This window comes from Saccostrea echinata, unplaced genomic scaffold, assembly GCF_033153115.1.
Source record: "Saccostrea echinata isolate AGI-Se365-2 ecotype Australia unplaced genomic scaffold, CSIRO_AGI_Sech_v1 ptg000039l, whole genome shotgun sequence".
Classification (NCBI taxonomy): domain Eukaryota; kingdom Metazoa; phylum Mollusca; class Bivalvia; order Ostreida; family Ostreidae; genus Saccostrea; species Saccostrea echinata.
In genome coordinates, this window is record NW_026889788.1 from 339,681 (window position 1) to 483,859 (window position 144,179).

A 144,179-nucleotide genomic window follows, 5' to 3' on the forward strand; every position below is an offset into this window, starting at 1 on the left:
ACTATCACCAGCTTAGAAGTTAGATCTATCTATCTATCACACACACAAGCACACAAGTATTCTTATAACAGAAAAGTAAGAACAATAGTTGTGATTAGACTGTGTTGTACTTTGTTAATCAGCTTGTTCATTTTAAGCACTTTTTAAAGAGTTCAAGTTATGAAGAAGAGTATACAATTATACATAGCCTGGTCCCCTGGCTCATCCTTGCCAAGGCAGGAGAGCCAGGTGGATTACAATCTATGCTGTCCCCAATTGGTCAGAACAATTATGCTAAATCATTAGATTTTTGAGCCATTGTCGTTAACCATGGAAATAAATATAAATGTCACAATGATACACTACATCGACTGTGTAGAAAAATACGACATCACAATGAACTTCTACACCAGAAGCGCAGCTAAATACGACGTCACAATGGGCTCAGATTCAGGACAGATTCGCCCTGAATCCATTGTAGTCCACCTGGCCCCAGTGACACGGAGTACACAAAGCAAACAGGGACAGGGAACCAGGCTAAATTATACATAGATGTTCATTCGGCAAACCTCGGCTGATTCCGTCACCTTCGTCATGATGAGGTGCGAATCGGCTGAGGTGTGCTGAGTGATAGATGTTGCCTGTTGTCTATTTTTTTTTTTGTCATTCTGACATGAATAAAATATTGTCTAAGTAAAATAAAGTATGTGGGTTTATAACTTCTTCTGTATTGTAGCATTTACTAATTTTCTTCTATGTTTGGTGCTTATGATGTATTAAATGCTCTTGGAATGACAGATGTATAAAATGCCAGAGATGATCTTCTGTTGGTGTTTTAGGGTTAGACATATATAATGCAGTTAGAAGAAATGTGGTGGTCAAGTGGTAGAGCACCTGTCATCAGAACTGATTATTGTCTGATCTGTTGCATTAATGTTCTCCATTCCTGATACAAGTTGTGTTAAAATCTTAAGACAGGCCATCAACATAATGAGAATAGACCCTAAACAGCCAAATTTTAGCAGATTGAAGCGGATCTGCATCAAAACTCTGGAAGATATGCATGATGCTGCACTAAAAATAAGTGCCAGATTAATCAAAGATAACCTAAAGTTCTGAGTGTACATGAAAGATTCTATTGTTGGGAGAATGTCACTTTATGTGTGTGAAATATGCATGATTTGTTCTTCTGTATCATTCTTAGATTAACAAAAGTTAGATTGTACCTTGTATTTTTATAGGTATAACACATTCTTATGCAATTTACAGAATCTAACACAAGTGAAAAAAAATTATAGTATCTCTGAAACTTTAGGATACCCAGTGTCAGTTGTTGCATGATGAAGAGAAGAATATGTTTACTTCTTAACCCCAAGAAATACATTTACAGTTTAATCACAATAGCTATGTCAAATCAAATCCTTATGTGACTGTCATCATCTTATTCTACATTATCTAGCTTTGTGATGTGTGATCTTGACACATGACCTGAATTGAAAGCATTATGATCATGTTTAGAGTCAGAGGCTATGGGTTTGAATGCACATTGAGTGATAATCATTACAGAAGTGTATTGTAATGTAATTTTTTCTGCTAATAATTTTTTGTGAAAGTTTATTTTATTGATATTGATATACAGTGTATACCGTTCTAAAACTTCCTATATTTCTTTCACAGTCATGGCCAGCAACAAGGATGTACTGTTGTCAGAGCTTGAGCAGGTGAAACAGAAAGCTCCTCATATAGAAGGCGTGACCTTAGAAGCCTGTCTTCCAGAGATAGTCAGAGTTCACATTTAGTAAGTACATGTGTACTGCATAATCAGCTAAAAATAACCAAAGATGCTATCCATATGTTTCCTTGTGGGCAATGGTGCTTTGTGCACTAGTACTATTGGTAAATTTGTCAGTGGTTCCTTACTTAAATCACCAGCTGGCAATAAGATTTCTTTATCTATCATGAGAATACTTTTGACAATGCCAGCATTTCTGGGTTAATGAAAGCACTGTAAATACATGTATTATAAAGTGCAGTAAAATCAGTTTAATAGCACCTTTTATCGTGTATCTAATTTAAAGTAAATTATTTGTGGAAAGAAAAACATCATTGTCAGTAAGTCCAAAAAGGTGTACACTACATTTATATGCAGAACAGTTTGTATTTACAAATTTTTCATGTAGTTGAATTGATAAGAATTCTCTTACATGGTGACATTCAGTGTTTCATTTGCAAAGAATGCTTTTGGTGTGGTTGAATATCATTATGATTGGTTCTAGTGTGGATGATATGAGACAGATGACAGCAGTGATGCAGTTCCTGGAGACTTATCCAACAGAACCTATAGTGGTGGAACTAAAGAGCAAGACTCTGACTGAAAAACTACTGGACGGAGTGGTCAAGATCTGTGATGCCGAGGCACGCAAATATATAGGTCAAAAACAGGTAACAGAGGCTCGCAAATATATAGGTCAAAAACAGGTTAGAGAGGGTTTAATACCTTATTTTTTTCTTCATTGATGCAGTATATTGTTATACATGGTAGGGAGATTACCTAAATTGCTGATTTGCAGTGTTTTCATTTTATTTATTTGAGGAAATTAGAAAATGTAGATGTTTGAATATAAATGGATATTTGGTGAAATGTATGCTAGTACATATAAGATTTTAAAACACTGCTTTGCTTCATATTATTAATGAGCTACAGGTTGTTTTTTGCAAGATAAAGGCTATATTAAGAAAAAAATGGACAACTGATAAATAAGTCCACTAGCCTCTTAAATTACAACATTGCTTTAGTATTACATTATTAGTCAAGTAATGCTGGTAAAACATTCATTGTCAGAATCTATAATTGGGTTTCTAAAAAATTATTAATTTTGTAATTGTTTTTACAGATTATCCTGATGATAAACTTTTTAAAGCAGTTCTTGATAGACAACCCTCTGTGTATTGTTAATGATGAAGTCGGGAAAGTGAAGAAAGAGCTCCTGTCAGACGAAGACAGGTGTAAACTGATGCAGTCTACCTCACAGATAGTGCTAAAGATTAAGGAAGAGGAATACTATATGAGCTTTAAAATCACAGTCCCTCCGGACTATCCAGCCAAGCAAGTCCAGTATGTGGGTTTAGTCCTAAATAGAGTTATTCCCCTTGTCAAAAACCTTCTTAAAATATATTTTTTTCAAAATTTTGATATTTGGAACTATAACTTACATGTTTTGAATGTTTATTAATGCTCTCAATTATTGAGAGGGAAACGCATGATAATGTGATGTACTGTATATTATTTTGCTCATGAATGATCTCATGTACATTCAGAATAGAAATGTCAGAGAACAACTTTCCTGATATACTGAAGACAAACTTTGTTGGTCAGGCAGTAGAAATAGCCAGACAGTGTGTACAACCTCCCCTGAAAAAGAAACCAAAGTAAGAACAGTGTTTGTTACACATCATTAAATTAGCAATCATTTGTAATGAAGGGTCAATATCAATCTATCCTCTTGTATTATAGCAGATCTTCATTCTGTCCAATTGATATAACTGAGAATTTTTCAGGTATTTAGTAAAAGGAATTATGTTAATTTATGCATATTTTGTGAATTTATTTTACCAGTAAATAAGACAATGATCTGACTTAACTTAATTAAGATGCCAATTTTTATGAATATTCTGCATTTTTGTTGCTTGGACTCTGACTCGGGTAGTTGCTTTGTATTTTGAATTTCTTGAATTGTTTTATTTTATTTCTATTAAGAGACCCTCCCTTTGAACCTAAACCCTCACTGTACCCAGTCTGTGAACATCTTGTACAACAGTGTGTCAAAAGATATGCAAAAGAGAACTGTCCCTTGTGTAATGATAGAATTCTGCCTCGAGATCCAGAGGTAAGGACTTTTTAAATTTGAATTTTTTGTTTTTTTGGGTTTTTGGGGGGGGGGGGGTTGTAGTAGTACTAGTGCATCACCTTTGCCTCCCAAATTGTGATTGGTTGTGCTTACTTCTGAGATTGCACCACACCATTTCCATTCAGGAAAAATTAATTTGATCATTTAGTGTTTTAAGTAAAATTGACCCATACTTCAGTGCACAAGTTTAATCGGTTATAAGATTAAAGATTGTTCCTTTCATTCTTTGCCATTTCTTAAATTAAATTTTGGGAGGGAACAATCACATCTGAGAGTATTAGACTTCCTGAACATTTTCTTTAAAAGGAATACTTGAGTAGAAGGAACAATATGTAGTCTATGTGTAAGAGGGAGTTGTCTCCCTTTGATTCAGATTGTTAAAATGTAATTTATATGCTTTGTGTTAAATAGAATTAAATTGTTTTTTTTTCCCCTCTTTCAGGAATTGCAAAGATTAGATAAGAAGAAGAGGATAGAAAGAGTGTATTGTGGACATTTATTTCATTATTTCTGTTTATATAAATTCATGAAGACACCTCCTTTTGCAGGTAGGAGGCTATCAAAGTTTATGGTTATTTAGAACTTCAGTTTCTTTAAGGTTACCTTGAAGGATTTTATCAGGTGGAAAGAATTCTGAATATATCATTAAAGAATTTATGAAACCTAGAACTCTATTAGAATATTTTAAAAAATAAGAATGGAGAGTTAAATTTGGGTGCATACTGTAGAGACCTGATAAGGGAAAACTGAACATTCTTTTTCTTTTTCTCTCTTTTTTCTTATTCTTGTTTTAAACATAAGTTTGTAATGAAATACTTTACTTTCTATTAAGCTGGAAAATTTTGTCCATCCTGTGGCAAACAGATTTTCCATGAGAAGTTCAAAGTTTCAGCAGAATTGGCAGAGGCACGTTGGGCACACAAGCAGGCAAGGCAGCGAGAACTAGCGGAAGTGGTGGACTTCTTAGAATGAAATTTCTAGACCTTAGGCAATATTTTAAGAATTAATTGTGATATTTTTAAATTAGGTAAATGTGTACATTCAAATGGTTTACATGTACTGTGTGCTTGTATTTCAAATACAAGTTTAGTGCATTTTAGATAATGCATTTATAGTTTTGAAAGCAGTGAAAGTTATTATTGAATGGCTGTTTGTTGGGATTCCTATAAAATAGTACTCAGTGCTAGAAAGGACTGAGAAACTTTTGTCTGTTAACATGTAAATGTATCAGGCTTTATAATTCTGGTAATACTTTCTAGTTAATACATGTATATTAAAGTTAATTGAAAGAATTGTTATATGCTTATTTCAGACCAAGGGTTTAGAAGTTATATTCAGTATTCTTTGGGATTTTTTTGCATGAAGCAAATTTATGTATTTATACAGGTATTTTGAGTTACAGACATTTTTTGAATCTTTAAAGGGACAACTTTTTACAAACTTTTTTGTCATATGACCTATACATTCGCAATATTTGCTCAAGATTCTGGTGCGTAACAGATTAAGTTAAGGACCCTTTATACACTAATAACAAAAAATGTGTTTGGACATTGAGGAAATTTTATCATATTAAGTATAAATATTGAGTTTATCTGGAAAGTATATGCAAATAAAATGTTCAATTAATTCATCTAGGCCTAGAGAAATGGCAAAAATTCGTGAATTGATTACCAATTGAGAAATACATTGTAAATTTCTATTTGTTTTATTTTAGATCTAGCAGATCACTCTATTTGCATAAAAAAGTCATGGAACTAGATCTTATTAATGTGCAGTATTTAGAGGGTTCTGAACCAAAATTGAAAAGTAAACTTTGACTGTTTTATACTTACTGGGTAAATTTGTCATATTGTTTTTGTCTTTCTGTCAGTATTGTTTTGTAAGTCAGTGAATGATGCTGTGCTTATAAGCTAATAGCATTACATAAAATATTTGGAATAAAAAATTCAACGTTGAAAACCAAGAGAAAAAATATCTTACTTTGGTACCTTTTCAACATTAAAATTCATGTAAGAAAGCAATGTAAGAAACTGAATCAATGGTTTGGTGATTGATGTTTTGTTATTTCATTAGTATTGTTTTTCTTTTCCTGTAAGGCCTCCTTTGTGATAATGTTAATGTTCATTCCTTTACAAAGAACCACTACCACGGAGAAAGAATGTGATTTTTCACTGTGTCATACAAATATAATGACACAGTCACACAAACACAGTTAAACAGTAAAGATGTACAGTTTAGAAACACATTTGAAAACTTCAGTAATTAGAGGAAAAGAACCATACAAAATCATTATTTGACCAAAAAAAATTATTCTGACATTTAAAATGTACATGTAATTGTGTTTCATCTTTTATAAAAAGTATATATGCATAAGTCTAAGGAACTTGTAAGACTTTCAAAGAGGCTTTTTTAAACCATGAAAATTTTATCTGGATCATCATAAAATGCCCCAAAGATATTTCTAAGAAAACTAAAGAATTGGAAATGAAATGAATAGTACATTTATTTTTAATTGTTGCTGTTTACAATTAACAATTTATTGTCTTTGTTTATGGCTGTTGAGAACAGAATGTCACTTTTTTAATTATAATGTATAGGTGTTCAGAATCTCAGTCTTGGTTAAATAATATACCTGTAGTCTTATTTATAAAGAATGAGTATTTGTACTTAATTATGAGGATTATTTATCAATTGAAATTCAAACAAGAATTCCTATTGTCAATATCCTCAATGTAAAAGACTTTTGAAAAATGCAAGATCACTATTTTCCATTTAAATGAATATGAAATTTAATTTGAATCTCAATCATGTGATCAATAATTGAACTATTAATTGCCATATATGCTCGTCTATAAGTCAGATTTTTGGGAGTTAAGTTTTCATCCAAAACTCTATGTCCAATTTATGAAAGAGTCCTAGAAAGTTATGTATTTTTCAAGAAGAGGAAATATTGTAATTTTGTAACAACTCCAATGATAAAATGATAATCTGACATTTAAAAAGGTCAGAACTTAATCAAGTACAGAAAGGGAAGGTCTAAGATTACCATAGGTATAAAACACTAGAAACTACAGATTTTTATGGTCTTACATTTGTTTCAATTGTTCATAAAAAATCAAATGTCAATGCCATTTTCCAAATCATACTTTGAAGCACAGGGTACTGCAATAGAATATTAATCTGAAATTTTTACAGATTCTTGCCAAAAATCCTACTGACTCACAAGCTGGTTAATAGGTCAATAGAAATAACAAGAGACTTGCATGTATAAGTGAACCGACTTATAGGTGAGCATACACTGTAAATTCATTGAATAAGAATTTTCTGTGTACATCTTGTAATTTCATGAAAGAAATTGTGTAACCAATGTTTTAAGATGAATTGAGATTTATAGTCATGTTTCACATACTTTTAGATTTTAGTGATTTTAGCTCTAAAGAGTAAAAATTGTGTGTTTATATGTGAAGAGAGAGAGAGATTATGTTGAATGGCAAGAGTTCTGTTCATTAATTTAATGTACAAGTGGAATGGAGAAATAATGATTCATAATGTTTTTCTTATGTCATACAGCAAAATGTATTTATGAAATGTGCTCTTATTGAAATGATATCCAATTAAAGATATCAGTTCAATGATATCTCAACTCAGTTACTGTTTTGAACAAGGTCATTATTTGTACTTTTTTAATAGTACGAATACAGCATTATCTACTTTTATTGTTGTTATTATTGAAGTGGACAATTTTACCATCATGATAAATAAGCTATGTTTTACTTTATCTGAATAATTCTAACAGGAAAATAATTTTTTTTTTTTTTTTTTTTTTTTTTTTTTTTTTTTTTATATGCATTCATGTGCTTCTGAGAGCAAAATTTAGTCCTAAGGATATTCAATTCACAGCCAGGAAGGATAACTCTTAAATTTATTATTTTATTTAAAAAGTCTCAAAATGAAACTTGAAATTGATATCTTTTCGTCCAACAATTTTCATTTTATGCATCTCAATATGATTTAAGGTTCTTTGCAGTCTTAGAAACGGTCGTGTAAAAAGATGACATTTGTACCCAATAAAAATAAAATAAATTCATTTTTAGAGAATTTCCTTTGATCTAGCATTAAATACCAGTGCTTTAGCATGATATGAAATTAGACGTGATGTGTGATGTCTAGCAATGATAGCACAGCTTTTTACACTATGTAATACACAACAATTGGAGTAAAGAGAAGAACTAAAATACTGTATCGGACTACCTTAATTGTAAGAGAGTTTGGAAACAGGAATGCCAGTAGCTGTAATTGCAACCCCCCCCCCCCTCCCCCGGAAAAATTGTCTTACTTTTTTATTTGTCTCAAAATCTGCGGGAGGGACGCCTGTAAATGGAAATCCTGGATCCACCCCTGGTTATTTGTTAGTAGGTTTAGTAATTTGAATTTTAACCTCTTCATTGATTGATACCGTAATTTGTATTTAGTTCCTTTCTGAATCAGCTTATTTAAAGCTGTATAAGATCAAATGGAGATGGCCGGAAATGTTAGTGGCGCATCCTGGTTTAAATATATATATATATATATATATATATATATATATATATATATATATATATATATATATATATATATATATATATATATATATATTATCGCCTTTTTATTGTGGCATAAAATACGTATGCGCATGCTATATCCCAAATGTTAAGCGATGATATTCAATATATCATATTAATCTAGATGTGAATTGCAGAACGTGCAATCCTAAGACGTAGCAAAAGGGAAATATTGCGTAAAAAATAATTTAAAAAAAAAATCTGCTCATATTGCAGTAGAGGGCAGCTGTTAATGGCGCCAAATAATTGACAATTTGATCCCGTTCTCCTGGCTATTAATACAGTCTGTTTTATTTCTAGGGTTTACTGCAGGAAACTACACGGAAATTGACAGATATGCTAGAAAGCTCAAAGGAGGGAATATGAGAAGCCATTTGATTGTTGAAATAAAAGTCATAAATCGCGTCCACAAGATTGAATTTCAGTTCCCCCTTTCCCAGAATTAGCTGCAGAAATTGGACTTTAATTTTTCTAATTCACAGGAAATGTCGTTGTCACGTGTTTGGTGAACTGAATATTTTCCCCTTGGAATAAATTTCATTTTAAATGATACCCGACAGAAGTGAAAACTCTATGGAAATTAGACCATATTTACATTTGGTACGCAAGTGCATGGTATTGCATACGAAGCGACCACAAATCTGTGATGGTGGTCAACGATCAAATCATTTTCAGTAATATTTTATGTAACGAACCTTGTATGGACCATTCCCCCCTTTTTTTGTATGTTCATAATCCACTGAAACATGTTTAATTAAATCTAAGAATGATTCAGCCAATAGACACATTTTTCTTCGAATTCGAATTCCCTTTATGCTGTTTGACATTTTAGATCAAAGGATCGCATGTCATCAAGCTCATTACGATGCAGGCACATACTCAACCCAAATCAAGCCAGTATAATAATTTTTGAATTCTTACTCTTCAAACTGCAAAAGAACTTTGGGTAAACGGAAAGAGCATAACGTACTTGCTGATGGATTAAATATTGCAGTATCTATAATTCAAAATGGCACACGTCTATGCTTAAAGATTAAAAGTAAGTTTGGTAGATAAAATTGTTTATAGTTCACTCAATTTATCATGAAACATCAAACTAATTACAACAGAATTTATTTCGTTATAAATTAACACTAGAATGCACAATGTGGTAGAAAATCTAACAAAATCGGATAAGGAGACACCATTACTTTGGGGTACATAAATTTTCTATGAAAATGACTATAGAAAGGGGGCACAACTGTTGTCATTTTAGTAAATTTTGATTAAATTATTGGTGCATTTTTCCGACTTAAAGAAAGAGGAAGTTAATTAAACGGAGTATAATGACATTTATAGATGATGTAGTAAAACTTTCTATGCCCAGCAAACAAAATATTGCCGATGTTTAGGCTCACGTCAGAGTGTATGTTGCATTTCCTTGCCTAATAATAATATTTTCTTGCGAAGTCAAGAGGTTATCAAAACAGGTAAAAGTCTCTATTTTAAATCTTTATTGATATTTTTTTCATTATATTTGGTATTTAAAGTATTTATGTTTAATTTTAGTTTAAGAAGTATTTTATTCATGATATATATTTATTTATGTACTAAATGAAATGATCAATGCATACTTATTGGAAATTCATGCTTTATTAAATTCTTTTCAAAACTCTATATTCACCTTCTTTTTTAAAATGTTGATATTTCCAAATTAACATAGAGTGTGAAACTAAATTCCAAACATCCAATTTTTAAAATTGTATTATCTCCGAAATAATGATCTGTTAAACTGTATCAAAAAATGTTTAAATCAGATTATGCTGTCATGTGTAAATTTGAATTTACCATGTGGCCACTAAATAGAAAACCTACAGCATGAATGTTGTAAATTTTGTATTTACTGCCAATGCAGGCGCGGATCAAGGGGTTTTTTGCCGGGGGGGGGGGGTTCCACCCCAGTCAGATAAAAAACCAACCCAAAAATTTCTTGATCAGCCTAAACCAAATACTTTTATAACTCTGCAAATTCCACGGGGGGGGGGGGGGGGGCGACCCCCTCTAGATCCGCGCATGCAATGTTGTAAATTCTGTATTTACTGACATGACAATGTTGTAAATTTTGTATTTACTGCCACCCGGTAAATTCAAAATTTACAACATGACAATGCTATCATAAAAAAAAGAACTTTTCATTTCTCCAGCAAAACGTTGGATGGATTTACAGAGTTATGCCCCTTTTCTATTGTAATTCCCAGTAATGCTTTCCGCTCATAAGAATTTTCTTAGATTTTTTTCTGCAAATATATGTGTTCTGTACATGTAAGATTTCATTTAGCATAAAATAATTTCTGTTGCAATTAGTTTGACGTTGGACCTATATTTACGCTAAATTGACTGGACTATTACTGGTTGAAATAAAATATGGTAAGTTTATTTAGTACATGGTACAGGACCATATATAGTTGATATGAAGATGATTGTGGCACTTGGCACACGATCTTAAGATGATACACGATCCCTTTGCAAAATACCATATCCCTTAACTTGGTTGAACGATGAAAAAAAAAATGTCAAGGGTAAACCCCCTCAAGAAGTTAAATTTCGAACAAAATTATAAGCGTGTTTGACAGTGTTTGTGTCTGTCTGTGTTTGACAGAAAATCCTTATACATGTACTACCAAAGTTCTACAGAACATCCTTATCATGTTCAATCAAACGTCGACCCAAAGGGACTTACAGTGTATCACACTTTCTGTTTACTTTCTTACATAAAAAACAAACCAAGGGCCTATTAGTTTTATTAATTCAGGACAACGACCACAAAATATGAGGCATTTCCCCTTTCCAGCGAAGGGGAAAGGTTATTTCCTCTGGACAACAAAACCTCCCGACAAGCATACGTAATAGCCTATTTTGAGTAGCTGGACTGTGGTTTATACTGTTAAATGTAAAGGCAGAGAAAATCCCTGTATACCAATATGTAGGAGAGGCCACTCAGAGGAATACAGGGGGGCTAAATTGGACAATTTTTAAATAAGGCCCTGGGTAATTTATTAGTCAGACACACATGAAAAATCACAAATACTTTTTCGTGGAGTAAAATGCCTTATGAGTATTTGAAAAATTATATCATAATGAGAGTTTACCGTATGTGACTTCCCTCAGGAATGGCCCTCCTGCAGACATGGAAAAATTGAGATTGAGTTGGGATCACTCCTTTTTTTGTCGCTATATACTAGTAAGTGTGAACACCCCACCCAACCACGCACCCACAACCCCGTAAAAGATAGTTTTTTGGGTTATTTTGCTTCTAAGGAAATTTTTGAATTCCGTGTTTTGTTTTCAGGAAGAAAATATATTCACAATGTACTTTTTCCACCTCCTTCCCTGTATAAACATTTATAACCTCCCCCCCCCCTCCTCTGTTGTAATAATGTTGGATGCATGCAGCTTTTAATAGTTTATTCAAGCAAGCCTATAATACAGTAAGCAATGTCACCTATTAGCAATGGCAGTGAGCAGTTGGCAGTAAATGGTAGTTGGCTGATGAGGCATCAGCAGTTGGCAGTAAGCAGTTGGTTGTCCTATGGATGGAATTCCATATCGTGTGAAAAAAAGAATCTGCTGGAATTACTGCATGCTGCTCGACAGTAAAGTTCGATTGATAATTGTTTTGATTATATTGATTGGTTATGATGACACATGTTGCTGTGTTTATTTCTTCACCGAACATCGTCCATAAATGAATACTAAAAATTTGCTAATCCCTTAACTTTAACACTATTTTGTTCAACGTTATACATTACTGGCCTGCTGTTACGGAGATAAGAAAAACCATATAGCGTTTTTCCCATCATGTTTACGCGGGAACCGTATCTTTATGTCTCCATTAACTGCGACATATATCCTTAGTTTTTACCCCCGATTATTTAGATTCTTTGTTATTTAATTCCCGAACTGTCATCGTATAGATATAAAGGGGAGATCAAATTTCTGTGAAGAATTTCGCGGGCTTTGAACACTGTTAAACGGGTGTTCGAGTTCTTCATTTAATCGTTGCTAAAATAGAGATCTTATTTCGCTACAAGCAATTCCGGAAATTTCGATAAAAGAAAATTTGACCACATTAGAAGCGGTTCATAATCATCTGTTAAGTATGGTTAAGCATATTTTAATTTTTTTATCTTCTTGAGGAACAGTTTTCAACCTTTAACAAATATTTATGGCGATTGAATATATCATATTCCTGCAAAACTTGTCTAAGACAAAAGAAAGAAAGTAAAAACGAAGAATAAATCTTTTTACTGACGATAAAATTTTGAAAATGATTGCTAATGTTTTTATTTCACCATCTCGGCTAACAGTTAAAGAGATGAAGGAAAAGAATATAATAATTTTGCTATTAAACTTTCAAAAGTTCTTACAAATGTATAATCGATGACCCTTTCTTCAAACAAAATGTGAATATATATATATATATATATATATATATATATATATATATATATATATATATATATATATATATATATATATATATATATATATATATATATATATTCCGTGATTTCGAAAATTCTCATTTTTTGCCGTTCCTCTAATAAATCCTCCCAATTTTTTTAATCACGTATGGCGTTATTTAAGAAATAACTGATGTGGCAAAATCTATTCATTGTACTCACATAAAGACAGACTGCATGCTTATTTATTTTCATCATTTTTAGGGGGGAAAGTCCGTCTGTCAAGAAAGATAACTCTGATTCATCTGTTCATTGCATGCCGGCAGCAGTTGCGCAATCGATATCAAGTGGTCCCGAGTTCGATTCATAACTTGAGCGATAAATTTTAACAAAAAAAGTTATAACTTTAATTTATGTTAATTTTACTCTGTATGATATTTAACTCACTTCTGTTTTTCGTCTGTAAGAAAATTATCAAAGTAACAAGAACATTTCTGCTTACAGTGTAAAGTAAATTTCTCCAAATTGAATTTTTTTTTCAATTCACGGTATTTGTAAGTTTCCTTCAAAATGTAAATTTGCTCAGAGTGGTCATATTTAAAAATGGTTAAATGTAAATACATATATATGTACTTGAAACAAGCCACTTTAGCCAGATGATACACACAAATTTTACCGAGGTCGCAAATTACATATCGATGAACAAAAGTCCTGTAATTCGATCCCGAGGCTTATACACCCAGCACTCATATACAAAGAGAATAATATTTAGAGTTGAGACATCTGTCGGGACATTTAATACTCAGACAACAGGAAATATTCCAATAAAAACAAATGATAAACTACGTGGCTATTTGTTAATTATTGTTCAAAAAATGAAATACACATAAAACGTCGGGATCAAGTTACAAAAACTGGCAGAATTTGGACGACACCCTTGTCAATCAGATAACACTGGGTATTTCAGGCGAAAAAAATTAAAGTGCTTTCAAACGACAAAGAGGGTTTTGTATTGAAAACGAAGAGAAATATAAGGAAGCTGACATCTAATATCTTCAAAAAGAACATTCGTTTGGTGCAGAAGTAACCGGATTCAGAAACCAAAACCAAAAGCAGGGACGACAAAAATAGATATTTTACTGCAAAGAATCCTCTGATTAATTTAAGATTCGTGTTTCATCTAAATTTGGTCTTTTTTTAGAATTGAAAGTTTCCATGTGTTATGTAGCAGGGTTTCTCTTTTTTAAACAAATATACACGAGGAAAATCAATATTATTCGATTTAAATTCAAACATATTGTCAGATGGAATTAAAGTAACAGCACTTTAGGTTCTGTTTTTATGTCGTTTAATTAGAACAGAAGTTTATTTAGTATTTCTGAAACTCTTAATAAACTTAATTTTATTAATTCTTCACAAATGATGACGTTAAGACTAAGCTATTCATTTATTCTTTTAAAAATTGGTACAAGAGGTACTCATTTACACGTTTATGTACAACAAATGTTCGTGACTGGAATGACCCAAGCTAGGGTCGTAGAACACTGTCCCCAATTTAGAAACACACATTCTTTATACAGGATTTATTATATTGATCACTATTCGTTATATCTTCAACTTAATTTTACATATGCGAGAACTTCCATTATTTAGCTGGACACCCATCTATTTATTCTCTGATACCAACCATTTCTCCTTCAGGCAACAGCATCACCCTTCTTGTACAAATACGCTAGGCATTTGTGACGTCACACCGTCATGACTTTTGGTTTATCCAACCAGAAAACTGAAAGTAATCACAGAGTGCAGAAACATATCGTGGCCAGTCTGAGGCATGAAGGCAAAATTGATCTGTTCGATTGGATTAAATTTTATTCACAGGTGAATTGCTTTTTCGACGATGGTCCGTCAAGCGGCACTGTGGAGTTGCAGAAAGCTTTACAGACGTCTGCGTTTGTTGAAGACGATACGTACGATGTTGATGTTATTTTACAGATCTGGTGATTTTGGTATTAATCAATAGCTTTTGAATAGAACTATCCTGATTCCAGAAGATACCATTTAATTATTTATACATTTTATGCAAAATGTAATATTTTACAGCGCAACTTAAAGTCAAAGGATACCCAAAATCTTGTAAAATTACTTTTTGTCATAGCTTTAATATTTTGTTGGTTTTATAGATTCATGGTAAAATTTTAATAAATTAATATATATTTTGGCAAAATTTGTATATTCGTGTTCATTGCATTTCAGTGTAAATATAAAGTAAAGGTTTGGGGAGTGTGAAAAAATAAGGCTGGTTAGATGGGGACATTTTTTGATAATTATGTATTTTAGCATTAATAAAAACGTGTACAATTTTGTTTGAGAATCCCATTTCCTTAAAGATATTTTACGCATGTAACGCGTTACGTTTCTAGGGATCACGCATTTTTCTTGGGCAGAATGTTCAAAACTGATTTACAGTTTTCAATTTTCTCACAAAACAATAGCCGCCATGCCGTTTGTGACATCATTAACGATTTTGCATTCAATAATGGCAACAAAGAAGAAAGAATAATGGCAACAAAGAAGAAAGAATAATGGCAACAAAGAAGAAGGAGGTAGGTTAAACAGAAGGAGAGGAAACTGTAACTCAAATAACTGAAAACCTGCAAATCAGTTACATGTATATCAGATTAATGGGTATTTTCAATAAAGTTGATTTTTTTTCTTTTAGTTTTGATTTGTATAGAATAAATGGAAAGTTCAAAAATGTCCATTTAGTATAAATTGACATGTAAAAGTACCAGTCGTATTCTAGTGGTTAATTGTTCGCAGAGTTTTTGTTGATTGCAAAATTTATTAAATATGCATAATGTTCTAATACAAATGGTCGAAATGAATTTCAGATTAAAAATTTATTATTTTTTCAGCAGTGAAATTCCGTAATTTATTTATTGATTAAAAGTAATATTTTTCACTGTGCGAAAGGATATCAAAATAATATTTTGTCACAGTGTGAAAGAATATCAGATGTGCGGCAAACCTCTCGAATTTTCTTAATTCCAGTTCAAAAGAGTGCCGTAAAAATTCTACCTGGCATGTTTTTAGAAGGAAAGAGTTTAACAGACCATCCTGACAAAGACTAAAAATGCCGAAGTTTCTCCAAATATTCCGTTGAAATATCCATGTTTACAAGATATTTACACTCGCTGTAAGCTATGACGTCTCACCCGCTCAACAATATATGACGTACCAGCCTATGAAACTGTGTTACGAAAAAGACAAGCAAAGGAAAAATCAAAGAAAATGTAAAAAACAGAAAATTTAATGTTTTGTAGTTGAAAATGAAATTGATTTTACTCGTGAGAAGGATTTTTTGATATTTTCACTCGTGCTTCGCACTCTGAAAAACCCTGTCCCATTCGTGAAATAAAATCCATATCCAACTACAAAAAATGAATATCCTCTATTTACTCAATTAATAAATATTTTACACAACAATTAGGAGGTTCAAGAAATTTGTCCAGTCGACTCTCTTTAAGAAATATGACGCATAGGTCGTTAATGCACGAGAATGCGCTTAAGAGTAACCTTGGGTTAAATTAACAAACTTTATCATGTACAAATCGAGTGCACCCTTGTTGACCATTGCTCTAATTAAATTAATCGATGAAATTTTTACGCATATTTGAAAAACAATGATTGAAATGGGCCATTAGTAGCACTATTAGAAGTGTAACGTTAATACCTCCCTATTTAACATGAATGCTATTCAGGAGCATTTAGTTACATGTACTTGTATGTCTTGCGCATCATCCCAAATCGTGGAAACAACTTAACAATGAAATGGTACAATGGAAAAATGTACATTTTTTTCTTGGGGTGGGGTGAGGGGTATTTACATCAATTTGTTTTTATAGCTCACCTTAGCTAAAAAATTAAATAACCTGATTGCTTTAAACATATTTTATATTGAATAAATTAAAAGAATTGGAAAATTGGAATGTTGTATAACACTACGAATTAAAATCAACAGGTTTCATCAATAATTTTTTTTTATTCATCAATAAATTTGTGAACAGCAGCACTGACCTCATTCGTTCAACATCTTGTAACTTTTCACATTCGCGATTCGCGACAACTTCACAACCAACGAATAACTTTAAATCAGCGCAAAGTGTTTCTGAGTGATAGGAAATTGGCCTGAAATATGGTGTTCCGTTGGGACCTCTCGCACCTTCGCACTCTCGCCTTTAGGGCGAAGATGCGATGTAGCGAAGGCGAAGGAGCGAAAGTGCGAAGATGCGACGGCGAGAGTACGAGGGTGCGAAGGCGAAGGAGCGATACTAATATCGCACTTTCGCCTTCGCGGCTTTGCACTTTCGCCTTCGCATTTTACTTCTGTGGAGCTCTTTATCGTTATGAATTAATTCTAGTGGGCTCTTGGATTTATTGGTACGCATGCGCTAGATTAGTGTGACGGCGCCAAAATGGATGGATTCAATTAATTATTAAAAATTCACATATATTTTACAGGGTTATCTGATATATCTTTTAACCTGTTAACCAGTGTACAACTAGGCTTGAACATTATCATGATTATGTAACTCTATTTTAAAACGTAATGCCCACTATATGTGTGTACACTTCAAGACTCCTGTCACTTTTCTTAAATAGCATACCTTAATTCAATACCCTGGTTTAAATACAATAATATTCGAATTTCATTATGCGAAAATCCTTGCTGGAAATATATTCGCAAACAGTCTGAACAGTTCATCTTCTTCTGCAGACGCCATTTTTATAAATAAAGTGATCATCAAACGGTAGAGAACTCCACAAAAAAAAAAGGCGAAGGCGAAGGTGCGAGGGCGAAAATGCGAAGGCGAAGGAGCGATACTACACTGTAGTATCGCTCCTTCGCACCTTCGTACTTTCGCCCTCGTACCTTCACTCTTCGCCGTCGCATCTTCGCTCCTTCGCCTTCGCAACTTCGCACTTTCGTCTTCGCAACTTCGCATCTTCGCCCTGAAGGCGAGAGTGCGAAGGTGCGAGTGACCCCAACGGAACACCATAAATTAGAGTGTCCAGTGATCAATTACACTATTTCTCGTTTCATAAAATATCAAGTGTATATTCATTAGTAAAATCGTCAAGTTGCAAAGGCGAAAGTGCGAGGTTGCGAGGGCGAAAGTGCGATATCAGTATCGCTCCTTCGCCTTCGCACCCTCGCACTCTCGCCTTCGCATCTTCGCTCTTCGCCGTCGCATCTTCGCACTTTCGCTCCTTCGCACTTTCGCCTTCGCAACTTCGCACTCTCGCATCTTCGCCCTCAAGGCGAAGGTGCGAGTGGCCCCAATGGAACACCATACTGAAAGGTAGTATACTAGATAAATAGAAATTATAGCTTTAATGAAGCGGAAACGACACACTCCACTTGTTACACTTGAAAACTTTTTCGTGTCTGGAAGATTTAATTTATTTTTTCAAACCATATCTTCTGTGAGCCGGTATATGGACGTTATATTAGTAAATTTGCAGAATTTGAAAAAAAAAAATTGGATTATTAGCCCATCAGAAATGCAAACAACTTAATCGTAAGAAGTATCCATTCATACATTGTATTTAGACCATTTCCGAGGAAAGAGTGGGTACAAAACACACATCACACGTGGTCAAGTGTTAGAGCATTGCAAGTTCTAATTCCACTGCGGGACCACAGGCACTTGTTTCTGTAATAAATTTTTGACCCATATAGTATAATAATAACACAAGGTATCCAACTCCATATTACACGGAGTACCCCCCTCCCTCAGAATATCGCACTCATTTACGATTTCAGAGGACATGCACTGGCAAACTGTTTATACCTATGTCTTCTACGAGAATTTATCTACACAACCATTTCTAGCATGCGTGTCTTTATTTTCTTTTATCCCCGTAAACAGCGTCAAAACTCTGCTCGCCGAGTGGAAGAGTCGAATTCAACCATGAAATGGTATGTGTTAATCCCGGGCAGAGAGCAAAATTAAAAAATGAGTGAGTTTAAAACTTCAATTCCAGTGTTTAAATATTGCAGTGAATAAATACAATTTGTTAACCTCTCATTTTCCATTAAAGCACTACGATATTTTTCCGATGTAATTTAAAAAAAAAGAAGATTTTTAGCCAATCAAAATCTCTGCCCGGGATTAGCACATACCATTTCATGGTTGAATTCGACTTTTCCACTCGCCGAGCAGAGTTTTGACGTTGTTTACGGAGATAAAAGACAATAATGACAAGCATACCATATATGGTTGTGTAGATAAATTATCGTAGAAGACAAAGGTATAAACAGTTTGCCAGTGTATGTCCTCTGAAATTGTAAATGAGTGCGATTCTGAGGGAGAGGGGTACTCCGTGTAATTCGGAGTTGGATATCTTGTGTTATTATTATACTATGGGTCAAAAAAATTATTACAGAAACAAGTGCCTGTGTGCGGGACGTGGAGACTAGTCCTTCGAATGAGACAGCGTAAGCAATGGTCCCAAGTGTCGAGTACAGGTCTAAATTTATAGCTTTCCACCAGCAGTGGGTGGATGCCAAATACACAAGATTGAAAATTTCTCGAAGGGACGTAAAGCAAACAAACAAAGATCGAAAACAATGTTTAAAAATACATATACATGTATTAGAATATGTTCTAGAAAGAGAGATGAGATCTTGAATCAAAATGCTATATACATTTTAACATTAAAAAAAGGCATCATTGTATAGCAATTCTTGAAGAATGTTTGCCTCAAGCATGTGAAAAAAAATGATTAGTTATTGTTTTTAAAGACAAATAGCGTAACTACAATTTGTTCATACGTCACTGCCTTAATAAAGTGAGATCTCCGAAATGTGAAGCCAACTTTCGTTTTCATCAGAGTTCCATATACCTTATATGTCCCAGTGGTTTGCTGCATATAAAGGATTTTTTTATCATTCTGTTTTTGGTTTTTCTTACCACATTAATTTGTTACAAAGAGCAATATGACTTTGGTGAGCGTTTTGGTCCAATGGATATAGCTGAATACCTATTGATAAATAGGTAATGCTAAAATATTATTTTAAATAATTTTATAATCATTTATAGATTGAGATTCACAATTTTAAAAACAGGCTTTGATGAATAGTTACTGCGGAGAGTTTCAAATGGTCTCCCTTTAAGATATTTTATTTTTTAAACATTTATTTACAAGTATTAATCGTTTATTCATTTTTATTTCAAGTTCTACGTTTTTCTTTTGATTCAAAAGTAGCTTTTTATTTCACTAATATTTTCGTCTAATGGGTAAATCGTATTTCATTGTTTACTAGTTACATGTAAGTTGATAAATGAAACCTTTTTAAAATTTTATAAGTCTGTAAAGTATTTAAATTCGTATAGTGTAAAATAGCGTATTATTTTAATATACATATATATTCATACGCACGCACACATTGGAATTGTACATGTAACCAAATATAAAACCCTGTTTGTGAGAAATGTGATACTCGCTTTAATTTTTAATGGATATTAGCCAAAATTAAATGAATAATTGAAAAAATTCGAATTTGGTTTGATTACGCATATTACTGAAATTAACGCTTTGTGTGGGGGACAATTTGCTTTGGACATTTGATCTTTTTTTCTCTCTAGATAATCGGAGTTCAAACATTGCTAGTAACTAATAAAGTAGAATGAAATAACCATCTGAAATTTTACAAGCACTTGAATAGCATGTGCTGGAATATCAATGATCTTGGGCGCAGCTTGTATGGGATACCTATCTAATTTCATCTCTCACCGTAATGAAATGTAAATATTGAATTCATATGATCTGATGATAATTCAAATGCGCTTCCAATTTTAAACGCTTGAATCGCATTTCTCTTTTGTTTCCACTTGTAACTTGAATACGCGGTAAAAGTTTCACTCTATCAAAAATGAATTTATTGAAATGGGAGCATAGTTTATAGAATTATGAATCTAATTTCTGCTCTCTTGAGATTAAATATGATGACCACGTCTTCTAGTTTTAATGTAATCTAAGTAAGATGCAGCTGAAATTTCCAACCTCCTTTTTACCTGATATTGGATACACTGTATTATATTTTCGAAAACGAACCAGAATTAGGGTATTCAGGATTTGAAATCGATACGTATATGATTAAGATATAGAATTTTGCCAAATCATTATGTTTTATTTGCAGTAAAGGCTCATGTTTCCGTTTCCGGCCTTTCACCCTGTAATCGATACGTGTTGATTTCAAATTTACACGAACGTGTGATTTCGTGTATTAAATCGTCTTTTTTACAAACATTCTTAATCCATTTGTCACTACTCTGTCTGTATCAGACATTTCTTTAAATTCGTTTTCAGTAACATGCCCACTGTTGTTATTGTTGTTGTCGTCATGTGTGTTGTTTGCTATTTTTGTTCTAATGTGCCTCAGTTTATCTGTTGTGTTTGATTGTTGTGCTTTTTGAATTCCTCAGAATTAATGCCCTTGGGGCTTTTTCAGCTGTATTCTGTGGGTTTTTTTTATCTGTCTATTGATAACTGTTGCTCTTTTCAATCACGTTTGGTTTTTATTTTATATCAGTAGGTAGTTTTATATTCAACTATATATATGTGTGTATTACTTTTATAATCGCAATGTTTTGTGCTATGTTTGTTTAACGTGTTGTTGCTCTGAATGCAGTTTGTAAGAAAGTAATGAAGTGGTATCGATACCTCGGGACTTGTGCCAGTCCTATCTCTTATGTAACTCATTGATTTTGTTACTCACCTATTTACTTATGTTGTATTTTAAGTGGTTTTTAAATTGCTTAACTTTAAGATTAATGTAATTTCAAGTTATAGTTTAAACATTTACAAAAATGTCAAATGGTTGTACATGTACATGTATTAGGCCATTCAAAGTTTTTCTTATGCTTAGTCTCCACCGATAAATTCAAAAACCTATATTTCCAGCAGGACGAAAAACAAAGGTCAAATGGAAAAAACACAATAATGAAAAGTTTATTACTATCACTCGAGAATATTCTTTGTATTTTAACAAAACTTTTTAATATTATATATACAAATCCCAATTTTTGACCCAAAGTTTTAAATGACTGTAAAATAAAAAAAAAAAAATGATATGTCGATCCCAATAGATTTAAAAACCAATCGTGGTCCGCGGACGCCAAACATAGGAAAAATTGGATTGGCCTTATCACATAATAGTTGTCTTCAAGACTTGTGCTTGTATCCTCCTGTTTTCTACCCCCATAATTGTGGATAGAGTGCTATCAAACATTTTTCGATTGCTCCATGGAACTTGATTTTTTTTAACCTTATTTTGACCATTGCTATGCGAATCCCAGCGACAGCAAATTTCTTATTATCCAGTTAAGATAGAAATATACTTATGAAATGAAATGCAGGAATCGGGAATGATTGGTCGATTAACGAATGCTGTAGTCTGTCTTTGAAACACAGCAGTGGATTAAAATCGTATGCTTTTATTTTCAAATTAAATAACCAATAGCAACTTTTCGTGCCTTTCCGACAAGCGGAAAAACAACGCTTGCAGGAAAGGTCCGAGAAAATGCGATTGATTTAATCACCTTAAACTTTCACCCATTCAGAAACTCAGGTAGCAGTAACTTGTAGTATATATAACTATTTCTTAAAGTTTTATTTTTAAAATAAAACATTTTTTTCTTGTGATCGGATGCTGGTTATTTGTCAGTGAAAATTCTGATTATTTATTTTATTACTAGTATTATTTTTATGCCACCATTAGAAGAAGGGAGGGCTTATTGCTTTGCTGCTGTCTGTCTGTCGGTCCACCAACAGTTTTCGTTCATTCTCTTCGCAGAGGATGCACATACTGAAATGGAATTTGGTATACAGATTTATCATAAAAATATATATAGGTCAAGTTCGCTTTTGGTAATGATTGAGCAATTTTTGACAAAGTTATGCCCTTCGACTTAGAAAAATTCCAATTATTTGGGGAGGTGGGGGGGGGGGGGGGGGAGGGCATAAGTGTTTCACAAACATCTCTTGTTTTTTTTAATCAGATGCTAAAACATATAAACAAACCTCGTTTATTCATTTATCACAGTCTTCATTACATAGGATATATATAATTAGAGAGAGAGAGAGAGAGAGATCTGGACACGCTTGTGTGCCCATGCAGTCAAATCGTCCGGATTAATGCAGGCACTTAGTTTCGTTTTTGAAGTGTGGGGGGGGGGGGGGGGTTCGATCAGCCAGAGGAAATATTTGCAACTTACCTGAAAAACTTTGACAAGCAAAAAAAAAAGGAGGGGGGTAATATAATTCTCCAAACTCGAAAATCCTATTTCGGGGGAGGAGGGTGGGTGGGTTAGCTTTTCAATTTGCTCCATAACCAAATTTTATTCAGACATTACCACACCTGATAAGACTATAGATATTGGATCAAAAATGGGATGGGGGGTGAGGGCAACAGCCTTTAATGAACATTTTCAACAGTAAAAGGTTATGCCTGTAATGTAACATCAAGCTTGCAGAGGGTGTTCAAATGTAACTTTTATAAATGGTAGACATAAATGTAAACTCCCCCCCCCCCCCAAAAAAAAATGCATGTTACTGTTTTCATTAATATTATTTGTTGTTGTTAATTTATGTAGATTCCTATATTGTTGATTTTTGACGATTCTAATTTATCATTTTCGAGTATACCCTACTTGTACTATAATTGTGTTAATATACCGTATTTTTTATAATTCTATAGTGTATCTTAAAGGGAGAATAGCTTTTCCGAATGAAGCAATAAGTACTGATGAATCTGAAAAAAAAACAGGTTTTGGACAAAGAGGACGGTGTCTCCTAAGAAGCTTCTTGATCATTCTCAGAATATTGCAATCAATTTATATAACCAAGTAATATAATATGTGAACACGTACTTTTCCTACAAAATCCATTCCCAAATGAAATAAAATATTGCCTCGTCTTTATGGAATCAAATATCAAATATGCATTCAAAGAATCCGGGGGAAATTTGAGTGCAATCTTTTAGATTCGATGACAGTTTTTAGCTTGCAATTGTAAACTGGTATAAATCGGCAAGAATCGTGATTTTCAGATTCCTTAATTGCGTCAGGTGAGAAAATATTAACAAACCTCAGATGTAACCCCGTGATATTTATCAGTGTTAGAAGATTTTATATTAAACTCAACTTAAAAGACAAAATTAAAAAAAAAAAGAATATCCAGAGTAAGTTGATGAAGGATATAATATGCCATAATACACCGATTTTCTACATTCAGGCCCGTAGGAAGCAAATTCAGTTTGGGGGGGGGGGGGCACAGCCATACATTTTCAGTTTAGGGGACACTATCCAAAAATTTCCTGACAAGCAAAAAAAAAAAAAAAGTCGTCAGACGTTTTTTTGAGGGGGCACAAGCATAAAGTATCTAAGTTTACTATAGTACTATATATATCGACCCCCCCCCCCCGTGCCCCCAGGTTCCTACGGCATTACATTTTCAGGCCCGTAGCAACGGCTTTAAAAAGTGCGGGGGACAAGCAAAAAAAAAAAAACCTAATTAACTGTCCAAATCCTGAAATTTGACAGAGCAACACAAAGGATGGGGGGCAGCATCTAAAGGAAAATTTACTATAGGAAAATACTATACTCAGAAAAAATTCTACCTTTAAAAAATTGAAGAGAATTGATTCCTCGAAAGAGAACCGTAGAAAGCTATTGAAGGGGGTAGCTGCAGAACTGTAGCGTTATGGTTTTATATTTTAGTCTTTGACAACACGCGAGTTATGGTCAAAGACTAAAATATAAAACCATAACGCTACAGTTCTGAAGCTATTAAAGGGGGAGAAACCCTTTGAACTGCACTCCATCGAAATTGATCAAAATTTACATAGAAACTCGGTGGTATTTTTTTTCAAGAGTATGACCCCCTCTCTTAAAATCGCAGCTGCGGTCCTGTAGTTGATAAGCACTACTTTGGTACCCTGTGATGGTATATGCTTCAGATACGTATAATTCATCGTGACGGTTATTACTATGTTTAAATATAGTAGAATGATTCATGAATTGTTGCTTTAGCTTATTGTCGATAGAGAAAAACACATGGCTTCTTCCCAACAGAGTTGTTAATGAATGAACAAAATATAATAATTTTAATTTCATAAATAGCAAACATCTCATATAATCTTTTTCGGCAGCCCCCCCCCCCCCCCCGTATATGAATGTATGCTGGCTGAATGGTATACAAGAAGTTATACCCACCTCTTTTCTCATAAACGCGAAAAAATACGAGAGCGGATCAAAGATTTTTAAAGGTTGTTTAAATGCAGTATTTGAATTTGTATCGCTGTCATTCGCTGATCCTCACTTTCATCCAGCACCAGGGGGAGAGGACACAAATAAAGTAAAGGATGTGTTTAAAAGGCAAAGAAAATAGGGAAATGTAATTAGCCTGTTCTGAACATTATTTTGAACACATTTTGCCATCAGAAAAAAATTCTATTAATAATGTGGAGATATTTGATCCGCCAAGTGTTTGCCTCAGAAGGCAAAACACTGCTCTTGTAATGTGCGCGTGAAGTAAGTTGTGTGTGCGTTCCGAACGCTAGACTTAGTGTATCAATATGGTGTATCAGGTATCTCTCCTCTCGGCTTACATAGAGTCAATAGCGCCGGCTCGATTTGGTTTAACTACCATCACGTTAAGCAAAGCAAACGGGCGCCATACTGCTACAGGATCAAACTTAATCTGGTCCAATCATGGAAGATTCAAAGGGTGGACGACTTTCTTCAACTGAGGAAACTTCAGATGACAGGGACGATGATGTGTCTACAGCAGACGAACCCAACTCAGAAATGAAGGTAGGATCTTGTCTGTCGTCTGATTATCGATAAATTTGGCGGGAGTTTCATCTGATTGCTCTAGGGTAAAAATTAATTACAAAAGTTTAATGACAGAATTGAAACATTGCTTAGCTATTCTCATTTCGTTGAGAGAGAGTTTCCGACGACCGAGGAAAAAAAAAATACTAGTTTTCAATTTAAAGGTGTAATGTTCAATGGTGCTTGAAGAATTTTGACGAGTTGTGAATGAAAAACGAAATTCTCTTAGAGTCTTTGTAAGATCGTATCTACCCTGATTATCAACGTACGATTTAATCTGTTCAGTTTTTTTCATGTTTAATGAGTTTAAAATGCAACATTTTAACTCTTTAATGCAGTCTACTGCCCATACAACATTAAATAGATTGATAATCAGTTCCTCAAACAATTGCCCATATTGTTCCTTTGCAAGGTGATCCTTATGTAAAATAAATAAGTAAACTTCTTGTATAATGTGCAGAAATTTCAGTGTTCGAAATACATGTAACATGAAATGTGAAAGAATATTGAGCAATTAATGTCAAGAATGGCGGTTTCTATAGTTTTCAGTATGAACACCGAATTGTGATGTTACACTGCTATCGTCAACTGTATCAGTATTTCTTAGAGCCTCTTTCTTCCAGGTCCATTCTTCTTTTTCTCTGAATTGATTATTCATTCTTGGCTTTTTTTCTGCTTCATGAAAATTGATTTTCTCATAAATCAAATGATTCTCTCTTAGCTATATCACGAAAAGGAGATCTTGGTATGATTTTCTTCGTTCATATTTGCCTTTCAAATGTACCGTCCATTTTTATGATCTTTGTTAGATGGATTTTCTAGTTGTAGCTAGACTGCCATTTTCACTAACTTTTCATCAACTTTTCAAACATGCACCTCCTGTGAATTGTCGGTTTCTGCCCTCGAAGATCACATGATGATGTAAAAGAAAGCAGACGATAACGCACACAGAGGCGTTCCATAGATTCTTGTCCATTTTTATAAGAACCCTTGTAACCCAATACCCCCCGTTTCCCGCTTTGTAAAAGATGTAAACAGGAACACGTTTTGTATATTATGCACGTCGATGCGCGTGCCAGAGTGTACTCCAAAGAGAAGCTACCAATTGCAAAAGAGTCGAGCGTCTTCATCTAAAATTAATTTTTACCACTTAAATTCACCTCAATCACCGATCATCTTGACTCCACTAGGAACGTCGGAGCCTTAATAAGACGATTCAATTATTCAAATATTTTATGCAATATGAGGTTCTTCTCGCTAAGTGTTTTCTGTGGTAGGCAAATACAGGGACTCGAGCTTTAAATATTTACAACTTTGATCATTTTGTAGTTTTTAATCTTTAGAACAAATAATTGAGATCTATATTCAACCGTCTGATATACATAATCATACAGAAATCAAAAACATCAGAAAGAATTTTAAATTCTAGCTCTCAACTAAAATTATGAAAAAAGTAATGGCTTTCAATGGTTTGCAATTTTACATTTTCTTTTATTTTACTGTTCTTTTGTTTAAATATTTTTTGTTTGAAACAGGACATTAGTTTTCTTCAGTTCCTTAGCTTGATTATTGAATTCATGTTTTGCTCAGTAAATCTATTGTTTCAAGAAGTATTTGTCACTGATAATTTCCCTCATTATCTGCCCATTAGAGTTTCTGCAGCAAGTCTGGGTAACCACAGGAAGTGCAGACGAACTGTTGGCGGGCACCGGATGCCCCATCAGAAGCAGACGACACGCCATTCAACAATCCAAACGTCTTTATGACAAAGATGCTTCGGATTCCATTAGACCTTCTATCGATTTCCTACAAATCATCTACTTTAAGTCAAGAACCTATATTTACTTTTTGCAATGAAATAGATAAAGTATTGATTATTCTTTGCAGAATTTTAGAGGATTTCTATACATTTATGACACTTTTCCTGGCAATCATGTATCTTGTGTTTGTTTTTTCTTTGGGTCAGGTTCTAATTTGATTTTTTGTCTACTCAGTGCTGCCTAGTTAAGTGGAGGAGAAATGGTCCAACAAATTAGAAAAAAGATACCCATTTTCCCGACAAAAGTAGTTTCAAAAGCATGTTTAAGCAAACAGTGCTTACTTATACATGTATATAATATCAATCTACCTATTTCTCTTTTAATATCTTTTATATTTTGGATTATGTTATTTGTTCTATTCTTTACTGACAAAGGAAAAAAAACCCATATACCTATCTTGTACTTGAAGTCTTAAAAATCAAAGACCCTCTGGCTCTTCTCTACAATTCTCACTGTGTTTTATCTTGTTAACAGTAAAAACATCAGTCAAGATGTCTAATAAATTATCAATAAAACGCAGAAGCTTAACTGGATTTTTTTTTCTACCAGTTATTTATTTATATCCTCCAAAACTTTGAAAATCTTGTGAAATTGGCCTTTCTTTATTTGATTTGTTTAAAGAAATTCTCTCAATAAATCGAAGATGGAGAGCATTTTAGTAATAAATTTAAAATAGTTGATTCTGCCTTTTTCATTGCTTTTCTCTGTCTGAAATAGATAAGCATGTTTTGGGGGTTGTCAAATTGCTTGTTTAATGCGGTGGTGAATGAATGCACAACTCATTTGAATAAAAAGTTAATTAAGATCTTGCCCGTGTCTAATGCAAATTACATGTTACTGTTAATTGTTAATGAGACGGTATGCCGTTTAAAACTTTCACATTTTAAGATTAAGTACCTAGAAATATGTTGCCACACACATTCACAGTCTTCAATCAGTCTTCTTATGTATAAGAAAAAAAAACAAAAGGATTTAGCATTGTCTGATTTTTTTAGGTTCGTAAACAGTTTTGAATTGGATTATTGTTTTTTCGCATTTTCTAAGCAAAGTTTGGGGGTTTTTTAATTCAAGGTTTAGATTTTCTTGCAATATGATAGTTTAACTTTACAGATCTATTTCGTGGTCTTTATGGCTGCAGTGCAAATACTTAAGTAAAAATAAAGCTGTATGATATAAATACATTTTTTTGCCATTACTACCAATTTATTGGTAAGCCTTAGGACCAAGAATTTGGAACCAATTCAGAATGGACAACTATTTCCATATATCTATAGGCATTTTGTACAGGTCTACATTTTTATATCGACTTTACAAAATAAAAAAGAAAGGAACTAGGTCTTCTCATTTTTAATTGATAAATGGCGATGTTGATGTTGCGAACAGGAATGGTTCGTGAGAAAGGGGGTAAATTAAAGAAGTCAACAGGAAAGTATGTAAGAGAAGACATCTTTTGTAAAAAGAAGAAAAAAAACAAACACGGCTATCGGATTGCACATTGTTTTACACGTAAACGACACAAGGTGTCACTAGTGTGTTATCACGACTCGATCAGTAGCACTCTTCAGATTCCGAAGTCTGGGAATTACCGAAACGATAGGGGTGGGAACCAGTCCAATTTTTGCAGTGATAAACCTTAACAGACAATTAAGGTGATACATGACACTTAAACATGTCATAATGTTACACCAGTAACAGTTAGACAAGGGGAAAATGGCGTTGATTTTCGCCTGACAAATTTATCAGATAATTTGCTGTCTATATTTTTCGGTGATATGAGTTTAGTGCAAAATAACATATAGCGGATAGATCAGTTTTCTATATCTTTCCCAAAACAAGGCCGTTGACGTTATGAAACAATTTTTGATAACAATATGACTATGTCTTAGGTTACCTTAATTGTGATGGAAACGACATATGAAGCTCGCATGTGGGTTACGTAAATAGGATTTTAAATTGAAGTGCATCATCTGTATGGTCTTTGCATATTGACACAGATGAACGTTATATGAAAATTGATATGCAACACTTAAATTACCATTGATAGGAATACGTCCAATATATTGATTTAATTTTTATTAAAAGGAAGTTAAAGTCGAGGATTCTTTTTGTATTTATCGTAATTTCATATCTTCCGTCTGCTGCTAGGATGATAATACATGGGTCACATATTTCGTCCATTACATGACATTGCCAAAGATAACCTTTGTTCTTCTTTCATTCAGAATGCATTGCATAACAATCTCGACTGATTCATTTCGCAGATCTTGCATGTATGAATACTCCTGAAAAGGTATCATCTCCAGTTTTTTCCCATTTATGATTGCAAAGATTCAAATTGCAAAAATTAAATTACAGATGCCATATCCAATTTTAATCTTGTCGTGGGAATTTTGAATATAATTCCATGTCGTTTTGATAATCAGGGAAGAATTAGATACGTAATTGATGTTATCATTTTTAACACCGAGCTGGTGTATATGTTTGAGCGAAAAATTAAAATTTCTACTTAAAACAGAGCCAAACATTTAATAAAAAAAATTAAGGAAAGTGGTCTTCTTTCGACACAAAAGTTTTAATTGCATATTCGTACCTAGTTCGAAAAACCAACAATAACGATGATATTAATAACAACAAATAATAATACAGTAAAATACGCTTATATCGAACACGATTATGATGAATTGACGTTTATAGCAAAGTGAATTTCATTTCCATTGTCTTTAAAGTATATTGAATACATAATGGATATAACGAATTACGGTTATAACGAAGCAAAATTGTTTGTCCCTTGTCTGCAATTTTATAAGCGAATGTAGGGCCATCTTAAAAAAAATTGTTTGGTTGCCCTCTCTCGACCGACTGGATAAAATGGCCCAACTCAAAACTTTTTCTTAACCTCCAGGAAGCAATTATTTTTTATGAATTCTGGAAAATAGATTTTGAAAATTCAGCATTAAAATTTTCTGAGAAAAAAAAATTCTCGCATACCTACCGACCCATTTTTTCATCCTGAGTCGGGAGAGGGCAAACAAACATTCTTTTAAAGTTTGTCTAGTATAATAATAATAGTATATATCGTTATATTGCCAAAGCGGCGTTAATAAGATGTTAATTCTGATAATCAGATTAAAAAAAATATTTATGAAATCTTCCAGATATGGTTTTAGTTCAATGTTGCATTCCCGTCTGAAAATACACCCCACCCACCCCACCCCATCCCCTCTTTTCAAGATGAACCTACAGGCTACTATTTAAAATAAGTTGATGGAGAAACTTTGAAAGCAGTTTCGCGCAAAACTAATCATTGACTGTAAACGTATATTGTATATTCGTATAAAATTCGTTTTTAAAGAAAAAAAGGTTGAAATCTTAGTGGCCCTGGGAAAGTGTTAGCTGTGAGTCATGGAAGATACCCACCTACTCAGTTGGAACATGACACGTGCTATTTAGTGAAATTCTAAACCCTAAACAAATGGGGGAATTGAATCCGAGGTGAATTATAGCAACGATTTTACAAAATTGACATTTCTATTGCGTATTAAATGTCCAAGGTTTTTCTCGCCGACAATGATACCGCCTGATGCATATTTATACACGAGGAAAGTTGAGCCGAGCACTTCAGTTTGTTATAATGATCTATCGTGCCATTCCAATCGAAGAAACATTTGCAATTTGAGGGTTCCATGGGTCAAATTACATTTTTAGCCTAATAGCTACCCTCCGCCAAGATTTCGGAAATCAATGGTTTCTGGATGGTATTTCATCCTTCTTGGGTTTTTCTTCGTGTTTTTCTTGAGCTATTTGAAATATGAATCAATAATTATAGACATTGGTCGTATATAGAAACAGGGCTTAACTAGTACGTAATATACATGCAAAGAGGGCATTCATAGTGAAAATACAATTTTTTTTACACCAGTATCATACGGTTTGTCCCTCTAGAAATTTTATCAAAATTGTTCAAACAATAAAGAAATAAATTTATATATATTTATTAAAGTTTCTAGGCTATATAAGAAGAGGTGTTAAAACATCATGAAAACTAGTAAATATAAACCAAGTATACTATATTTTATAGAAAAATGGGGACAAAGGCGTCGATACAAAAAAGTCAATATGGCTTAAAATTACAAATATAATTGACCAAGACAAAAAAAGTAGTTATAAATTTAAAAACCATGAAACATTCCCACTTCGGGTAAATAATAACAATATTCGCAATCACTTCCGGTTTATAAATTGTAAGCGTTTTATCGCCTTCTGCAACGGAAGAGACAGAAAGGCACGTGATCATTTGGCGCCAAATATCCCATCTCCTTGGGAACAAAGAACAAGATTTCACAGGCAAAATTTACGAAAACAAGCATCAAGTCTCGAATTTCAGCAATTTTGACATTACTTGGATGTTGGGTGCAAAGACAAAATGAAAATGATACGGTTGTGTACTTGGTTCCTGGCGAAATATAGGCACGATCTCTTTACTCCTAAATTAAACACAGATGTTTTGAAAACCGTATAAAATTACATACATTGAGAAATACCAAAGTAATGATCGAAGAAAATGCACCAATATGCGTGCATCCCACTGCTTTTAATCCCAATAGTTAAGTACTTCGCTCAATGTTTTAAGATTTTGTTTCAGCGAATTAGAAAATTTCTTGTGATTTCATGGTGTTTGTGTCCAGTGATCGATGGTGATGATCAATCAAGTAATATATTTCATACACATTTTTAAAAGATTATTTGTTTTCCCCATGCTTTAATCTAAAAATCACTGAAAAAAGGTATAGGAAAAGATTCAAGAGTATCATTTTTCTACATTTGTTTATCATTATTAAATTGTCTTCAAGCTGGAAGCGCTAAATGGGTTTTATCAGTCAGTCTGAACGTTTCCTCTTAATTATTGTTAAAAGTTTGATATCATAATTAAAATTTTCACAAAAAGTGTTTAACGAATTTATGGTTTATTTTTCTGGCTTTCCAATGAAGTTATTCAAATTACACCAAAAATACTCCCGAGATTGACATTTGAGGATCGGGTACACCAATTGTGTAGCATATGGGCGAGGCTTCTTTCTTTTTAACATCTGAAAGATTACATGAGATAAATAAACATGCACTGAGGATAGGAAAACAACTCCCATTTGTAACTTCAAATATCAATGTACCATTACAGCGCTGAATTAGAATCAAGCTTGGGTATGTATGTATAATTAATATTTTTTTTTCATAAGTAGGTCAATTTTAATACACTCTGTTTTGTAAATTGAAAAGCTAAGATGACATCGTTAAAATATGATTAACAGATTAGAAATCTTTTGTTTCTTTTCATTCAGATACACCTGAAGTTTATGTGCAAATTATTTTACAGTATATATCGGATGTCAAAATAACGACTTAAATATCGTCATACCTTAAATTTTAAAAAAGTGTCAAATTTGAAAAAATAAAGGCCTATTGATTATGATAATTACTGTAGAATAAGATGACACAATTTACGGTTATTAGTGTGCACTATACCTTATCATGACGGTGTAAAAAAAAAAGTAATGAAAGGCAAAACTTAGAGAAAATAGATTTTCCTGTCTTGAGGTAAGAGAAAGATATGCTTTCAAGAGAGAAAAATTAAAATCTTACAAGGTAAAAGAAAACTTGAGTTAAAATATTTTAATAACTTCCGTAAATTTTATTTATTTATTGTCGAATATTTTTAGCTTTGAATTGTATATCAAATTTACGTTTGTCTGTATTAAACCTTAGTACCAGAAGTAGTGAGTACCGATTTTTGTACATATTTTCGGTAGAAATTAAAAATAAATTTAAATAATCAAAAAATTAAAAAAAAAACAACAACAACACTTTTTTATAGATACTATATTATTTCTTCAAGCAACACTTTATTTTTCGTTCAGTAACACGTATATATAATATATATATCAGCTACATGTTTAACACAAAAACGTAAAACTATCTCAATATGTCCTTGAAAACCAAATCTTTAAAATGGGCCCCTCCTTTTTCAGGCTGTCTAACACCTGTCCTGTTCGTTGACGATTTTGTGAAAGATTTCTTAATCAAATTACCTTCTTGTCACTCGGAAAAGACAGCCCATACGACCACTTGCCGCGTATCATTTCACCAAACTAACTTTTCATAACAAGTAAGGCGAAATGAGTCCTTTGATTCCATGCTATATCACGTTTATGCGACCGAAATATAATCGCCTTAAAAGGCCTTCGGGTGTCCGATTTTGTTTTGTTCTAATGGAGCGATAGGGGTATCGGATTACGAGGTAATTTATTTGATACATCTAATAAGTTACAAAAAATGTCCCCATCTTTTATGAAACTCTGAAGTAATTGGATCCAATGCTACGAAGGGTATATCCACCATGCTTCGTCTTGCACGCTTAGCAAACAAATAACATGTCCGGTGTCTGACAACTTTCTTCATTTGATTGTAGCAAGCACAACTGGTTAAGGGAGGTAGGCTATGTTACGAAAGATAACTTTTAAACATGATAGGTGTAAAGTGAGATTTAGGTAATAATATAGTATTGGAATGCAATATGAGATATTCGATTTAATCCTCCTTTTTCAAAAATGTGTGGAATTGTATGTTTTTGGGTGAGGCGGTAGTTTTGAAGGTGACAGTGTTGTCTCATAACAATACTCGACATGCTATTCTATCTTGACCCCGCATACATTAGGAAACGCTGATTGGAGAATGTCAATTTTTTTTTCTATTGTAGGACTATGCCGAGTCTACTATGAACGAACTTCTGGGTCTTTATGGATTTGAGAAATTCGACAGAACAGAAACAGAACATCTTAACGTAGACAGATTCACCAGTCCTAGAGCAGACGATCGCCTATCGCCGCCAGATGACGCTTCACGTGATGACGTCAGTGTAGACAGTTGCGATAGTTCGTCAGGAAGGAGCGATCTTTCTAAATATAACAGAAGTGAGTACTAAAATATTTCTCTCTTTTTTGCAAGATACGTGGACAGATTTTCATTTCTCTGTTTACTGTCTACCATCAAATGAAATGATTATCTATTTAGAGCAAGGATGAGAGGCCTTAAACACTTATCTCTTGAATCCATAGGTGTATTCATTTCAAACATGTTGTGTATTTATCAATGAAATTCGATGAAATATAATCCCATTTGAAAAGTTGATAGTATCTGATATCAGATAGAGAATGCACTTAATGTGCACAAAACATTTATGTTATCGTATCATATCCTCCAACTGCCGCCATCAAGAATTCTGCCAGCATTCTTATAATGAAACAGATATCGTTTCTCAAACTTGTAGCGGTCTAGAAGGCTTTTGCCTTTTTGTGGTGTTTGATTTCAACCAAATCATATTAGATTCGATGAACGCTATGACCTAGGGCTATCTTTTTATTTTTACACGCGATTTCAACTCCGAACCGTATAATTTTGCCTTATTTGAATCATCTGCCACATCTGAATGTAAACGATACTCCGGGCAAAACCAGGGGTATCTTTTTTCTCTCTTACTTTAAAATCTGGCAAGAAACAGTTGGTTTGTCTGTCAAAATATTATTAGGATGTGGTATCTCCGCCGAAAAATCAATCGTGCCTCGGTGAGTACAAATAATTTAATAAAATATATAGTGCAGACGGTTTGATATCAGTCATCGTCTATGATGTAAGATGTCCGTTTTTCTGGCATTGCTTTAAAGTCAACAGCGAATAATAGTAGCACTTATATGTTTTGTTGTTAGATATTTTAGAGATGCTGACTTCTATTCTTTCTAGACAGAATGCTTTCCGGAGATAAAAAAAATAGTAAGACAATACGGTTCAATCAAATTCGAAGGGTCCTGTTTCTTGTTTGATGCCGAATCGAACGTTTACTTGTCAGAACGTAAGAAACTTGATCGGCGCGATGCGTTTGGTTCCCTGTAAAAAGAAATCGAATGCTGCGCGGTGCGTTTGTTTCCCCTGCAAAAAAAGAAATCGGAGGCTTTAGCTTCTACAAACTGATATAAAACTCCCTCGATTGGGAGACTGATGGAAGTTTCGTTGGAAACCCGACTACCATCTAAATCATCGTTAAAATGGCTGGTGAAACTTGAAACCCCATATTTCCTTTCAGTTCGAAAATTTCCTGTCTTAATTCATATAGATTTGCAAAGATTTGCGTGCTGGTTTTCCTTTGCACGCTAACTTCACTTAGTCTTTCTTTTATTTTTTTTTCTGATTTTCTGCAAGGTATAACTTTCAGTCCGAATATTTCTCTGTTATATTATTGTATACAAACATAAAATGGAAGCATATGCAATCGATAAAAAGCACCTGCTTATTAATGAAGAAATGTTAGTGATATAAATATTTTTTAAGCAATAATAGTTTTATTGTGTTGAAATATAGTTCTTGAAACATAATTTGAACTGTCCATGAACTTGGACCATATAATATTTCAACAACAAAGCGGTATGGTACCTGTTTGTTTTCGGAACCTCAACAATCTTAAGACGGACCACCAATTAAAAAACATTTGTCAAAGAGGTTGGATTATATTACCAATCTAATACCTAAACTAAACATTTTCATCCCATGAAGAATGCTGAATCTAACGAAATGCAGCTTTGAGACGCAAGCGTCGATTTTGTAAAATGACTACAGGCCCGTAGCAATTTAACGGTTTTAAAAGGGAAGAGGGGGCAACCTCCCAAAAAAATATGACAAGAAAAAAAACCCCGTAAAATGTACAAACTCGAAAATCCTATTTTGTGGTGGTGGTGGTGGTGTGTGTGTGTGGGGGGGGGGGGGGAGGGAGGGGTATTGGATCTAAGTCCTTCTCGAACTTTTTGGTATATTTTTTTTTCAAATGCTTGAATTTGCCAGTGCTCGACCTTACAGCAACAAAAAGTAATTGGGGGGGGGGGGGGGGAGCGGCAGTCAACATCTAAATGAAAATTTACATATTGAAACTACAGAAAAAGACTATACTCAGAAAGAGTGCTCCCCCGCGTTCTATATAGCTAGGCATGGAATGGCTTGACTGTTCATGTTCAATACACAATTTAGCTAGCTGCTTATAGTTACAAATTTTTCGACAAACGTACAAGGCACATCTGAGCTGAACACATTTATGTTTATTTCGTAAAAACAATATGACCTGTATAATTGAGAATTTTATTTTGCTGTAAAAATGTATACTTTTATGGCACTTCTGTTTTTAATTTAAATCTATATTGTGGAATGTAGTGCTATAAAAGCAATCAATTTTGCAGGAGTTGTTAAGCCTTCGTATATTCCGTCATTGAAAAAGGAAATTACAATTTTACAACAAAAAATTTCAACAAGAAAATTGCAGCTCACATTGCCTTAAAACCCAACTTTTAAAGTATTATCCCATCAGTTTTCCGGATGTAAGATGGATAAACAGGTTTTGAAAAATGCTAGAAATAAAACGAAAAAAATGCATGCAAGAGAACAGCATTTTAATGAAGTTGGTCAGTAAATGGTTTCGCTTTCGTCTTTAAAGGTAGAAGTAACAGCGAGACCAATCTTGCTGCGCAACACCGCAACCTAGTCACGGCTCTGACCAAGAAACACGGACTAACGGGTATGGTCATTGGTGAACTGCATGGTTCAGTTAATGCACGGAAAATTTCCTCATCCCAATTTTTGCCGTTGTGTTTGTCCTATTTAATTGTTTTGTTGTTGTTTCCCATTTAAAACACACCCTTTCTCATACATTTACAAATAATAATTATTAACGTACATAAACCTTGTGTTCAAACGCTTGGATTTCTTATAGCATCAGTTTATTAATATATTTACAAAGATTGTCTTTAGATACAATATATATGAATTATTCTGATTTCTTTACGACATATCGATAAGAGCTCGATATACATGTATATGACCTCTCGACCTGTAGCATACATTTAATTTTTAACAGAAAACCAAGGTAAGAGTGAGAAACTTAGAAAGAAAACAAGCTCGATAAAGGGGAAACAAGTAAAATTTTATGAGGACAATCGAGTTTCCTTCAGGTATTTGGCATCCAGCGCAAACCACTTTATATGTACAGTACCAGTGATGGCGAGCAGGTGTAGAAGGCTCAGCAATGCTTCCATTCTCCTCCAAAATCTAATTTGCAATTTGATCTTTCTTATGACATAAGTAGAGCACATGCAATATTCCTAAAGATTTGGGGTTCTCTTGAGGGACAATCTATTGAATGTAAATCTATGGTGTTTCTGTGTACTTCTGCAAAATGACAATAAATAACAAAAAATAATAATAATAAATAAATAAATAAATAATACAATTGCTATAATGCAGTATAAAAGTGGACACGAAAACAAACCTCTTTCTTTATGTGCATATTGCAAATGATAACTGAAATCAGTTATGTAAGCGAAATCATAAAATAAGAAACCCATTTCTGAGTAGAGTGCATGTGGAATTTATTATATTTTTAAAGACTTCTGACGATGCATTCTCCAAACAAAACCTTTTAACGAAAACTGAATTGACATTTCTTCCGACGCATATGTATATAAAATACAATCAGAAATGATCCATGTTGTCTTTAAGAAGTTATTAGAAATTCTGTTTTTCTTTCTCTGTCTTTGAGAGTACAATACATTTATAAGACATTGACAGAATTCCATTTTGGTAACATCTTAATAACATGAAAGGTGATCTCTCGTGGGATGCACGGGAAAACCTATCCCTGAATATCGTCCGTCAGCTAAGTCTAGCTTTTTATGCACGAAATTTGAATTTACAATGCGTCTTAATTACACAGCAACATGAAAATTGAGTAAAATGAGACAGCCGTCCATCTTTGGTGGCGTGTGTTTTCTGTAAAGACCTGTTTGTACATAGATATCTAATAACGAAAACTAAAACCCCTTAAGAAGACTTTGGATATTTCCAATCCAAGACTTAGGCAGAAAATCATCTTAGTTAATAATCAATGGATATCTGATTTCGTGACCCGAAGCGGTGAAAAAGTCATGTCTCGTATACAGGCCTTTGATTCAGTAGGGATCAAAATTCCCTATCGTTTGTTAAATGTAATCTAGAACCGCCTGACTTTGAAATTTGAAAGCGCTAGGAAATACATGTCTTTTATCCTGCGTCATCTGTCAATGCTGCTTCTATTTATTCAGTCCTTAGCTAAATATTAGTTAGGTTTCAGAGTCATGTTCCAACCTTCTCACAACTATTCTGTTAAACCCTGAGTAATTTGATAGTAAACTGTTTTTTATGTGCCTTTCTTGTTTTATCTTTGTGCAAGATATAACCCAAGCATAAATGCTTTAATTATAAATCAAACACACTGATATATTTCACGCTGGTTTGAAATTTGATGCTTTGGAAATATATTTTTTGCTTATTAAGACTGAAATTAACCATTGTCTGTGATTTGCAGGTGCCCCCGAAGGAACCATTCCATCTGGCTCCATTGTCTGCGCTTGGTGTCAGAAGCTAGGCGTCAAACTGTTTACTCTGAAAACCAGCACCTCTACTAAGGCTTTCTGTAGTGAGCTCTGCTTTGATCAGTGTCGAAGAGCATCTTTTAAAAAGAACAAAATTTGTGACTGGTGTAAACATGTACGTCATACTGTGAATTACGTAGACTTTCAGGACGGTGAAACGCAGCTACAGTTTTGCAGTTCAAAGTGTCTAAATCAGTACAAAATGAATATATTTTGTAAAGAGACTCAGGAACACTTGCAACAGATTTCTCCAACAGAGGGTAAATCTGATACAGAGTGCATGTCTGATCAGCAGATTCTAATAACCCCTGAACTTTGGCTCAGCAATGCAAAACAAAGCGCCAAAAACAGGCGGAAGGATACGGGAGCAAACAGTGAGGATCCTGAAAAATCGTCCCAACATTTACCTCAGAGACCCGATTCCAAAACTGATCAGAGCAGACGACAGTCTCCCTTGTCTGTGTCCTCAAGCTCTGATAAACTTCCTGTCACAAACAGAAGCATCTTGGAAAGAATGCACAGTCGTGATAAAAGCAAACGTAGTTCACTGAAAGACAGTTACCATGAGCGATCAGTACCAAGATCAAAGTCCCCAGATAGTGTACAGTCTACACAAAGTCTTGGAATGCCCCTCGTTCCTCCACCTATATGGGCCCCAGCTTTTGGTATGGGCATTCCTCCCATGGGTGCTGTTCCACCATGGTTCTACCCAGGATTTATGCCTCCTGGTTTTATGCCTCCTAGTATGCCTATGGATGGGCTAGCAGTGTTGCCTACAAGAACTGCAACACCCACAGCCTCAAACAGCAAACGTTTCTCCGTTTCACCAAATTACGAGAGCGAGTCTTCTAAAACCGCTAACGAGGATCGGAGTAGAGCGTCATCTCGACAGGTAGCGTCAGTCCGAAGTAACACCCCTAGGGCGAGTACTCCACGAAATGCGACATTCTCAACCCCCACTCCACCGAACGCTGCCAGTCTTCCGAACCATGTAGGTATGTATGGCCAAAATGGAATGAATCCTACAGCGTGTGGGAGTATCCCTCCTCTAACTATGATACTTCCGGTTCCGGTACCGTTACCACTGCCGGTCCCTATCCCACTTCCTCTGCCAATCACAATGGAAAAAATAATGGAGGTGTATAACAAAACCAAAGAGGATACGCCTTTGAAAGTGAACATTAAAACGGAACCTGAGTTTGAGACTGAAAGAAAAGACTTTCCTCGATTCAAAGGAGACGTGAACGAAAATGAAACCATTTCAAAAGACATGCTTTCGTGTGCATCTTGTAGTTCTGACAGAAGTGAGAGTGTAAATTCGTGTGTTTCTCCCATGTCTGACGTCAGGTATGCCTCACAGTCGGATCTTCTGAAACGTCCATTTTCTCCAAATATGGAAGGATCATTGGATCTCTCGAAACGAGCGCGTTTAGAGGACTCTTTTTCAGACCAGTCGTGTGATGGTGCAATAGATTTGTCAAACACATCTCAAAACAGGCATAGGCTGTATAAAGGAAAAGAAAATAAAGACAATGTTGAAAGTGAAAATTCATCGGCACAGGGATCAGAATCTAACAATAAAAGTGGAGATTCTGGACTAAAAATACCCAAAATCCACATCATTAGCCCCCGCCATGACCCCCCTCTATCTCAACAATTACCTCTTCCGCCTGTCGACCCAAAGTACGCCAGCAGAAGAGGTTTGATTCTAGATGCTCCTCGAGTTCCTAAAAAACCGAGGAGTCCGTCTCCTGATCGTCGATCTTACGCCCGATCAGTTCCGAAAGACGTAATGGAAGCTGCTCGGAGAAGGTGCATGAGAGCAAGAATAAAGACTAAATGATTGTAATTAACTTGTCTAATTATTATTGAAAGTATATAGGGAAATTAAGATAGTATTAATGGCTTACGTAACATGTGCTTAAATCTCATCCTTATACGTACTCTAAATCTGTAGGGTTTTTTTTTTTGGAGATCGACTCTTTCAAGACAGAAAATTCTTCTCTTTTTTGAGACTAAAGCTTAGGTATTATTTTTTATTAACAAGTGCAATTGTTAGTACTTAAGATTGTGCAATATTGTGTTTGAAACGAATGTCGATTCGTTTAGAGGATCCCTTTTTTGTCATATTTTGTTACGTTGCAACAAAGGATTGTTGATTTCGCTCTTGAAATTTAAGGAAGAAGTAAATGCCATAAATGTGCTGCATTATTTGTTTCTTTCTGTAAAAAGCAATTTTGTAAGTAGTTCATTGTATGTAGTAAGCTTTATCAACATTGATGTTTACGAAAGAAAAAATTGTAATTTTGAAATAAAAAAAAAAATAAAAGAAATTCTCGTCTTTATATAGTGCTACATATATGAATTCCATATTACGAACCTATAATAATTATTTACCAGTAGTTTGAATGGGCGAAGAGAGATAACTGCTGAAAATCCTTTATCGAACTTGGAAAAAGGAGTAGTTTTATACAGTTAGAGTGATCTGCCCTTTAATCTAAATCTACAGTGCATTTCTCAAATAGTAATCAACCTAAGCTTTCTTAACATTTCCTCACTTATTGACCTATATAAAATTGAACACATGCATTTTCCCTATTAAGTAAGTGTGATTTCTGTTTAACAATACTTCCCTATCCTTTTTCAGTCATTCTACAAAAACATGACCAATTAAGAATTTTTTATGTCGCTTGCAAATTTACCGTTGTAATATCTTAATTATAAATTTAAAGGTCGATTTCAGCTCTAAGACTTAAAATACATACATGGTTTTGTAAATATTCACCGATGTATATGCAGTTAAAGTTTTGATATGAACATAATGCAATGTTGAAAATCTTAATGTCGCTTCATTTATATACAAATTTCAAGATGAAATGTTAAGCCGTAAAATCGTTCAGAATAGAGTGCAATGAATGTTAAAAAATGTCTTTTATCCTTTAGAAAAAGAAATCAAACCATTTCTCGCAAAGAAATGCATAGATCTCTTTTCATGCGAATTTATAAGCATGTCGCTTAAAATCGATTAACTTCCGTATAACGATTTTGTTTTAAATTTCACGCATAGAATGCAGATTTCAAAAAGAACTGAAACTTATCTGAAAGTGACCACGGAACCTTATATCATCGATTCTAGTTGCGAGTCAGCTATTTTACACGATTACATTTTCGACATAACAAAATGAATTAGACAAAAACAGTTGTCTCTCTTAAAAATTTAACTTCCGTAACGTAATTTAGGAAAGATTTTGCATTTAAGGTATAAAATTTTTGATTATTTTGGGAGCGAAATGCTTCATACTTTTGTATAATATCCTAAAACAAACTTTGATTTTAACTATTGAAGAGAATTTTAACTTTTATTGTTGGGAATTAACTTCCGTAACGATTAACTTCCGTAACGATATTTTTCCCGAAAATTTAATTTAAATTCGGATTCATGCGAGACTTCAGGAATCATACTTTAGCGTTCTTTACTGAACATCAGAAACGAAAAATTGGTCAAATTCAGCTTTATTTAAAAAATAATAAGGCTTGATCAAGCATTAACTTCCGTAACATTACCTTAAAATCAATGGTATCTTGAAATTGTTGTAAAAAGTTAACGAAACCAGATTTGTGGACAATACTTTGTTTTCAAGTTCACTGATAGGTCCTTTAGAGAATTATGATGTTCATTTTGCTATTTGAAACAATTATTTTTTTCGTGTTTTTTACTCTGAATTGGTCCATTTATCGTAGAATGACTGTTTTACGCTTTCCTCGGTGTTCATTGTTAAAAGTGAAATAGATAAACTCAATACATGTATTTACACCTTATACAATATAATATTTTCAATGTCCAAAAAAAAAAAAAAAAAAAAAAAAATCATTTTTCAGAAGTAAATAGAGGGATCCTAAATCGTGATGAGTCCATGAGTAGACGAGGGCATTTTATGCTGATAAACTGTCATTTAATTCCTTGGTGATTTCGATTTGTTAATGAGTGTAAGTCCATGTCCAACGTATGACAACTTACACATTTAAATAATTGATGGAAACAAAATTATGATGTAGTCAAATAAATTTGCTTACATACTTTACTTTTGATATTATTTAAGGCAAAGCACTGATTAAAAGGGGGGGGGGGGGAGTTGAGAACTTTTTGTGTACTTCTATCCAAGATATTTTGTGTGTGTGTGTTGATTCATTAATATTTTGATCTCAAAATCAATAGGGGTCTTTTAAGGCAATAAAACATTTCACATAAAATTTCATTACAAAAGCTGATTCCAGTGGATTTCCTTATTACCTAGCTGGAAAGTTCTTCAATAATAGCCAAAGCTCTAAGGGCAAAAATAATGGAATCGGGATTTCCTGGCAATATGCACTATACATACCCTGTCCTAATTAAATATCTGCAAAGTTTGACGAAGTTCTGTGCAGAGGTTTAAGAGGAGTTGCGCTGACAAACTGTTCATCTCTATACTCAAGATATGGCTAAAATCTAAGTTGAAAAAGGTTCAAATTCCCAGAAAAATAATGTAATCGGATTTTCCTAACAATATGCACATCTACACACTGTGTCCTAAATATCTGCTAAGTTTGACGAAATTCTGTGCAGCGGTTTAAGAGGAGTTGCGCTGACAAACTATTTATCTCTATATTCTAGATATGGCCAAAAATCTAAGTTGAAAAATGCCCAAATTCCAGAAAAATAATGGAATCTGAATTTCCTGGCAATATGCACATCTACATACTGTGTCTTAAATATCTGCAAAGTTTGACGAAATTCTATACAGCGATTTAAGAGGAGTTGCGCTGACAAACTGTTCATCTCTATATTCAAGACATGGCCAAAAATCGAACTTTAAATGTGCCCAAATTCCCAGAAAAATAATGGAATCAGAATTTCATGGCAATATGCACTTCTACACACTAAATACCTAAATATCTGCAAAGTTTGACGAAATTCTGTTCAGTGATTTAAGAGGAGTTGCGCTGACAAAGAAACAGGACTTACGGACTGGTCAAAAACATTATACCCCACGCAACTTGAGGGGTATAATAAAAAAATAGAATTTCATTCTTCAGGTCATAATATTGTGGATATAACCACAAACGACTGAAAAAGTGAACAATTGTCGGGTTTACCACAGTAAACATCATTAAAATTCCATAATGTTCAATTCTTTGGGACTCCTTCCCTAAAATTAGTTAGATGTACATACACGCGTAGCATTTAAATGTAATTTCTCGTGATTGCGATGAAAGGGAGACTACTACGACACTGGATGTGTACGAGGGTTGATCCAAAAATTCGTGGAATTTCTTAATATTTTATTTATTTATTGGTGGAAGTGATTGAAAATTACAGATGGAGATATAAACACTAGTTGATTTTTTTTTAATAAAAAATATTTCAAATATTCATGATAGTAACACTTTGGCAGTTGCCATAGAAACGGATGTTTGAAAATGCGGGGGAGACATTTATTCGTTCATTATCATTTCAATACTTAATACGCACTTGTGAAGAAAAAAACACGTTAAATAGCACATGAAACGAAAATGTTGTCATTATAACGATTGCTTGACCTCTTATAAACCTTTGTGTGAAAGTTTTATTGATTTTACTGGATATTTAGTTTTTTTATTGATGATTTGTTGTTACATGTAATCATGACATCGTTAGATAACGTCGAAGTAAGGTCAAGTAATAAGTGTTGTGACAAGAGGCCCATGGGCCACATCGCTCACCTGAGCACATTGGCTAGGAAAAAGAACAAATCAGTTCAGTATTGAAAAGTTTAAAGGGGGGGGGGGCGAGGGGAGGGGACTTGAATTTACTACCTGAGGATGCTTCCATATCAATATAATAAATGGCTTTACTGCTCTTGAGCAGAAGATTTTTAAAGATTTTTTTCCTATATATTCCCTTGTTCAAAATTTGATCCCCCATTGTGACCCCACCCTACCCCCGGGGTCATCATTTGAACAAACTTGAATCTACTCTAGGATGCTTCCAATATGACTAAATATGGCTTTTATGTTCTTGAAAAGATTTTTTCCTATATATTCCTATGTAAAACTTTGATCCCCCATTGTGGCCCCACCCTAACCCTGCGGGATCATGATTCGAACAAAGTTGAATCTACACTATCTGAGAATGATTCCATATCAATATGACTTAACAAAGCTTTGCTGTTCTTGAGAAGAAGATTTTTCAATTTTTTTCTCCTATATATTCCTATGTAAAGCTTTGATCCCCCATTGTGACCCCACCCTACCCCCGGGGGTCATCATTTGAATAAACTTGAATCTACACTACCTGAGGATGCTTCCATATCAATATGACCAATAATGGCTTTGCCATTCTTGAGAAGAAGATTTTTAAAGATTTTTCCTATACATTCCTATGTAAAACTTTGATCACCCATTGTGACCCACCCTACCCCCGGGGGTCATCATTTGAACAAACTTGAATCTACACTACGCCTGAGGATGCTTCCATATCAATATGACCAATCATGGCTTTGCTGTTCTTGAGAAGAAGATTTCAAGAGATTTTTTTCCTATATATTCTTATGTAAAACTTGTCTATTGTGGCCCCACCCAACCCCCGGGGGTCATGATTTTAACAAACTTGAATCTACACTACCTGAGGATGATTCAGATGCTATCAATTTTCACTAATTTGTAATTATCTCCCCTTGGAAGATTGCATGGCCCTTCATATGAAAAAATCTGAATCCCCTTCACCCAAGGATACTTTGTGGCAAGTTTGGTTGAAATTGGCCCAGTGGTTCTTGAGAAGAAGTCAAAAATGTGAAAAGTTTTTAGACAGACGGACAGACAGACAGCTAGACAGACGGACGCCGGACAAAATGTAATCAGAAAAGCTCACTTGAGCCTTCGGCTCAGGTGAGCTAAAAATCTCGGGAACACTCCGACTTAAACGCATATATTAGTGATACATGCGGTACAAAAGTGCAGTAAGCTCCAGTGGCCTGAGAAATTTAAAGAAAATAGAACTTCCATGGAGGATGATGAAAGGTGTGGCCACCTATTGGAAGGTCGTTTTTTTCCTCGTAGACAAGTTGAGAGCGTTAATGGACGTGGACCGCCGACGTACTGTGGTTGACATTGCTACTGAAATAGGAACATGAACCATGGAGCGTATTTTGAAAAATGATCGTAATAAAAAGAAAGTGGGTGCGAGATGGGTACCCAGGCTTTTCTCGAGAGCAGAAATGGCGAAAAGAATGCAGTGTTCTGTAGAATTACTTAGTCGATTTGAACATAAGGGTGAAATGCTCCTACAACGTGACGTGACATACCTAATGACGTTACGTCGAAGTCTCCCCCGGATTTTACAACTGTCCATGTTTTAAGAAGGCTCCTGTGACCTTAATGGTAATTGGAACTTAGTGATATTGTTTGCTTTAATCACATCAAGATAAAATTTTAGAAAGAGCTTCCAAGAACTTTTGGATCAACCCTCGTATATTTTTTGTATCCTAAAATCTCTTCATCTAGAGTCATGTCCCTTCAACTTAGGAGTATTTATTGGAGGGAGGAGGGGGGGAGCTTTAGTGATGGTTTGTTAAGAACTTTTAACGGTTTCCTGATTCCCGATGCTATTTCTCAAAGTGCTTTGGATAAACACAGACAAGATGGTGAGTAGATAAACCAACTTTGGAAAGAACTCTAGGCAGGTTTGATCGAAATATATGTTTATCCATGTTTATATGTTTATCCATCAAACAGTTTATCATTGTAAGCAAATTAAAAAGCATTTAATTACAAATCATAATTTCAATATCGCAAATATTCAGTACGTAGTCAACAAATAATCAGCTTAAAAATATTTCTCCTGTTAATAGTTTACCAAAAATAAAATGTACGGGTTTTTTTTTTTACTATTTATTTATTTATTTTATTTTATTTTATTATTTTTTTTGGGGGGGGGGGTATTTTTTTCCTATTATAAGATTGTTTGGTTATAACAAAAATGAAATAATTTCTTGAAGTAAGAGATTAGTTTGGATAATAAATCCCGGACAAATTCTTTTTTTCTTTTTTAAAGATAATAAAGTAGCATTTATATCGAATCTTAAAATATCAGATATACCAGAGAAGAGGATAGGAAAAATCTGAATCTCTCTGTCTAAAGTTTTTTAAGACCTCAGAAAACTATAATAATCTAAGTGCATTAGTTGCTTTTGTTGGAAATATAAATTCCAACTTGAATCTTTCCGATAACTCTAGAAAATTTTCTACGCTATACAACCATTCCTTATGATAAATTTTCTCTTATACGATTGAAAAGGAGTTAGGTTTCTTTGGTAAGGTATTTTGGTACTGTAAAGCCAAGAGTGAGCAGAGTTCAGCCTCAAGTTACATAGTCAAATATATTCTGTCTATTTCAACAGTTCTATAGACATTTGTATTTTAATGCCAAAGTGTCCAGACCTTTGTCAATTGAAGTAGTGGTGTAAATCAAATGTGGATTCTAAAAAAACTCCAAAGAACTTTTGGAAAATTTAAAATTTCAAAACTTTTCAAACATCAATAGCATAAAAATACAATTTTCTACGCTATACAACCATTCCTTATGATAAATTAAAGAGCAGGCTTTTTGAAATCATAGACAACTGCTTTCTCGATAAAAATGGAACTCGTAAATTTTCTTATCTTGTGACTGGTCATATACAAAATGTCTTTGTAAAATTCATTCTGATTCTACTAACAAGTACTCTGACGTTGATGGTCTTCCAACAATCTGTTGGAATTTCGATGGGCACTAATTGTGCTTCTTTAATAGCCGACCTTTATGAAGAAGAATTTATTCAAACACTTCTTCACTGGAAGAGGAAAACTCTTGTTGAAGCCTTCAACTCAACATTTAGATATATCGACGACGTTTTATCAACAAAAAATAATTATTTTCATTCATATGTAGATTAAATATATCCCAGTGAGTTCAAAATAAAAGACTCTACAGAGTCTACCACATCTGTTTCATACTGACTATAAACGGCAGTGGACAACTAAAATCTAATTTTTATGTAGTAGTATTCCAACATTACCTGTTAATGTTGTTTATGTCTCTCAGTTGATTCGATATGCAAGAGCATGCCTGGAATACGATCAATCTTTAAACCGAAGAAAACTACTGACAAATAAGTCGACGTTACAAGGATTTCAACAACCCCGTTTAAAGTCAGGTTTTCACAAATTCTGCGGTCATTATAATGGCCTTGTTTGTAAATACAACCTATCGTTAGGTCGTATTTTGTCTGATATATTTCATACCATTTGTTAGGTCATTGCTTTTATACTAAATTTGACTACGGAGTATACGCCTTCTGTCTGATCAATAATACATAGGTCTCACGGCGGATGTGGCCGGTCGACAGGGGATGCTTACTCCTTCTAGGCACCTGATCCCACCTCTGGTGTTTCCAGGGGTCCGTGGTCCTGCCCTGTTCACAATTCGTTTTAATTACTGGATTTATGATATCAATCACTGTTCGTTATCTTCACCTTTTATACCAATAATTACAATTAATTAACAATTCTATGAAAAGTCTCGGGATAAATTTGTAAAAGTTACTGGCTTCGAATTACTAGTAACCCATTTTCGGCTTGTTCATGCACGGAGCTTCAAAACAATGTTTTCACGCAACAATAGATTTCGAACAGGCATAATTCGGTAAATTCTTTTAAGATAATGCACCAATTTCTTTGAAATCGTCACCTCGAAACATAATTTACTCTCTGTTATTTATTTATTTATTTTTTAGACACTTTAATATCAGGCAATATATCATCAGCAATTTTAATTTCTTAGAACAAGATTTAGCCAAATGCATCCTGTATTTGCATGTGTGATGGGGAAATACTCCAAAATTCACTTGTAAATATCATAAACTTTTAAGACTTAACTCTGGTGGATTCTATGTTCCGTTTTCAACAGCTCATAAATGTATGATCAAAGCTGAACGATATGGAACAATTTGTCACAGGGGTTATCGGTAATACATAAGTCAGTAACCCCAGGTTGTGGTATTTGGAATGTCTTTTAAACTCTGTCTCTGAGTATTTATGGATGCCCCTCTGGTTTGATACTAGGAGGAGTCGAGGGAAATTTCATGCAGATTTAATAGCTGGAACGGATGTGGATGGATATTAACGTCAAATTTTACTGTCTTTTTTCTTGAAAACTGCTCTTGACATCTATAGATAGTTTGTAAGATTTCGGGTTCAGCATTTATTATGAATGAATCTTAAATTATCAGCATTTCTCAACAGTGGCTGCGCTATTTCTTCTATTTTCGTCAGAATCAAACCATAAACTTTTGAGAAAATTTTATTTCGTTTCGAATATTTTCTCTTATTTATGGCAGTTTCCACGACAACTTGGATTAGTAAGTCTTTAGTTTCAATATATAAAATGAAATTTTTTTTGTTTTGTTTTGAATAATTGAGTACTTTAAGATTTCCCCCTGTTGAGAAAATTTAGACTGAATAACATGGAATCTCAAAAACAATTTTAATTTTGATAATGTATAAGGCCATTCAAAGTTTTTTCTCTGCTTAGCGTCCACTCATCTTTCAAAAACCTACCTACCTATATATTCATTAAAAAAAAAAAACACAAGCCAAAAAATTAAAATACAGACTTTATAGTCAGAAAAACGATGTTATTTAAAGGATTTCATTTCATTAATCTCCTTTTCTCATAGAGATCTATTCCTTAGAAAATCAGGAATTAAATGATTAATATCTAATATGACAGATTGTAGAAAAATATAGAAAGAAATGGTCAGAATTGAAGGATTTTGACCAAAAACAAAATAAATAAGTAAATTTCAGAACTCCTAATATTTTTTTCTGATCTTGGGTGTCAAAATCCAAGGCGCACGCGGATGTTAAACATAGAATAAACTTGGAATGTCCTAAACTATATTTCATGAAAAAGCTGAAAATGTATCATTATTCGCATATCAATTAAGGGCTGTAAGATTTTTGCAAGTCAACACGAGGACTGATTTATCATCTGATCCGAGAACTGAGAAAATATCCGTATTCTCCATGGTATATTAAACCATTATTTACATGATTCTATATGAACAACTGCTTTTATAGTTGTTTAGCTTTCTGGAGAATTTCAACGCTCCTAAATACCAGGGGAGAAATTAAACTGAGTGATAATGAATTGTAAAAATCAACAACCATTATCGATCTGTGGAGCCTCTTCTTTCTCACGGGGATTGTTGCAGTGTTTAGGGAAAATAAAAGGCACATAAAAGATAATCTGTCTGCCCAGACCAGACACAAGAAGAAAGTGCTCACCAGTATATTCTGTAAGGTTATCAAAGGTGCGCGGAGTACTTCCAGCATGGACCATCACGCTTCGCCTATGAATGACATGAAATGGTTGACCTTAACATTATTTTAACCAGAAAGCTAGAGTCTGCCTGTTGGTACTTAAGAAAAAAAAGGAATCTGTTCAGCTTTCGCCAAAATAAAACAAAAAACACGGATGTTTCCAAAACTCATGTCAACGTTGACTGATTAATTAATAAACGTATTTATTGAGCGCTTTCCATCTATACAGTGTAGAGCACACTCAATTAAGGATTCTAAGCAATGAATGGTTCTCAAGTGTGTATTATGATTCTTTGTTCTCTGTATCTGTATATGGTTTGCTAACATATAAATACCATGATGGCACTCTGTGTTTTATATAAATTTGAAAATCCCTGCGCACGAGAGACATTTCGTGATCTTCATTTAGTACATATTAATCTATGTGTTCCGTGGATTAAAGACGGTACGGATGTGATTTCATTCAATGCCATTCACTGAAGAACATAAGAGAAATTGAAAAATCGATTTCGCAGCAAAAAAATGGTTAATGCCTTTTTCACTAGGTGGTAGATATACAAAATAAAATATTAAAAAATCACGAAATTTCAGAAATCTGACACACAAATGAACATCTTTTACAAATGTCTAATTTACAGGTCAAGTATCCCGTTGCTCCGAAATCTCGTCCATTAACAATAAAATTTAGCCCGCACTTTGGTTTCCTATCAATGTTGTTAAATGATTCCCAAAATTCCTTTTCCTCTCTTGAACTTCCTTTTCCCACGCTTCAAACCGTTTTATTTTAATGCACAATGGTAAAACAGATATACCGCCCCTGTGGCCAGCACGTGCGTGCGTTTTCCGGTCAGTAAGACGTGTGCCTACTTATTTATTATTTTTCTTGAAATTCTGTTTTAGGTTTCATCAAAACCATTCATGCTTTCACCTTGTAACGGTGTGTGGAATTTTTCTGTAATTAGCGCATCCTCTGTCTTTTACCATTCCTCTCGGTGAATGAACGAAATTGGAGGATTAAACATTTACACCAATTCAAGATGTGCTTGATCGAACATTAACTTCCTTCTCTTAATACACCATTCACTTTTACTTCACTTCAAATTAAGTTCGAATCTGTTTTCAAGGGCTGGGAATAAATAAAATAAAAGGAAAAAAAATATTTTTATTGGAATTTTTGAAGACCTTTACCAAGATTTTCCTGACCTGCTAGATATACATAGAGAGAAAATATGAGCAGGATATTTTTGACATTAATTCATTAAACTAAAGATCGAAGAGCAAGGGCGTATATTCTATGTCTTCCCTTCAAAAAGAGGTTACTGGTTTCCTTTGAATATCAACTGAGTAGTCCTATTTCTGTATTTTTTCCATTTATTATAGGACTTTCATATTTTACATTTTTATTTTAAATTTTTTTTTTTATTTTACATATTTTTATTTCATTTTTCATTATTAGGTTATGTGTCATATAACTTTATGACACACATATACATGTAACTGTAACGTTATGACCAACAGATTACCTTGCCCTTTATAAAAGATTTGATAAATCACCTTGCTTCCGGTGTAATTTTCATATTCAGGAATGAGTTATCTCTAGTTTTACCCCGTACAGTACACTAAAATTTCGATCTTCCGTTAGAAAATTATCATCATCACAAAAATGTTTTATATATTTTAGTTAACAAAATGTTTGTTCCCTTTTAAAAAAAAAAATAGTTTGTGCTAAGCACTGTAAGGATGCTTCTTTATTTTTCAAAGTCTCAAATATTTGGCAAGGAGATGTATCATCAATGAAATGACCTCGACCTTTGACTTTAGATTAAATCATTTATTAATTTTCGGAGGTTCTTTTTTTTATGAATAAGCATGTACAGGCCATAATCATCTTACATGATTTTCCTCATTAATTTGTCATGAAAAACTTATGACAGTGGATTTTGACATTAGGGTCGTATTAGAAGTACATGTATATCATGATCAGAATAGTAAGTATTTCAGTCTCTGGATATTATACATGATATTTGGCAAGCTGATGTCTCATCATCATTATTAAGGTTATTTATGTACGATAATTCATCATGACCTACATAAAACATTGTTCTTGACCTCAAAGCCAATGATATGCTGGGCAAGATTTTTTTCCCGTGAAATGTTTAAACCCATACTAATTGCTTTCAAGGGGAGATAACATCTTTTCTCTGTTCTCCTCCACCAGTGAAAAAGTCACTATAATTGTCTATTTGTCTTTCTGTCACAAAATCGTGGACATCGTAATTCTTGATTGGAACATTCAAATTTTCGGAAAGGTCAGGGCCGCTGCCAGGTGATTATGTACTGCGTATTTAAATTAATTTCCTGTCATGGATATGAATACCTGTATTTAGAGTTTGGTAGAAATTTAAGTTTTTTCTGTACAAAAACCTAAAGATGTATCTAGAATCTAGGTCAAAAGTATTTTAAAGGTCTCATACAATGAAATTTTTTAACTCATGTCCGGGTCATAATTCTGGAATCCGTTGACTGGAATACATTCAAATTTTCGTATGTTATTGATAAAATGGCTTCAATGTATGATTTTTACTCAGTGTCATATCTTAAAGGTCAAGGTCAATGGTAAAAAATACATTGAAATAATGTGCTGTTAAATAAAATCATATACGCGTACTTTTTTCATTAAACACGTTTCAAAAAAGTCTTGTCGGTATTTATATAAAAAAAACATAAGCAAGTAAACAAAACTTACTTTTGTAAATGAGAAATGGTAAATGCTTATATTTGATTGGATATATAAAGGACTGTACATATTTTTTTTCAAGAAATCTTATGCAGAGCATGTAGTTCAGGTATGCACTGAGTTGACCAAGTTTCGTTCACTACACTGAGATATGCGGAGCATATTTTTGTCACATTCCAAATTATTTATTTTCTTGTAGCTTGATTTACATCTTATTCTTGAAATTTTGACACAGTAATACTGATTTTTTAATTAGTTAGATAATCACAGTGTTCCTTGTCCCCGAAACGCCGTTTTCCACAATACATGGCATCTTTAAAATTTGATTTGTTATAAAAATACAATGTATTAATTGATGCCATGAGTGGGGAGTGGTGCAGCCTGCTATCATCGGATCTGGTACAAATTCAGGGGTTTATCGTCGATATTTGACAACTCAAGTAAAAACATGACAGTTAACGCATGGCAATGAGTTTTCATTCATTAACGTGCTTGCTGGAGTAAGTGTTTTAGTGTGAGCATATATTCATTGCAATTTTGGAACCATTTCGTTGTTTAAATGAATCAAGGATGTGAAGTCATCGCAGCCCACGACTCTGTGATCTATTGTCGAATCTCGTGTTCTTTCTTTTAAATTAAAATCGACCAAAAATAGGTCTTACAGCATGTGGTGATGAAAATGCACAAAGAAATTCGATAGCATCCGCAGCATGATTGGGAAACCTTAATATTTATAGACATGACGAAACCATGTGAAACGTATGCTTTAGGAAAAATTGGCAATCATTCGTACTGGGAAAGAGGCAATACTGTAGCAATATTGCTGAAAGAGTGAAAGGTGAGATAGATTTCATTAAATATTTACATATCATTAGGCTATATCCCAAATGGCTTTGTTCCTCGGAGTTCTCGCTAAATAACACTATAAGTTCTTGCTAAGGATAAAAGATTCTTAAGATTGTAATTTTTATTAAGCTGATAATTGCATGATATTTGGAGTTCATTTTTAATACCATCTATAAGTCTTACGAATCAAAATGGTTTTTTTTTTTTGGAATGATGTTTTTAGGCTTTCAAGTATTGAATTTTAATCACTATCGGATCGAGTTCGACTCTTGATTCTCTCTGTTTTGGTTTGCTATAATTCCTGAATAAGAATTGACAATCGACAATATTTTTTTTGTTCGTGTGAGATGCGGTCTTTATGGCTGCAGACGCTTATTAAAGATGTTCCTGTGCCTGTCAAGTATTTAGACGGCGAAATATACAGCGAATGGAGAAGACTCAAAGGAGGGGGTGTCTGTAATCAGCTGATTGCTGTAATGCGCGTGCCTGTCTGTACGTTTGTCTTTTCTCAGCGCCGGCAGTTTGGGACTTACACTTTATTTGATCCTCAATAGTTCATTTTTACATATCTAATGGACCGAGGTGGAGATGCGTTATCACAGAGATAACTAAGTGAGAAAATAAATTTTCCTGGATTTAAAAATAAAATGGTATTACACAGAGGATGATGAATGATTGCACAATATTAGAGTGAGATAAATTTACGTATTATATAATATTTTGGAATATCTCGTTGTTCTGGAACCACTTGTTATCTTGTCCTACCAATACTCTATGCGGTGTATCGGTTCTAAATCAGTGAATGAAAAAAACTCATATGGAATGTAGAGAAAATTAGGATGCGCGGTACGTGAAAGATCAAAGATTTTCAGTTTCATTTTGTTTATGGAAGGAGGCCTCTATGGATTTAATCACATAGTCTATTGCATCACGTTCAAATCAATGTGTTCTCTGAATCATAATGCGGGATTTAACAAAATGTTATCAAAATAGACAAATAGTCTTATCAGTTCAACGTCAACTCGACTTTCAACACAAGATATAAAACTCATCTTCTTTAAATTTTCTCATTAAGGTATTTTACCTACATATTTTACCTGCTAGCTGAGAAGAGGGAAACCGGGTGTCTCTTCATCCGAAAATTAACATCTATAGGAGAACTCAAACAAGAGGGAGTCGAGAACCGAAAGAGAGAGAGACAAGACACGACAATTTTACGGTGTAATGTCCCCCAATACTAGGGGGATAAAAAACAGTTACAGAGGTCTCACATTTGGGATACAGGGATCAGAGACATGTTTTATGTAAAGGAATCCGACCAAATTTTCCAGTTGGAACAGGCATGGGACCATTCGGTTACGGATACTTTATACGAAGACTCATCGCAACTCTAGGCCTACTCCTTATAACATGCGGTAGGTATATCCATATTTAAAATATACTAGGGAATTTAGATAAATTTTTTTTATATATTTGATAGAATTCTTATATTTAAATTTTATGTTTCTTTTAAACTTTACTTTTTAAATACGATATACTGTCATTTCAATCTCCAACAATTTTATTAAATTTTAAATAAATCTATTTTTCTTATTGTTAATTTTTTTTTAAATTTATTTTTCTTAAAACATCGTTTCACATTTATCTAACATAAACGGTTGCTGTCACATCCTAGTTTTACACTGTGTCGCACCGGAAATGACATATGTCACATTGCTTTGCAAAGGAAGTTGATGGTCTTCCTAACTTTTGGTAAATCTAAATGATTAATATATTTCATAATTGAATGTGCATGGTTTCGTGGATTTTTACTTAGGAGTGGATTTCTGAAAATTTGCAGACATATTCTCTCTGCAATGGAAACGAAAATTTAATATAATTTTATGTAATTCAGACCTAGTTGTCGTAAGAGCTTTATCCCTATAATCAGTTATAATCACCTCGATTTTAATTTTATCAGCTCCAATCATATTTTTTATTTTCAACACGACTACGTACATCAGGCTATAGAGAGTGCGTATAAGTCACTTCGATCTTGTTTAATTTTCTTTTAAGTGATGAAAATGGCTTTGGAAGCGTTTCAAGCTACAGACGTATTGAATTTTTTCAAGGGTTGGACCGAAAAGAAAAAAAAATGTGAAAAACAGGGGAGTCTAAATTGAGAAAAGTTGACACCCTGCTAATCCATGCAATTGGCTAATTCCCAACAAGCCGTCTGGGTCACAAAGAATCTTCTTGTGTAATCTTGCCTCAGAATTCTGATTGCCTTGCTTATGTAAATACTGTGTGGTATTCTCACAGCTCAGGTATTTTTTCATCAAATGTTTAAGGAAGTTCAGCACCTATAGGATATCATATAATTATGTGGACCTTATGGTCTGTGCTGTATCACTTAATATTTAGTACTACTCAGGGATGGCAATCCGATAATTTTGTAACTGGTTAATTATAATTTTTTCCAAGTAACCAGTTAACCAAACAGTTAAGTCTTGTTTTTAATTTTGTCATGAATTATTCAAGATATATTTTGATAAATCAGATTGTGAAACAAATACATTCATGGTAACAAGGATAATCAGAATTGATATACTGCAGTATATTCTTTGATCTCAATATTTGTTTTATCTTTTCCCTGATTAAAAATATGTGCAGAAAATTCAAAATTCGTTATGCACAAAAGAACAGTCAAATAATGATTCTCTATTTTTATATATATTTGAAATATACTAGGTATTTTCATTTATTCATGAATTTTGCATTCTATATCTGCCTGAGTGTTTTTAAGGATTTTTGCACGAGTTTTTTTCAAGTTCATAAGTACCGGTAATATAGAAATAAAAAAAGCCACAATAACATACTAATTTGTCATCTCTTTTATTCTTTTATCTTGAGGTATTTCATTATAATATTACAAACATTCCCTAAGTAAACTGATGAAGAATTCATGCGATTTTCATTTTATGACATCTATGTGGGTTAAAGGAATATTCATATCTTAAGTTTGTAGACCTTATCTATAAGAAACATGTATTACACAGAAATGATTTTAGAATTCTTGCCACCCCTTATTAAATAATCAAATCAACCTCGGAAAGCCAATTTAGACAATACTGGAACATGATTCAACTGTGGTCTGTGTGTACCCATGTTAAAGTATCTGGACACATCAAATGCACTCTTCATCACTTCTTATCAGTACTTGTGTGGTAACCCCTGATAAATTGGCCCAGCCTTTGTGTAAGAGTGGGTTAGTGTTTATTGAGTGGCACTAAAAGTGACCAAGTTTATGTTGACCACCCTTTGTTATCTGTTATCTGTGTTTTTATTTGTCATGTTTATGTAATTTTTGTTGACAAGATGAGTGCAAATGGCAATAACCAAAGCATATTGGGGGACAAATTAATTTATCGTTATTAAATTTTTTTTATTTGATGCCTAAGATATCAAAATAAATGCAAGAATTAAGTAAAAGCATCTGATCATAATGTGAATGTATTGTATTTGCATTTGGAGTCTGTTAGATAACCTAAATTAGGATTTCATTCTTCCAGTCTAATTTTCCTGTCTGAGTTTTTCGGTTATCTGGATGGACTTGCCAAGGATGCATGAATGTTTTGTTTTTAATACATATTTTTTGTTGAACTTTTGCTTGGCACTGCATTAAAAAGACATTGAAGAACTAAACCCAGTTTCATACAAATGCTATACATAAACAATTGATATGTAGTTCATGAGGGAAATATTATCTCTCTGATATATTAAACTTGTTTTAAGCCAGATTTTGCAAACAAATAGTTGTAGTTTAGCTTTATCAAATAAATGGATATAATATTGGCAAATGGCAATGGTATAAAATATGAATATTATTCTGAAATACTTTGTTTTAATAGTATATATATATTATGATAAAAGATGAAACATTTTGTGAGTCTGAATCAGATTTCAAGGGAATAAAACAAGGGGAGGTCCTTTAGAAAACTTTATTTTTGTACATTGAAACTTTGATAATTAATTATGTTTCAAGACAGGATATTAATGATTTCTGCATGAAGTACCCAGGTCTTATCTTTGCAATGACTCTTTTTGAAGGTTACCTCTTTGTTAAAATGGCTTCATACATTGCACCTATTTGTTTTCATGTTGGATTAAAAGACAAATGGTCTTAAGCACAGCTATAGAAAAGTTTGCCTGACAAAGACAGATGATCTTAGCTTGCTTAGTTTGTCTTGAAGGTATATTTACTCCAGAATGAGATTAGAAGATATAAACTCATTTGAGATGGGCAGAGAAAAATTATGAAAAGATTACTGAAATTTTATGAAGTAATGTGAGAGAAATTTTGCACCAAATATTGTTACAAAAATATTATTCATGACTTGATAATCATACGCTAGGGGGAATATAGATTGTTGCAAAGTCTTAATGTAAAATTTAATTAAATGAATGTCTAGATGAGGGAAAATACCATGTCTGCAGAAAGAGTGATATTAAAGCTAGGAACTGCTGATTTCACTGCACTTTGTCAGAAGGAAGTGAAATTTATAACAGGTTGTTAGTTATCTGGATCAGTCTGGAAGTTTGCAGGAAGTTAATTTATTGCAATGTGATTCATTAAGAAAATTAACTACAGCAGCCCTCCCCTCTCGCCAAATGCTGACTCAGATTCCAAAACGCAGGTATTTGCTACCGTGTGTATATATAATATGTGTGTAAATGTTTCTTTGGCTCTCAACAACCGACCTCTCACTTCAAAAGAAAATGAGAAGATTCCTGTTTGTTCTGAAGACTTTGGAACATTACATCATACCACAGTGCGCTTCTGTATTTAGCTGATTTAGAGAATTTTTTTTATAACAAAAAGCCATGTATTTAGTCTGAAAGTTCAGCTTTGTTGAGCGAAAGTTAATGCCAGGTTTGTTGGTCTTTAACGGGGTGGTATTTCACATGGCGATTATATCAACTCTTATTGGCAACCTGTTAGTCTGCTATGTGTTTCCTCTTACATCACAGGAAAGATAATGCTCTCTGATTTATTCTTGCACATTTAAACTTCTGAAGCACTTGCTCTACAGTGCATCAACATGATCATTTCGAAATTGCTTCTTTGAGATGTAGGGTAAATTCACAGTCTTTTCCTCTTGTATTAGCTTATTCCTTATAGACAATTGTGAAACATTGAATCATTACTGCCTTCCTGTGCCAAACTTTTTTTAACCAGCTGTGAGTAATTTCCAATTCATTAATTAAGGGGGGTGGAAGAAATTTAGTTTATATGTACACGTAATTACATAAGTTAATTATTTTACAATGAAGGCATGACTAAGGCATGTCTTTTCAGTGATGCAGTACACATTATCCATGATCCAAATCCTGCACATAAATTCATTGACAGACAGTGTCTGACTACAAAATTTTAGGATGTGTATTATTCATTCTTGAAATGTCAAGAATATATTGGGGAGAGAGAATAATGCATGTTGATGCTTGCAGTCTGCATATGCAACTTCCATAAAACTTATTCATGAGGTTGATCAATTCTTACTTACTGAGAATTTGATGCTTCTTATTTCATCTTTAGTGTTTCAGAGAAAGTACAGTGCATATTAATTGATTATTGCTTTGTGCTTAAAAGATATCCTTTTATGGGGCTGTTGATAGAGATGGAAAAAAATTTATACTTTTGTATAAAATGGTTATGAAATTTTCAAAGCAGGAAGAAAGGTTTATTAAGTGTTCCAAATAACTGAATACCATATAGCAGGAATTTTTAGTGGGTTGCTTACTTTGGCTTATTTTAGTAGTTTTTGTAATAGCCTGCTAAAACTTAATTTTATCGTTAAAATTTGCACCCTTGCGTATACATGTAAGCTAGTACTGAACACAAGAAAAATAACTTTGATCAATCTGTTATTAAATGTTATACCTCTTTAATTGGTATTTAAACATGTATCTACATATCTAAGGCACCTGAAGCACTCTTCTGACTTGGAACCCCATGTCCACCAAAATAAGTTGCACCAAAATTATTGGCATACCTCTAAGCAAGCAAAAAGCTGAATTTTACACCCACTAAAGAACCCACTATACGGTGTTAAGAAACTGCATGGATTTTTAATGAAAAAAAAAAAACATGCATGCAAGTCTTCATAAATAAAGACAACCATGGTACATTTTTGTGTACCTGATTAAGATGAGAAGTTTATGATATAAAGTTTGCTTTTCCCCTGTGAAGGTAATTGAGAGAAGAAATTTAGCATAATCTCTCTGATTTTGCCTCCTCTCCCTACCTTAATTAACAAAGTAAGGTCAAGGTGAAAAGGAAATATAATGGATTTGAGTAGTTTACCATTAACATTGTCAAAGTTCATCAATAACTGAAGCATCTTCATTTGCTCCTCATCAACATAGGCTTGGCAATGTTCATTTAATTTTCACTAATTAAGGTCATGATCCTTATTTTCCTCAGATAAATGAAACCTAGCGTAAATCTAATATGCCTGTGGGAGGCAACAGAGAAACAGTTATTGTCTGGACTTGAAGTTTTGAGAAATTAGATTATGTTGAACAAGGTGTAAGTGATTAACATATAAATTGATTCATCATTTGAAATAGAGTTTGCTCTTGATATAGATCTATAAGCTAAATATTCAGATCCTTGAAATTGAATTTAATTTTAGCATAACTGAGTTTAAATCTTTCTGCCATTGTCCATTTGTCTGTAATCTTTTGTGTGTAAACTTTTATCATCTTCTTAGTCTTGAATCAGAGGTCTAATCAAACTTGCCTTGAAAGCTTTCTTGGGTAATAAAGATTCAAACTTGTTTTAAATGAAGGGTTGATTTAAGAAAAGTTAAAATGGATTAATAGGGTTATTCAAAAAACTTCCTCTCAAGAACCATAGGGCAAGAAAAGACTAATCTTGTGTTAACTTGCAAGGACCCCCATGTTATTAAGATTGGGATTACAGGTAGTTCAAATTATGTGCCTTATTTTTTTCCAGTTAATATTTAATTAGTTTACAATAGAGTCATATGCTATAATGTTATACATAATGAATTTAAAGTGCAAGCTGCTATTATTTAAGTTACATTTCATTAGTCTAGAAATTAACTAACTGTCAACTGATGCATTAACTGGTCACAGTAGCCCATGGTAGGGTGTTCGCTTCATGATCGTGAAACTTGGGCTCGACAGCATCCACCTGGCACTAGAAGTGAAGGTTATGGGTCTATTGAATGAGGCCTTAAAAAACAGAGGTCCCATGTCAAGATATGCATTGGCATAATAAATGCTGAACTACCTTTTTTTATAATTTGAACTGTATTTAGTTCTGCTTAACCTTCATAATTATTAACTGCTAATGCTGCAAATTTCCTGGTAAGGTCAAGGTTAATCCATTCTATACTTTACAGGTAAGGACACAACATGAAACCTGTCTCTACATTAAATAATGCTCACATTTATTTCAGGAAAATGACATTTCTATTAAGGTACATATGCACTTAGGTTAATACTGTTTGTTAGATTCTGTATCTGTCACTATGATGCAATATGTATTTTTGGTATATGAGTACCAACAGTATTGTCTGTTATGCAGTAACATGTTTCATAGAAAGAATATTTCCTTGAATCATGAGTGTGTGTTATATATCTAATTGCTTAAACAACAAGGATCTGAAAACATGCTTGTAATGATGATTCTCATCCAATCTCAAAACTGTAGCTTGAATTTACTTTTATTTTGTATTATGAAATGGCTTCTATTTATTGTTATCTCTTTATTGTTTCTTGTCAATCCTGTATTATAATACAACGTATATCCCAGTTTGTATGCACTGGCTTGAAAGTTAAAGAAAAGAGATTCTGCATAGCTGTCTCCCAAATTCTACCATGCAAGGTCTTTGATGTAGCTTTTTTTAGGTTAACAAGTAAATTGGGATACCAAAGCAGTTTTTTAAGTGTAATGAGTACTTCCTATCCTTATAACAATGACAAACACTAATGCTAGGATTTTTTTTTTTAATCTGCTTATGATTCTGTCTTGGAATGTGCTGTTTGCAGAACATTTTCATCAGCAGATGAATAGCATGTATCCACTGCTAATCCCTCATTCCAAGATAACAAATAATCTTCATGTAAAGCTTGGCTTTCTGCCGTTTCTTAAATAATAATTTAACACTTCCACTGGTATCAAGACAGACTTTTTATTAAGGTAGATATCAGTGTATTTGGTAATTGAGAAGAAAGAAATTGTGAAATGATCCAGAGTGATTATTCAAGATGTATCACTATTTCAGATAGGTGTAACTGATATAGAAACATTCAAATCCTGTGAAGTTATGATTTTCATTTCTGCTTATCTTCATATTTATTTTTATATCTAGACAAGTCTAAGTTCTTAACATTTTTATAAGAAATCAGACAGTACTGAAAAGTAAAGTATTGCGTTTTTTTTTTTTTTTCAATGAAGCAGAAATAAATTAAAGCTAGCAAATGATTTCTGTGTTGTGAAATATATTGATATATGATAATCTATCCAATTGATGTTTCTTTTCTTGGTAATGCTTTTTTGTGATGTTGTAATTGTTTTTTCCCAAGTGTTTCCGTTAAAGTAACAAGGTTTTTGTTAGAGTTGGTTTCTTGAAGCATGAAACTACAGCCGATATGTTGATAGGTCATCATAGTTAAGTGGTCTGATTTCTTGTCAAAATGGTGCCAAGCATAGAGATCTAATGGCCTTCCCTTCTTTCAGTATCCTCACCAACAAGCCAAAAAAAAAAAAAAAAAAAACTTGAGAAAAGGAGTAATTATTTTCTCTGTTCCAATGCCTATACTCCCTAACAGTTTTGTTCATTAATTGAAAATTGGTGCCTGGGAATGCCCTTTAGATTTAAAGAGGGAAATATTATCCTAGGGGAAAAAATCATTAACAATGAAGAAAAGGGATAAGAAAACTGATGTTCTGTTTTTATCATATTCCCCATCTTAACAGTGTATAAATAAATTGAATCTTTCCTTAAGGTAAACAGACCTAGAATATTATTTGTTTTGACATCTCAGAGCATGTTAAACCAGGGTTTTGTATATGTGAAAATGTGATCAAATATGATATACATTCATACAATGTTGTATTTTGCCAATATTTCATTTGATTATTTATATACAAGAGGAAATCCTTGCTCTTTCTGATCTTTGAACACTAACAGTTTGCTGTCTTGGGTAGTATTGTGTACATTTGCAGTTTTTGGAGTATTGTGCATCTGAGATAGAATCGGGGAAAAAGAAACATTAATTAAGCGATTAATTGTTCAAGTTTGGGAAATACATATGTGTGTAATTTGTCATTACATGTAGTTGTTGTTTCAAAACATTTCTTACTCCAAAGTTTTATTTTTTCTTAAAAACTGATTTTAATAGGTCTGTGGCATTTGCTATAATGAGAATATGCAATTTGTAGATCTTTGTTCTAAATTGCTGTGTTGTGCTCACTCAAAAATGAGTGAGTAGGAGGTCCCTGCTTGGGAATTTGATCTTTAAAACGTAATCAAACTACTGTCTTTTTCACTTGGATTATTTCAAAAGTTTTTTTCCTGCATTCTGGACATCATAAAACCATCCTCAAAATTTGAGAAAATTTATGTATCCATAAAAAATGGTATTTTGCAAATGTGAAAACTTTATTGCTCTCAAGTGTTTGTCATTAAAAGAAATGCAAAATACCTACCAACATCATCTTCCCTTTCCTTCTCTATTCAAGTGGCTATATACAAGAAGTAAGTTCCTCTAGTAGTTGTGAATGAGCTAGCTTATGTGTCAATAAGGTCAAGGAATGAAGACCTCATAAGTTGAATGGATGAAACACTCACCTTAGAGAAAGCCAAACTGATTACTCTGTGTCTGAAGCAGATTAACATGCTTAAGGTAGATTAACATGCCTACAGCATGTGTTTTCCTGCAACAGAAGAGCTATTCATTTCCCAAACAATTACTTTAATCACAGTTTAATGAGCCCTAATGTGTCTGGGAATCTCACTATGGGAAAGATGCTTTCATCAGAAACATGGCAAGGATTACTGGCAAGGATTAGCAGTGATTAACAGACTGTGGATTATCTGTTGATGTATGCTGGGGTAAATTGGCTGCATTGTTTATTGTCATTGCTTTGTGATATGTGAGTTACCCTGCCCAACATTGCACACTAAGGTCACATCCAGATGATGATATAATAGGCCAAAAGTTCATTGACTCTAAAATTTGTATCCAGCTTTTGGGTCAGCATTTGTGAACATGTTTCATTGAAAAAAAAAGATTTGTGGGTAATGCAATAAAATATAAACAACACATGTATCCCAATGCAACTTTTGAGATTTTATTTGCTACTTGGTAATTGGCCTCTTGACTGATTTTGCTTTAAATTTGGATCCTTCTTAAGTTTATTATTTTGATATCTTGCTTAAGTGGAAGATATAAAGGAAGATCTCTTTTTAAGAGGTTTATTTTGCATCCAGCTACTATTTTACATCAGGTCAATTAACTAATAATTTACTTGGTACAATATTATTTGATAAGAAAATGACCTTTGGAAATCTAGACAACACTTCTCTGTATAGGGTGCCAATTAAGCGGGTGAGAAATTCTGAAAGAATAAACACCTCTTGGAAATCAAGCATTAATAAATAATGTGGGAAGCATTTTGTAGCAATTGGGCATTGCATGAGAAAATAAAGAAGTTCAACCACTGCTCTTGAATTAGGAGATGATATCTTGAAATAATTACATTTGTGTGTTTCAGCAAGTGACCTTGAATAATTGCAAGATCAAACCCAGACTGATACAGTAGAATCTGGTTTTATTATTGAAAGAAGTTTCATTTTGCCATATGGCAGGATTTTCTTTAATTGTGAACTGTTCCAAGGTTTTTGTGACATTAAAAGTTTCTAAATAAAAACCATTGATAAATCAAATACCTTGATGACATTTAAAATGTTAAGCATTTTGCCTAATTGCTTATTTCTGCAATAAAAGACTAAATAAACAAGACTCAAAATCAGGCTTTCTGATTATGTAACTCCCAGATCTTGGTTGATAATGGAAAAGATACTGCAGAAGTTGTCTGTCTAGACTGTAAAATATGCCTGGGATGCCCTGCAGAGAATGTGAAGACCACAAAAATGTTGACAAGTAAAGGGAGTTTGAAAAATTCAACTATCAAGGTGGGCTAACAGGTGGTTCAGTTGATTTTGCAGTATAGCATGGCCTTAATGTTATGGTTATAAAGCCTTTTTTTTTTAAATTAATTTATTGTTCTTCAATATGTGGATACAGAGGTTAAACAAATTTTATATTTTAACCCCCCAAAATACAAGATAACTTGTTGATTGGCCATCCATATGCTAACAATAGCAAGTTTTTTTCACATAATTAACTATATTTTAGTCTGACTTTGCCAGGCATGCATGGTTGTAACTGAAAGAAATGGTAAATTGCAATTTTATGTAGACTTTATACCTCTGATCAGCTATGAAAAAGACTGCATTGTTCTACATATTTTTTTTTCCTTCTATTCAAAAAAATGTGTGGAATTATGAGAAATTGCACATTAAGCATAATTTTTGAGAAACCTGACAAAAAGCATGATCCAACATGTTGCTCCATGCCATCCCAGACCATTTATCATAGAAGGAAAGCAAATGAAATATCCCATCAATAATATCTTTGCACTTGATCACTGGGCTTTAATCATACATACAGGGATTCTTTGTATGAGTATCTATATACTGACACAGGAGGATGATTCACTGGGAGGGAAGGTATCGGGGTTTGGACCGAAACATAAGAATTCTTATATGTACATGTTTAGTGGTAGAGTGAAAGGTAATAAAGGTTGAAGTGTGTTATGTTACCCCATCGTCTTCAGTGTAACTTAGTCCTTATAGGATTAGAACGGTTTTGCATTACATGAATTATGTTGCTTTCTATGATTCATATTCTTCAAAATTGAATCATTGAAATGACAGAAGATCAATTTGGGTAAAATGAGTACTCTCTAGATGTCCTTGATATGTTAAAGTGAACTTACTCACATTGGTATACATTTGTTTGCATGATTCATATTCTTAAAAACAATCAATAAGAATCTAGCTAACAGGTTTGGCATCTGCTGCTGCAAGTATAGAAGAAACACCAGTGGTCATTATGGCCAGAATGCTTTGATGTTTGAAAAGAAGACAGCTTTTGTCACTAGACTTCCCATCAAAGCTGATATTCTGTTCAATTTCTGCTAAAAATCCCCCATCAAGTAAATTAATGCAGTCAAACTGGTCAGCTTTAGTTTAAAATCATATCCTGGCCTCTTCACCTGACCTAGTTTTCCTTGCTTTAAATGCATATTCCACATCTATTCTGACTGTCTGAACACTTTGCTTTACCATTTTCTGAAGTTTCCATTTCAAAAGTACTGGATTGGTAGAGATATAATAGAGACCAATAAAAAAATTAAAAGCCTTAGATTCAAAGAATCAGTTAGACAGAATTTTATTGCAAACATGTATAAATTTGCAAGCCAAAAGATCTAAAACAGATGAAATTGATGTAAAATCACATTGTTTCATTAGTTAAAACATTTGATCAATCTTGACTTGACTCTAAGTGATCTTTAGTGATCATCTTACCCTGTTCAATTTAAGTTATTTGTAATCTGGAAAATACAAAATCATATTATCAGGTACTTTATCTAGGGCTGCAGCATTACAGTCTGAAATGTGAAGATAACGAATACTAGTAGTGATCATTCTCAAAAGTCCTTTTAAACAATACAAATTATGGAGCAGAGCCAACAGAGGTTGGATCAGATGGCATGGAGGAGTAAGCAATCCCTGTCAACTGATCACACCTGCCGCATGCTCCTTGGGAAAATGGAAAAAATCTGTAGACAATTGAGTGTGAAAATAATGACCTAACAACTTATATGAAAAACAATAATCAACTTAGACAGATTGTATTTGCAAAGAAAGTCTTTGTAATAACCATAGAATTTCCGAAATGTTGAATTTAATGAGATTGTTGATATCCCTGTATCATCAACTTATTTGTCAATAGCCTGTCTCCATTTTAGAAATTGTTCGTACATAAAACATGCTTTTGTTTCGAGGACCATCCTCAGTGTTTTACATAGCCATTAGGCTATTGAAGTTATACATTTGAGGAATATTGAAAACTATAGCATAGTTTTAATGTAATTCATCTACCTTTCAGGCTTAACACAAATATTTAGAAAGATATTGTCACATTATAATATAAACAATACATGTAATAGAATGGTGTCTGTGTATTTTTCAGATTGTGTGGATTCCACTAGAGATGTTCTGGACCTTATTTCGAACCTTCAGAGTCGCACTGGATTTACAAACATCACGGGGCAAAATAATCTCACATCAGCCATTTATTTGCAAGGTAAGGTTAAAAAAATCATGGGACATACAATATATAGGTAGATGTTGAGCAATGAATCTGCATGGAGTGGAAAGCAAAGCATCAATCTTTGAAAGTGTTTGAAGATCGGTAGGGTAGAGGTTTAAGAAACAAATGGCTTGAATGGGGGTTATAAACACATTCTTTGTTGTTTAACTTCACTTCAAGGGATATCTTTTTCATTTTCTCCATTAGGATTCAGTTTAATTGTTTGACATTACCCACAATACAGTGGAATTATAATATTGTTGAATTCTTAAGATTTTGTATTAAGCACAGGAGATGCAATTTCAGAAACCTAATTGTTAATTATACATAAAGGTGATTATGAAAATGCTGAGCAGAGGTAGTATTAGAGAATCTATATGAAGAAAAGATGAAATTTTGTGCCTTGGTCAGGCACCAGAATGCACATAAATACTCATTTTGTAATGTTTGTTTAAAAGTGGAGTTTGGAGTTTATTTTAAACTTGTAGAATAAACTAAAATAACTTGATATATCTCACATTTTTTGAAATTCATTCTATTTTGAACACAATTTTTCAGTCACTCAAAAGTCTTGATTACATGAATTCTTGAGTACAGATTTTTGCAGATATCTCTAAAGATAGTCATCAAATCATATATTTTTTAGGGTTAAAAGATTTTATATACAATTAAAGAACTACTGAACAATCTCAGCCATCTTGAAAAATTAATGCCTATTTATGTGTATTGCTTTAAACCTATTACAAAACTTGTAGGTTGATTTTGTGAACAACATGAACTACCAATTTTATTCCAATATTTTTAAGTAATATGCAGTGTTAAAGTCAGTTGCCCTGTCAACTTCAGTTAAAATTTGCTTGTGAAAGGGTAAAGAATGATTTAAAAACATAATATGATGAGTATTTCACTCTGAAGTGTTATGCTAGGGAATAAGCACATTTCTGACTCTTGCCTCACATCTGTATTTTCACTGGAATGTTCTTGAATGCATGGAGTAAGTTTTTCACCCACACTCCTCTGTTACATGTAGAATTGGACAAATTTAAAAAAAAAAAGATCAGCTATTTGCTCAATTTTAAGTGCTTCATCTAATTTCAGCAATTTTTTATTTTTATTTATTTATTTATTTATTTATTTTGGCACAATCAAATACTGACATGTTTTACAAGCATCTGTAAGACTGAATGAATCATAGAATTTGAAATAAAAAAAGTTGTGCTTTAAATTGACATTGAAATTTGTTTCCCATACATTATACAAACTGTGTCTTTAAACTCTTTTGATCAAGATATACAAAACTGAAGGACAGTGATTTAGACCTAATGAGTTGAGAGTGATGAAGACTTCCTTGCCTTGAATATTCTATAATTTCTGCTTCATTAGATGGGGTCAGTTTTAGGTGCAGTACTGGGACCCACTTCCTGCAAGTTCATGTGAGTTCACCACAGCTTGTCTGGTATTGCTTTACATGCTCAGCTCAGCAGGAAGCTTCCCTTAGAGTGTGTCCCTAAGGAGCGAGGTATTTAACAAGGATCTATGATATCTGCAAACAGCTGAAAATATGCTCATAGCAGCTGAAAGACTTTTTTGTTCAGGGGAGTTATGAATGAAGAAAATACTTTGCCTCAATTTTCTCCATCCACAATTTATCCTAAATCTGTTGACACAAATAGAAAGAACCTGATGTCTTGCCTGCTGCCATAGTAATGTAAAAGTGTGCAGATATACACATGTAGCTTTGGGATATGCTATCTTAGAAAACAATAGATTGGGAACTTGACTTCACTTGTAGTCTTACCCTAACACCCTTTTTCTTCTGAAGGCATCATTGGATTAATAGATTTGGATTAAATGAGAATTTACCAAATCTTAAAAAACTTATTTATGATAAATGATTATAAATATGAAAATAATATTTTTATTTTGTCTGAATTTAATTGAGAGGATGAATTAATTTGATTTTCGGAGTGAAGGTAAATGATAATATCTAAATTGATCCGAAAAGATGATATTAATATATTCAGTTACCTATGTTTCTGAACTCAAAATTGCATATGCTAAAGCATCTCAGGAAAGGAATCATGGAAGCAGATATTTTCAATTGAAGTCATTATCTAGTTTATGAATGAATGTCCAAGGCAATTAAACTCTGCGCCTGCCTCTGAGCAGGTCCCGCTGTTAGCTTATTATCAGCTTGTATCCCATTTCTTTCATTCATTCATACTTTAAAGATTAGCAGAGAATTTTTAACCCAGAACTTTTTTGTGTGTGCTGAGGCTAGAATTTCAGGCAGTACGAGCAACTTGCTGATTATGCAGATGGCAAGAAATTCATTCATAAATTGAGAACACACTCAGCCTTTTTCAGTTACCATTAGTTTGCATGTTTTGCCAATGTTTTTCTTCAATTAGACAACATGGTGATTATTGTTGCAACATTGATGATTCTGGCAAAGCTATTGTTTGATCCTTCATTAACATGGAGGAGGGATGACCTGAACCCTCAAAGCAGACAAGTTGTTATATTAAAGAAAGCCAAATGCATGAACAGATTTTATAAGGATGTTGAAACAAGTTTTGTGAAACATGTACTATGTAAGTTTAAATTTATCATGGGTCCAAAGTATTCTCTCTAGAGAAGTGGACAGGCTTTTGCCTGTCCACTTCTCTAAAGTAGGCGAAAGCCTGTCCACTTCTCTAAAGAGAATAGGGTCCAAAAAGGGAACACAAAAATGGAAGAGTGGGCAGCATTGAGTTAATGTGACTTGAAATTAATTATGACTGAAGTCTCAAATGACAATTGAAGTAATCCAGAGAAACTGTCATACCAAATAAATTTGGCTGTGAAAACGCTCCCTCCAAGAGAATTGAGGCAAATTTGAGGAGCATATAGGAAAATTGTAAACAGAATACCTTGCAATTATCACCCATAATCTACAATTTCTAAACATCTTTCATTGCGTGGACACAGTGTCGTCAGATAGGTTATTTCTTGTACTTGAGTTGATAAGATCTTAATGATGATAATTGCTGGTAACATATTGTTGTCTGGGATGGTTCCCTTTGGGATTGGTCGGACAGGGTTATGTATGCCAGACACTACATTTCACCTCCTACTGGTGACTGATACGTGTCCATTCAATAATAAAACAAGCAACATGCTTCCAACATGCATTTTCTGATAGTGCCATGAAAAACAATCCCGGACGAGACAGATTTTTGCTATGTCTCAAGGACATAGCAAGCATTGTTGGAGAAAGTCCCCAATTGTAGAGGAATGCACCTCACACATGCAGCTTCTTTGCTGATACCTTTAACTGTGATGCTGTCTGACAGATGCTCTGATAGAACATTGATGTAGGTGGCAATTCTGCACCTGCACACAACAACATGCTGTATAGATGTCCAGATATTGCTCCCAGAAATATCCCTAGATCTGCAAAAAGTGATATGACCTGCTCACTAACTGGGTTAGGAAAAATTGCTACAGTGACTTGTCTTCTGTCGATGACATGAGCTATGGCGAAATGCTTGAATGTTTTATCTGAGGAAATACATCATTGAAATTACACAATATGTAAACATTGTTCTATCTTCATGTTGATTGAAAGAAAAAAATGTCAGAAATCAGCAAAATGTCTATGTAATTCTTGTGGTATGTGTGTACCAGTGAGAGTTGTAAGTTAACAAAAAGACAAAATTAAAATCAGCAAATATCCTGTTGATTTTCTTATTGATTGGGTTTAAAGCAGACATTTTGAAAGGGCAAAATGACATCAAAAAATTACATATATCGAAATTTAAAACCAAAATAAAAAAAAAAAAATAATTTAATGAACAAATCTTATTCATATTCTTTAACTTTTAAATATAAGTAAAAATTAATGAGATTTACTATTTTGTGTATAATGTTAACATTTTTATTTTCCAAAAATAATTTTACACCTTTTGTATTGTTGTTCCATACTTATAGTGTTTACATATAAAGTGTTTTACATTTATAATTAAATCTCTATCTCATGATAAACTTTCATGAATGGCTTTATTGATGTTCATAATAACAAGATGTGAGAATTCTCCTCTAAGTAAACTTGTTCTAAAGATGTACATTGGATTCCAGAACTCTCTAGGAAGGGCTAGTTTCCTTGGTTATGCATTTTTGTGGTTTTTGCCTTAATTAGAGCATTTGGTTGATGCCCAAAAGGTATTGCCAGCAGAAAAGAAAGAACTGCAGTATTAAACACCCTGCAGGTGTCTATAACTGCAGAGGTATAGAAAGAGGCCTTGTTGTTTCCTAATATTCATAAATTATCTGCTCATTATCTTCAGTGATTCTGACATTACCTTTGATATTTCTGTCCAGGTCTACTTGTATCAAATTTGTTTTTGCAACCTTGAGTTCTTGTCTCTGTACTGTTGTAGGTGGTTTCAGTCAGGTTAGTTGTACTTAGTGTCCAAAGCAGTCTTCAGATAATCTGATAATTGAGAGAAAGTATTGGAGAGATTTTAAAGAGAGAGTGAGATAAAGAAAAAATGAAAGAGAGTTCAACAGATGGAAGACAGAGAGGTTAAAATAATCATTCATGTTTCATATATATCTTTCATAGGTGTACTTTCTATATGGAGGAAGACAATTTAATTTTGACACAAAAAAAAAAATTATGCACTACAGCAAACTTCTGAAGTGGAACAAATAAAAAAAAAAATTATATTTAGAAAAGGGTATAGGGTTAGTTGAATTGGTAGACGAGTTCTTTTGCCATGGCTCTGTGATTTTTGCCCCATTGACGTAACATTTGATAACACGTACTCTTTATTTTTTCGGCATTTATCATAGGGACCTCCGCAGGTTAAGCAGTTCCATCTCTGTTTCTTGTCAGATCAAAGCCAGAATGAACCATCAACCCTACCATAACCTTTGTTCCTGGTATTCTGTTATGTCCCATCATATATATCACTTGGAAGGTCTCTCAGCTGCAAGACGAAATAAGAAGTATTGTAGCAAACACAGTTTATATTATAGCTGGCTCTTAATTGTCAAAATGGTGTCCTACTTGATGGACCACTAGTGTAGGAGGTTTATCAGAAAATATTTACGTATTTTGCGTACATATATGATTTTCCATGATAAAGTTATTTCCCCTGAACTGAAGCAGTTTGTTCTTTTTTATATAAATTTAATATTTTTTAATTTAAATTTAAATGACAGTTCAAATATAAATGTTATCCTGAATGTTAAAGTTCTGGTAATGAACTTTAAGCTTTATCAAAGTCATGTGAACTTTAATATACAAGTAGGCACCAAATTTTCATTCAAATCCAATGAATCCAAGATATTTTTTCTTTGATAATCAAATTTCCTTGAGAGATATTCTATTATTTTTGTCTTATCACAATTGATATCAAATTTTATTTTGTGTAAAATTAATGTTGGGGCATGATGAAGTATGTGGAGAAGAGATAAGATGTTCAAGGAGCAGATCCCCCATTCCCTGCTCCTGTGAGCAGTCAGTGTTGTATTGAAAAGGGGCCAAGAATAGTGCTCAAGATAACAGCCCATTATTATCTACATATTGGCTGATTAAGCAAGTTTAGAGGGAAGAGGGTGCAGGAAACTGTAAGAATGATTCTCCTACCTACACTGCATAAAATATGAGAAAAGGGAGGGCAGGGGGATTAAATTTTAGTATAAGTCAGTATGAGGTTTTAAAAATTACAGGAGCAACTTTTTAAAAAGAACTGATTTTGTAAGGAAGAATGTGCATGATTTTCAGTGGTTTGGCAATTGATGATTTAGCAATAAGGAAAAAGAAAAAAAAACAATTATTACAGATTCATTTACATTGGAAATGGAGCAGAAATAAGCCCATGAGTTCAGGAAAACTAGTAGTCCAGTATTTGAAGGTGACACATGTACATTAGTAAACTGCACACTGTAGAAGGATGCAGTCTCTAGGACAAAGGGGCTAAATCAAAAAGAATGCATTTTAAATGAAAGCTAAAATGCAAATAGACATTTAAATAGTTGAAGCAGAAGCAGTGATATGACTTGTAGAATTCTAGATATATGCTAGTATATAAATACTGCATGTAGTTGAGTGTAACATTGAAAATTTTCACCCCAAGAAAACCATTGTCAACCGAGGTGCAGCCGAGGTTGACAATGGTTTTCGAGGGGTGAAAATTTTCAATGTTACACTCAACTACATGCAGTATTTATTATATTATACTGAATGTTTTATACAAATACATATTACAGTGAACCTTGCGCGCATGAATTCTGCGCAGTCAATATTTTTTGGAATAACACCCGTCGTCAAGCAATGTTAACTGTTGCTACGCTGGTGGGCGTGGCTTCATTATTCAGCGGGTACATGTGTAATAGTGTTTTTTAACAAATGTTTCTCGACAAATCAGATTCAACTAATTTACATGAAAGTATAATATTGTTGAATGCATGTACTGGTTATGAAATTAATGTACTGGTTATGAAATTAATTGCTACAACATTAGTTATACTCAGAGTGTTCACCTGATAAAATAAATATTATATCATTTTAATGCATAATTCTTCTCTATTTTCAGATTCCAGTAGGAATGTAGCAGTTTCAGATAACTTGTTGAGGAAAGCTTTAAGGATTTTTAAAGACAATAGTGAATTAACTTTTTTAGCAACCATGAAGCAGGAAATAGGAAACTCTGGTAGCATTTTAGCTTTTTCTTCAGATATTTACAGGTATGTGTAAATTCAAACTTGTAAGTCCAAAAAAATTTTAAATGTAAAAAAATATTATTGTGGGGAAAAATTCATACAGTCAAACCTCTTATCTTGAACTTGATCAGGCCAAGGAAAAAACATTGAGATATATCCAGGGATTAAGGATATTGAGATTAAAACAAAAAGAAAAAGGGTTGGGACTTCCAATTCACCTCGACATATCCATGGTGGTTGAGATATTGATGTTCAAGATACCAAAGTTCAACTGTATGCTGTTTGCTTTGAAATACTTTTTAAAGTCGCCCAAGATGTACAGAGTCAAAAATGGATTATACATGTATTAGAGATAATTATTAATTAAATCATTTATTGTTATCATTGATTTGACTGTAAAGTTAAACATGCACTTCATTAACATAATTTTTTTTTTAAAAAAAGCAATTAACAGATTTTTTTTCTTCAAAATTTGTTCAGGCATTGCCCCATAGCAGTTCAATCTCCTTCAAGTTGGTCTTTTAATTATAATCTTTCTAATATTACTTTGAAGGAGTTGAATACAACTATCTTTTTTTCTGATCAACATTGAAGCTGAGCTACCCTCTCCTTGATATTAGAGATGTATATTCCCACTCTGGTAGATCGAGTCCCTAATTGAGAGTTGGGGGTTTCTTGTATAGGAGGTTAATTTATGTCAGACAGCTTGGTAGGAGATCTACTGTATCCGTGGCTTTTGTGTGATAGATTCGATGATAGGTTTTTGTCTTCTAATAGTCTTGGATTCGTGATATTGATATAAATCAGAGATTATGTGACGTTGAGATTTTATTGCTCATCTCAATTTTTTTTTTTTTCAAATTCAGAGGCTCTTCTTGAAATGTTAGCTTAGAACTGAAGTATAGACTTCTATTGAAATAGGCAATTGCTACATACTGTAATTTGCCCAAGATTTCATTTGTTGCAGTAAAATTGCTTCAATAAATTTCAAATTTAAAACAGAGATGTAATTGGAATAGTTTTGTCTTTGTGTGTTCCAGTTTAAGGAATGCACAGCACTTCCGGCCTCCAAACACATGACTGGATTATCGACCTTCAAGGTCAACTGTGTTAATTTCCATTGCCCCAAAAATGTGGCTCAAGCATAAAAATAGGCTTGCCTTTCGCTTTTTCTCGACACCAAAATAAACATTTAATCACTGGACAAATCTATGTGGGTGTGCTTCTAAGATAAAACTTGTGGATTTTTTTTTCTTTCTATTCCTCATTCTTATTTTAGGTTGTTTTAACTCTAATGACTGCAGTATTTTAAAAAGACCAAGAGCTTGATCTTTTTTTTAAGAACTCCGAAGATTATTGTCTGTGTTTTTTATAAATAAAAAGATAGGGAACAGGTCATATCTCTTTGTCTGCTATAACTTTCAGGTCAGGTAAAGGTGTGCCTCTTGCTTGATAGGAAGCCAGACTTGTAAAGCATTTTTTCCATCTTATATGTTTTCTAATTGCTAATCTTGTATAACGATAAGAACTCCTATATATATATACCTTTTGGAACGGAACTGTGCCGACACTGTGATCAACCTACGGTCAGATTGTTCTGAGGCGCGATTTTATCTGACTTGATTGTTTTTTCTGGCAATTGATACTTTTCCTAGCCAAACTGAATATCGGTGATTGTTAAAGCAGACTGGAGGTGCAGGATATTCAATGAGATTTGTGTCTCTGCCAAGTCAACTTAATCACTCTAATCAAATAAACAGGAATACAGCCAAAGAAACAAATTTGTACCTTTGATAAAGCATTTAAACAAGCAAATTCCTACATATCTGCAACATCAGCTGCTAAGTTATTCCCATTTGCTTCTTTGACATTAAATAATGGAAGGATGGTTCAAGAAAATAATTTTTCTTTCCAAGCTATGGGTCTTGTCATTTTTTAGTTAAAAATCTTTAATCTAGACTACTATGAGATCAAAATGAAGGAAGGCATTTTCATGTTCAGTCACAGGATTTGCTTCTAAATGAATGACATATAAGCCACCCCCCCCCCCCAAAAAAAAATTGTCTATGAAAATTCACATTCTATTTATGCATTTGTTGCTACTCGAAAGAAGAACTGAGGTCATTTACCAAAATTTTAATTGGGCTGTGTTAATGTTTTAACTTTGCAGCCACCAAAGTGCTTCCGGAGTTGTAGACATATTCTACTCTGTATCAAATTATAAAAGCTAGGCTTCACTGCCTTTTGAATTATCTTCATTCAGAAAACATGTAAGCTAGTTTCACGGTGCAATTTTGATTGGTGGTGTGGCTTTCAAGACTGGCTTTCTGGTTGGTCCATTGCTTTTTTTCAGATGATGATAGTGAATGGGATGAAATTTGACAAGGGGTTGCCTGCTGTTTAGTGTACCATAATTACTGGCACACGACAGGCTCTTCAAGTGCAAAAAAATGTACAACAGTAAAAAACCACAGCTGTCGCATCGCAGTGTTACAGTGCAATAAATTCCACAAGTCAGCAAAAAATGGTTTTGTGGTCTACCAAACCCTTATGTTTAGATTTAATATTTGGGGAAAAATAAATAAAACATAATAAAAAGATATACCTTGATATATAAGTGTCTGATAAGAGGCCTTTATCTAACTTCAAGCTACCTGAATTGAATGCATTTAAATTAATTTTAATTCTAAAATTTACAAATACCACCTTTCATTGTACAAGGTTATTGCTCGAGCTTGCATTTTTCAAAGTGAGGGACTTCAGATAGAAAGTTTGCAATTTTTTCATAGGCTGAATATTAACCACTCTTTTTGAGTACTGTATACAGGAAAATTTTTGCCTGTTTTATTTTTGCCCCTTTCGCCCTACTCACAGGTGGTTGAATTTTAAACGGGACGAATTCAAGGAGCACAGTATAATTTCTTAAACAGAACTGTTACTGGGCGAATTTAAAATGGGGCAAAATTGTTTGCAAGTGTGAAAGGGCAAAAATAACACAGGATGAAAATAACCCTGTATATGGTACCGGTCTTTGAAATAATTTTATGTGATTATTTTAAGTTTTTTGTATAAATGAGATTTAATTTTTGCAGGTTTTTTGAGATTGAAAGTAGTGGCCAACAAGATGAAATTCGTGTGCACTACAGACATGACCAACACCATTATGTTTTAACATTCCCATACAGACTAGCTGACAATAGGTGGCACAAACTGGCTGTGACCTTGACAGCCAATCATGTGACCATATTTGTGGACTGTTTGAAAATTTACGAACATGACATTCAAATCGTGGATCGTGTTCCACCATCGTCAAATATTCAGTTATTTGTGGGTCAGCGAAACAGGCAACATGCATTATTTAGGGTAAGTATATATTAAATATATAACCTTATAAAGAAAACATTGCTAAGATAATTATTATAAACACATTAAACATCAATTTTTTTAAATAAAGTATTTCATTTAAGTGACACAATAGGTTTAAATTAATATGATGAGAACTGCAATAAAAAATAAATGTAGCTGTCCTAATAAGGTCACCAAAACAAACAAACAAACTGTTAATGTTTTTATCAAAGCACATAGAGAATATAGAGGGAAGGGCAATAGGAAACATATGTGTAGTTGGTCAATGGTTTATGCTTTCATATTGCTGTATCTAATAATGCAATTAACTCATAAGTTATAGATATTGTTGAGCATCAGTGCAGTACTAGGAAAAGGTAGGCCTTGGAAAAAGGTCATGGAAGGGTATCCCAAATAATCTTTATTTATCTCTTGTTAAAGCTGGCTTAGAACTACAGAGAGTTACAATCGCTGGAAACAGGTTTGCTAACTATGAATGATGGTTTGAATTTTACCTCATGAGCAATTTTTTGTGGGCTTTTTTTTTTTTCAAAAAAAGAAAGATCACACCATCTTCAAATTCACATTGGTGAAAAAATGCTAGGTTTTAGATTAATTTAAAGAGAATATGGTACCTCATGACTCTTGGAATTCTTGACTGCTAAGTGTTCAAGGTTAGTGAAGTGTGAACGAAGAATGTCGGGATCACCTTAAAACGTGATGCAAATATCTGTCTGGAAAAAAAGACATAAACTTAGAAAACGCTCTCCCTCTTCATTCAGAATCGCATTTATTTGCCAAGCAGTGGCAATATTTCAAATTGTCTTTGACATAAAACAATCTATTTTTTAACCGGCATGGGTGATGCATCTTAAGACAAGCAAGATATGCAAGAGATCTTTTAAATATGTTGTTTACAGCCTTTAGTTTAAGGTTGTACCAAGAGCAGACATTGCAATTTCTAGAACCCATTAACAATTGATGGAATTAGGGAAAAAAATCTTGCTAGAGTGTTTTGTTCATAATTATTGTTTGTGAAAACTGTTTTTTCCTCTCATTTTTATATCTCATTGAAGAGAACTGTAATTTTTTTTCTATGTTCAAGAAGGATTATGAGCAAGTGTTGCATCCAAATCAAAAACATATCTGTAATCGTTAAAAAGCCCTTGCTTATTCTCAAGATAGTGATGACTTGTCAATGTACATCACATTTTTTGTTATAACAAAACTATTATAAAGTATATATTTTGTAACAGTTTCTAAGGTTGTTCTAATTATTGTGTCATTTATGATACATGTATATACAAATACTTGTATCAAAAGACCTTAGCTCTCCCACTTACCATATACTAATAATCCCTACGGCTTATATTCTAATGGGCTACTATTTATTTAACAGCAAAATCTTATTAAATCAATGATATATATTTCGAAATAAAAAAAAAGATTTCGCATGATATGCAAAAGTAATTTTTATTTTAAAAATTTAAAAGTAATTTTAGTTAAGTGCAGTAGTGCAATGGAATTTACATCGTTGACAGATTTTATAATGTCTTAAACGATGTAATTGAACTTCGGTATCCTGAGCAACAAATGTCTCAAATACCGTGGATATGTTACAGTCATTAAGAAGTTCTAACCCCCTTTCCTCTATGTATTTAATCCTCAATATCTCAAACTGTTGGACATCTTGAGGTTTTCCCTTTGTCCCATCAAGTTTGAAATAACAAGGTTTAACTGTAATATGTTATAGATTTTCTTCTGTTTTTGCAGGGGGGATTACAAGATGTACAAATAGTCACACAAGCTCATGGATATGTTTTACAATGTCCAAATCAAGAAACAGGTTTGTAAATAAAAAGTTAAAGCCTTGCCTAATTTATACTTAAAGCATTTTTATCTTAGATACAGTTGAACTACAGTATTTCGAACACTGATATCTCAAATACCATGGATATGTCAAAGTGATTTGGAAGTCCCAACCATGTATTCTTTTAAGTATTTTACCCTTGATATCTCGAATCCTCAGATATCTCAAAGTTTTTTCTTGATCCCATGGAGTTCGAGATAATGAGATTTGACTGTATTTTATTGGGATGTTTGTAAATCACCCATTGTAACAACCAAGAACTTCTTATTGGGTAATTCTTAAAAAAAAAAAAAAGTTGTGTACAATTTTAATATTTCATTTTAGATGATTAATCCATTTTATTTTATTTTTCAGATTGCCCAACATGTTCACAGTATCAAGCATTAGAAGAACAGGTTAAATTAATGTATTCCTTAAACCAAAATCTTTTATTAAAGGTAGGGTTGAGGTGAACAAATCCCCTTGCTTGCATGTCGCTGTTGTTTATTTTGACATTCATCAATGGGTTTTGTTCTGTTTTGAACCATGATGACCTCACTAGTTTTGAAGGAGAATATTACCTCCATCTTCAAAAGAGCTCAGGTCATTATAGGTCTTCTTAATACTTAATTGATCATTTGGTTTCTTATTTATTTATAGATGTGATTTCTTGCATTATGTCATATATACATTTTCACATATGATTTTATCATACTGTAAATGTATGTATTAAATTTTCATAGTACATGAAAGGTCTCTAATTCACATCAGTATGGTTTGCTGTATAAAGTAAAAAGGAAAATTGACATTTGTAACATGAAAAATCTATCTTATGTTAAAAAATACTAGTTTAAAAAAAAAAATGAAAGAAAAATCATTTACAGTGCTATTTAACAAAAAATGTATTAATTTAATGAGTTGCTTTGCTTATGGAAAGTGGTCATTTTAATGCATCTGTATATTTATGTTGCAGATTGTAGTTGCCACTGTATGGCAGGTTTTTAGTTTTTGTCTTGTGTTGTTGTCTAGTACTGGCAACTTCTTTATAATCTCATAAAGAACATTTTTTATGTCACTTCCTGACAAAGTTGTCTTGATTTTTTAGCTCCAGAGAGCAGAGAAGAGGATCAAAGAACTAGAGCAGTGTGAATGTCATAAAGGTTGTCGCTACAATGGGACGTCCAAAAAGGAGGGGGAGGTTTGGCACCCTGACCAGTGCACGCTCTGTGACTGTAAGGTAAGCTCAATGAAGGTTGTGGAAAAAAGGTGGGAGGGAACAATTTTTGTACTGTATTAAAATGTTTAAAAAAAATTCTTAGGGGCATTATTCATAGATTTTGCTCATTCACTGCACATATTAGATGCTTCATGTAGTTGCTGATAGTTTTAGTTTAAAGATCCCATTCATACGCCTCATTCCTCTCCTTTCAAACATGAACATGCCCTCTTTTCTCTTTCTACAATGGCTTATGGGTTCAAGGATGGGAATAAAGCTATTGATTTACTTTGATCTGAAAAAGTTGGGAAACGATTTCTGTATTGGACAGAGCTTGGGTTCACTGACCGATAAAAGCAATATAAACAAATGATGTTTTGGCAAATTCTGTGTGTTTAGAGATATTATGTATTTTGTTCAAAAATCACTTGTTTGACATATGTTGAATTGGGGCCAGAAAATAAAAGTGCTAGATTTTTTGCCTGCTTAGTGTAAATATTGAAAAATTTTGTTTAACATCTGGAAATAAAAAAATTGTTTGTAGTAATTTTGTGAGTATATTTAAATTCCAGGATGCATCAAGAAATAGATTTGCACCATATTACATCAGGAAAAATTGAGTCAATAAGCTTCATTTAGATTCTTCAGACAGTTCCTCTGCGTAGACTTTATTTTTACCTTTCATTGGCACCTCATCTTAATAAAAAATTACAATTTTGTTTTCGAGTCATAGTTCTTTTTAGACTTTATGAAAACTTTTGAGCCATAAATGATTATAAAATTTTTATATATAGAGAGAGGGTTGATTAGTTCTCTAAGTTTTTGCTTTCCATAGAATGTACATTATGGAGAGGGCTCATATAGGCAAAGCCTGCTACCCAATCTACTTGTGTTTTTTTTTTTACATAATGAAATACCGTATAACGGGTATTTTCTGCGGTTGTCCAATTTTTGCGGAATTTTGCGGATAGGACAAATCCGCAAAAATTACAATCGCAAAATATTTTTCAATATTTCTTCAGATATATATTTTATACACGCAATTATAATAAGTTGTGCGTATGTCACAGGATTCTCATAAACGCAAGAAGCTGCGTACTGGATGCAGCAAAATTATTTGGGATGCAAGGTTCTTAAAAACGATGCGTCCGCAGACTCATGAGTGGACACGTCCTCGTTAGCGAGAATATTCGGGTGTCATCGAAAGTCGAAGATTTTAGATGTCACTCAGGATTTGTCCAAAACATATTGAATCAAAACGGTCCTGTAAATGATATCAATTTCATAATTTTATACAAAAGATCTTTTCTTGTACCTATTTCTTTATTTTATACGGATATGCATGTAGGCCTACATGTAAATGACTAAAAGAGATTTCGCAATTATTCGCCCAAACTCCGATAGCTGCAAACAACACATATTAGCTTTTCTTTCTTTCTTTAACACTTTTTTTCAATCTTGTGTTTTATCTTGAGACCATAATTACTGCTTGTATACACAATGTGGCTTGATTGTCTCGTGAATTTCACTCAATGCAGACGACTGACAGGATTAGTTACGCCTCATTGCACATGGCACCTGTGATTGTATACGGTCAACTTTAGGTTACCTGATTATGCAACTGTTTGTTTGAGCTTAAAATATAAACACCAGGTTAATTTTGATGGCAATTAACTATAAGTGTATTTTTAGAATATGGCTTGGATGCATTAATTATCTATATATTTAAATATTTTAATAGATTGCATAAAACGTTTGTTACAATGTAGAATAAAGATTTTTATTGTTGTTTGGGTGGACTGATACTGTAATAATTCATTTCAATTGGGACTCGACATAATTGTACAAAGACTAACTAAAAGATAGTAGTTTAATTAAGTGAAATAGCTTAATACCAGTTCTCATGCACCTTTGATCAATATGCCTCAATGAATTTATAAAACGTAAACATGGCAGCTATCTGATAATTCTTAGAATTTGGTGATCATACCCAGTATATATTTTTTTGCGGTATAATGCAACCGCAGAAATTGAAAACGCAGAAATTAATTTGCTATCATTTAGGGGTTAAATCGCAAAAATTTCCAACCGCAGAAAATACCCGTTATACGGTATGTTCAAATCAAATTGCTTTCCATAGAATGCACATCACAACAATGAAGCATTATTTTGTATGCTTCTTTTGGCATTTGTATCTCGTATGTTTCTAATATGTAGATAAGTAAAGTCTTACTGTATGTTTCAGAATGGGACTGTACAGTGTAGGAAGACTGACTGCCTCCCTGCCCCCTGTGATCACCCTGTATACATAGAAGGAAAGTGCTGCCCTCTATGTATGAGTAAGTACAGGTGTCCTCAGAGTTGTCACAGCTTCACTGCCATGTTTACAGGGAGAAGTAGAGGTCACACGAGTTCATATAAAATTATATATTTCACATGATTTTGAACACTGTGCATAGGAAAAGACAGTATATGAAGAACAGGTGCTGTATGAGTTGATAGAGGTTCACATGAGTGTTATCATATGAACACAATGATGAGCTCATTCTGAGTAGGTAGAGGTGTTACTTGATTTCACATTATGTAAAGGAAGGAAGTTGCTGCCCTATCTATTTGAGTAAGTACATGTCTCGATCTGTATTAATAAGTTGAGTTGTCATCAAGTTCACTTGAGTTTGACTGTGAATACTGAATGCAAGGGGGGACATTTTTGTCATTTCAGAGTAAGAAAGTGCAAAACATACACAAACTTTGCACATTGTGAGATATTTTAATTGAATGCATTCATAATTATTGCAGCCCGGAGGACCGGGCTGCTCTATACATATAAGTTTAAGTGTTAGTATATGGGGATTGAGGTGGGAGAAGTTATTCAGAATTATCCTCCGGGCTGCTCTATACATATAAGTTTAAGTGTTAGTATATGGGGATTGAGGTGGGAGAAGTTATTCAGAATTAAAGGTTTTCTAAACATTAAAAAGATTGTTAATCAGAATGTTCTTTCCCTTTATAAATTACGAGATACACAATATATTTACTTCCATAAAGTGAATCTGTAAAAATATATATGTTTTTCATATTTAATATATAAAGTTGCTTATCATTTACTATCGAAAAAACGACAGGTCCCTTTTTTTAGAACATCGAATTTTACTTATCGCATATAAACGTAAAAACGTACTTTACACAGTTCGTGTTTTATATTCTTAAAGTGTATCGTTTTTGTTCGATTTTCATCCGACTATAAGTTTTTAAAATATTCTCGACTATCGTCTCCATCATTTAGACGCATGCCTTTTTCACACATATCGAAGCAGTTTGATGATCAAGACTCATTTCCATTGTTTACTTTATTTATTTCCCGGGCGACAATTGATGGTTACATCAATGTTTTCTTGTTTCAATTGATATGATTTATGTTCACATGAGCATATATATGACAGAGGTTCATATGAAAGCAGATAAGCATCATATTCTAATAGATGTACATTTGATATTAAGTGTACTTCATGAGCATTGTTACAATAATAATTCCATTTCAGATTAATTTTAGCCTACATTTACATGACTTTTTTTCATGTTACACTTATTTACAGAATTTTTACTTTTTTCTTTACTGTTGATAAATTCTGTTTTGATTAGCTGGGTGTACAAAGAGAACATATATACATCATAAATTGAGTGAAAAATGACAAATGAAAATTCCAAAGCTTTGATTTTTATAAGAGTAAGGATTTTATGACTATGCTGGAACTACAGAAGATTAAAAATCTTTGTTCCCTAATTTTGATGAGCAGTTTTTCAAAGACTTCTTCAAACAGAACATGTTGAAAGAATTAAGGAAAAATTAAATAAAGGAAGGCAGTTTTAGTCTCTAGGATATGAAGTGTGTCAAAATAAATTACTCTGAAGTTTCATTTTGTTATCTCCAGAATATAAACACCATTTTATTATTGTTTCTTCTTCAGTGAAGAGTGACAATTTCTGGCAGAATTTTATTCAAAGAATGAGGAAAATACTGATAAAAATAAGGAATTTATATAAAGGCTGTGGAAAAATATTTTAATGCAGTGCTCATGCACAGTTCCCTATGATATAAGTGTAATTAATGAAAGAATATGAGCAGTAAGCACGCTTCAAATTTAGGATGATTTTGCAATGAATGCATGGCTGTACAGCAAAATATTTTTCCCCAGTCAGATTATTACATAATGTTACAAACTTTTGAGAAAAAAATAATATAATTTATCATAAATATATTTTATGCCACTCGTAAAGTTTACGACTTTTCTTGCACATCCTTATCGAGTTTTTGACATCTGCTTGTGGAACCGCCACACTAAAATTTGAGTGTTTTCACATAGATTTTAACCCTCACAATAGGTATTCATCATTATTTCCCCCTGTTACCACCCACAGTTGTGTAATATATAAGAAAATGATGGGCATTCGGAGGAATCATATATTTTCAGTTTACAACAGTTTTAGCTGTCAGTAAAATTACATTTTATGTCGATGTTATGTAGGAAAGGTCGTAATGTATAATTCCAGTATCTTTTGTTCTTTCTGGGGAGCACTTGTAAAAAACGTAGTAAAATGAGTGAAAAGGCAGGAAATGATGTTGAATTGTTGGTGAAGAGTAATGGAGATTGTACAGTAGTGATGGCCATAAAGTCATGTTTTTTTTATGAATAATTTATTTTTTGAGAGAATAGCTGTTATTTTCTGTCAGAGATTAAGATATATAGCTGAGAAGAATAAAATATCATCAAGTAAGATATTTCCAAGTTATTGGTTTGGTGCTTTGCTCAGCAATTGATTTTATATGAATAATTGATTTTATACTTAAAAAATACAAAAACACACACATAGACATAAAAGAGAATTGGGAATACAAAGAATTTTTCTTATTTTTTTAAATTTTGATTATTTCTTGTTTTTCTGCTGTCTGACAGAATATTATGCATTCATACAATCAAATTATTGTGAACTACCTGATCTGAAAACAACTATTATTTCTATAGATCTTAAAATAATTAAGATTAGTACATACGTACTTAAATTGTAGGCAGACAAACAAATGGACAAAATACGGTAGTGCTAGTACAAAAAAGCCTTGAATATTCTTTGCAAACTTTAATTGTCTCAGTTTAAATGTTATATACTTAGACCAACCAACCCTCCCTACACATAAAATCCTTTTACCACAATTTTTTCTATTGCCAAATCTTTTATTAAAAAAATTCCTTCATCAGATCTAACTCTACAAGGTGGTACATATAATAGTAAAGTGTATAATCAAGACTAGCAGTAAGGTATTGCTACACTGTGTTGGTTTAGAAGGCGGGAGAGCTGCAGCTGTGATTGGGCTGACGTCACTAGACTGTTATCTATTGTGTTCCATTCATAGCCCTACACGAGGCACCTGTACAGACGCATCGCGCTGCCAAGTCTGTCAATGTGCAACAAATATAACATCACATTTAGCAGTACATTTGCAGAAAATACAGAAAATTCGAAATATTAATAAAAGGTTTCAAATAGGTCAATAAAGAGTCTAGACACATTAGCCTTGTTTCTTCATACATTTAGCTCTTTTAAGACTTGATTATGGTTATTGGTCGAAAGTGAAGCAAATTACAGACTGATATATATCACTACTTTTTGTCAGAAATGAATGTAATTGGTACAATTTGAATTGATGTATTTTCTTTTTTACAGCCAACTGTTACTTCGATGGAAAGTATTACCATCATGGAGAGAGTGTCAGTCCAAAATTGTGTGTCACCTGCACATGTAATGTAAGTCTATGTCACTTGTACATGTAAGTCTGTGTCACTCATACATGTAATGTAAGTCTGTGTCACCCGTACATGTAATGTAGGTATATGTCATCTGCACATGTAATTTAAGCCTGTGTCACTTGTACATGTATTGTAAGTCTGTGTCACTTGTAATGAAAATATGTGTCAACTGTACATGTAATAAAAGTGTGTGTCACCTGCACATGTAATGTATGTCTGTGTCACCTGTAAATGTATTGTAATTCTGTGTCACCTTTACATGTAATGTAAGTCTGTGTCACTTGTACATGTAATGCAAGTCTGTCTTACTTGTACATGTAATGCAAGTCTGTGTCACTTGTACATGTAAACCTATCACCATTGCATGTAAGTCTGCCTCACTTTTACATGAAATGTAAATCAATGTCACTTGTACATGTAATGCAAGTCTGCATCACCTGTACATGTAACTGCATCACCTATACATGTTTTGTAAGTCTGTGTCACCTATGAACATTTAACTATGTGTCACCTATACATGTACTGTAAGTCTGTGTCACCTATACTTGTACTGTAAGTCTGTGTCACCTATACATGTACTGTAAGTCTGTGTCACCTATACTTGTACTGTAAGTCTGTGTCACTTATACATGTACTGTAAGTCTGTGTCACCTTTACTTGTACTGTAAGTCTGTGTCACCTTTACTTGTACTGTAAGTCTGTGTCACCTTTACATGTACTGTAAGTCTGTGTCACTTATACTTGTACTGTAAGTCTGTGTCACCTTTACTTGTACTGTAAGTCTGTGTCACTTATACTTGTACTGTAAGTCTGTGTCACCTTTACTTGTACTGTAAGTCTTGTCACCTATACATGTACTGTAAGTCTGTGTCACCTATACTTGTACTGTAAGTCTGTGTCACTTATACTTGTACTGTAAGTCTGTGTCACCTTTACTTGTACTGTAAGTCTTGTCACCTATACATGTACTGTAAGTCTGTGTCCCCTATACTTGTACTGTATGTCTGTGTCACTTATACTTGTACTGTAAGTCTGTGTCACCTTTACTTGTACTGTAAGTCTTGTCACCTATACATGTACTGTAAGTCTGTGTCACCTATACTTGTACTGTAAGTCTGTGTCACTTATACTTGTACTGTAAGTCTGTGTCACCTATACATGTACTGTAAGTCTGTGTCACCTTTACTTGTACTGTAAGTCTGTGTCACCTATACATGTACTATAAGTCTGTGTCACCTACACATGTACTGTAAGTCTGTGCCACCTATACAAGTACTTGAAGTCTTTGTCACCAATACATTACTGTAAGTCTGTGTCAACTATACATGTACACCTATACATGTACTGTAAGTCTGTGTCACCTATACATGTACTGTAAGTCTGTGTCACCTTTACTTGTACTGTAAGTCTTGTCACCTATACATGTACTGTAAGTCTGTGTCACCTTTACTTGTACTGTAAGTCTTGTCACCTATACATGTACTGTAAGTCTGTGTCACCTATACATGTACTGTAAGTCTGTGTCACCTTTACTTGTACTGTAAGTCTGTGTCACCTTTACTTGTACTGTAAGTCTGTGTCACCTTTACTTGTACTGTAAGTCTGTGTCACCTATACATGTACTATAAGTCTGTGTCACCTACACATGTACTGTAAGTCTGTGTCACCTACACATGTACTGTAAGTCTGTGTCACCTTTACTTGTACTGTAAGTCTGTGTCACCTATGTACATGTAACTATGTGTCACTTATACTTGTACTGTAAGTCTGTGTCACCTTTACATGTACTGTAAGTCTGCAATTGCAACACTTATCCATCACCTATCCATGTAATGTAACTCTGTGTCACTTGTACTTGTTATGTAAGTCTGTATCACCTTTGCATACACCATAAGTTTGTGTCACTTGTACATGTATTGCAATTCTGTCTCACTTGTACATGTAAATTTTGTTACTTGTACATGTGATATAAGTTTTTGTTACCTCTACATGTTAGTTTTTGTAACATATACACTTAATGTAAGTTTTTGTTCTATATATATCTAGTGGATATATATGTCACTATTCATGTAATGCAAGTTTTTTCCACCTTTACATATACAGTGTAATGTAAAATTATCCCAACTGACCAAAAACAGGTTAGATCCTATGTCTTAGTAAACTTTCAATAAAAAAAAATATTTGGGCACTCTCAGGATTATGAATTAAGGGGCAAGACTTTGTTGTATATTACTAAATGGTAACTATCCAGATATTCTGTTATTACAGTATTTGAGATATGTTTGATTGTATTTACGTAAATACTGTAATAAAAATAAAAATTCAAAGGAAACAATCTAATCAGAATACATTTCCTGTGCTTTCTGATATTTTTTTTATGTGATTTTGAAGATTTGAAAAATTAATTCTCATCTTTTGATCTCCAGTTCCATTATGACGTAATTATTAATTAAGAAAATTTTGAAATATAAGAAGAAACGTGGAAATATTTTATCCAGAAAAAGGAAACCTGTTTCCTGCAAACAAACAGCTGTTCTGGACACCTTTTGTGAAAGATGTTGAAGTTGTTTGATAATTTTCATCTCTAGTATATCTACTTTTCTAATTAGAAAATGGTCTGTGAAGTGATATTAAAAGGGGGAATTACTTTTTACATATACTTAAGTGATAATACAGAGGCCAGGTGTTGCGTATGAAAATAAACACATCTTTGCTTTTCACTCTTATGTAAGTAAAAAGAATATGAAAGTGAAGTTAGCTTTGTGTGGTGAAAACAACAAGTTAAAACATAAATTATGATATTTAAGGAATTTTCTTCCTGTATCTTCAAACCTAAATCATTGATATTGTAAGAGTGCCTTGTATCTCAATGTATATAGATATACAGATTACAGCTCTTCAATCAAAGTTGGATTTCCTCTTTTCCAAAGTGAAATAAAAAGAAATTCCTCGATTCTAAATTTTCTAACAATGAGAAGAACCTAGTGATATGTGCTTTGTTCATACAAAGAGCTACTTTTGGATTCAAAAGACCATGTGCCACAGTGACATACACATTTGTGGAAGGAATGCTTTTATATGTGTACTTTGAGTGAAGAATTATGTAATACAAGTCAAAACCTCCTTAAAGAGGGTTAAGTGCTTGTTATTTTGGTCTTTGTTTTGTCTTTTAGATGTCTATTTTTTAAAAAATTTTGAATTATGATAACTGGTTTCAATCAACATATATCTTATAAAAATCACAATCAGAAAAATTTTGGTCTATATTAATTAATCCATGATGAACCTTCATGCATTATCAGATCAGTACGCCCTTTACTCTTCATTGTAATATCAGAGAGGCAAAACAAGCCAGCTATTTTACCCAATATATTACATATTTTGCAAACTTTAATTTTCTGTCCACAAGGTGTACATTAATTTGTGTACATTTTAATCATTTTTTTTTATTCATATGAGTCCTTTACTTTCCTTTATAGCTGCTTCCTTGACTCTTGTGTGTGTGGAGATAATAAAGACATATGTAAGCTTTAATGTATTATTTTTTTTTTCCTGGTACTTTAGGATGGCAATATGGAGTGCGAGAAGATGGACCTAGAGGTTAGCTGTCCCAATCTGAATTGTCCTGAAGAGAAAAGACTGCACATCGAGGGGGAGTGCTGCCCAGTTTGTAAGGGTAAGTCCAAGTGGTGGGGATATAAATAATCATTCAGAGGCTGCAAGGCTGGATAGGGAAAAGGAAGTCTTTTTCTCTCCAAACTATAAAAAAGTTTTTGGGGGAATCTGTTGCTAAGATATGCCTTGACAGTTTTGAAGAACATAATGACATTTTCAGATGCTGAGTCTTTGCTATGATATCATCAAGTCCTTTATTGGAAGACTATGAAGACTATAAATATAATCTTGGGATTTCTCAGGCAGTCATTTACTGGAAATTCACAATTTTGGCATTAGTCACAACTGTTATTTATTCATTTTCTCTTGCAAAATTTGCAATCTCTGACAGATTTAATAAACATAGACCATTCTTTGACATAGTCATTTTACCAAAAAATCTACCCTTCTTTCTTCAGAAGCTCATAGCTTTTTATAGTTAGTCATCAAATTTTGATTCAATTTTCTCACTATTATGCATGCAGAGTGGCTGCATCTGCAGTTCTTGTTCAGGTTTTGAGACATTTGGTTATGTCATAGTCTAGACTATCAGTCTCTTTTGGAATCCCCATTATTCTATTCAGTCCCTTATGCTGAAAATGACTCACTGTACGAATTGCAGGAATTTGATTTGACACTTTGCAGGGCAATATTGCCACATTTAATAGATCCTTTGGTGGTTTGCTTGAGTTTATTATTGTCCATCAGAATTTAGACAAACTTGCTTTGCAAAAGAGATTTATTGACACGGAGAAGATCCGAGCTGTCTAAAAGGTTGGGAGATTATCAGATAGTTGGGGTGTTAATGCATTTCCTTTGAAGATTTTTCTCAGGAGCATGTGAACTTTTTTGCTCCATGGATGAAAAAGTCAGTCAGAGTTCATCAAATTCTAATAACTATTGGAGATGGGTAATCTGTATTAGATTTACAGCTTTTCAGTCAATTGAATTTGTTGGTGATAAATTCTGACATTGAATGAAAACCAAGAATGATCTTCAGAGAGCCTTGGGTTTGTTAGTATTAGTGTAGCATATAGTTCACACAGAATGATCCAGCACCTTGATATGAAGTTTTTAGTAATAAAGTTACAGCAAAATTTAAACCACATAGCCATATTATTATTATTATTTGTTAATTAATTAATTTCATTTAGAAATGAGCATAAAAAAGGTTCAGTTTTAATCAAAACAAATGTAAATTAATCATCAGTGTTGCCCTTTGTAAATTTACTTCTGGTAGCAATCTATAATTATTACTGCAATTTAAATTTAGGGATTAACATCTTTCTCACAATATTAAGACTATAAAAAAGCTTTATTCTCAAAAGTTATTCCTATTTTGTGCTTTCTCTGATCTTCCCCCAAGTGAACATTTTACATGATTATATGATGGAATCTCCATCTGCTAGCATCACTTAACAGCTCAGTTCCTCATGGGACTAATAAACTGATGTAAGACTGTCTGTCCAAACCAAAAGGAAGAGAAATGTGTCATGTTGCCCAGGCTTTTAAGTGAAGGCAGACAATGTCAAGGAAACATGACTCATATCTGGTTATAAGAAGTCTGTATAAATGGGGATCAATACTTTTGGGGAATATTAGGGGGTCGTTAGGTATATAATTTATTGGGAGACCAATTGACCATTATATAGTAGCTAGAACATGCATTTTACAAACAAAACAAATCATTTTTCAATATTTTTCTTTGAAAGTACATTTAGACTTCAAAGAAAGGTTTTTAAGATGGTTTGCACTAGATTACTTGCAGAGAAATCAAATTATGCTCACCAGTGCACTGATAATATGTGTAATCTCGAGCAAGAGAAACATTTTCTATACATTTGTAGTGCAAATTATTTGTGTATCCATTAGTACATTGTTGGTAAATCATATTTATATGCAGATAATAAACATTTTTACATGAATTAATGTGTGTATTATATTTGATTTGTGTTTGGTTCTATTCCAATAGGTACAGATTTCTGTGGCCTTGGCAACAATTGCCACTCAAATGCATCCTGCATTAACTTGTCAACCAGGTTTGCCTGTCAGTGTTTACCGGGATACCGTGGTGATGGTGTCCATTGTGAAGGTAAATTATTCAAAACCCAACATCTTTAGCAATTTTATTGAAATTATTTTTAAGACAAGTGTTCCGTTTACAAATAGTGTAACCTGAAAATATGCATTTTAACAATTACTTTATAAAAAATACTTAGGAATTGGTGAAAATATAATACAGTGAAAACTTTTTAATCCAACATCTGTGCAATCCGTTTTACTGTGAATTCTGACCTATATTGTCATTCCAATTTTTCTATTTTCTGTATTCTTTACACTGTGTAATCCAACAGCCTATTTATTCCGACACAAAATTTGTCTCCCAGTGCATGTCAGATTAGACAGGGTTCAATGTACATGTATGATAAAGGTAAAAGAAACAAGAGGTATTGCAGTCTCTACATAAACCCTTATTATTATGATCAAATTCTGAACTTTGTTTTAAGGTTCAGAAACTTTTAACGTGAATCCGACTCGAGATCATAATTAAGAAATTGAAAGCTGTAACTTTTTATGATGTATATGCACTCTACCATGTAAAATATGTTACACACCACTTCATATCAATCAGAGCCTGAACTTTCACTGTGTATGATATTAAATAACAATATTCGGTGCAGACAGCCAGTAGGAAATTTAGACTGTCTGCCAGTAAGATATTGGGTTTTTATTAAATTACAACAATAAATTTCCTTCACTAAGTTTTTCACACTTTTGTAGCAGTCTCACCTCCCATAATGCATGCCAAATGGTTAAAATGTAGGTCAGTATGATTCTAAGAATATTGAAGATTGCCAAAATTACTGGATTTCCTCTGTCTTTGATATATATCCAAGATGTAGGATTTTAAGATTGGTTTTTAACCACACTGAGTATAACCTTGTTAAAAAAAATAAAGATATATCTAGAATCAAAATTGTTGATGAAATGTTCTGATTGACTTCCAATTCCCCCTTTTTGTTGCTATCCCAAGACCTTTTAATATAACGATAGGAGCTGATATATTTATATGGCCAGTGCAACTCTTCTGTTTGAAGGTCACATGTAGAAAAAGGGATGAACTGATTGAGGATGGGTGTACAACAAAGAAATAAAGAATTAATAACTGTGTGATCAAGTTTTGCAATTTTTTTTTTCGACTGAATGTCTACTGAATGGGCATTGAAGTTTCTGAAGGCAGTGGTTCCCACTGCAAACCATTCACCTCTGGTTGGATAAGCAATCAAATTTATTACATTACCACAGATAACTATCTGTTTCTCACCATGGTTTTACTGTCAATGAGAATATTCCCAAACCACAAGAAGAATGAGACTAGCCCCATTGAGTTTTAATAGGGAAATTATCGCTACTAATTTCAGTCCCACTGGTAGCAGTTATTTCAAGGAGAAAAGGATATAGGAGTATCACCAGTCTGAATGGTGGCTTAAAAGATAAACTGATTTAATACAGTTTTGAGATGAAAGTGGTTCATATATTATCCGAGCAAAAAAATGATGTGTAGAGTTATAATTCCAAAGGTTTTAGATAAAAATGTGCTAATGCTCATTCTTTTTGTGTATTAACGCAGGTACAGTGCTGAGTTTTTGGGAATATTAAGATAATATTTGAAATTGTACATGTGCTAGCTGAGACATTTTAATTTAAGCCAGTTACTTTCTGGGTGACCTTGTGAAACAACCTTCAAAAAAAGTAATTTATTGCAGATGTATGGGAATTAAGTAAATAAAGATATTTTGAAAAGAATTAAGAAATATTTCCAAAGGTTTTAATAAAATTTCTAATAATATGCATGTTTAAATATTGAACCCCCCTTTTTTCTAAAAAAAAAAAAAAAAAAGAAATACGAGTTGAGAGAGTGACATAATCTGATTTAAAACTAACATCGCCAAGTTACACAATATTTCAGGTTCACTTGCCTATTAAATTTGGTTGCAATTGACTCAAACATTCACCAAAGGTATTTTCGCATTTCAGATGTTGATGAATGCCTAACAAAAGGAGGAAAATATGGTCACCATTGTAATGGTCAAACCATTTGTGAAAACACAGTGGGGTCATACTTATGCAAGTGTCCCTCTGGTCATATTCCAGAGGATCCTTATAACTGTACAAGTTCAGGCTACGATTTTTCTAATTCAGCCCCAGGAAGGGAAAGTGATGGAACTTTGCTAATGACATTCTGTTCCCTAATCCTGGTGATTTTGTGGGTTTCTGGTGTCAGATAATGGTGCAATCTGCCATTAGATTAAAACGTTGTTATGACCATGATTCTGAGTATGAGCAGCCATCTTTCTTGGTTGGTTGCGCAGAGTGTTCATGTGAATACGAAATGTTCCATCAAGAAAAATTCCATTTTTTAAGCCTATAAAACAGTTGATTTTGATTTAATTAAATGCAGAAGTGAAAGCCTTTTGTTACTTTGTGATTTTTCTTGCTTGATAGCTAGAAAATGTGGCTGATAAAGCATCAATGTATTTTGTAATATTCAATCATAATTTTACCGATAAAAATGAGTAGAAATTAACATAATTATATATTCAGAAACATGTAGATATAAAATTATGTAAAAACTTCATGCATATTCCATAATCAAGAAATAAATATTGTGACTGTTACTTGCACTGTTGTTTATTAAGAATTAATTTGTCACTGATGATTAATTGATACATTACGTATTATTATGTATAATATGGTATGGCTGTATGATGTTCATAGTTCATTTGTTGGAGAAATGGAATTATTTTTTATTACTACATTTGTGATATAAATGTTTGAATGTTATGAGGTTAGATTGATTGGCATTCTTATTAATTGTTGTGATTTGTTAATTATTGTAAGATCTATTTTCATTAAGATGAAATGAGTGATGCAGAAGCATTAATTTTTCTGCTGCTGTAAAACTGCTGAAAATTGTCAGAGTCTGGTAACATATTGCAATATGCATATACACAAAAAAAGTAAGAGACTCTTTGTCTGTCTCAAGATAAAGCTACAGTCAAATAAGGAAATAGCTTTACATCTCCATAAAGCTATTTGTTCATCATGTGACATGACAGCTAGAACAGCCTCCTTGCTGTATGTGGCCTAGTAATACACTGGGTGTGGCTTGCAGACTTGAATTTCTAATTATATTGAGAAAAATAATGTAAATATCTCCTTTTTTTATTGAGCAAAAAATGTAAATTTAGGGAGTGATGATAAAACAGTTTAGTGCTCATGTAATAATTTTATGCATAAACACCTACAGTGTTTATGCAAATTATCACATGTGCAAACTGTTTGATCACATCATAAAACCAAAAAACTAGATGGTCAACCAGAAACACCTTGCCCTATCCTAATTACAGTTGAATGTCAGTATATCGAACATTAGTTGAAAACTCAAATACCATGGATATGTCGAAGTGAGATGGAAGTCTCAATTATTTTTTCTCGGAGTATTTTAACCGATGTATCTGGAATCCTTGGATATGTCCTCTTTTTTTATTCCATTAAGTTCAAGATAATGAGGATTGATTGTACTTACATCCAATTGATATGTTGATATATAGTATCTCTTGCTGACAAAATCTGGATTTTTTTTTATAATTAGTCATGTTCCAATTTAAATTTGTTTCCAAAAAAGGTAAATTGAACTGTATTTTAGAAAGATGTCTTTTTACCATTACCAATTGTAATCTTCATATACTTGTTTTCAGACAAGGGTATTTTTAATGCATTTGCATAGTAATGTATGATTTTTTACCCTTTCTCATCCAAACATTGACTTGCATCATTAATTCTTAATTAAAATTATGACAGTTAAAATTTTATAAACGAGAGAGACATCCCAAATACTCTAGGCTTCCATACATGCATGTGTTACCAGACTCTGCTGTTTTAATTAAACTATATCATATATAGTATTTGCAGACAGGTGTATCTTGTAAAGATGTGTGAGAGAAAGTTTCCTGAATTTTTATTAAGATATTAAATTTGTTGTTAAATTGCCTTGTTAAAAATGCTTTGTATATGAAAATGTGATATTTGTATTAGCAATCTAGATGTACATGTGTGAGTTCAAATGCTTGATTAGACACAACAAATGAAGAAAATTGCCATACATATTACAGTTATAAAACTGAGAAGTAAAATGGCCATGTTTAAGGTTATTTTCATTTTTTGTAGAAACAAATGGTCAAAAATGATAATAAAATACTGTTTCAGCACTTTTCATAATCATTGACAGAAATTGGTCCCTAAGATATTTAATATTTGTTGTGTCTGAGATTAATTTAATTAAGCAACATTGTTTGATCAAGTTTTTGAACTTGAGGGAAAAAGTTGTATATATTTTATCCATTGAGTAAATGATTTATTAGATCAATTTTTCTACCTCTGAAATTATCTGTAGGATTTATTTCAAATTTATTAAATTCCCATTTCCTACAATTCCTATTTTTGTTTTCTTTTTGGGAGTGGTGTCTTCTATTTTAGGAAGACTTGCATAATAAAGGGTAATGATGCCAGCCTACAGCAATATTAATTATATCATTTATTTATTTATTTTTTAAATAGATGTCCAATATTTGTGCCATTACACTTGAAAACAATCAGAATCTTCAGAATTTCACTTGAACAAACATTATTGTTAAGTCTTTTTTATGAAATTTAGGTGAGACCTTGAAAAATGTTCTAGGCTGACATTTGAAAGTCATGTTTTAGAAGTTAAGAGCCATCAGAAATCGCAAAGAGTTCCAAAACCCCAGAAATGGGTAAAATCATACAGAAAAGATGGATGAAAGTTTGCACACAAGTAAAGCTAATTGACACCATTTATTTGAATATTGCAAAAAAGTTTGTGTAAGCAGGATTATCAATGTGGTTTGGCATTCTCTGCAAGGAGAATGTGAAGTTATTGGTGAAGTTTAAGGGCTGAAACAGGTGCTAATCATTCTAACAAGTGGGGGACCCAAGTTATTGCAAGTGGAGCTTTTAACTTGATTTTTCATAGACATTTTGTGGTTGAAAGAAAAATGTTGGGAAGAGGGGTACCGTGAATAAAGAAATTCTAATGGAGAAAGAGAAAAAAAAGTGTTGAATTGAACTTTCAATGGGTAGATTTTAGGAAAGCATTACATTTAATTTTTTTAAACAGTCGATAATTTAAAAATGAAAACTATAATATCAATTACTTTCTCTCAATGTATCATTGTTCCGATTTTCTCTTTCAATTTGAAAATTAAAATGTAAAATGAAATTGAGCTTCATACAGAGAAATTACTTGGATCATTGTTTTCTTCCAATATTTAGGGGGATTCCTAACTTTGGGGAACAAAGCTTTAAGAAAAGATTCATATTTTTCAGATAAAGTTTCCATGCTGAAACTTGACTTGCCTCTGAGGTTCTTTTCTTTATTTCTCATTATTTTGTGTGTGAGAGTGTGTAAGAAATGCCAAGAAAAGACTAAAAAAATTATTCAGTTCTGGAGTGCATAAAAATTGATTAAAAAACATGAATTGATAAATTGTATTTGAAAACTAACATCAGTAAACTCAAGTTAACAAAATGCCACTGTATGCTATGAATCTTGAAAAGTTCCTGCATTTGTTTTTGTGCAGTTTTTTAAGTGTTTGCATATTTCTCTGCAACTTCTATTGTGAACAAGTACGTAAGAACTTGATTTTATGTACACAACAAAAGCTGCTCAAAGTGTGTAAACATTCATCGCTTTCACAGAATAGTTGTTTCTTATAATCTTCTGTAATGTTTCATCAGAATCCAATTTCCATGTGTCCTTAAATGGTGTCTATAATTGTCAGTATGTCAGAATCTCTTGACTCGGCCTGTAATTAATTGTATGGTAAATATATATGGAACACAGGGTATTGTATAATATAAACATTTATCTTCTCTCACAAAAAAGAAACCTAGACTCATAAAACATGAAATCAATGTCTGATTAGCGTACATCTTTTAAATGTTTTACGTCAGGGGGTGTGTCGGATCGTTTAGTTGGAGGAAATCGAGTAATATGCTGGTGCTTTTCTTTCATTGATGAGATTTTGCAATTATTTGCTAATGCACTCTGCAAGTGAATGAGATCTTGATTTGTGCATGTTTGATTCCATTGAGAAGTGGTTGCATTCTTATCCTGTTGCACATACTATAGATAATTGGAAACTTCTTTCATTAAATGCATAAAATTAAGTGAATGATTTTTCAAAGGAATGTTTATAAGATCCGGTCTTTCCCCTGACTTCTTGTAATAATCTAAAATTGTTCAAATGTATCAAGTATTGGCTTAGGAATATTAGAGTTACGCTGCAATTTAAGATTTGTTGGTTTTTATATAAATATTTGTAGAAAGTAAAAAAAAGTTGATTTTTTGAAGAAAAACAAAAAGAAAAGAAATGTATATTTGAATTTCAAAAAATGTTTCAACAGCCAACAATGTTGAACCCTACCACCACCATTTTGTATATGTCTGTTGTCTACAGTGACATAAGCGGATTTCCTTTCTGCCAAGATCTCCCAAGTTGCAATAGAGGGGATTTTGCCGAGTGCCACAGTGACAACACTAATTGATGTTCACTGTATTCCCTTCTTTAATGCCTAGCTCTCAATATCAGAGTTAAAGTGAACATCCTCAAAGATTGATTGCTTTTTGGAAAGATAATTGTAGTGTTTGTAGTTTCCATCATGCAGAATAGTGATGGAGTTCTTCCATTGGATCCTTGAAATTGGATATAGGAGGTCAACTAGTGCACTGTATTGACCAACACAAAGTACATTGATATTGTATTATTTGAAAATGATGCAGATCTTGTAAGCAGGTAGCTCTTGTAACTTAGATCATAAGGACTTTGCTGGAAATCAATACAGATAATAAATTGGCTAGATATCTCTTAAAATTCAGCTAATTGCAGGGATTATTTAAGCATAAACCTTGCAGTTAACAGGGGCAGTCATCTAGGATTTGAATATAGAGGGGGCACCAACTGATTAGAAAGGGAGTTAGGGGCTGCCTTGAGGCCCCCAGTTGGCCCAGGGCTAAGCTGTAGTTGGGACCCATGGGGCAAAGCTCCTGGATTCTAGAGATTTTGTAGTGAAAAATTGTTGTTTTCTAAGTGGACAGTTTTACTATTTATCATCATTTTTACTGATGAGAATAAAACTTAAAATATTTTAAGGTCTGTGGAATCAAAGCAATTAGTAGTCAAGCCCTGAGATGTTCCTGTTGTGCAAGAATGTAGAAATAGAACCCTTTGTATAATGAATCATTTCTGTTCAAAGAAGAAACTATGTTTTAGCTTGATTTCAGCAATTTTAGGGGGCACATGACGGGTGTGCCCATCATGCACCCCCTAAAATTGGTCCACCACTGGTAAAAAGGATAGACCACTAGCAGTTAAAGAAGTGACAGTCCTCTAGCATGTAGACTAGGGATCAATCCTTAGCAGTTAGCATAGGGACCGATCTCTAGCATTTAAAATAAGAAACTGACCTCTAGCAGTGAGAGTAGGGAGAGACCTCTAGCAGCTAGAGTAGGGACTGATCTTTAGCAGTAAGAGAAAGGAAATGACCTCTAGCAGTTAGAGTAAGGAACTGACCTCTAGCAGGTAGAGTATAGACTGACCTCAAGCAGTGAGAGTAGAGACTGGCTTCTAGCATTTAGAGTAGGAACTGACCTCTATAATTTTGAATAGGGAATGACATTTTGCAGTACGTATTAGGGACTGATCTCTATGAGGTAGATTAGGGGCTGATCTTTAGCAGATAGAGTATTTGAGTGACCTCTGGCAGTTGGAGTAGGGACTGATCTCTAGCAGTTAGAGTATGGACAGACCTCTAGCAATTAGAGAATGGACAAATCTTTAGCAGTTAGAGTAAAGGACTGACCTCTAGCAGTGAGAGTAGAGACTGACCTCAAGCAGTTAGTGTAAGGAACTGATCTCTAGCAATTAAAGGAAGGGATGGATCTCTGGCAGTTAAAATAAGGGATGATCTGTAGGCATCAGAGTAGGGACTGATCTCTTGCAGTTAGAGTGAGGGCTGACCCCTAGTTGTTAGAGTAGAGAATAAGTTTTAGCAGTTAGATAGAGACTGAAATCTAGCAGTCAGAATAGGGAGTGATCTCTAGCAAATAGAGTATGGATTGACCTCTAGCAGTTAGAGTAAGGTCTGATCTCTATAGTAAATTATGGGACTGACCTCTAGCATTTAGAGAAAGGGACTGACCTCTTGCAGTTACAGTACGGGACTGACCTCTACCAATTAGAGTAAGGGACTGACCTCTCACATTTAGAGTAAGAGCTGATCTCTAGCAATTAGAGTAGGGACTGACCTGTAGCAGTTAGAGTAGGGACATATCTTTAGCAGTTGGAGAAAGGGACTGACCTCTAGCAGCTTGAGTAGGGATTGATCTCTAGCAGTAAGAGTAAGGGGCTAACATCTAGCAGGTAGAATAGGGACTCACCTCTAGCAGAAAAAGTAGGGACTCACCTCTAGCAGATAAAGTAGGGACAGTCCTCTAGCATTTAGACCGGGTACCTGAATCTCTAGCAGTAAGTGTAGGAACTGATCTCTTGCAATTATAATAAGGAACTGACCTATAGCATTTAGAGTGGGTACTGATCTCGAGCAGTTACAGTAAAGACTGACCTCTAGCAGTTAGAGTAGAGACCGACCTCTAGCAGTTAGATTAGAGACTGACCTCTGGAAGTTAGAGTAAGGGACTGACCTCTATAAGTTTGAATAGGAAATGACATCTTGCAGTTAGTTATAGGAACTGACCTCTAGCAGTTAGAGTACGGGACTGGCCTCTAGCAAATAGAGTAAGGGACTGACCTCTATAAGTTTAAATAGGGAATGATACAACTTATTTAATATCATGGACTGACCTCTAGAGTGAGTGCTGACCTCTAGCAGTTAGAATATGGACTGCCATCTAGCAGTTTGATTAAGGACTGATTTCTGGCAGTCATAGTAGGGAATTATCTTTAACAGTTAGAGTGGGACTGAAATCTAGCAGTTAAAGTGGAGCCTGATCTCTAGCAGTTAGAGAAAGGGACTAATCTCTAGTAGTTAGAGTAGAGACTGACCTCTAGCAGTTAGTATTATAGGCTGACCTCTAGCAATTAGAGTATGGACAGATCTCTAGCAGTTTGAGTATGGGACTGACCTGTAGCAATTAGAGTAAGGAACTGATTTCAATAAGTTTGAATAGGGAATGATATCATGCATTTAGTATTAGGGACTGACCTCTAGCAGGTAGAGTAGGAGACTGATCTCTACCAGTTAGAGTCAGGACTGATCTCTAGCAGTTAGAGTGAGTGCTGACCATTAGCAGTTTAGCAGTTAGAGTAGGAACTGTGCTCTAGCAGTTTGATTAAGGACTGGCCTCTGGCCAGTAGCAAATGATCTCTAGTAGTTAGAGTTTGACTGACATCTAGCAGTTAGAGTGGGGCCTGATGTCTAGCTGTTAGAGAGAAAAAGGGACTGATCTCTAGCAGTTAGATTAGGGACTTCCCTCTAGCAGTTTGATTAAGGACTGACCTCTTAGCAGTAAGAGTAGGGAATGATCTCTAGTATTTAGACTGAGGGACCGACCTCTTGCATTTAGAGTAAGGGACTGACCTGTTGCTATTAAAGTAGAGACTGACCTCTAACAGTTAGAGTAAGAGCTGATATCTAGCAGTTAGAGAAGAGACTAATCTCTAGCAGATAGTGTTGGACTGACCTCTAGTGGATAGATTAGGGACTGACCTCTAGCAGTTAGAGTAGGGACTGACCTTTTGCAGTAGAGTAGGGATTGACTTCTAGCAGTTAGAGTAGGGGCTCACCTATAGTTGTTTGAGTAGGGACTCACCTCTAGCAGGTAGAATAGGGACTTATCTTAGCAGTTAGAGTAGGGACTGACCTTTTAGCATTTTGAGTAGGGATTCACCTCTAGCAGTTAAGAGTAAGGGACTGTCTACCTCTAGCAGTTTGAATAGGGACTGACCTCTAGCAGTTAGAGTAGGGACTGATTTCTAGCATATAGAATAAGGAATTTTCTCTAGCAGATATACCTGTGTAGGAGGGACTGATCTCTGTAGTTAGAATAGTGACTGATCTCTAGCAGTTTGGTTATTCACTGTGATCTTTGAATGAAATACTGCAGGGAATACTCCCAAGAAGGGAAAGAGAAACAAGAGATATCATACTAAGTAAGCAAAGTAGGTAGGTTATCATAGATTCAACAGACAGACATTCAATAGCATTAACTTATGAATAAATATTTGCCCTGCATTTTGCTCAGGAACATGTACAAGTACATTATATGTTCTAGACACATTGACCACTTTTTTCCTGACAAGAGGGTCTGTTGGTACTTCATCATCTCAAATTTGATTCTGTATGTCAGGTTACTGCTCAAACTAGTAATATCCATGTTAATCTTCAAACTAAACAACATATTTTCAATGTTCCATGAAATGAAAACAGAAATGGTCAGTAAATTCTCATTTCAATTGTTGAAAAATGACCATTTTGGTCTGTGAAATGAATCATGGTTTCTCTAAGAAAGCCAAGGTCCTGGAGACCTCACAATTCAAATGAATTAGTGTGGGGCATGTTGGAATATTGCTTCTAATGACAGATATGGGTGTAGAAGTGTATGATCGTTAGGCCAGATGGCTCACCACAGAGTGTGCTGGAGCTTAAAACCTGAAATATAACACTCTTTGATCTTATTTTGGTGTTGGCTCTTAAAAATATAAACAAATAGTTAAACCCACTGTTTAATTCCTTGCTATCCCACCTCCAGTCAAGCTTTGCTTAGATAATGCAAGGTGGTTTATTCACCAGATTAAATCTAGCAATTTTCTGCATGATTTTTTGGCATTTAGGGGCTTCTTTTTTAGAATGTAAAATATATAAACGTGAGGATTATTCATTCAAAAGATATTTGCATTAATTTTTCAAAAATGCTATTTTCATAACTTTATCAGTTGAAGTTTTGGTGTCCTTTTCTCATGCTAACCTGTATAGATAAGTTGTGCACAGAAGTCAGCGGGATTTTCTGCAAGAATTGTTGCCTTTATTGCCCGAATTAAAAGTGATTTTTGTAGAACTAGGAAGCATGTAACATAAGAATAAGTAATAGAGTGCAATATTCAAAAAAGTTTGAGAACTGGAAGTTCAATGCAACATTTTTCTGTCCTTTTTATAATTATATTATAACAAGGTTTTGCCAAAATACTTTTTTTTGACATAGACATGCTCATGGAGAAACCTATTGTTGTTTTTTAATACAGTAAAACTGGGTTATTAAGAACTTGTTTATAAGGAAATTATAACATTTATGAGGAAATTTTTATTTTTCTGATAGCATCCTTAAGTAGTTCAGATTCTAGTTTGTTCAAAACCTGGACCACCTTTTACGTAAGAACTTATATGACTAACATCAAAATGTTGTTATGCAAATAACTTTCATTTTTGCATTACTTTGAAAATGGTTTTAATCTTTTTGAAAAGAATTTAGAAAGAATTTTTTTTATACAAACAATTTTTAACAGAAACATAAGTTTTACAATCAACTAAACTTTTGGTCTTAGTCATATTATTTACATGTAGTTCTTTTGTAAAACGCGCCCATCAGGCCTCCAAGGATAGGGCCAGGCCACAGTGGGGTATCAAAATTTAACAATGAAATATATGTTACGTAGGAAAAAAATCTTTAAATTCCTTCTTGTTATGAACAGCAGGGTCTTGATTAGTCATATTACTATACAAGCACTCTCAAGTTGTGTAGATATATAAGTTTGTTCAAATCATGGCCCCCAGGGGTAGGGTGGCACCATCATAAGGGTCAAAGTTTAACACATAGGGAATATATAGGGAATAATCTTGCAACATATTCCTCTCCTGAACAGTAGAACCATGATTAATGTTAAAATATGCAAACATCATCAGGTCAACGTAAAAAATGTAAATTAACATTTTTGGCCCTGGGGTGGGGCCACAATAGAGAATCAAAGAAAAATCTTTTAATGAATATGTTCCTAGAAAGCATGGTCATGATTATTCATCTTGAATCAGGTAGTTAAAATTCAGTTTGTTCAAATCATGGCCTCCAGGAGTAGGGTTGTCCCAATGTTCTGATTAGAACAGCTGGCCAAGGTGACTCAGATGAGCACTGTGGCCCATGGGCCTCTTTTTTTAGTGTTCTTATGTACTAGACATATATGCAAAGGTTTGAAAAATTATCCAGTTTTCAAGTATTTTAACTCCAGAAAGTAACATGCATCACCCATCTCCAAGAATTATTAACGTTTTGATGCATTATATAAAAAAATCCTTTTAGAGCCAAATGAGTATGCAAAAATATCATAACTACTCCTCTTTTTTATAAAAAAAAAAACTTTGAACAAAACAACTGAAAGCTAATTTAGGTCAATTCTGGTTGAAAAAGTCATGGGTTCAATGACTGAAAAAGATACCTAAAAGTAAAACTACAGGAAACAAAAGAAGATTTCAAAACAGGCCTCATGACACCATAACACTACAGTTTAAAAATATGCAGATTGTAGATCAAAACGAAAACAGTTTTGAAGAAAGTAATCCCCTCGTAATTCTGATATAAACCCCTCTAAGTCCTTTGTCAAACATGCCGCCAATCAGCAAAGACCCCCTTTTTTCCAGGTTGAAGTGTGTTGAGTGCACTTTACTCCCTATTGAAGTTCACAACATTGTTAACCTCTCCTTGTGAATTTGGACAGGTAAAAACAATCTGTTTCCTTTATTATTGGGAGTTTTATTTTTCTTTGCCACTGCTTTGTGCCATCTGTAAATGATGAAGAATTAATCATGCTCATGGAGATGTAGGGGGGTTTGGTGCTTTGATCTCAGGGTTCTGGTTCTTCCTGGTTCCTGTGCGGTTCTCTGGGTCATTAACTTGGTTTTTAAGTAGAGACTGACAAGCTATCAATGAACCGGTCTAGTTTTTTCACCACTGTGTTGTGAAATATTGTAATGTGTGAGACATTCTAACTTGCAGGAGAGTCTGCAATCATTGTAGCAGCATGTATTAAAGGAAAGAAATTAATAATCAAATTTATTAAACTGAACAAATTGTTTGCTTTTTGGGCTATAACTCTTGTACCCTTGACTGAAATATTTTCAAACTTGAGTAAATTATGTTGTTGCTGATGACCCATGGGTCCAGGGTCTTTGTTTTAGCTCAGGGTCATATCTTACAGGTTAAGGTCAAATGTAAGAAGTGAGATAGTATACTTTGGAATACTTGGTTGGAATAAATTGGAGCTTGGGTAGGAATTTTGTTGCTGATGGACCAAAAAGATGTGTCCTTACATCATTATTTCAAAGGAAAAGATCAATTAATTGTCATCTAAGTGACATATTGTCACGGTGATGACTGGAGGTCTAAATGTACTTGCATGGGAAATAAAGGGGACAAAAATATATCATTTTTATCAAAAAATGGAAAAAATTTAGTTAACCGGGTTTTACTGAACAAAATTTACTTTTTGTAATTTATCCTGTTTTAAAAAGTTATGGCCTTTTAATTTATGAGGAATTACATTTGAAATTTCATTGATGATTTTTATTATGGTAGGCATCCAATTGCTAAGCATTCATTACTTTGATATTTTATATGTTAGTTCTATATGATATTATAAAATAATTACTGTAATTATTGATGTTTTACCATTGAAATGAGTAATATGGTTAACAAGGATGTGCAGTCTCAACCTAAATATGGTTTTTATCCCCACTCCACATGTACATGCGCAAATGGCTGATTCGGGTGATAAATCTGTCGGTTTCATTGATGGTTTCCACCATCGGTGAGGTGGTAGATCTGTGAACAGGTATTTCCTACAATTGTTTTCCCGTTCTGATTTCCAACAGATCACATATGTTACAATTACCTTACATAACAGACCGACCGGCAGCGCGAGGAATGCAATCAAATGCAAAAGGTTTCTCTCTGCTGCTTATTCTTTTTTTTTCTGAACCGGATGGCATAAATCACCAAGCTCTAACAAGTGTTTAGTGTTGGAGAAGGAAAAAAAGTTGTCGACCATTTTTCTTGAAGATCCAACACTTTTGTTTCTTTTGACATGAATTTTAAGGGTTTTTTTTTTTTGTTTTTGTTGTTTTGTATGAGAGGTTAACCATCAAATTCAGTGGGTATAATGGGTGATTCAAGAAGCAAGCTTCATTTCATTTTTTAGAAAATGTCATAAAATCAGGCATTTAGTTTTTTTTCTGAATATTTGATTTTTTTTTTCCAGAGCTATATTAAATTTTTAATAATTGGATATTGCTTTACAAATGTGAACAAATGTCATTGAGACATTTGGCCCACTAAAAAAAAATGGAAATTTGAACACTTTGAGAATTTGTAATTTGTTATATAATACAAACAATTTTATATCACTTAAAAACATTTCATCCTTTCAATATATGATACAGATCTGTGAATATGGTGTATTATTTTTCATTCCAAAAATATTGATAAAAATGTATTGAAAAAAATATCGACTCATATGTCAGAGAAAATAGGAAACTCTATAGATTATTAATTGATTCAATTTGAATTTGATTTTTTTTTTCTCTGAATGTTTATAATATAAAAATATTTGCCTCTAAATTGTCAGCATGTCCACAATAAACTTTAAACAACATGCAAAAATTGAACAAGTGTAAACCCAGATGTCTGGGGGGCAGGGGTACATGACATGTACCTCCCTGTTTTTATGCACGATCAGGATAAAAATAAAAATCGCATGGTGATTTTTTTTTTTTCTGTGAATGATGGTTCTGGATAAGAGATTGTCAGAAATATGTTCATTTGATATGCAAAGTTTATCAGTTCTTTTTGAAGTTGGTTGATATATATGCTAGAAGAGCTTAAAAGTTTTATTAATTTCCTATATATGGGTCAAATCCAGGTTATCATTCATTCCGTGAATTTGAAACAGATACATGTACGTATATTAAATTTATGTAATTTAAAAAAATGTGTTTTATTATTCTGAATCACTTAAATATTTCATATTCCTTAAAAAAAATTATGGAAAGAATTTTGATATATTAAGGAATGCAACAAAAAGTAATGAATTAATTTTTAAATTAATGATCAAGATGGACTTTGTGTTTGCTTGAACTTATTCTAAATAGTAGATCCTTAGATAATGAAAACCATAATTTCAAGAAACACAGTTACACAAGAGAAAAAAAATCTTCACTTTTTTTTTGTTTAACTTTTCCCCCATTGAAACAGATAAAATGAATGGATTTCCCTACTTCCTTTTCATGTTTAAAGTTTCATCTTTAAAAAAGCTTAAAGCTCATTAAGTATAGGGAGGGGCCGTTTAAAATCTTTCATTGTCTCGAATCCTAATTACTAAAGTGCAAAATGGCAATATGGATTCAATATCTACTGGGTTAAAAAAAAATATCAAGAAATGGAAAAAAAATCTGTGCTTAAAGTTCTTCTGATAGAAGTAGTCAGTCTGGTAGATACATTGATCATGCAGGGATAATGAATCTTGGACATTTTCTTTATTAAAGATTAAAAATCATTTTAAATCTTTTAACATTTTTTTATGGTATGTCAGCATATCAGGGTATGTCACATGACTGTATCTTTATACCATGTACAGTGTATAATGAGATTTTTTTCTGTCTGCAAAGAAACGAAGGTTCAGTTTTAAAAAAAAAAAGACTATCATTAATTTTTTCTAAGAAATTTGTGTTTGGAGAATTTTCCCTATTTTGGCAAGCAATATTTTACATTTCCTTTCAAAAATATATATTAAAATAAACAGTTTACCATTTTTGGTTAAAGAGCTGTGTCAAAATATCCTTATTCAACTGATTTATCATTTGTGAATAAATCTGACAACAATTATAAAAAATTCAGTCATGTGATGCATATGCTCAGACAGATCCCCACCATTGCAAATTTAGGTTTGACATACTAGACAGTCACCGGGGGCTATTGTATTTAGTTTTTGACAAATGCTGACCGATTTCAGTATTCTTGTCAAAACCAGATCCTGTCACTTTTAAAGGTTACTGTGACTTGTACATATGAATCAATTTTAGTCCAAATGAATAAAGAAACTATTTGTCAAATTATGTATGCATGTTTGCATGGTATAAAAGATGGAACTTAATTCTCACTAAAATAGAATTTTAGGACAATGTCTTTCACAAAAAATGTAGAAAGAAATTCAAGCAAATTTAGAGTATCATACAATGCAAAATTCAAGATAAATTGTTATGACCGATAAAGTTGAAAATGTAATTATAATGTAAACATAGTGAATTTTCATTGTTATAGTTATCTCTCTTTTCATTATAAACATATTAAGAGTTATCTCTCTTTGCATTATAAAACAATGTAGAGTTATCTCTCTTTACATTATAAAACAGTACATGTATAAGATTTATCTCTCTTTGTATTATAGAATTCTATTGGTAGGGTTACCTCTCTTTGCATTATAAAACAATACATGTTATGATTCATCTCTCTTTGCTTTATAAAATATTGTTAGTGTTATCTCTCTTTGCATTATGAAACAAGATGTGATGCCCCTGTATGACAGCTAATTGCCAAGGTTAAAGATTCTCAAATGCAATTCAAACTCCAAAGTCAGGGGCAAGAGTTAAAAAAATGTTAAAAATGTTTGTATCCAAAGAAAGGTATTGTCACAAGTAATACATATGTAAAAATATGATAGTGCTAGCACAGCTGTTCAAAAGTTATGGCCAAGGTTAACATTTTCAAAAGAAGGTTAAACTCCTAGGTCAATGTCAAAGGGTCAAAGTTGTTAAAATCCCAAGGAAGGTCTTGTCACAAGGATTACACATATGGAGTATGAAAGCCCTAGCCCATTTGTTCAAAAGCTATGGCCAAGGTTAAAATTGGGTAAAATTGTGCAAAACTGGGTCAAACTCCAAGGTCAAAGGGTCAAATATGATGGTATCCAAAGAAAGGTCTTGTCACAAGAAATACACATGTGAAATATGAAAGCCATAGCTCCAACCAATCAAAAGTTATGAGCAATGTTAAAGTTTTTGCAGGCAAACAGACAGCTAGACAGACGGACGGACAGTGCAAAAATTATATACGCCCGAATCTTCGATACGGGGCATAAAAATGTTGGTACCCATGGGAAGTCTTATTACAAGGAATAAACACATGAGATATAAAAGCCCTTATATTCAGGTCATCCATTTTGGGCTTTTTAAGACCCTGTGCCATAAAAATAATTGTTTTGGAAAGAAGGGTGCCATAAATCCATGCCCTGCCAAAAGAGACAAATCACCTTAAAGAAAATTTCAAAATATTCAAAAAAAATATGTGGAAGCATAGACATGAACAACAGATTAAAATATAAAATGTACCCCCAGCTCTAAATAAGGAAAATGCTGAGCTGGCTGAATTCATGGAACAACTCATACTTGACCTATATACACCATGACATCACAATCTTCACTTCTAAGGCATTTATTATGTTGTTGTGAAAAATTAGCTTCATTAGCTTTAGGGATAAAAAAGAAACTCTTTTGATGGAAGTCAGAGGCACACACTATCCAAACTTTTAATCTTGCAGAGTGACTAATAGATAATCTCCATGTCGGTCAGTCTTTGTTAATTATTTCCGCAATCTTCTTCTGAGCTGACTTTTCATTAAAGGAGTTTTATATAACTGGGTCACCCCCTTTCATTAAAATTGTTATCCTTTTAACTAAATTAAATGGCTTAATTAAAGGCGTGAGTATACTGAATAAGGAGAGAGAACCCAATGGATTTGCTTGATTAGCAGTACTAACCTAATTTTTTTTTTTATGATGCAGAAGAAAAAAGCACAGAATAGTTGCTAGATAAATCATCAAGTCAACATTTCTTGTTGAACAAGCCTCAATATATTACGTTTGGTTAAACTAAGCACTAGGTACTTAAATTAATAATCTCTCTAAAATACTAGCACAATTTATGTAAGAAACAAACTCTGATGCTCTCTCTCTCTCTCTCTCATTTTCTGTTAAAAAAAAGATTAAATAAATAGAACCATACCCCCCCAAAAAACTTTGCCATTGTCACCGAAAAATTACAGCCTATTTTAAATAAGTAAATTAAGTGTATGTGGATTTTTGTCTAACAAATATTAAGAGTTATTTCCCTTCGCCCAGCAGTTTCGGGCACAGAAATCCATGTTTTACTTATTTTGAATTTAATTCTAGTTTAATTAGTTAAATTTATCATTTTTAGGATGTATTGAAAGGAGGGTTTTACACTCACTGTAATAGATCCCCTTTTGTTTTTCTACTAGATGTTCAAATACCACTATAGTCATGCAAAGGTATATAAGAATGAATCATTTGATAAAGAAATATGAAATCTTCATCATTTTTACATATACTAGTAATGTGAATAAATACAAGTTATATGGACTATATTACATTATTGTCAACTCGCGTCTGTTTCAAATTAATCTAGTATAGATAAAGTATTATTTATAACAACAAATGAGTTATTGGAAATCGTAAATGTGACAGATAGACCAGGATTTAAAACCTGCAGTCCTTTATCATTTGACTGTCTCATTCCTTACATCCTCAATGTCTTTGGACATAAGATTACACCATTCTAGGCTCATCCCTGCTAGGTTTTTTTTCACTTGTTGCTTGAACTGTGGCATATTATCTAAGCAAAGTGACAATTTGTCAAAATACCAAATGGAACATTAATTTTAAGAGAAAACCCAAAAAGGTAGAAATTGTGACACACCATGCAGACAACATGGGTTTCTGTAATCTAGACATGTAACCTACCAAAAATGGACTATATCTGTCCTCTAGCAAAATATATTCCATCCTCCTTTGTTATTTTCATGATTATAAAATACAAAATTCATCGGGACTTTAGAATTTTGAAAGGACCGTTCAGAAAATGTAGAAATCTATAAATACAGGCAACAATTTCACTAACTATTCATATGATGGAGACATTTAATTACACATAAAATTTCTATGAGTGAACTTGCAGTAAATGAGCCTTTCATTAAACCTATCATAAATACAGCACTAATTGATAATCAACTCTTTGGAAAGTTCTTCTGGCTCACAGAGGTTTATTCCATTCATGGCCTAGCTAGCTTAGCATTCATCCAACATTCAAGTTACTTCATGCTTATATGTTTTGCATATTTTAAAGGAGACTTATGATTTCTCTGAAATTGATGTATTTTTTATTCTTTTATAGGGTGCACATTGATATGTTAACTTTTCAAAAGACTTGTTTCAAAGACTTCAAAGAACCCTTGGTAATACATGTACCAATATTAAAAAGTATGAAATGAAAACTATTGCAGGAAAAGATTTCAATTTCAAGCTTCATTTTGAGACTTATTAAAATTAATGATAATTTATAGAGTAAATATTGTTCCTGGCTGATCATCATTAATTTGTAATCATTCTGTATTAGATTTGATTGCTGGGGGAGGGGGGGGGGGCTTTTAAGCAATAATTCATTAATATAAATACCAGATATTCGCTTTTCCTTTTTTACTGAACTTAGTCGCGGCAGTAATTACACAATTCTTGAAATCAAAATGGAGTATTTCATAAATAATAGAAAGATTGTGATGGATCTTGCTAACATCAGCGTTGAATCTCATTGTGGTGCCATGAAGGTCAATGTCAATTAACATCAGGAGGTTGCCATGGAGATAATTAAAGGTCAATGCTGAGGGTCCTTATATGAAGAGAAAGGACTTCAGCTATAGGTAAAACAGTTTACCAGTAGACACTCATAAAGAATAAAAGCAATTATGACTTTCACTTCAACATTGGCGGAGTTGAACCTCTTCTTGTTTCTCATGTGTCAAGGAAGATAACTCTTATCTGTGTCTATGAATTTTTCACAAACAATTTACAAAATTGATCTAAATGTCCCAGGATTTCTTATACAATCTGCATGAGTCTGTAGGAGCTTAAGCTGGGAGACCACAATAATCTACAAAAATATGCATAATTGTTTTAAAATTGTACACCTTTGCATGCATAGCCAAAAAGGTAATTATAATACTTTAAGCTCCCTGAAAGATTGGAAAATCAAGGATGTTAAATCAATAACTTTCTGTTTAAAAAAAATCAAGACTTCATAAAATTGTAAAATCTCTAAAATACATTACCATTACCAAAATTTATAAGTCATTCTATTAATTTAAATTCAGACACAAAGAGAGAAAAATGGATGTTTTAATTAGGAATGATATAAATGGATTTTTGGAGAAAAAAAAGCTTCATCATGAACATCATCAGGTTATGGATATTGAAATTAAATGATGCTGTCTAATGCCTTTACTTCACATTACATTCTCCTATATTATCATTAATAGTGGAAATCAAAGGCTCATGAAAAATAGGTGATATGGAAAAATAAAGATTCAAAACTAATCCTTATTGTTTAGAAACTGAGTTCATACATTATAGGAATCAATTATTAATGAGTCTGAAATGATATCTATAGTTTATTATTGCACAAAGTCAGGTTTTTGTATCAATTATTCATTTTGTCAAAGTCATTGACAAAATCAATCGGTAAATACATTGAATTTGAAACATTACCTCTTTTGGTGATTTATGAGTATGGGGAGGAGAATTGATCGTTTTGGTTGTAATTAACTACCTTTGTGAGAGATTGAACCAAAGAATAGAATTAAATATTTATAATTAATATAGATGTTCACATTGGATTTTATGCTCTTTAGCCTTGTAAGTGCAGGTGCTCTGTGAACTCTGAACATTGTGTGATTCAAGACTTCATAAATAAAATAAAATTTTACTCTAGCTATCACAGATTTCAAAAAAAAAATTAACTCCATGCAGTCTTTTATACCTTAACTAACATTTCACCTCTGTATAAAATCAATAAAGTTTTTAAATGGAATTTTATTATTCCAATAAACATTATTAAATTGGGCACCTTATGTTACCCTTTCTGATGATCATCTTGAACCAATACAAGTTTTTCTGAAACCTGTATATTAATTGGTACAGTAGTACTTGGATATAAGGAAGTCAGTGAAACTTCAAATTTGACCTTTATATATTAATACTGAGGCTTTTTATATTTGTATCAGGAATACAGAGCAAAGTCTCTTTTAGGATTCATAAAAAATCCCTAATAATCGAGATTTCCTTAAATTAAGTGAGTTCTTTATAACCAATTTTACCATACATATTAGACCAATAAATCTCAGACAAACTTGGAGGTCATGACCCTCAGTAAATTACTGATCTGAACAATGAACAGTAATATGCACAAAGGAAGCTAATAGAGAGAAGATACTGAGTAATTAACTGTGTGACACTTAGTTACAATCAATAATATAGAAGGAAAATGGATGTTACACAACCATTCTTTTCAGATAAGAAAATATTAATTATCAGCATTTAACAAATTGCCATTGGTTCAAGATCAATGATGAATTTCTTTTCTTGTGGTTTGGGCCATGGATATCAGCCTGGATAGCTCGGTTGATGGAGTGCCTGACTGGTGATGCGGGGGTTCCGGGTTCAATTCCCTGTCCAGCCATAAATTGTCTTCTTTCTTGTTACATCGGTTCAGTTCACCACCACTGGAATTGCAGGTGAGGCTCCTAGTGGGGGCAAAAAGAGCTTGGGTTGTGTCTTTGAGGGCAAAGACAATTTAAGGAGGGAGGAATTTAATGGTTTGGTCCATTGATATCGGCCTGGATGACTCAGTTGGTGGAGTGCCTGGCTGGTGATGCGAGGGCCCTGGGTTCAATTCCCAGTCCAGCCATATATTAATTTTTCTTCTTTCCTGTTACAATTGAAATTTTATATTTGCCATCTGATGGCCATATACAAGAGGTACAAGGTGAATAGGCATTTGTTTGGGGAGGGGTAAAGAGGCTGGGGAGGGGATGATTTTGTTTTGCATATATGCAGGTCTCTTTTTTAAGTTGCTTTAGATTGATGTAAAAAAAAATGAGATGTGAAGTCGTAGCTCTAAGCAGTATGTGATTGGGTACTTAGCAGCATCAAATACATGTAGTTTCCCTGTGTAGTGGCTGTCTTAGCATAACATTCAAAATCCTCAACTCTATATTGTAGATCTACAAAACCACTATAATCCATTTGTTAACCACCCATGATCTAGTCAATCGCAATTTCTCCCTCCATGTTACTACAAGCATTTTATAACATTTAAAGCTTCTTACATAATACTGTATAAGGGAATTTTTAGCGACATGGAAATTAATCAATTTGTCCCAAAGAACCAGTTTTTAATTTTAGTGTGAAGTATTATTTTAGTGATTTCATGATGCCTAGAAAAATAATGGTAATGCAGAATGAATTGTTAGAGGTCCTTAATTTTTTGGATTTTTTACACTCTCAGTAAAAAGACAAAAATTGAATCCCAGCTAAAATTTCTGCTTAATGTGTAATGTGTGATAGCTATAGAGTAATTTTTATTGACCTCATACAAACACACTCTGTCAGACTTATTGATTCTATGCAAGTTTGTTAAACTTTTTAAATGTCTGTTTTTGTTCAAGAATTTAAGTTTTGAATAAATCTTGTTGACAGAGTGAAAATGAAATTTGTCTATTTAATCTTTGATTTATATTGAAGTCTGGCAAAACATATGTTGAAGATATTCAAATGACAGTCTTAGAAAACAATATTCAATTCCTTTTTTTATCCCAATGTACAGGCATATCTGGAATGGTGTACTCATAATGTACACTCAATACTTCAACAGACGTCATAAAAAGAATTCCTGATCTACATAGAAAGATTTTAGAAGACATAAATATCAAGACAGAGAATAAATTCCTTTTAACATCACACATATGTATAATGTATCCAGAGGAATATTTAAAGATCAAAAGTGAAATAAAAGAGAAATACTTAAGGTACAGGGTTTTAAACTCGGATAAGTTTTTCACCAGGTGAAATTTAAATCCTATTTGTTATGGCTACCCAATGAATCCCCTCTCATTGCTAGGAATACACACAATCACTGAAAAACCTAAACTAGGGCACCAGAGTTTAATATACCTTCACAATTTTGATTTACCCGTTAATCCATTTCTCGAAAAATTGTTTGAACTTGGATCAGTAATGGGGAAGGTATACATGTAACTGAAATTTTAATGGCCGTGATCTTTACTTTTCAGTGTATCTTATTGGAGTTGCAATTGTGTGTTGTTTATTGGTCCATTGCCAAATATAATGCATTTAAGTGCATACTTCAATATCATAAATCTCGACTGGAGTGTATTTTTACACTCTATTACTCCGAATGATGACAGAATTTTTTACGCATTACATAAGCATGTTCAATGCATGCATGCATGCAGCATAAAGAAAATTAAAAGCTTTTTAAATATAATTATAGTTTCCATTTTAACTTCTTTTGCTTTTAAGGCTAATAATGTGACATATATATATGTTGATTTGATGACAAGGGATCGAAGTACCTATATTGATTTTGTTGCTTTTTTTCTATCAAACTATGTGAGTTTTTAAATGGTGATAAACAGGCTTCAACTAGCACTTAAGTGCAGACATGGTACATGTATTTAATAACCAGAAATGTCAAACTGCATTGTGCTAAACGCCAGAGGCATTTTTTTCCATCTTCATAAAGGAACTAATTTCTCTCGTTGCTAATTACTTTGACTCCCCGATGCAAAATCAAATATTCATGAAAAACCGAGCAGATGAATCTGCATGGTTGATGAATGATCTTATGATACTGTTAACTGTTGTAAGCAATCGAGAGTAAATCATGCTGAAAAAAATTAGGTTTTCACATGCATTCAAAGTTTCTAACTAGTTAGATATTAACATGCATCAAGTAGGCTTTGAGATCCTCCTATACATAGAGAAATGCTGCATAATTTAGTAGGCAATAATAATTTCAGCTGCAAGTTTTGCCAGAAAACATGTTATGTTTGTTCATGGGATCAACCCGAGGGGATACATTCATTCAGTATGCACATAATGCGAAAAGATTTGAACATCCAAGTATTCTTGGTTACATTTTTCCCTTTTTGATCACATATATATGTACTATGATTTGTGATAAATTTTCTATATGGTCATGCACAATCATTCCTAGAAGGCAATAAATGAAACTTGGAGAAAAATTCAGTGCAAGTCCTCAAATTTTCACCAAAAAATTCTGAACATTTTGATACTCTTTCAGAATTTTTATGATAATTTTCAACATTTGATCTCTCCTGTCTTCACCATGCAAAAATATTACACAATATTCTAATCTCACTCACTTTGATATTTATTGATTCAGGGGAAAAAGAAAACACAAGCCAGACATCGTGTTTCAACAATGCATATTTTATTCCGTTAGTTGTTGTTACAGAAACTGTGGAACCAATCACTGACATTATGCTGCTGTGTCATGTACAGGGGCAGATAACTCTCTAGGTATCATTCTGACTCTAATATTAACAGAAAGACGGAACATTGAGCAAAATACACAACAATCAAGAATTGTCAAGTTCTTTTTATAGCAGCAATTTTACTGGACAATATTAGCACACAGTTAGAGTCTATGCTGGGGGAATTTTAAAAATTCCTTGAAAAAAGTCTGTATTCGAAAAAAAGTTTGACAATTCTCTTACTGTTTAATAGGAAGAAAATATAATAATGAATGTTCATTTATCTATTAATAAATACTTAAGTTTTGGCAAACAGAATTTGTAAGCTGGTGATTTTGTTTAAAATAATTTCAATTAACACAACCATTAATGATACAGTGCAGACATGATCACAAAGAGAGAAATATAGAAGAAATTCAGAAAAAAGTAGGGGAGATAATTCACTGTTTTTGTCAACACAAAACTCAAACAAGTGACTTTGTATATAGATATAGAAAAATATAAAACAAAGTTTTTAAAAATGACAATAATACTATATCACATAGAAATCTTTGTACAATGAAAAATATTACATACAAATAATATTTATAATACAACTGACATATATTAAGTCACAATCATACGATGATATAATGCAGATATGGCTTAAGTTAAACACAATTCACTCCTGAGGCTTTTCAGTCTGTGTTCTTTTACACTACTTCAGGCTAATCTAAACAGCATAATACTTCAATGTAATTAATTCCCTGTTTGCATCCTAATACTGTTTTTATAATTACCAACCTAAGTTCAATTTTTTAAAAATAATTATTCATATTTGAAACTTAAAACAAAATGCTGGTAATATTTCAAAAAAAAAAATTGTTCAACAAAATTTATCACAGCCTTTGAAGATACAAACATACAAAACACAATTCATTTCTAGATGAAGAATATGGATGGGAAAAAAATCACATTTTTATCTTGTAAAACTGTGCTAAGATAAAGTAAATAAAATTGTTAAGTATTTTTGATTGGGAAACGTGTTCCAATTCATAAGACTCGGTATATCTTTCAAAATAATCCATAAAAATGATCCTAGAGAAAATGAAATAAGGAATAAATGTCTGTAATCTTTAATCGGCCTGATCAACAATAAGAGGAGCTAAGTATTGACTGTGACGAATTCCGAAGGAGAATTCGGGCATCTTCTTTTTGTGTGTCCAGACCTGTTGAACGAAAAAATTGAAATTAGTTTTTTTCAAAATATTTCCACAATGCATTGTATTTTTAGACCTTTGTTTTAGATTGTCCAAGATAAATTAACTTTCCAGCACAAATTCTTCGCAACCATCTACCAAATTTATTTAAAAATTCCATTTTTTCGTTTTTGTTACTTTACTCTCTGTTCTATCAATTCTATCTTTTTTAATAAATCTTATGTTACAGAGGTGGATCTTACATTTTGTGGGGAGTGAGCACCGGGTCCTGGTTTGCGAGTGGTGTCTCCAGGCATGACATTTCGGCTGGTCATACTGTATAGTGGAGCCTTATCCTTGTAAATGCTGGGATCAGCAGTGTCATAAGTTCCTGGTCCAGGTGTCTGTAAAAATTAAAACAGATAAAGTAATATCATAATTTCTTTTAGATGCTTGGAAGAAATGTGAAATGTTACTACTCAGGAGTTTTTTTTTTTGTTTTTGTGGTTCCATTAGTGACAGACATTATAAAATCTATATTTTGTTTGCTGTAAAGATGAGTGATTTTATATTCGCTCAGGGGGTTTCTAAAGAAAATATCAATACGGAAAACAAACTCTTTATTTTATAAATGGAAGTTTATTATTAGATTTCTTCAAGATTGGAGGGAAGACTAGACACTGTTTATTGAAGCAGCAAGAGTGGAACTTCAGACTGTTTATTGACCACTTCTCATGATTTACTTCTATCAAGTAGTCAACAACATTTTGTTTACTAAATATGTAGAAAGTAAACAAACTCTCATTTAGACACATTAGTACTTTAAATATATTCAAACATAGACTTTTAAGAATATAAGTAAATTTAATTTCTGAAGAGTCTGCTTATCAGTGACCACAAGGGTGATACATTAGGTAAAACAGACCATGCAAAATTTTTCTCCCTCTAGTCCTAAAAATACTTTGATATTGAAAAGGAGATGCTTTCATCTAGGAGCAAAGGGGACAATATTGAGAAGGGGATATAACTCTGAAAAGGTCTGTATTAAATTAAAAGGGGTAAGGACCCTTACCTTGGCGAGATCCTCGTGGAATCCTCCCTGCTTTTGCCTGCCAGACATGGAGAAGATGGGGGCCTGAGGTTTACCGCTCTCCTTGGTAGTACCCAACATCGGAGTCAGTGTGTAGTTGTTGGGAGCTATAATTAGACATTATACAACTTAGAATTTCAAAGAATTTTCAAAGATTCTTTTAATTTCTACATGACTGGTATATTATAGATCAAAACTACATCTTTCATGTTGGCTATATAGAAGATTAGTGTATTGATTTGAATTCAAATCAGATTACCAAATAAACCAAACAAACTTTTTTTGCCTTTATTTGATATGGTTAATGGCAACAAAGCTATGATAAATAGGCATCTTATGATCTCAGTGGAAGTCCTTTCCAATAGAGACAAATTACTTTTATTGACATTCAAGTCAACAGAGCCAATAATAGAATACAACCTGGAGTGTCGATCCACAAAATCAATGACTAAAACCAAATCAAGAATCTATCATGCCATATTACCTGGCGTTAATGCGTTCAATTTTTCTATAGGTACAAATACCCCCCAAACCATTACGAACACAATCAAAAATGATAACGGTTTTGTGTGTATCAACAGTATTTGAGATAAATTCTCTTTCATTATGAGTATTTTTTTTCCATTGTGACTGCTAATACATATTTGCAAGATTATTTGAAAGACCTCCCCCCCCCCCCCCAATGATAATATAAAATAAGAATCTGAAAAGGAAGCCTACCCTTATTATATCCAATTCCCAAACAGATTTTTTATGTACTAACATCTAATTAATACTTTTCTCCCTGATAACTGTTGACTGTAAATTTTAATTTCTCTATAAGTAAATTACATGAAAGTGCTAGTTTTCATTATAAACACCTGTATATTCTTACCAGGTGTGTTATCTGTTCTCCTGTTTCTGTGGCGAGTTCCGAAGCTGTAGGCAGGGTGGCGGAAGTGAGAGGTAGGTCCTGAGCCCTCAGGGCTGTAGGCACCAGGGCCAGGCACTTTAAACATGGTTCCATCCTTTTGTCGGCTGTAGAGAGAGTAATGTGGAGTTCCATCATTTCCGTCCCTGTAGACTTTGGGGTTGGGGTAATAGCAGGGACCTGGACTGCAGTCGTCCCTGAATTTTCCATGGCGAACACCGAAGGGGTAAGAAGCAGCTTTGTAGTGAACACTACGGGGGTCGTGGGATTTTTGTCCGACTAGGCCTGGAAGTCCGTAACAGGGGCCAGGGCTGCTGTACATAGCAGCAATGGGGCCACGGGGTTTTGTATAATTGTAAACCATGGTTACTAAATTCAAAATCTACACTGACTCACTGAAACCTATAATGAAAAACAAAATTGAAAATTAGTTTAACACGTCCATGCTTTTTTAATGTATATATTTTCCACAAACTCATGCATGGTCTTGAATAAATAAATCAAAACCTTCAAGTTGATAATTTAAACCCAATTGCTCTAAGTATCTTTCTTATCAAAATGACAATCTTGGTATTTAAGATGTCAAATTACATTAGACATAAAAAAATCTCCCATGTTTATGTAAATTGAATTGATCCATTCAACTCAGAATCCAATGCAGGTAATTTTATGGGGTAAAAAATGTTCCAAGGTAGAGAAAAGAACAGTTTCTATGATTAATCAATATTCACACCTGAAGACTTCAAGTAAGAGAAATAAAAATGCATACCTTAACCAAAAAGGAGCAGTTTCCAATATGGTTAATTAAAATCCCCAAAACTTAAGTTTCACAAAGAAAAAAAAGTCCTAGGGAAATATATCTTATTTCCTCAATCCTCACAGCCAGAAATATATTTAACTGTTTTGTGTTGGTTATATTGTTTGCACCTATGGCTCCCCAGCAACCAATGGCTAGGCCAATGCAAGTAACGGCTTTGGGTTTAAATGGACGGTATTCAAGAAAGAACCTGCACGTCACAGACTTTAAAAACTTAATCAATAGCTGATTAAAGCTCTCAGCAAAAAATACAATACAATTTAATATTGATTATCAAGTAAAAATCTTCATAACAATGGCATTTAACAACCAGTATGTATATATGATGCAAAGTAAATCTGTTGGAATTAATTTTGATATTTATGCATGTGCCATAAGTTTAAATTGTCAAATTGTTTTAGGCACTGTCAATTTTTAAAGAAATTATTTACTATTTTCATTTAATTTTTTTTTTTTTACTAGATTGGTGAAATTTAAAATTCTGATCAATTACAATAATAAACATTGTCAGTGTTTGTTTGAATAAAATCTTGTCTGTAATGTGGTTATTATCTTTTCACATATGGTACAATATTGAATTCATATTTGCTTTAACTTAGTGATCTGCAGACATTATTTGAATATATGGAACTTTTGTTTGCTTATCTTTTTCATGAATAATTTGATGGAACATAAAAATAAATACAATTGAAAAACAAATTGAAAGCCAAATAAAAAAATAAAATGAAAAAGAGAGAGAGTTCTCAAGAATGGATAAATTTCATCTTTAGTCCATGTGTTTTTTTTTAAGTAGACAGATCTATCAATCAATTGATAAAAATAAACTTTGAAAACTGTGAAGAGAGGTCAAAATACTCTCAAAATTTAATGCCAGTGATATGAAAAAAAAATTCCGGTTACATGTGTTTCATGTAACCAGACATTTTTTTTCAGATAAAAGATAACATGGTGACATTTTCTATTGAAAAAGACCTTAACATTTAAGAAAGCCAAATACCTATGTCCTGATCTGTTTCTTAGCAAAACTGGGTTACCAGTTCAATTTGTTCATGTTAGGATCTCATTGAAAAGAATCAGTTTATCAAATATTCAAGTATTTGGTTGTTGCAGTATTGCAGGTTCCTTGTAGGTTTACAGTTGAAATGATTTAACAGTGTGTGCTTGTGCATGAGACCAATACGAATTTTTCAATTATTATGTAAGTTTATCACATATCTTTTGGTTAGACTACATAGAATGTAAATTTTGGTTTCATGTCTATTTAACTGAAGATGTTTAACAAAATTTCACATATCCTGTCATTGGGGGGGGGGATGATTTGGCATTAAAAAGAATGTTGGAGGGGGTAGAAAGGAAGAGGGAGAAGGAGGAAGAGGAATTAAGGGAAGAATGGGAGAGAAGAAAGAGAGAAAGGAAAAAAATGGGAGATAAGGGAAATGGTAAGGGTAATGTAACCATTATATCATTTTCCTTTTTTTAAAATCACTCTTAAGTTTGAACTTAAAGAACATTCGCAATATATTCTCCTCTGTTTTCTTGTGATTAAACAACTTATAGTGAGTGCCCTCACCAATACAAAACACCCCTCCCCTCTTATTCTGTAGAAATCCATTATCATTTGGATTAATTAAGACATCTGCATATGCTGTGATTGAGACATTAGTTATGTGAAAAACAATGATATTGCTACCCTTGCCCCTTATATTTACCAACTTTCCTTAAATCTCTCTTTAACAATAACCTAATTATAACTAAAAAAGTTTCATTGATCATCACACCTTAATTTGTAACTTGTGTTGAAAATTGTACAATAAAAAAAAGTTAATTTGCGTATTTAATTAACACAGCATTCTGTCATATCATATTCTATTCTTATGAGTGAAAGGATGTGGACATTTTTGTCATACTGATAGGCAACAAATAATACAGATCTATATTCAAAACCTTCATCAAATATTTCATTCAACAGATCTCTCGCAATCTTTTACCAAGTCCATTGCTTGGTTTAAAAAGTATACCTATTTCGAATCCCTACTTTTTAGACATTGTGGTAATTAAACCCACCTTTTACTCCTGACATCAAGTAACCAAAATAAGACTTATATATGTATCATCAAAAAAGACTCTTGGCTGTTCAACTTATTTTTAGAATGAATAAATAGCTGCTATGAAGCTGACATGACTTTGAGAATCAGATGCAAAGACATAGTACATGTAGCATATTAACACGAAAACACTGACATCTGAATATGTCAAAAGAATACTGCTAATTAATATTCTTTTCAAATAGAAAGTTTTGCTTTGGCAGTACCTGGACAACTATTTAGCATTATATAATACAATCCTCCCCATATTATGGAAATAGTGTGTGTCTACATTTTAAAACACAAATTACAATTCAATATGCTTGACTACATTAAAACTTCAGGTAATAAACATTATGATACATGTTGAATGAGATCAATAAGTCTAACAACTGAAGCTAACATTGACATTTTCTTGTATATTATATACCAGTATTCTAAAACTAGGCAAGCATGTATATTAAAACTTTGCATTAATGATTTTCTTCTGATGTACAGTGATTTTTTTTTAAACCCATGAGGACATACAATTGCCATGCATGACTTAAAATGGGTTAAAAAATGGAGTGAGAAGAAATTTAGAAAACATGCATGAGACACAGGAAACATACTTCAATCTGGCTAGAAAGCTGGTCAGCATAACACATCAAGTTAATTTAGCATGTTCATTGTGTGGTCTATGGAAGATTTTTAGAATAACAGTAACATACACGTTTTCTCTGAGTATACTATTAATTTTTTTTCAACGATGTTTCATCCATAATCCATACCTTCCATAATCAAAGATTCTACATTCGAATTGATTCTTGCACTAGGCCTATAGATATAACGTGTCTTAAAACGCGGAAACATATATATATCCTACTTTACTTTTGATATATGGAACACAACGTAATAAAATATGCCATTTGTATGACAGTGCAAAACAAACTTCTCGAAAAATCTCCACAAGATTTTTCGATAGCAGATTCTAAATCAAACAGTTAAACGGTCTATGAACAGTGACTGCATGAGCAATGCACCTCGGTTGTAATAAATTCTGAATTTGTGACCTGGTGACAAACTCACCTCTTGATGGCGGCTGAGTGAGATCCTAAATAAAACAACCCACCTGTCTTATCTTCTTTTTTCGCAAAAGGTTGTCAGACAAACAGACCAACGTCACGGCAGAAGGCACGTGTTGTGTATCGCAAAAAATGATTGGTAGACAGCTAAGCAACGCTTCCCTAGCGACCTGAAAGACAAGGGACGTAACTCAAATGCCGATATCGATTTTAGAGTTACCTGTCCCTTAATCATTAGTACATTTGCACGTCATGTCGAAGAATCATTGACTATAATATTTTTGAATACACAATCAACAGAATTGCAATATGCCAGTTCTCTTTACTGACGGACCAGATTATGAATAGAACGCAGTTAAAACAGAAATTGTTTCTTTCTTCTTTTTTTTTTTTATTAATATTGTAGAGGACTCTCCCTTGTGCCTACATGTACGTCCTTTTAAAACGAACCAGTGCGATGATGCTTGCAAGACTTGTTGAAGACCCAGCACTAGAAATACCCTTTAATATGTTTAATGTGAATAAAATAAATATTAGTCTCATTTAGTTAAACACTATCATTCGACCTTTAAATAAAGGTACAGTACAAAGTAGTACAAGAGGTATCTGAGCGGAAAAGACTACCCCCTCCCTTTTTCCAATAATAAATTTAATATTAATCTAGAAATGGTCTTAATAAGGTATATATTTTCTTTCTTCTTAGAAATGATGAATGATAATTCATTTATTAGCTTGTAATCTTAAATATGTTAAATTGACACATATATATAATTTTTAATAAATTCTTGTCCAATGAAATTTTCTTCTTTCAATTATTATTGAAATTCAGTTCATAGGGTGAAAAAATAAAACAAAATCAAATTCAAATTTGTTGGTATGTTTACTCTTTAAAATGTAGAAATTTATGTACATAGAAAGTGACCATTAGTGTTAAATCTAAACAAAGTCTGACATCTGGCAAGTAGTTCACAATACATAATTAATTACAAATTGACACATGTCCATAATCTTTTTATCGTCATTTTGGCACTATTGTTCGATAAATATCATGCATAATATACAAAGAAAAATAGACATCAGAGTGCAAAAAATTGTAAATGGGAGATCAAGCATTAAGTGAGACAAACAGAAAGAAAAATCATAAATGTTCTAAAGAAAGAAATTAATATGGGGGATAGTGAGAATAAAAATCATCTACATTCTAAACAATGTGATAGAGACAAAATACTTGAGATCAAAAAGAGAAGTAAAGTTAACAAGAATTGGTGTAATTTTTTTTAGACATTATAATGTTTGGGGCTAAATATAAATACTGCTTGCTTTATACAAATATATATACAATATCACATGTAATAAATAAATTGCACTAGAGACAATGAACCCTGCATTGTGGAAGCATTCGTTGTGATAAAGATTTATATAGCACCATTCTTTAACCGATTTACAACATTCCAATGAAATGTTTGGCATACAGCTCGGGATGACATTTCTGGAACTGTCGCAAGCGCTGTTTCTTTTCTTTGAGGGTAAAATTCGTGTTGTCAAGGATTCCATTCATCATGGAGACCAGAGCTGTGTTTGTACACTCAGTGGCCTGTTTTTGATATTCATCTGTTGTGACTTGGCTGCAGTAGGCATTATCTGAAATGATTCAAAACATTATGTTTAATTCTATCATTCAAACTACTTCTGTATGAGATCCAGATTATAGAAAAAATTAAAACCTAAAAAAAAAAATATTTGTTCAATGCTTCAGATCAATTTGCTATATTTCTTAAATATACCAGTACACTGGATTGCTCGATATGGATTCTCAAGTCAACTTCATGAATTTTAAAAATATCAATTTTTAGAACATTTCAGTTTCCTAGAAATTTCATCGTTAAGTATGTGAAAGCAAAAATATTTTTTATGGATTGAGTGTTATACAAAACAACACATCTAAATAATTACTGCAAGAGAAGAATATAAAACCAACCTCTAACAGGGGACACTTCTCCTGTCTTCAGATCATTCATACGAGTGACAACTCGATCCTTAATCTCCTTGGGAACAGTAAAGATCCTTTTGAGATTCTTCATCAGGAAGAGGACCAGAACTCTGGCAAGTTTGTGAGCCAGCACTTTGTGTTGAATGATGCAGTCTGTGAAAGTGTCTAATGCCAGTGTCTCATTGTTCACCTACAAGAAAAGGACAGAACATTAAAACTCACATATCTTAAGTTAGGTTTACATAAAGGAATATCACTATACTAGAAATATACACTTCAGTTATTTGTAACATATTTCAAATCTCAAAGAGGAATAGCAGAAACATATGTTTTAATAAAAGAAAAAAATTAGAAAATGTTTTCATTAAATAAGGGTTTACCTTAGAATCAACAGAGAAATCTGTCATCTCAGCACACGCTGTCATAAACTTGAGCAGACGTCGCAGTTCCTCTCTAATATGCCACGGTAGAATGATCAGATCTAACTGAAGAGCTTCTATAGCCATCTCATGCTTCTGTTGGATGATGAAATTCAAAATGGCCAGGTGAACTTCAATAAAATTTTCTGGCATCAGAGAATTTGCCTGAGATTTGTAGTGTCCGCTGAGGACATGGAATGCTTGGATCTTGGCTGCAGGGTTCTGTCCCCTGACAAAGTCTTTTTCTAGCACTAGTAAACCTTTGGGAAGACACTCGATGCAGTTGAGGGCTGTTCGCATGAAGGGGTCTGTAATGTTGTTGATGCCCACACTGTTGTAATGTTTGGAGACAGAGTTGGTGATCATGTTCTGTTTGACCATCTTCTTACTGGATTTCTGGTCTGATAACAAACCCTCCAGAAAGGGGATCTCTACAATGGTTAGAAGCTGACACAGGGCAACCTCTCTCCAAAGAGACTCCATTACTAAAATTAAGAAAAGGAAAAAAATATGAAGTAAAAACCTTTACATTCATTACTTTAATCTAAAAATATATTTCATTTTTTTTTGCATTTTACTGGGTTTCATTGTGTCTGATAATTACGGTAAATTGTTGATTTTACTTTGTTTGTTGTACCTATTGAAATATCAAGACTGAATTTTAATTTCTAAACTTGACTCTTGAAAAGGAAAGTCTAACCTATACTTTTTTTGTAAGTGCAAAAAAAACCCTTCATGTCAAACTTGAAAAATTTAGTTACCTTCTGGAGTAAGCGTTGAGTCCCTGCAGCTATTTCTAGACATGATGGAGGTGTCTGACTTGAGTGAGCTGCGGCTTCTGCGGCGGGTAAAGGACTGATGAAGGGAGATAATCTCCTGTAGCACTTGTCCTTTCTTGTTTACAGCAATAGGGTTACAGATGACGCTGTCATCCAAATTCCCTTCCTGGTCCACTTCTGGATTCAGTCTAAAAATACATTGAAAGTTTAATGATTAAAAACACTTATAAGACTGCTTTATTCAAAATTCTTCAGTCTATGCCAGAAAAAATATGAGTTAAAATTATTTTCATATTATGTTATTTTTTTCTGTCTTTTTAAAACTGTATCAAAATTTAAACTTCCAAGCCTAATATATTTTTTAGATGTTATTCTGAATTCAAAGTTATTATTTATCACAATATGATAAAACATATTAAATTTAGAAATGAATCTGTTCCACAAGAACTTCAAGCCCCCCTCCTCCCTTCCAATGTGTGTCCCCTTATTCCTTACCTAATGGACTGGTTGCCACGGCAATCCTCCATGATAGAATAATCATGTTCTTCATCTGATGAGCTGGTCTCTATGATGGTTGAGTTTGAGTTTTCATGGTTCTCTGGAAGATCCATGCCTACAAATCTGTACAGCTTGTTGTGGCTATCATCAAACGTTTTCTTGATCTCACTTGTACGGTTACTGATTGAGCAGAAAACCTGTCGGTCCATCAAAGACTGGCAGAGCTGTTAAAAATATATAGAGATGAAATTTATACAGAAATATTTTCATCAAAAAGCTCTAGATTATAGTAACAGCAAAAGGGGAATAACTCAATTTCAGTCACCATCATGAAAATTGAACTGTAGTATATTTATCCATCTATGATAATTATATATATAGTTTTCAAGCTTTAAGACTTTCATTCAATATATATTTTTTTCAAAATGATAAATTGACTAAGAAATAGTGTATGGTACATATTTACAGAAATAAGATCCCCCTCCCATATATTTTTTAAGGAATGATCACAGGCAATATATACCTTGACAGCTTTGTCTCTGGACAAGTCTGTACTAAATGTGTTTTTCTCGCTGAGGAGGTAAGTCATGACGACATCTACAGCGTGAGCCCCTGAGAAGGTGTTGTCATACGTCTTCATTTTGTAGCGACGTCGCTTAACCTCAACATGAATCTTTAAGTGGTCGATAATTTCATTCCATATCTGAGTAGCCCTAAATGGCCCTGAAAATAAAAAGAGAATTTTTGTTTTAAAATTTCACACAATTTTTTTTTATATATATCAAGAACTTATGAATTTTTTCCATATCAACTGAATGAAACATATGTTAAACCCCAAGTAAATTTACACAGATAGTTAAAATTAAGTAACTAATAATTACCAATATCAAATCATGTTTTAAATTAGAATTTTTTTCATTATAATCATTTTTCTCCAAGATCAACAATGAAAAAAAATCTATATAAATAATCTAAAAAAAATATCCCTTTAAAAATATAATAATTAGCTATTTTCTTAGTTTCTTTACCTCTGCAAGTTTTGAATATTTCCCCAGTCACATTGAGGCTAACATCCCCAATAGTTCTCGTCATGATTGCAGTTTTCAAGTAAATGTTTCAAATGACTCAAAAAAAGCAAATATATATATTTCAGAAATCAGATTCTGTCAGTCCAGTTTTCCCACACCCATTATATACCCCCCTCCTGTGTGTTTACTTAGAGTCAGTAGCACTGCTAGTAATGAAATACTCCCCTCTCATTGTGACACCCTAATTACTATAAAAACAATACCAACTGTCCATGGGATTTTTTTTCTTTTGAGTTGTGTTTGTTTAGCACCCTTGTTTATTTAGCAGATCTGGTTAATTTGGGCATATTAAAGTCTTTATCAGATTCTTAACTGAGAGTATTTGTAGAACTTATGAACTTTGAGATAGATAATCTTGTAAATTAGGAGACATACTTCTCATACTTTAGAGATTAAAAATCTAATGTTTAACTTTTTGTTGGTTGAAAAATAACATTCCTAGGAAATAAGCTTTGTTATTGCCAGACTTTAACAAAACAAAACATAACTTTTTACAATATTTCTTTTAAAAATTAATAGGGCTGGGACGATATATCGAGATATCGATAATATCGATTCAATGTGAGGATGATACGCATATCGATACGTATGAAGAAATATCGACATATCGCCCAAAAAATTCTGACTTGTGTTTTTCTTTGTTTACTTAACATTTTGGGTTTAATATATAAAATAAATATGCTTAATATAAATATAAATATGAAATACATAATAATTAAGACCACTTGTGCAAAATAATTAAGTTTTACAACAGATATGCAACTTCTTTGAATAAATTATTCTTATTTGTGAAGAAATGTTTTGTTCATTTCAATATAAAAAAAGAATTTATAACCAATTAAACATATCGTGATACATATCGTATCGTGGCTCAAATATCGGGATACGTATCGATATAGAAAAAGTTGTATCGTCCCAGCCCTAAAAATTAATTTCTATTTCCCAAAACAGGTTTTGTAGCATAGAAATATATTTTCTCCAAAAGTGTCAAATATTGTACTTATCTTAAATATACTTACTTATGGGAGTAGCTGCTTGAACCATATTTTTAAACTTCTAAAGATATAACTTCTCATTCATTAATGTTACTTGTATAGCTTAGCTTCAATTTCTAATACTCAACAAAATACTTTTTACTGATATATAAACATTTTGTTTTCCATTTCATTTGATTTTAACACATTAAAACCACTTCCCTCTTTTCCACTTGCTAATTAAAACTAGGAAGACATGTGACATGTGCCCTAACACCTGATTTCACACCTGTGCATACCTTTTACACCTTTGCATATTTATTTCTCAGGGACTCAAATAACAAGTGGAACCACTATTCAACAGATTGTCTTGTAACTTTCAAAGAGTGTAAAATCAGGTGATATATACCTGCAGGGAAAATTCTGACATGCCCAAGACAAAGTTCTGGAAATAATTGACCATTAAAGTATTCTTTCAAGTTAGTCTAAATCAATAATGAATCCATCAAACAAATCAAAGTTTCCTTTGAAGGTTGGATATTTGATTAATGTATTTTTTAAAAAAATTTTATTAAAAAAGATATATCTAAATCAATAAATCATTCTTTTGCCTCATTTGATTTTTTTTTGTTTTGTTTTTTGTTGTTGTTGTTTTTTTTTTTTGTTGCTTAAAGAATTGTGGTCAATGTGGAGGTCACAGCTTAAAAAGTTTTAAGTAAATTACTATGGAAATGCCCCCCCCCCTCCTTTGAATGCAATATTAAAGTAAGTTGTAAAATTTCAAATTAGGTATATCCAATATGTTGAATTTTAATGTATCTACATTTGCATTAGGCAAGAGTAACTTTTACAAATGTTAATAATTATGTGCATGTCCTCTCCCTCTTTTTTGTGTCACTTAGTCTAATTCCTTTCTTGTAACATTCAAGTTCTATGAATTATATTGCATGATATATTGTTATATTTAGGGGAGAAACCAGCTGTAAGAACTTGTTTCCAATCCTTTTGATTTACTGTGGAATCATTTTAATTTGTGGGGGTCAATGTTAGTGGGCAAGCAAAATTTTACTTGTTCGTAAGAACACAATTTTGTGGATTTCTTATTTATATGCTAAATTCAATGAATTACATGTAATAGGTTAACAAAATAAATGTTCGTGGGGATGTATATAATTCAGGGGTAAGGGTGACCCACAAAATCCATGAACACTTGTCCCCCACAGTATTCAATAAAATATCTTCTATAAACAAAACCAATTCCTAAGCCTACAAAACAACATGTAAAATATATATTTTTACCAGACTTATGTCCTGTAAAATTTTTTAGACTTTTGTGTAGACTGTAACAACTGAAAATATATCTTACTCAAGGACTTGTTCTGGTCCTAGAGTACACCATTTTAAAGTACAAAAGTTACCGAACTTACCGTATGAAGTAAAACATCTATAGCCCTATGTTGTCTATTGGGAAATCTAGATAATTTATTTTTGAGTGAGATCCTACAGACAAAAGGTAGGGTGAAAATATTTGAGTGACAATATCAGAAACTTCATTTTACACAGAAATTTACATATCGTGTCCTGGATCCCCCCCTTTCCCAGCCATATTCCTACATATTTCTGAGATCAGAGTAAAACATTTTAAACTGGATTCCCAATTAATGCCCCAAACAATTAAATGCATACAGGGCTTAATTGACCCTTTCAATTAAGAATTTTTAATCAGAATAAGTGGCAAAATCTGGAAATACTAACTGATGTCTTTTCAAGATTTACTGTTGTTTATTCCCTATTCACATCTTTCTGAGTAATTAAAAACTCAGAATTCAAGTTTTTGAAATAAAAAGCACTGAAAATTCAATCTGCATGTCATTTGGGAATTTTTACCTTAATTTTGGGGAAAAAAGAGTAACTTTCAAATTGGACAGGGTCCTTTTACAGGACCTGGATGCAAGGGTTATAAGACCTGACATAGATGATCTCTAAACAGAATAATTTTCATTTTCAGAAAGGCCTCATCAGCAGACCTCTAGGACAATAATATTCCATGGATAGAAAATATGTTTTATTTTGGGTGGGTGGTAGTTGTGTGTGTGTGTGTGGGGGGGGGGGGGGGGGGTGTATCCATTTCAGTAAGATGAAAATGTTTGTAATTGCTAAGATATGAATTTGCACAGATTTTCTTATATTGCCTCTCAACTTGTTCCAGGGAAGGACATAAATATTTAGTAACTGATAATTAATTTGGGAAATAAATATTCTGTCCTGCAAGACCAATCCCCCAAATGGAATATGTAACATACTGTTTGGGTTATATTATCCTAACTGGGAAATAAATTTTACATGGAAAAAAAAATCCATACAAAAGTACATGAAGAGCAAATACCTTTTCAATCCATAATGTTTCTGACATTGATTCCAACATGACCAAAGTAGATAAAAAAAAATCTTGGGGATCAATCTCACAAACTTTAAGGTGTTAGAAAGCTTGCTTGCCAAAAATTGTTGCATACAATATATATTTATGTGGATTTAAGATATTTTTCGTAAAATCTATATCCCACCTGGGATATTATGACACAGGCACTTGTTTCATACAATACGATAGTTTTCTTCTATACAATTACACGTGTTAATGTATAGAAGAAAACTTGCTTAATGTATGAAACAAGGGTCTGTGTATTATGACCCAACCCTATCAGCCGAGTGGTAACCTGTTGATTAAATGTTGTTGACCCCCTCCCCCCCCCCCCTTCCACCAAAATTCTTATAAAATTAATGTATTTTGCTATTGATAAATCTTTTCTGTAAAAAATTTCCACAGTCTTATTTCTCTTACATCTATATCTTTTAAAATTCACGCTCAATATGCCACGCAATGACGAACCGTGACCATCGAACAGGTGCCCGTTTGTTTACATTATAAATCAAGCGTTACCGAATTTCATACTCCAAATCAAATGGATAGTGCAAGGTGTGAAGGATTTACCTATGTTAATTTTAGATGCCCTGAGAGGAATTGATCGTTGGAAACTGTTATAAGATACCGGACTATCCAGCAGGCTATCCTCTCGCATCGCCATGTTTTTTGTTTTCGAATTTCGAGCCTCTGGCAATCCCATAATGCACCACTGCTTCCGTAAACAATGTGCACGTGTTACATGCGACATTCAGAAACGGTATGCACATTTTTTTTAAACTGACTGCGTATGAGAGCTCAGTATTTTGTATTCTGTGTGCTTTCTATGTCTGTTTTGAATACAATGACAAAAACAACAAAACGCCAAAATTTCATTGCGTTGTATTAAAAAACACATTTCACCATCCTGAAATCATGAGAATTTTTTTACACGTTAGGCCTATTTAAAAAAAAGGTATGCATGCTAAAATATCAACAATTTTCCATTTTTAAGTTCATGATTGAATTGAGACAGACATAGAAAAATACACCATGACCATCCAGAAACCAACATCTATGTGAATTTAATCTGATTTATTTAATTTGTTGCAAATCCATTCAATTTTAAGGCTATGTACATGCAGTAGTTTTTAGAATGTGCATGGCCGTAGGAACCGGGGGGTGGGGGTGGGGGGGGGGCGTGCCCTCCCAATAATTTTGCCGATATATAGATTACTATAGAAAACATAGGTACCATATGCTTGTGCCCTATCAATAAAAAACGTCTGATGACTTTTTAGCTCACCTGAGCCGAAGGCTCAAGTGAGCTTTACTGATCACATTTTGTCCGTCGTCCGTCTGTCCGTCCGTCCGTCCGTCTGTCTGTCTGTCTGTCCGTCTGTCCGTCTGTAAACTTTTCACATTTTCGACTTTTTCTCAAGAACCACTGGACCAAATTCAACCAAACTTGCCACAAAGTATCCATGGGTAAAGGGGATTCAAGTTTATTCAAATGAAGGGCCACACCCTCTTGCAAGGGGAGATAATTAGGAATTAGTGAAAAAATAATGGCATCATTTAAAAATCTTCTTCTCAAGAACCACTGGGCCAGGAAAGATGAAACTTATGTGGAAACATCCTCAGGTAGTGTAGATTCAAGTTTGTTCAAATCATGACCCCCGGGGGTAGGGTGGGGCCACAATGGGGGATCAAAGTTTTACATAGAAATATATAGGAAAATGTCTTTAAAAATCTTCTTCTCAAGAACAGCAAAGCCATGATTGGTCATATTTATATGAAAGCATCCTCAGGTAGTGTAGATTCAAGTTTGTTCAAATCATGACCCCAGGGGGTAGGGTGGGGCCATAATGGGGGATCAAAGTTTTACATAGAAATATATAGGAAAATGTCTTAAAAAATCTTCTTCTCAAGAACAGCAAAGCCATGATTAGTCATATTTATATGGAAGCATCCTTAGGTAGTGTAGATTCAGATTTGTTCAAATCATGACCCCCGGGGGTAGGGTGGGGCAACAATGGGGGATCAAAGTTTTACATAGAAATATATAGGAAAATGTCTTTAAAAATCTTCTTCTCAAGAACAGCAAAGTCATGATTGGTCATATTTATATGGAAACATCCTCAGATAGTGTAAATTCAAGTTTGTTCAAATCATGACCCCTGGGTATAGGGTGGGGCCACAATGGGGGATCAAAGTTTTACATAGAAATACATAGGAAAATATCTTAAAAAATATTCTTCTCAAGAACAGCAAAGCCATGATTGGTCATATTTATATGGAAGTATCTTCTGGTATTGTAGATTCAAGTTTGTTCAGATCATGACCCCCGGGGGTAGGATGGGGCCACAATGGGGGATCAAAGTTTTACATAGAAATATATAGGAAAAATCTTTAAAAATCTTCTCAAGAACAGCAAAGCCATGATGAGTCATATTTATATGGAAGCATCCTCAGGTAGTGTAGATTCAATTTTGTTCAAACCATGACCCCCGGGGGTAGGGCGGGGCCACAATGGAGGATCAAAGTTTTACATAGAAATATATAGGAAAAATCTTTAAAAATCTTCTTCTCAAGAACAGCAAAGTCATGATGAGTCATGTTTATATGGGAGCATCTTCAGGTATTGCAGATTCAAGTTTGTTAAAATCATGACCCCCGGGGGGTAGGGTGGGGCCACAATGGAGGATCAAAGTTTTACATAGAAATATATAGGAAAAATCTTTAAAAATCTTCTTCTGAAGAACAGCAAAGCCATGATGAGTCATATTTATATGGAAGCATCTTCAGGTAGTGTAGATTCAATTTTGTTCAAACCATGACCCCCGGGTGTAGGGCAGGGCCACAATGGAGGATCAAAGTTTTACATAGAAATATATAGGAAAAATCTTTAAAAATCTTCTTCTCAAGAACAGCAAAGCCCTGATGAGTCATATTTATATGGAAGCATCCTCAGGTAGTGTAGATTCAAGTTCGTTCAAATCATGACCCCTGGGGGTAGGGCGGGACTGCAATGTACTATCAAAGTTGTACATAGAAATATATAGGAAAAATCTTTTTCTCAGGAACAGCAAAGCCCAGATTGTTCATATTTATATGGGAAAATTTCTTCTTCTGAAGAACTGCAAACCATGATTAGTCATTTTGATATGGAAGCATCCTCAGGTAGTGTAAATTCAATTTTCTTCAAATGATGACCCCCAGGGGTTGGGTGGGGCCCATTGGGGGATCGAAAGTTTTACATAAAAACATATAGAAAAAATATGTCTTCTCAAGAACAGGAAAGCTATGTTTAGTCATATTGATATGGAAGCATCCTCAGGTAGTGTAGATTTAAGTTCAAATGATGACCCCTGGGATAGGAAGGAGCCACAATGGGGGATCAAATTTTTACAAAGAAATATATGGGAATTTTTTTTAAAAATCTTCTCAAGTACAACAAAGCCATTTGTTATATTGACATGGAAGCATCATCAGGTAGTTTAAAATTCAAGCCCCCCCCCCTTCCAACCCCCCCCAACCCCAACCCCCCCCCCCCCGGTAATCTTTTCAATACTGAACTGATTTGTGCTTTTGCCTAGCCAATGTGCTCAGGTGAGCGATGTGGCCCATGGGCCTCTTGTTTTGTTTTTTTTTTGCTTGTCAAGAATTTTTGGTAGTTGATAGTGCCCCTCCAACTGAAAATGTATGGCTGTGCCCCCCAAACTGAAATTGCTTCCTATGGGCCTGATGTGTTTGATTTTTCATTCGAACTGGAAGGTAACTTTTCAAAGAATTAAGGGGTGCAAAACAAAGATATTATTTACCACGACCTAAATATGATGAGTTTTCTCTCCTTGTGTGTGTGTGTGAATCTAAGGGTGAGTTTGTGTGTGTGTTTGTGTGTGGGTGGGTGGGTGGATGGGTGAAGGCCGGGCATCACCCGGGAACCCCTCTTTCAAAAATCGCCGGATCCGCCCCTAGATTTGGCAAGTTTAGTAGATCTACGTACATGTATCAGAGACGTATGTCCCTGCATGTATGTATATCCTAAAGAAAAAAATAATTTATTAATCGTTTACTGGATTCGAACAACTCGAATTACTTAGTGATACGTCAATTTAAGTATGAATATTGTGTTAGACAGTCATTGTAATATAATTTACATAATTCATTTTACAGGAAATAAAAGAAGCTTCTCACTAAAAAGGCCTTTTTTTACAGGCACTTTTTTCGTATACGGGGCACCCCTACTTATTTTTACCACAAGTCAATTTCAGGCACCCCCGCTTCAAGCTCGTATTTTGTTTATAGATCAATCATTAACGTACTTTAAAACAACATCGTTCGCTTCGAAAGACTTTTTTCTAGTCAAATTAATTGTTTCGGACGTCTCTGGTCGATCCTCTTTATTGTAAACCGCTCATTTCTTCCTTGAAAATTATCTCGATACAAAATAAGACTACGAATGCGATACATTGACTTCCGGTTGGGTTATAAATGTAGGATAAGTCCAGAGACTTACGAGTATTCCTTTCCGAGGTCTCTGGTTTTATCCTTCATTTATAACCCAACCGGAAGTCTATGTATCGCATTCGTAGTCTTATTTTGTATCGAGATAATTTTCAAGGAAGAAATGAGCGGTTTACAATAAAGAGGATCAACCAGTGATGTCCGAAACAATTAATTTGACAAGAAAAAAGTCTTTCGAAGCGAACGATTTCATTATAAAGTAGGTTAATGATTGATATATAAAAAAAAATACGAGCTTTAAGCGGGGGTACCTGAAATTGAGTTAGGTACCTTGTGGTAAAAATAAGTAGGGGTGCCCCCTATACGAAACAAGTGCCTCTTTTTTTCCCCCTTTTTTAATTTTATACGTCCCTGTAGTGCAGAATTTTTTTTCTATGATTTAAAGCGATGCAAAAGTTTAAATACATTTTTTATGACTGAGGACGGTTTCAATCGTCAGAATTCCGAAGTTTTCGGGAGGGTGGGGGATTTCTAGATAACTTTGAAAACTGGCGCCAAATACAAGTAATGTTCGGATGTTCTCGGTTCTTTACGGAATTATTTCGTCACTTCCGTAAACATTGCAAGTATTGAGTCAGAGACATAATCATGGCGAATGTCAGACACCTCGGCCCAACGACACCTCGGCCCATTGACATCTCGGCCCAATGACACCTCGGCCTAGACTGGTCGGCCCACAATTTAAGACACCTCGGCCCATACATAAGACACCTCGGCCCAAGCAAACTTTCATTTATAGAAAGTATATTATATATTTCCAAACTGCGATGTCAATAAAATTTTGACCGGAAAAAAGTAAACAATCAAGATTATTTTTAATACTAAAAAGACCTTCCACGAGCTACATGATTGACGATCATCAAGGAATGAAAAGACAATTATAATTTTAAAAGTGCTAACAGATAAACAAACATGATGCCGCGGCGCATCCTTTGGGAGTCTCCAGTGCGTGTCATATTGGTGTCATTAAGGGAATAATTACGAGCAGGCTTAATCTGTTAATTGTGAGACAGTCATTCAGAACATTTACATCCATTTATTTCTTAAGAATTTCACTTACATTAAAAACTAGTTTGAGCACTGATTTTTTTTTTAAATTTATTTTAAGCTATCTGTATCAAACTATGATTTTCAATCAATGAACATGATGAAACATACGATGAAGTTCAGATCAATAATGCAATTATTTTACTACTTAAACTATTATTTTATACGATTATTTATACTGACATAAGTATAAACAATAAAATGTCCTTCCTTTTTTTTGTTTATGCAAGATTAACGACCGCAACCATATAGCAGAAATTCTCGCATTTACAAAAAAGTTACGGTTTAAATGAAGTCCATATATATCTTTTCACGAATTATCAACCCATCTAAGATGTTTCAGATCGTCAGAGAAGTAATGCAAAATGAAACGATAAAATTCCGGCAATTCTTATAGAAAGTCAAGATCATAAGAATGTTGATATATATCATAGTTTCACTTAAGTGTATATATTGGGGATTTTCCAGAAGAGATAGATCTATGTTAGTTAACGTGCTGATCTGATTAGCTTAGGGAAGTGAACCAATTTTCTATTATAGACCCCCCCCCCCCCCTTGACTTTTATTTTAAAAAATCATTTAACCGTCAAAAAGAATAATTACATCGATAATAAGAACAATTCAGACAATGGACAAATTTTTTCCATCATAAAATTTCGCTTGGGCCGAGGTGTCTTTTATATGGGCCGACGTGTCAATAATCTTGGGCCGACCTGTCAGGGCCGAGGTGTCAGACGTCACGGGCCGAGGTGTCATTGGGCCGAGATGTCTGTCTACCATCATGGCTTAGCGTCACCCTATATCGAGGATTCTAGAAAAGTATTTTGGCAAACAGACACCATTAAGATAGTAAGAAAGTAGTCAGAATAACAGCTATAAACAAACTGGTTGATTTTGACCGATTTTACGCTCAATATTCATATCACTGGATTGAAATTGAAGACTGAGAGCCATGTAAGTTGCTTTGTTTACGTTTGTCAGCTGTTTATCATTATTTGACGTATATAACCAAATATAGCTTTTGACCAGAAGGTTGTGGATACATTGTTTAAACTGTATTTTTTCCAAATTTCTGTAACCTTATAGATTTATGTTATGACATTGCAAAATATGGCAATGTTGAGTATGGTTGATTGGCAGAGTTTATAAATATGGCTTATCGAAGGTATTGATCATGTTGATATCAATTTCATTAAAAAAAAAATTACAAAGATTAGAAAATTTATTCAACTATCCATATTTCTTTATTATCGGCAACAGCTGAACAATATTTCTGGTTTGGAATTGCTTTTGAACATATAGATCTATATACATGTAATTATTACACCAAAGGTAAAAATAAATATTTAAAAAAATCATTGAAATATTGCCAAAATCAAGGATGTATCCTGTAACAGATCAATATTTTTTTAAGGATGTAATAAAGCACTCATTATTTTGAGAAATTTACCTGTTTTATCCTCAGATGTAAACAATTGCTCATTGAATTTGATATATTAATATAGTATTTAAATGCTCGACCAAGAAACCATTGGATTCATTTTACTCAGCAGTGTAAAAATTCTCCTATACATGAATAAACACATCTGTGAGGAAATATTTAATTTTAACAAATATCTACCAGATAGAATTAGGAATAATAAATTTTTATTTACAGAAGGATTAACAAGTCCTAGATTTCACCAACATGGCAGACAAGGAAACCCCTGACAGTTTGAATAACTCCCTGGATGGGGAATTTCCTCTCCAGGACCAGGACGATGGGGAACTTAATTTGTCAACAGGGAGTTCCATCAGTGATACAGAAACAGAGAAGAAGAAACTTAGGACAGAGTCCCCAAGTTCTCCTAGAATCCCTCCTGCATTTATGGTTGCAGGTAATTTGTATACCTGATAAGCTTAATTTAAATGAATATCTTTTTAATGACTTATGAAAACAATAAAACATTCTATTTATTGGAGGGGGGGAGGTTAGAAAAAGAGAACACTTTTTCTTTTCAGTTAATCTCAATTATAATAGTGAAAATTCTACAGTTAGTTTATTTTTTGGGGGTGGGGGGTATAATAATACTGTATCTCCACTGATAAAGAATTGAATTAATTTAAAGTTTGTTGATTAATATTTATTTAAATTGCAGCATCCCCTCCAAAGTTTCTAAGCTTTGAGCAGTTGATGGAGGCAACTAATGGAGTTAAAAACATGGCACTGGCCCATGAAATCGCTGTCAACAATGAATTCAAGTTGGAAAAGTTCCAAGCACCTGAAGACAGGTAAAAATATTTTATTTTTTTTTTAGTATAGACTTTTTTTCTCTTTAAAAAAGTAGTAACAGAGTTGATCAATTTAGTGGGAATATTGTCACATTGTATGTTTGTAATCTAATAAAACAGAAAATGAAAAGAATTCAACATGTAACAACTGATATATATATTTTTTCTCTCATAATAACAAAAAGTTGTCACATTTGTATATAAGCATTACATAAATCCATTGTTAATTTATTATACAGAGGTATAAGTACAGAAAGTCAATGTTCACAAACTGACTTATTTAATATTAAAGGCTACAGCAAATATATTTTTCTTTGATTGACCAAAGACAATCATGACAATTTTTGTATTTCATGGTGTGCCCAAAAAGTAATTTTTTTTTAAAAATAAAAAATTTTACTTAAATAAATTTATCTCTTTCATTTTTGACAAAGTTTCACATGACATAAGATTGATTTTTGTCCAATTACAGCATAGAAAAAAAAGTCAAGGACACAGTCAGGAGAGCATTCTGGGATGCTTTCCAGGAGAAATTGAATGAGGATCCACCTGACTTTTCTCATGCCCTAGTTCTGATAGAGGAGATCAAAGAGGTACATACACACACCATAAATAACTACAAAACAAAGTCTGTTGATTTATCAACTACTAATCTAACCAAAGATAAAATCATTACTAGAGGGATAATCCCTGCTTTCCAGATAAATATAACAAAGTGGGCAGGTTAAGTAGTCACCTAAATGTTCATTAAAGAATATTTACATTTGCTGTGTATTTCTACTAAGCCAACTGTGAAATTGATTTGAATGCCATTTTTGTGTATACTCACGTAGAAATATGCACGGAGAAACTCGCGCTAAAGTGACATCACAATAAGCTACAGAGACGTTAATAAAAATGTAACGATATAGGACAGCAAATAATTCAAAGATTGAGTATATTTTTGGTGCTTTTGAACATGTAAAATGTAAATATAAGGAATGTTTTTAAGTTTAGTGGGAATTATTGGTGTGTAAATCACACAGACAAGCATGTAGGCATATTTTTCATGAAGCGTGCTAACCTACGTGACAAGTCTGTGTGATTTACCTACCAATAACTCACACAAAACTTAAAAACTTTCCTTAATTAAACTTTATTCACTGATGAACACTTTACTTTTCATGATTTAAGTTCATTCATAATTTGTGCCCCGAAAGGCCAGATCTAATTGATTTTTAAGCAATGAAGATTTTGTTTATTAAAAAAAGAAAAAAAAAAGGCCATTGAGTTATAAACCCTTCCACTTTTTCAGAACATCATGATGCTTCTGTTGCCGCAGCATGTGAGATTCCGGGCCCAGATCAATGAGGTGCTTGACATTGACTTGATCAGACAGAAGCTTGAAAATGATGCCTTTGATATTTACTACTATTCTAATTATATTATTGGGGTAATGGAGAAACTGTGTGCACCTGTCCGGGATGAACAAGTGGCAAAACTGAAAACAGTCAAAGAGGTTGTTCCACTTTTCCAGTAAGTGTCTTTGTTTATCCTCTCTTTTTTATACTCTCGCAACAAAGTTGGAGGGGATATTGTTTGTGATTGTGTGTGTGTGTTTCTACATAACGGAAGTAATGATTCAAATTGGTATTGATTTGCTCTTTTGTAAGGGAATGCTGCTCTTTATGCTGCTCTTGTTATTTGTTAGCAAATATAAAATTTTTCTGAAGTGATATTGTAAGGAGTGTATTTTTATTAAAAAAAAAATTGCATGAATGAAAATTGTTTCAGTTTTAAATGTTATAATTACATTTAAGAGAAGATTTTTTTTTCCCTGAAAACTGAGTACATGTAACATATATTTTGATCACACACTAGTTCAAATAAACAACATAATGGAATCCTCTTTCTATGTTACAGGGAAATTTTTGCTGTTTTGGATTTGATGAAGATGGACATGGCTAATTTCACCATTCAACAGATCAGACCGTACTGCCAGCAGCAATCTGTCGAGTACGAACGGAAAAAATTCCAAGATTTCCTCAAGTCACAACAAGGTAAGCGAAGCTTTGTTTAAATCTTGTGTCATCTACCACAACATATTTGAAAGTATTTTCAACAAAACTGTGACAGTTTCTGAAAGAAGTTGAAGTCTTGTACGTTTTGAGTATTATTGTCAAAGATGTACAACATATAATACATGTAATATGTGATATCTTGTTCAAAGTAAAGCACGTCAAGACATAAATGATTCCATAAGTTTAATATTTGTATACTTTACACCTAGTCATGAAATTAATAATTGTGTCTTCGAGCAAAAACCATGCTGGAGGTATGTAATATTTACTGTTTATTTTCAGAGGCAGGAATTGATGGACTGGAGTTCACAAAAGCCTGGCTGAAGAGAAGTCATGATAAAATTACAGATGTGGATGCAGTAGAGGAAGCCATGGCTTTGCCCTTAGCAACCCCTGCAGCCATAATGAATGAGGCATACATTGAATTACTGGACTGGGATGAAAAGAACATCATTCCTGAGGTATTGTAACACATTTAAATACTAGTATACCAATTCATATCAAATCCCACCATTTCACCTTTTGTTTTCATACGATTAATACTGTCAAACCTTGTTATCTTGAACTTGATGGGACCAAGAAAAAACCTTAAGATATCCAAGAATTTGAGATATTGAGGGTACAATACTTAAAGAATAAGTGGTTGGGAGTTCCAGATTACTTTGACATAACCATGGTATTTGAGATATTGATTATTGAGATACTGCAGTCCTACTGTATCTAGTACCGGTATATTCAATAATAAATAATGTCTCTAGTTAAATTACTTGATAAACACTTCTTTCTTTACAGACTTTAGTAATGGACCATGCTAGAATTGCAACACATTAAAATACCAATTCATGTAAAATCACACATTTTTACCTTTTGTTTTCATTTGCCAAATAATCTGGATCTAAAATTTTCAATAATACTGCCTTTCGTTTTATTACTTTAAAAACACTTCTTTCATTACAGACTTTAGTAATGGACCATGCTAGAATCGCAGAACAGAGGGACAATGCTCACAGACTAGCCCTAATTTCCTCTGTCCTTATGGTTACATATAGTACAGTGGGAGCGTCCATCTCAGGCGTCCAAGTCCTGAAAGAAAAGTTAAAGTCCGAGATTTGTACCCTACTGGAAGGAGTTTTAGAGAGGTTAGGGAATATTTTTTTATCATTAGATTGTTTAACACCATTCTTTGCTGTGTTCAAGTTATTGTTTGATAATTTTAGAAATTAGGAATTGTATAAAGCAAAAAAAAAGAAGATTTATTTAAAAGAGATTATATTCATCATTAAGGATACACACACAAAAATAGCAATAAGACCAATAGATTTATGTTCATATAAATAACTTGAATAATGTTATCCAGAGGAAATATAAAAAGTTTGTAAGATTTTATAAAAATGTCATAAAATATGTGCAAAAATTTGTATACAATTTTACAGAAATCAGCACAAAGTTGCAAATTTGAACACCAAAAAATACTTAATATGATTTCTATATATTCTAGGAATTTTTTTATTTATGTCATTTCTATTCAGAATTTTTTTTGTGTGTGTTATTCATCTTTAAGATTTTGGGAAGTGACATGTAGATGTGTAGTGAAAATGAAAGTTCTGAAAAGTGGGTTTCCTCCCTTAGACCAATAAAATTCTGCCTCCTTATGTATTTTCATATTTTAATTCTTTTTTAAGTGACCTCCCTAAGGTGATGAGTAATGTTGGAGAGCAGGTCAATAAGTCAGTGAACGAGTTTCTATCATCTCACGGGTTCCAGACTCGAGACGAGGCCCAACAGAAGTTACTGGTTGGTCAGATTACAGAAATATCCAGCAAGGACAATAAAGTCTACAAGCTCCTATGTAAGTTTTTATTTTGTATCAAGAGTCAGATATATTTCAGAAGTGAGAATTCATTTTGAAATCAAATTAATCATAAATGAAAATAAATAAAAGTCAAAGCATAAAATGTTTGATGGAAACAATGTGTTAATGAAAAAAAGAATTATTTGTTCTTTAAACCTCAACAATCTGTGGTTGAAGATAACTTGAAAAGTTTACCTGTTCAATTGAGAAGTTTGAAAGAATTTTAACATTATTTAGTTGTTGTATTACCATTAATTAAATGAATGGGTGAATAAAAATGTCCTCCTGGACCATTATATGGACTTTTATGCATTTGATTTTATGGAAAATTATTCAGATTACAGACAATTCACTTTCTCTATCTTAAAAAAAAATATGTTTACTTAATTTTAGTTAAAAGGCTGTTGGACTTCATAAGACAAATCATTTCATCACAACACAAAGAACCATTAAAAGTTCCTCCCGGATTCT

General features: G+C 33.3%; 6 protein-coding genes across 9 annotated transcripts in view; 4 read left to right on the forward strand and 2 right to left on the reverse strand.

The window, feature by feature from the left end:
• The first annotated feature begins 1,651 nt into the window (after positions 1 to 1,651).
• LOC133200411 (uncharacterized) lies at positions 1,652 to 5,254 on the forward strand. Its single transcript, XM_061336215.1, has 7 exons — positions 1,652 to 1,777; positions 2,256 to 2,421; positions 2,874 to 3,094; positions 3,298 to 3,408; positions 3,737 to 3,866; positions 4,330 to 4,435; positions 4,720 to 5,254. Exons 1-7 carry the CDS (start codon positions 1,659 to 1,661, stop codon positions 4,857 to 4,859), a joined length of 993 nt encoding a protein of 330 aa, XP_061192199.1. The 5' UTR covers positions 1,652 to 1,658; the 3' UTR covers positions 4,860 to 5,254.
• A 20,251-nt stretch (positions 5,255 to 25,505) lies between these two features.
• On the forward strand, positions 25,506 to 41,489 carry LOC133200373 (sine oculis-binding protein homolog B-like). 2 transcript variants are annotated; one of them, XM_061336185.1, is made up of 4 exons: positions 25,506 to 25,817; positions 34,410 to 34,623; positions 37,185 to 37,265; positions 39,090 to 41,489. In XM_061336185.1, the coding sequence occupies exons 1-4, from the start codon at positions 25,716 to 25,718 to the stop codon at positions 40,997 to 40,999; spliced, it is 2,307 nt and encodes a 768-aa protein (XP_061192169.1). In that variant the 5' UTR covers positions 25,506 to 25,715; the 3' UTR covers positions 41,000 to 41,489. The 2 variants fall into 2 exon arrangements, with proteins under 2 accessions (XP_061192169.1, XP_061192170.1); XM_061336186.1 differs by lacking the exon at positions 37,185 to 37,265.
• Positions 41,490 to 54,459: 12,970 nt separating this feature from the next.
• On the forward strand, positions 54,460 to 94,673 carry LOC133200374 (protein kinase C-binding protein NELL1-like). The gene is made up of 13 exons (XM_061336187.1): positions 54,460 to 54,961; positions 55,191 to 55,530; positions 67,454 to 67,567; positions 74,158 to 74,308; positions 77,377 to 77,647; positions 79,403 to 79,475; positions 79,854 to 79,894; positions 80,584 to 80,715; positions 82,940 to 83,033; positions 86,416 to 86,495; positions 90,063 to 90,174; positions 92,125 to 92,244; positions 94,191 to 94,673. Exons 2-13 carry the CDS (start codon positions 55,458 to 55,460, stop codon positions 94,439 to 94,441), a joined length of 1,512 nt encoding a protein of 503 aa, XP_061192171.1. The 5' UTR covers positions 54,460 to 54,961; positions 55,191 to 55,457; the 3' UTR covers positions 94,442 to 94,673.
• Positions 94,674 to 116,594: 21,921 nt separating this feature from the next.
• On the reverse strand, positions 116,595 to 123,945 carry LOC133200375 (ciliary microtubule associated protein 1A-like). Of its 2 annotated transcripts, none has more exons than XM_061336189.1 (5): positions 123,850 to 123,945; positions 119,802 to 120,239; positions 118,910 to 119,034; positions 118,101 to 118,241; positions 116,595 to 117,867 (listed from the first exon to the last, which is right to left on the reverse strand). In XM_061336189.1, the coding sequence occupies exons 2-5, from the start codon at positions 120,199 to 120,201 to the stop codon at positions 117,775 to 117,777; spliced, it is 759 nt and encodes a 252-aa protein (XP_061192173.1). In that variant the 5' UTR covers positions 120,202 to 120,239; positions 123,850 to 123,945; the 3' UTR covers positions 116,595 to 117,774. The 2 variants fall into 2 exon arrangements, with proteins under 2 accessions (XP_061192173.1, XP_061192172.1); XM_061336188.1 differs by having other exon boundaries at positions 123,807 to 123,917.
• Positions 123,946 to 125,237: 1,292 nt separating this feature from the next.
• On the reverse strand, positions 125,238 to 132,648 carry LOC133200413 (DEP domain-containing protein 7-like). Its single transcript, XM_061336216.1, has 7 exons — positions 132,540 to 132,648; positions 128,012 to 128,211; positions 127,486 to 127,712; positions 126,973 to 127,178; positions 126,173 to 126,696; positions 125,781 to 125,982; positions 125,238 to 125,443 (listed from the first exon to the last, which is right to left on the reverse strand). The coding sequence occupies exons 1-7, from the start codon at positions 132,631 to 132,633 to the stop codon at positions 125,244 to 125,246; spliced, it is 1,653 nt and encodes a 550-aa protein (XP_061192200.1). The 5' UTR covers positions 132,634 to 132,648; the 3' UTR covers positions 125,238 to 125,243.
• A 4,404-nt stretch (positions 132,649 to 137,052) lies between these two features.
• LOC133200414 (T-complex protein 11-like protein 1) overlaps positions 137,053 to 144,179 on the forward strand; it is a 7,751-nt gene continuing 624 nt past the window's right edge. The window contains exons 1-11 of one of the 2 annotated variants that reach the window (XM_061336218.1): positions 137,053 to 137,075; positions 138,316 to 138,479; positions 139,183 to 139,402; positions 139,664 to 139,796; positions 140,269 to 140,389; positions 141,091 to 141,311; positions 141,699 to 141,835; positions 142,139 to 142,317; positions 142,814 to 142,995; positions 143,539 to 143,705; positions 144,102 to 144,179. The exon at positions 144,102 to 144,179 is cut by the window's right edge and continues 624 nt beyond it. In XM_061336218.1, the coding sequence (XP_061192202.1) occupies positions 139,213 to 139,402; positions 139,664 to 139,796; positions 140,269 to 140,389; positions 141,091 to 141,311; positions 141,699 to 141,835; positions 142,139 to 142,317; positions 142,814 to 142,995; positions 143,539 to 143,705; positions 144,102 to 144,179 (1,408 nt within the window). In that variant the 5' untranslated portion in view covers positions 137,053 to 137,075; positions 138,316 to 138,479; positions 139,183 to 139,212. Of the gene's footprint in view, positions 137,076 to 138,309; positions 138,480 to 139,182; positions 139,403 to 139,663; positions 139,797 to 140,268; positions 140,390 to 141,090; positions 141,312 to 141,698; positions 141,836 to 142,138; positions 142,318 to 142,813; positions 142,996 to 143,538; positions 143,706 to 144,101 lie in introns of those variants that run through there. The other variant, XM_061336217.1, reaches the window with a different exon arrangement.

Bases quoted from the DNA above. Each gene is read 5' to 3' on its own strand.
- LOC133200411 (XM_061336215.1), top strand. From the start codon at position 1,659: ATGGCCAGCAACAAGGATGTACTGTTGTCAGAGCTTGAGCAGGTGAAA. The intron at 3,095-3,297 runs GTATGTGGGTTT...ATGTACATTCAG, and splicing joins TATCCAGCCAAGCAAGTCCA to AATAGAAATGTCAGAGAACA. The intron at 4,436-4,719 runs GTAGGAGGCTAT...CTTTCTATTAAG, and splicing joins GAAGACACCTCCTTTTGCAG to CTGGAAAATTTTGTCCATCC.
- LOC133200373 (XM_061336185.1), top strand. From the start codon at position 25,716: ATGGAAGATTCAAAGGGTGGACGACTTTCTTCAACTGAGGAAACTTCA. The intron at 25,818-34,409 runs GTAGGATCTTGT...TTTCTATTGTAG, and splicing joins AACCCAACTCAGAAATGAAG to GACTATGCCGAGTCTACTAT. The intron at 37,266-39,089 runs GTATGGTCATTG...TGTGATTTGCAG, and splicing joins CAAGAAACACGGACTAACGG to GTGCCCCCGAAGGAACCATT.
- LOC133200374 (XM_061336187.1), top strand. From the start codon at position 55,458: ATGGGACCATTCGGTTACGGATACTTTATACGAAGACTCATCGCAACT. The intron at 55,531-67,453 runs GTAGGTATATCC...TGTATTTTTCAG, and splicing joins CCTACTCCTTATAACATGCG to ATTGTGTGGATTCCACTAGA. The intron at 86,496-90,062 runs GTAAGTCTATGT...CTGGTACTTTAG, and splicing joins GTGTCACCTGCACATGTAAT to GATGGCAATATGGAGTGCGA.
- LOC133200375 (XM_061336189.1), bottom strand. From the start codon at position 120,201: ATGGTTTACAATTATACAAAACCCCGTGGCCCCATTGCTGCTATGTAC. The intron at 119,035-119,801 runs GTAAGAATATAC...GTCTAATTATAG, and splicing joins GAGAACAGATAACACACCTG to CTCCCAACAACTACACACTG. The intron at 117,868-118,100 runs GTAAGATCCACC...TTCGTTCAACAG, and splicing joins GTGCTCACTCCCCACAAAAT to GTCTGGACACACAAAAAGAA.
- LOC133200413 (XM_061336216.1), bottom strand. From the start codon at position 132,633: ATGGCGATGCGAGAGGATAGCCTGCTGGATAGTCCGGTATCTTATAAC. The intron at 126,697-126,972 runs GTAACTAAATTT...TCTTAATTTTAG, and splicing joins CTCAACGCTTACTCCAGAAG to TAATGGAGTCTCTTTGGAGA. The intron at 125,983-126,172 runs GTAAACCCTTAT...CTTTTCTTGTAG, and splicing joins ATTTCTCTGTTGATTCTAAG to GTGAACAATGAGACACTGGC.